Source organism: Oenanthe melanoleuca, chromosome 9, assembly GCF_029582105.1.
Source record: "Oenanthe melanoleuca isolate GR-GAL-2019-014 chromosome 9, OMel1.0, whole genome shotgun sequence".
In the NCBI taxonomy this organism is placed as follows: Eukaryota; Metazoa; Chordata; class Aves; order Passeriformes; family Muscicapidae; genus Oenanthe; species Oenanthe melanoleuca.
Window position 1 is genome coordinate 12,908,151 of NC_079343.1, and position 129,183 is coordinate 13,037,333.

Here is a 129,183-nt window from a genome sequence, read left to right on the forward strand (position 1 = left end):
TGTGGGTGGCTCTCTGTGGCCCCATGGCCGTGCTGGTGCTGCTGGGTCACTCAGCTGGGCTCTGGGCTGTGGAGCTGACCCATACAAACACTGAGCACAAGTGTGAGTGTGGCACAAAGCAGCAGCTCTGGGTCTGGGCTGGCGCTGGCCCTGCTGGGCAGCTGGTGGCAGTGTGGGCTGTGTCACAGAGTGTTTGGTGCCAGTGCACATGGGTGCACTCTGGCCTGCTGTGCTGGCTGCTACAGCAACTTCACACGTTTGTACAGAGCATCAGTGGCTCCTTGGGAATTCAATCTGAGAGTGAATCCAGCTGCACTTGAAAGAGTTTCCCTTGTGCTGTGCTTCAGTCCGAGGCAGCTGAAGTGCTGGGGCTCATGCCCTACATGAAGGTCTTGAGGCTGTTCACAGATGTCCAGCTCGTCCCTCCCACGTCCGATGAAAACGTCACCGTGACAGAGACGGAGTTCAGCGGCGTCCCTGTCCGCCTGTACCTGCCCAGGAGGGCCCCTGGCGGGCTCAGGAGGGCCATGGTCTACATCCACGGAGGGGGCTGGTGCCTGGGAGACGCAGGTGAGCTCTGCTGCACCCCTCACTGCGTCTGGGGGAAGATCTACCTGTCCATGCTGCCTTTTGTTTTGTGGGAGCTGCCACAGGGAGGGGCAGGGCACTGGTGTGGCACCAGTTCAAACAGGGGAGGTTTGGGAAGTCAGCTGGACGCCGGTGCCAGGCGGAGCAGGCAGTTCTGTGTGTGTGTGTCCATTCTCACACGCCCTGGGCTCTCATTGCAGGCATGCAAGGCTACGATATCGTGGCACGGCACATTTCAAACGAGCTAGACGCTGTCGTGGTGTCAACCAAGTAAGAAATATTCTCCTTCAAGGTGGCATGAGGGATTGGAGTAAATTCATCTGTTTCAATTAATCTGATTCTTCAATGTATTTGGTTGTGTGCTTTCCTGGTGACTTATAAACATCTGTGACAGAGGCTGCCAGAGTGACAGTGGAGAGTTGTGGATGGGGGCTGTTTTGGCTTTAGGAAGATGGGTGGGTAATAAGGCAGATCCTCTGGGACAGACAGCTCCCACTTCCCTGGGCACAGAAATAAAGCTCCCCCAGCAGGGAGATGCAGGCAAGCCCTTCTGTTTGCTAACAGCAGCTACTAACACGCTTCTCGTGCCCCCCCAGCTACAGGCTGGCCCCTCCACACCACTTCCCCGTGCAGTTTGAAGATGTGTACTCGGTGACCAAGTTCTTCCTGCAGAGCAAGGTCCTGGCCCAGTATGGGGTGGACCCTGCTCGGGTCTGCGTGGCCGGGGACAGCGCCGGGGGCAACCTGGCTGCGGCCGTGGCACAGGAGGTAAGGTAGAAACGGTCTGCAAGCTCTGGATCAGGGTTTTTGTTCCTTCACCAGCTCTAAAACAGGCTCTGCTCACAGCACACGCTGCTGTGTGTCTGTGTCTGTGCACACAGGATGTCACAGCGCTCTGTGACCAGGCGAGAGGCTGTGCCGGGCACTCAGTGGCACTGGAGGAGCTTTAGTGCCATCCACACCTCTGTCCCTAAAACAGGCTCTGTGCCCTCCAGCTGGGGCATACATCCCTCTAACATTAGGATCACATTGAGTGGTTTAGGCATGATGTTTGAAAAGAGAATTTTTACTATGTGGCTTATAAAGGTCTAAATAGCAGGGAAATAAATAAGGTCATAAATAGCAGGGAAAACAAAAAAACCCTCACTAAATGTTGCAGTGTCTGATCATAGAGTTCAGTGCCTTTTGCACTTCTCCTTCAGCTTTATTTAATAAAGTCAGCACAGCGTTGTTGCTGTCTCGAGAAGTTGTTTGGACTATAATGAAATACTGGGAAAGGTGGCGAATTTGCTGCAGATGCTGAAGGCAGAAGGTGAGGGAGAAAATGGAAAATTTATTAGTGAAGAGGGGAAAGGGTTGACATATAAGAAGTAGCAATGTTCAATTCATCACATTTTATTTGTTACGTGTCTAAAATGCACGGAATTGCAATTGCTTGAGTTGTAACATCTCAGGGTTATAAAACAAACAGATGAACAAGCTCTTAATTACATGAAATGATAAGGAGACCCAGAAACTGAAAGTTTCATGACATAAGAATAGAAATTTTCTGTAGCTATAAAAAAATCTTCTGTCAATACTTCAGAAAGCACCAGAATTTTAAAGAGAGTATTTCTCTAAAATCATTATCCTTCAATATAAGAAATAAGATGAAATTACATTTGATGTTTGACAATTTTTATTACAGCATGCTGTTTTAGATGATGTGGCTATAGATTCAGGATTTCTCTTGAAACTGAGTTTCAAAATTCAGGTTATAACAGAATATTAACAAAACCATTTATATATTGATAATCTTATTTTGGTCATGTTGCAAAATGCGTGTCTGAGTTCTTTACCTGGGATGATCTGTCAGTGTGGGAGAATTGGCACCTTCACTGATCCTTTGCTGATCTTTCCTGATGCTTTGCGCTGGTTTCTGTTTCCCCGCAGCTGTTGGAGGACCCTGAGGTGCAGACGCAGCTCAAAGCCCAGGTTCTGATCTACCCTGCGCTGCAGGCGCTGGACCTGGACCTGCCGTCGTACCGGGACAACGCGCACAAGCCGGTGCTGCCGCGCTCGCTCATGGTGCGCTTCTGGAGCGAGTACTTCAGCTCGGAGCCGGCGCTCAGGGCGGCCATGGCCTCCAACAGGCACATCCCCGCCGCGGCCAGCGAGCTGTGGCGCTTTGTCAACTGGAGCCTGTGGCTGCCGCAGGCCATGTGGGGGGAGCACAGGCCCGGCCGCCCGGCCTGGGGCGGCGAGGAGCTGGCCCGGCGCTACCCCGGCCTGCTGGACCCGCGGGCGTCGCCGCTGCTGGCCAGCGAGGCCCGGCTGCGCCGCCTGCCCGCCGCCTTCGTGCTGACCTGCGAGCACGACGTGCTGCGCGACGACGGCGCCATGTACGTGAGCCGGCTCCGCGCCGCCGGCGTCCCTGTCACACACCACCACGCCAAGGACGGGTTCCACGGCGCCTTCACCTTCCTGGCCTGGCCGCTGGACCTGGCCCTGGGCCACCGCCTGCTCAACACCTGCGTGGGCTGGCTGAGGGAGAACCTGTGAGGGCAGCGGGGGCTCTGCTCGGCCCTCACTGCCGGCTGTGCTGGGCCATGGAGCTCTGCTGGGCTCTGCTCACCCCTCACTGCCGGCTGTGCTGGACCATGGAGCTCTGCTCACCCCTCACTGCCGGCTGTGCTGGGCCATGGAGCTCTGCTGGGCCCTGCTCACCCCTCACTGCTGGCTGTGCTGGGCCATGGAGCTCTGCTGGGCTCTGCTCGGCCCTCATGTCTGCCAGGGCTGTGCAGCTCTGCTGGGCTCTGCTCACCCCTCACTGCTGGCTGTGCTGGGCTGTGCAGCTCTGCTGGGCTCTGCTCACCCCTCACTGCCGGCTGTGCTGGGCTGTGCAGCTCTGCTGGGCTCTGCTCACCCCTCACTGCCGGCTGTGCTGGGCTGTGCAGCTCTGCTGGGCTCTGCTCACCCCTCACTGCTGGCTGTGCTGGGCTGTGCAGCTCTGCTGGGCCCTGCTCACCCCTCACTGCCGGCTGTGCTGGGCTGTGCAGCTCTGCTGGGCTCTGCTCACCCCTCACTGCCGGCTGTGCTGGGCTGTGCAGCTCTGCTGGGCTCTGCTCACCCCTCACTGCCGGCTGTGCTGGGCTGTGCAGCTCTGCTGGGCTCTGCTCACCCCTCACTGCTGGCTGTGCTGGGCTGTGCAGCTCTGCTGGGCCCTGCTCACCCCTCACTGCCGGCTGTGCTGGGCTGTGCAGCTCTGCGGAGCTCTGCTCACCCCTCAGTGCTGGCTGTGCTGGGCTGTGGAGCTCTGGCTGTGACTGCCACCCCTCACACCTGTGGGAGCTCTGCAGTGTTTGCCATCTCCCCTGAAATTCCGCAGCCTTGGGGCTGGAGCCTTTCCCATCTTCTCTGGCAGGAAATCAGTCTGACCCCAACCCACTGTTCCTCCAGTTCTGTCACCCAAACCTCAAACCCAGCGCTGCCCTGGGGCTCCTCTTCTGGCCCTGCAGCCTCCAGGGTTTGATGTCTTTGCTTCTGCTTCTTTCTTCCCATCACAGCATCTCCAGAGCGGGGTGTGTGCCCAGGGCCAGGTGGCTGTGGCACACAGGACGTGCTCTGTGGCTGCTTTTTCCTGTCCCTTTGGCTCTGGGATGTGGCAGCAGGGCCCTGCTGGGGTGATGGGGTGAGCAGAAGCACCAGGAGGCTGCAGGACCTGCCATGGCAGGCTGGGCTGGGTCACTGCTCCTGCCCTGGAAGCCCAGTGGGCCGGCTGAAAACTTGTGCAAAATTTGGGCTTTGTTTTGGGAGTTTTGTTAGTTTGGGGTTTTTTGTTGTGTTGTCCTGGGGGCTCTAACGCATGTATCTTACCCCTACTTCCTTTCTTTAATTCCTTGAACTAGCAGGAAATAGTGAAACAAGCAGTGCTGGATACTCACTGGGAAAAGGAAGCTGTGAAGGTCCCAGCCTTATGATAACATGCTGCATGGTCTGTGCTCTACTTATCTGTTAAGTCATGTACTGGGTGTTCTAATTGTCCTTAAAATGTTTATCAGATTTTACATATGATTTCTTAAAAGTAGAATTTGCTTAGTAGCTTTATAGGCTTCAAAAAGAAACATAGTTCAGCTGTGTGGAACAAATAACCTCTGTGTAAATGTTCTGTGTGTTAAATATAAACCCTCAAACTTTTGACTGAACTATGAATGCAGGGGTTGGCTGTTGGTTTAAGCAAATCAAACACTGGGGAATTACTTCATGTATCCTGCTTTTCTTTTGCATAAAAGGTACTGAATCTTCAATAATTCTGGGTTATTTTTCCCAAGTGTGTGTGGCCTGTTCAGATGGAATGTGTACAGGATGATTGCTGCTTTCCATCTTTATTAAGCTGCATGTAAGCATTAAAGTTGCTTTGATTCCAGAGCAATGTGTTTTGTGTCCCAGGTGCCCTGTTCCTGGGGAGGCAGAGGCAGTGTGGCTGAGCAGGTCTCTCTCTGCACCTCTGCACCCCCTCTGGATGCTCCTGTGCTCAGTCCCAGAGCGTTTGGGAGTCACTGCTCGGGTGTCCCTGCAGCACTGTGCCCACCCACAGCCTGGGCTCTGCCTGCTGCAAGGCAGCTCCTCTGCACTTTTATTCCTCCCACATTTGGAATTCATTAACAGTGTTCCTAGTGCTCCTGAGGAAGTTGGGCTTTGGGGTTTTGCTCAGTAATGCCTTTGGTCTGATTTTCTATGCAGTTTTAGGGTCATGTCCACAAGAATGCTCCCTGGGATGGGCATTTCTGGGCTGTAAATGCAAATGGATGAGGCAAGCTGGTGTTTCCAGGTAGACAGCCTTGCCTAAGGGACTGCTTAGGGAGGGTGGGATGGTTGTGTATTTGGTTTGGAGGGGGCATGCTCACATCTCATCCCTCAGCAGGTTGTCCTGCTGTGTCCAGTCTGGTTCTGGTGGTTCTGCCCTGCAGCACGGGGGTGCTGCTGGTAGAGCAGCACTGGGCTGCAGAGCTGGGCTCAGCTGGCTTTGCTCCCTTCAGGGGTGCTGGGGCTACCTGTGCCAGCCCAGCTGCAGCAAACCTGGGCCATCCTCCCATCCATGCTGCACAAATTGTGTTTCCTCCGTCATGTCAGGGACACTGAATGCCTGCCTGTAAGGCAGAAGAAAAATTTATGTTCTAAAAAACAATACCAGTCCAAAAATTGCCAACTTTCCCCTGTGTGTTTATATATATATAGAACTCTCTTGGAACCAGAGGTAAATGGCTTTTAAGCACCAGCACCTAAATATGGACTCATGATTGATTGGGCTGTATGTTTTTGTTTAGGTTCCTAAAATAGACTTTTGGGATTGGAAATGCCTGGTGAGGCACAAAATGAGACACTGAAAGCTGCACTGTTGATGCTGCTGGCAGGAGAGGCTGGAGCTGCAGTAAGCAACTCATTTATCCACACCAGAAAACAAGACAAACCACCACAAGGGAAGGCTTTGGTACATCTCCAGAAGTCTTGCCCTGAAGGGAGGAGGGATTTGGTGGTTGATAGTCAAGGGCAAAGCTCAGCCTCACCATGGGGGCTCCCATTTGGAGCCACTCTGGGTGCAGATCCAACCCTCCAATGCCACCCTGACTCTCCTACCACAGGGTGCAGTGCTGGTGGATGCAGAGAATGGGGTTCATGCTTGCAGGTGACTCAAGGAGGAAACAAATCACCCTGGAGCTATCCACCAATCTGGGCTTCCCCATTACTCATTTCTTAAGCCTCCTTAAATTTTTGTTGAAGTACTACACTGGTTAAAAAACCAAAAAATCCCCCCCAACCCCAGAACGTGGCAGTGCTTTTGTGTTTGTGGTGTTGTTTGCAGTGTTGGTTGAGCTGTTCCTGGTGTGCTCAGCCAGGTCCTTGTTCCCATGAGGGGCTCAGGGAGCCCCCAGCACTGTGACCCCACCGAGCTCTGGGGATTCCCTCTGGCTCCTCCCAGGGTGGAACTTGCCCAGCAGGGGCCAGCAGGACTCCAGCCTGCAGTGCCAGGACTGCCAGGCACAGCCCAGGGCAGCAGGCATGGAGTGCCAGGCTCCAAGTCCAGGAACCACAGAGCCTGCTGTGAGAGCCCAGCTCAGGGGTGTCTCATGGATAGGAATTACAGGTGCCAGCATGTGTGACTGGGACAGCCTCAAAATAACCAAGGGCTAGAAACCAAGGCACAGTCAACTGATGCAATAGTCACAGAGCTGTAAAGCAGGGACCAATCTAAGCCTGCTGAAATGACATTAAGGAGCAGTACTTGCTCCCTCACCAGTTTTCTGAGAAGTTACTGCAGCAGGAAGGAAGAAATGCTCCATTTGTTCAGCCCTATTTTATCCTTCAGTGCAGCAGCAGTTGCTTGAATGAACAAGATGTTTAAAAGCTGGTAAATGAGAAGCCAGTGTTGGTTATTAGCCATGGGGGAAATTTTAAATCAGCTTCTGTAATGCCTAAATATGAGCTGATTTATTGGCCTTGTCCACAGAGAAAAGCTACAATAGCTTTTTATATATATTAATAGGGTTAATATTTGCTAACAGTGAAGTACATCACAATAAAGGGGAGGGGAAGGCAGGGAAGCTGGGGTGCCTCGTAGCTGAGGACGTTCAAGGCCAGGTTGAGTGGGGTGGAGGCAGTGCTCCAGTGGAAGTGTCCCTGCCCATGGCAGAGGGGGTGGAATTAGTCACTGTGGGCTTTGCCCATCTGCATTAGCAGCATCCGTGGTATTTCTCTCTTTGCCAATAATTTAAACGGCAATGCCGAGTAAAGCAGCGAGCTCTGGACGTGCTGCTGAGTGAGACCCAAGCGCTCCTCTTGCCACGGCTCTGCCCTCCCTCCCGGCTCTGTCGGGGCTGGGAGCAGCGGTGCCGCCTGTTTCCGAAATGCTGTGTGCATCTCCGGGCTGTTTCTGTGAAGGGAAAGTGCTGTGTGCATCTCCCGCTGTTTCCCGATGGGTTCTGTGAAATGCTGTGTGCATCTCCCGCTGTTTCCCGATGGGTTCTGTGAAATGCTGTGTGCATCTCCCGCTGTTTCCCGGTGTGTTCTGTGAAATGCTGTGTGCATCTCCGGGCTGTTTCCCGGTGGGTTCTGTGAAGGGAAAGTGCTGTGTGCATCTCCTGCCTGTTTCCCGGTGGGTTCTGTGCAGTGCTGTGTGCATCTCCGGGCTGTTTCCCGATGGGTTCTGTGAAATGCTGTGTGCATCTCCGGGCTGTTTCTGTGAAGGGAAAGTGCTGTGTGCATCTCCCGCCTGTTTCCCGATGGGTTCTGTGAAGGGAAAGTGCTGTGTGCATCTCCCGCTGTTTCCCGATGGGTTCTGTGAAATGCTGTGTGCATCTCCGGGCTGTTTCCCGATGGGTTCTGTGAAATGCTGTGTGCATCTCCGCGCTGTTTCCCGGTGTGTTCTGTGAAATGCTGTGTGCATCTCCCGCTGTTTCCCGGTGGGTTGTGTGAAGGGGAAGTGCTGTGTGATCTGGGCAGCCCAGCCCGCAGATCCCGCCTTCCCCGGCCTCATTAATGATTGAATCCTGCGCACACGCGGCTGCCCCGGGATCCCCGGCTCTGTCCGCACCTGCAGCTCCACTGCCGGCCATGGTAAGGGCTCCGGGCTCCAGCCTCCTGCTCCTCTGCCGCCCCTCTGAGGGGCTCTCACTGCTTCACCTTCTTACCTTCAGAGCCGTCCGTCAGCCTCTTCCTCGCTGCTAAATTAATGCATCTGTCCGTGCCGAACTCTGAATTATTGCTGCTTTTTCAGGTGCTAATGGCCGTGATGTGCTTTCTAGATTTCGGATCTCACTAAGGTGCTGAGCTTCTCCTCAGAGCTGAGCAGACAGGGCTCGGCAGGTGCAGCAGGTGGGCTCTGAGCAGAGTGAGCTCCCTCCATAGCACTCGTGTCTCCTGGGGGCACAGAGTAAGTGTAGAGACTTGATGGAAATAACTTTAGAAGTTTTTCTGCCTCACGATGTCCCTTCAAAATGAAACACAGTGCTTTGAGGACAGAGACCTGTGAACAAGTTCTTGACCCCAAAACACCTTTGGAAATGCTTAACCTTAGCTTGAGTTCAGTTTTGATCTATATCCCAGTTTCTGGCATCTGGTTTTCCCAGCTTTCTGGTTGTTTGCTGACACTTTATCCAAGGCTCTCACCAAAAGCTGTCCTGCTGCAGGGGCAGGTGGCTGAGCTGAGAAGGGAGAGGAGTAAACACTTGGATCACTGAGATCCTGCTCTGTTTCCTTGTCTGTAGCTGAAAGCGTTTTTGCAGCCAGCCTTTAGAAAGGAAGCAAGCTCATGAGTGATGCAGCTTTGAAGAAAGCTCTGGCAGAAGGCACAGGAGATGTGCTCCATTCTCTGTGCAATTCTGCTCCCCAGTTACCAGCACAGCACACAAAGTGCTCCATTAAGGGCTGGGTTAATTTAACAAACATCTCCTGGCTCCCTAGCGAGTTCTGAGCAGCGCTGCCATCCCTGAGCAGCCTCGTCAGCAAAGCTCTGATGTGATGAGGGAGGACCCACGGGACAGCGTTGGGTAACGGGCAGATGACTCCACGAGGTGCTGACAGGGCACCCACGGGCTGGTTTCGCTTTCCTGGCCCCTGGCCCTGCCCTGGGTTTGGCCACTGGCTGTGACTGACCCCTTCATTCAGGTGATGCTCCCACTTGGGGCTCCTCACACGGGTCTTTGCTCAGGAGAGTTTCCATCTTGCTCTGTAACTCTGGGCAGTGTCTGCAAGTACCAATCCTATGTCTGAGAGACATTGCTTGAGGTCATATATCTACTTACCCTGTAGGCTGGGAGGAAATTGCAGGCTGCATTCACTGATTACAGCAATGATATGACAATAACTGCACAATGATCTTTTACTTGGGTTTGGTGCTCATTTTTTTCCTTTTGATTTTCCAGGCTGTGAACGAGAGCAGTGACTGCTTTCTGACCAACAGGGTGCTAGAAAAGTATTATCTCTCCACCATGTACAGCCTTGAGTTCATTGTAGGTGCCATTGGAAACACCATTGTGGTGTTTGGTTATATTTTCTGCCTGAAAAAATGGAAAAGCGGCAACATCTACCTGTTCAATTTGTCCATATCAGATTTGTTATTTCTGTGCACTCTGCCAATACTGGTGAACAGCTACTCCCAAGATCAGTGGACAAACGAGGGCAGCCTGTGCCACAGTAACAGATTCCTGCTGCATGCCAACCTGTACAGCAGCATCCTCTTCCTCACGGCCATCAGCGTTGACCGGTACATGCTGATCAAACACCCCTTCAGGGACCACCCCCTGCAGAAGAGGAAAACAGCTCTCCTGGTGTCCATTGCCATATGGGTTGGGGTGATCCTGGAGCTGCTGCCCCTGCTGCATTTCCTGGAGCCTCTGTCAGCCTCCAATGATTACAAGTGTCTGGATTACGCGAGCTCTGGGGAGCCGGTGACAAACCTGATCTACAGCTCCTTCCTGACAGTCTTCGGCTTCCTCATCCCCCTCCTCACCATGTGCTGCTTCTACGTGAAGATGGTTCGTTTCCTGAAGAGCAGGAGGGAGCAGCTCAGCTCTGCCCTGACGCTGGAGAAGCCCCTCAGCCTGGTGATCCTCACCATGGGGATCTTCTCGCTGCTCTTCACCCCGTACCACGTCATGCGCAACGTCCGCATCGCCGCGCGCATCCCGGCCCTGAGCGTCCCTGCGAGCACGCAGGCCACCATCACCACCATCTACATCATCACCAGGCCCTTTGCCTTCCTCAACAGTGCCATCAACCCTGTCTTCTATTTCCTGATGGGTGACCACTTCAGAGAGATGCTGATGGCCAAAGCAAGGCAGCTGTGGGGCAGGCTGACGAGAAGGGAAGTGAAGGAGTAACCAGGGCCCCTGCGGGGGGAGAGGTCTGGGAGGAAACTCTCTAGGGAGAGCATTCAGCAATGTGCCATTGTTTTTTAGATAACTGTATTTATACAGTAGAATAGGTATCAGCTTGTTGTGTTCCTCTAAATGCACCTCTTACCTTAATGTACTTCTTGAGAGTTTTTGAGACTTCTGCTGAGCTGCCTCCAGCACACCAGGAGGGAGGCTCTGCTGGCTCCCAGCAGGGCCCTGCTCTGGCCTGGGATACCCCATGGCCATTAATACTGCAATCAAAAGGCCATCAAGTCAGCTCTTGGAGGGAAAACACTCTGCTCTCAGACTGCTGCTTTGTGAGTCACAACGTGGGCCTGGGATGGGACAGAATGTGCCTCACACGTCACCAGGACAGGCAGGCACACTCACACAGGCACTTCCCAGGGATGGAGTCACCTATCCTCAATAGGACTGTCTGTAAGTGCCCTGGGATCTATAGCCTGAAGCAGAATTTAGACCTCGGAGTTCAAACTTCATTAGCAGTTCTGCTAATGAACCAGGAGCTAATGAGGAGCCAGTGCCTGCCTGATCCCTGCAGGATCGATCAGCAGCACAAGTTACTCTGCCATGGACTGACCTGACTTCAAACAAGATCAATGGAGCAATGAGCTCATGGAGCTGGGGCTGGCCCAGGGCTGCTGAGGGAGGGTGGGCAGGGGGCAGAGGGTGGGCAGGGGGCAGGGGGTGGGCAGGGGATGGGCAGGGGATGGGCAGGGGGCAGGGGATGGGCAGCCCTGCCCCAGGACTCACCCAGCTCCTCCTGGGCTCTGTCTCTGATGTGTCATCACCTGCAATGTGCTTCACCGTGCTGGTAGCACCAGCCCCTGGACAATTAACTGCTTAAAAAACCAGGAAAACTCTCCTCTGTGTTCTTTTACTTGACTTGCTTGTCTCTGGAGTGTCCATGAAAGCTCAGCAGCTGCCTTGGTCCATGTGCCATGGTTGGCACAGCCCTGTCACAGTTATCACAGCAGGCTCTGGCTCCCAGCCCCACACAGCACAGCACTTTGTGCCTGCCAGGGAGCTGACCCTCTGCTCTTCACAGAAACGTGGCAGCAACTTCCTGGCTTTGGGTTTTTAGCACAGAACCAGCCATGCAGAAGCTCAGTTGTGATTTCCTCCTTGAGGCTGGATTTGCTGGCAGAGGGGGCACTGCCAGCCCAGCACACCCAGCTGTCAGTGCCCTGCTCCTGCCTGGCTCCCTCTCCACTGTCCTGCCCATGTCCTGAGCGCTGTGGGTGCCACTGCCCTCTCCAGAGAGGAGTCTGCACAGCAGCTGCCGCCCCATGCCCACCTGTGGATGGCCAGGAGCTGATTTCTCTCTGTAAACAACATGTAGGGACAGTTTTAATGGATTAATGTGCTCAATTATTTGTTTTGCTGTGCCCACTGAGGTGAGCAGGGTCTCTGCTGGGTCACTGAGGGTTGCTGCCTGAGTACACACTGCCATGGCATTTACAGGAAATCCCCAGCCTCAGGTGTGTGCTCCTGGTGCCATAGATCCACAGATCCATCAGCAGGGAGGTGCCAAGGCAGCACCAGTGCCTGAGTCCTGGGCTCCCAGTCTGCACAGAGCTCCCAGTTCTGTCACCTGCTTTCATCACAGGGGCTGCCTGAGCCCCAGCACTGCCTGCTCACCTGGGCCTGCCCTGGTCACAGCAGCTCTCCTCTGCTCCAGACACAGCCCAGGCACCTCAGAGGGACTCAAGGACCTGCTGGGCTCTGCTCCTTCCCCCTGCTGAGGCAGCCCTGCTCTGCACCTTTGGTTTAGTGAAAATCTCTAAAGCCTCCACAACTTCCATTTCCCTAAAGTAACGAGTGAAACTCCTGACCATTATACTGTGATGCAGCTGGTCTTGCAGTGTGATAAAAAGAGAATAAAAATTACTATGTTCAAGCTTCACATAGATGTCCTTCTCTGCTTAATTCTTCTACTCCTTAGCAGAACAAATGGATGAATTTAAATTAATAAAGCTGCCTGTTTCACCTGAGCTGGGCTAAGGTGGGTGCAGGTGATGGGCAATGGGTTGTGGGTGCAGGTTCCCCCCAGGCAGAGCCACACTTGGGCTGCAGGCAGTGGCTGGACACGGCCTTTGGCTCTGATTCAGACAGGGTTTTTTTGGTTTCATTTTGTTTTGTCTTCCCTTATTTTGGGTGTGGACAGAAAATGCCTCCAGAACAGGAATTCAGCTGTGAGTCAGCCTGAAAACAGTCCAAGTATGTTTTAGTGGCGGTAAGTGACCTAAAAATATCTGTTCCTGGGCAGGGTGAGGGCAGGGGCTGGGGGCTGCCCTGGGTCTGTCCCAGCCCTGCAGCCTCTGCCCCAGGCAGGGCCAGGCCAAGCTTGGGGCTTTCAGCATCCTCAGGTGTGAGGGCAGGGACCTGCATTTGGAGGGAGCTCAAAGCAGCTCCACACCCTTGGGAAAACACACAGATCTATTTCTTACTCATTCCAAACCCCACCATACTCAGCTCCTCTGCAGCTTGGAGTGTGTAAAATGTCCTGCCATGTTTTCCCTGACATTTAGAGGGGATTTCCCAGGTTTGCCTTTGTTCCCATCACTTTTTGCCCAGGCAGTGCTGCCCTGGGGTCAGGTGTCCCTGCTCCCTGCACTGCTCTAATAATGATTTATAGGAAAAGTCTCTGGAGAGCAGGGCTGCCCACACAGGGGCTGTGGTTCAGGGCTGTGCTGAGTGAGGGATGCATCCCCCTGGGATGGGCTGACACCCCCTGTGTGGGTTCCAGCAGCCTGTCCTGACCCTGGCACTGCCACATTGGCAACTCAGAGTTTGGCTGCTCATGTTGACAGCAGCGAAGATACCAATTCAGCTGACTTCTGCTTGGTTTCAATTTGGCTTTCACTTTCTAAAAATACTTAAACAGAAAATAGTTTTCCTGGAGCCCAGGAGGAAGTTTCCCCTCCGGGCAGCCTGTCCAGCCAGCGAGGTGTGGCCACCCCAGCAGCCCCAGAGGTCCCAGGTGTGCAGAGCAGCCATGGAAACTCTCACAGCTTCACCTGCACCAGGGCCAGCCTGAGCACAGCTGGGGCAGAGCACTGCAGGGGGCTGCTGGCTGGGCAAGGTGTGCCAGGCTCATCTTCCTTTCAGTTCATGTCTCATGGAGACTGTGACCCACATCAGTGAAGTGGAACATTTAGCTGCTGCTGTGCTCATTCTTGCACTCTTGCCTCACTTCCTGACACAGCCACACAAGAGTCACAGGATGGAAGGTCTCACAAATAACCACCCAGATGAAATAATTAAATTATTTGATAAATGGAGCAATCCAGCAGCTTGCCTGCTGCCTTTTGGAATAAATCCTGTGCTCCAGGGCTTGGTCTGAGGAATTGTTTTTCCTTCCCAGAGACTGCTCTGTTTGGTGAATGCTGCTCAGGGCCAGGCACAGCCCAGTTGCTGCTGGCTCAGTTCCTTCTTTCTGAGGGGAAAGGGGGGACTGAGCCTGGCACAGCCAGGGGGGAATCCTGAGGAGCTGCTGCCCAGCAGGGCAGGGATGCAGCGCTGGGCAGGGGCTGGGCAGTGCCCACTGCCCAGGTGAGGGGCAGCCCTGCCCAGCCAGAGCAGGAGATGGGTCCCACCTGCCCCTGGAGCTCCAGCAGGCAGGATGTGGGGCCCAGAGGGTTGAAAAGGAGCCCTGGTGCTGATCCCTGCCTGCACAAGGAAGGAAGCTGAACAGGTAAGAAAGAGGTGACAGCTCTCAAAGGTCTCTCTTATATCTGATTAAGTCACAGCAGGAAAAAGAACTGCTGCATGTGGCACTTGTTGGGGAAGCTGGCTGAGAGAGCTGGGGAGCAGCCTGTGTGTGCTCTGTGGTGCTGGGCTGGGCTGGGACAGGCAGATGGAATCAGGAGACAAAGAAAGTGACCCAGTTTGGTTTATGTGGCAGCAGAAATGTGTGCTCAGAGTGCTCAGCACGGGGATGCTCTGTGCTAAGGCAGGAGCTGCTGGAGTGTGGCAGGGGGAGCAGGGCCCCTGGCTCCTGCAGGGACAGAAACTGAGAGGCAACGTGCAAGAACTCATCCTGAGAGCTGGTTACAAGAGAAACTGCACAGAAACATCCCCTGTGAAGGGGAGAACAAGGAGCAGCTGTGAGCCAAGGCAGCAGCGTGGGCTCAGGGACACTGAGCCATGGGGACACTGAGCCACGGGGACACTGAGCCACGGGGACACTGAGCACAGACACTGAGCCATGGGGACACTGAGCCATGGGGACACTGAGCACGGGGACACTGAGCACAGGGACACTGAGCCATGGGGACACTGAGCACAGGGACACTGAGCACAGGGACACTGAACCATGGGGACACTGAGCCATGGGGACACTGAGCACGGGGACACTGAGCACGGGGACACTGAGCCATGGGGACACTGAGCACAGGGACACTGAGCACAGGGACACTGAGCCATGGGGACACTGAGCCATGGGGACACTGAGCACAGGGACACTGAGCACAGGGACACTGAGCCATGGGGACACTGAGCCATGGGGACACTGAGCACAGGGACACTGAGCACAGGGACACTGAGCACAGGGACACTGAGCCACGGGGACACTGAGCCATGGGGACACTGAGCACGGGGACACTGAGCACAGGGACACTGAGCTATGGGGACACTGAGCACAGGGACACTGAGCACAGGGACACTGAGCTATGGGGACACTGAGCACAGGGACACTGAGCACAGGGACACTGAGCCATGGGGACACTGAGCACAGGGACACTGAGCCATGGGGACACTGAGCCATGGGGACACTGAGCACGGGGACACTGAGCACGGGGACACAGCCATGGGGACACTGAGCCATGGGGACACTGAGCACAGGGACACTGAGCACAGGGACACTGAGCCATGGGGACACTGAGCCATGGGGACACTAAGCACGGGGACACTGAGCCACGGGGACACTGAGCCATGGGGACACTGAGCACAGGGACACTGAGCACAGGGACACTGAGCACGGGGACACTGAGCACAGGGACACTGAGCACAGGGACACTGAGCCATGGGGACACTGAGCCATGGGGACACTGAGCACAGGGACACTGAGCACAGGGACACTGAGCCATGGGGACACTGAGCCATGGGGACACTGAGCACGGGGACACTGAGCCATGGGGACACTGAGCCATGGGGACACTGAGCACAGGGACACTGAGCACAGGGACACTGAGCCATGGGGACACTGAGCCATGGGGACACTGAGCACAGGGACACTGAGCACAGGGACACTGAGCCATGGGACACTGAGCACAGGGACACTGAGCCATGGGGACACTGAGCACGAGGACACTGGGCCATGGGGACACTGAGCACAGGGACACTGAGCACGAGGACACTGAGCCATGGGGACACTGAGCCATGGGGACACTGAGCACAGGGACACTGAGCTATGGGGACACTGAGCACAGGGACACTGAGCACGGGGACACTGAGCACAGGGACACTGAGCCATGGGGACACTGAGCCATGGGGACACTGAGCCATGGGGACACTGAGCACGAGGACACTGAGCCATGGGGACACTGAGCTATGGGGACACTGAGCACAGGGACACTGAGCACGGGGACACTGAGCACAGGGACACTGGGCCATGGGGACACTGGGCCATGGAGACACTGAGCACGGGGACACTGAGCACAGACACTGAGCACAGGGACACTGAGCCATGGGGACACTGAGCACGGGGACACTGAGCTATGGGGACACTGAGCACAGGGACACTGAGCACGGGGACACTGAGCACAGGGACACTGAGCCATGGGGACACTGAGCTATGGGGACACTGAGCACAGGGACACTGAGCACAGGGACACTGAGCACAGACACTGAGCCATGGGGACACTGAGCCATGGGGACACTGAGCCATGGGGTCACTGAGCCATGGGGACACTCAGCCCTTCTGTCTCCAGCTGATCTGGCACAGACACCTCAGCATGTGTGAACCATTCCCTCCATCCTTGGAATGGCAGCTTTAAAAGGCATTTGGACTCTCTTGTTTTTTTGCTTTAAACAGCCCCAGTGTCTCCCTTCCCCTGATCAGCCCCAGAACAAACATGGCATTCCCTGCTGGACCTTGTCTGCTCCCTCTGCTTTGTTTGTGACCAGCTCCTGGCACTCGAGGGGTTTCCCATCCTCCTGGGATGCCTGGTCGTGCTCCCTGGCAGGTTTGCCAGAGGAAATCCTCCTGCTGCAGGAGCACAATGCCTGGGGGCTCTCCAGGGTGAGCAGCAGCCAGGCAAAACAAACACCATCCTGTTGGAGCACATTTCCACAGAGGCCCAAAGTTAAAAACCTCATGTGTGAGGTTCAGTCGCCGTGATTTTATATCTAGCAATATCTTTCTGACAGGAGAGGAAGCACTTTATCACCCTAATGTTTATTTTTCTTTATGGTGTATGGGGATATTCTAGTTTCCTTCTATTTCAACCCAATATTTTTGCAGGGAATGCTTTAGCTATTGACCTCCCTAAGAAATGCTGCCTTCTCTGAGGTTTGTGTCTGTGTTCTGTCACAGAGAAATGAGCTTTCCCTGATCTGGGAGCAAATTATTTTCAGATAAAATTATTTTTGTCTTCCAGGGTGTTTTTTCTTATTTGCTTCTAATTAGTTCTTGTGCATTTCAGGGCAATCATTCCGAAGTGCTGGTGATTCATGATGCTCATTTTGCTCATGTAGAGAAGTGTCACAGGATGCTTTAGATGGCTGGATTTCCATAAAACCCCTTTGAATTCGGGGTTTGAATTCAGGTTTGACCCCAAGGGTCTGTCCCAGCCTCCCCCTCAGGACCAGGGCTCCTCCTTCACCCTCATCCTGCAGAGCTGGGGCTGATGAGCAGATGCTCTCTCCCCTGCTTTGGCTTCTGTTCTTTCCTAGAAGGATTTCTGTAGTAACCTCAAAGGATCCCCAGATGACTTTTCCTGTTCCCATCAGAGATTAGTTCAGTCTCTGTTTCCTCCTGCCAGCAGCACCTTTGGGCAGAGTGTTTGGTGTAACTTGGCAAGGGAAGAAACAACATCAGACCTGACCTTGCACCAAAATAAATAGAGAGGAATTAATGTTTATTGCAATTATCCTGTTCTCATTAACAGTTCCTCTGCTCACTGTGACATGCAGGATTCCAAGGGGTTTGCTGTGACTTTTGCTGTGTTTGTGACAGCAGCTGTTCCAGACCTGCTGCCTGTGTGAGGAGCAACAAGCCTGCTTACCTCCTAAAATGCTTCTCAGACCATTCTGTGTACACCCAGTACTGCTTTACACAGATAAAGATAAAAATAAACAGAGTTAAATGGTTCCTCTTAGCTACTTTATTCCTATATTGAATTATACCAGAGAAATCAGTTTTTCTTAAAGATGCTATGGTTACAGTGATTCAGCCTGTTGCACTGATAGCATTGACTGTAATTCTCCAACAGTATTTCTTAGCATGACAGGCTTGATTTTATTTCTGTGGGCTCCTTAAATCTTACTTTAAAGCAGGTTTCTGCTTCATGCCTGTAACATGCAGACTGTAAATCTATTGAATGGACTCACTGTCTGGATGTGCCACTTACTTATTTTTCTGTCCTTTAATAGTATCTTTCACCTTTTTTTTCATATCCCCTTCAAAAGCACAAGAGACTAAGCATGCCTTTCTCACTAAAAAAAAACAAACCAAACAAATAAAATATGACCTAATGATTAGTTACTTGCAATCTGATTTTTATGACATGTAGCCATAGTCACTACTTAATTAGAAAGAGTACAACTTTAAATACCGAGTTAGAGAATCCAGCTGGTGTTTACAGATGAGCTGATCATTAACCTGGCCCTACATCCCAGTAAGCTCGTGGCACCCCCTGGTCTGTACTGGGCAAGCCCTGCTCTGGTTTTCTGCCTGTGGCATGGGCTGTGCCCCACTGGGCACTGACACATGGGGTGGATTCTGCACAGCTGTGCCACAGAAATCAGAGCATGGGAGCTGTCAGAGTGAGGTGGGGCTGTGTTCTGTCTGTCTGTCTGTCTGTCTGTCTGAGGGGTCTGTGCTCCTCACTGAGCTTTGGGTAACTGGGGGTCCATCATCCTGTTTGCAGTTCTTGAGCAATGTGTGATTACAGAAGAAAACCCTGAAATTGTCTTTTTTGACATGGTCTTGGTGAGAGCAATACAGGAACAACACTCTTGTCATCTTCCTGTATGTTGTTCTGATTATTTATTTTGGGCATGGCAGGATGGGGCTGGAGCATCCAGAGCAGGGCTGTCAGCCACAGAAGCTGCTCAGGGAAGCAATGTGGCCTCTTGTCTGCTGTGAACACAATCCCCTCCCCAAAACCCTTTATCTGTGCTGGACAACCCCTCAGGCTGGGAAAACACGTGCTATGAAGTGCCTGTTTGGGGGTGTCTCACAGCAGATGGTGTGTCTGAAAGTAGGTCTCAGCCAGACCCGTGTGAATCAGCAGAGTCCTCTGAAGAGACTGGGGACTGTGGTTTCCTGAAGAGACAGAAAGATAGATGGATTGGGGTGTTTGCAAGGCTGGAGGAAACCTTCAGGCATCCCATCAATAAAGTGACAAAAAGGCAAGGCCTTGTCAGGCAGGGCAGAAGGGTCTTGGCTGTCCTGCCCGTCTGAGCCGTGCTCTGCTGGGATGGGCAGTGCTGGGGCAGTGACTGCTCAGCAGGGCAAAGCAGCATCCTGGTTTGGGCTGAAGATGTGGGGTCACTGAGGGGGCCTGCCTGGCTGCTTGCACTGTGATATTGCAGTGTGTGTGCAGGCCAAGCAGCAGCAGCCCTCCGTGGTCACAGAGAGAGGAAACCAGAGTCTGAAATGCAGTTTTAATGTCCTTCCATGGCAGGAGGGGGCTGCTCCCCTGTCACTGCCCCTGGTCTGTGGGGATGCTCAGCATGGCTGGGCTCTGTGCTGTGGGGCTCTGTGAAAGGCTCTGCACTGTTGCTGCTCTTTATAAACATCTCCATGGCTGAGATTGCTGAGGTCTGTGTGAAGGCAGACTCACCTTGTGCTCCCACTTGTGCCCCTGGCAGTTCCACAGCAGGGTGCTTTTAAATGTGGCTGGTTTGGGTGGCAGGTACCCAAATCCTCTGGGGGCAAAAGGGATAGATACTTTGGTCAAACCCCACAGCTTTCACCAGAGCAGCATTTCCTTCTCAGCAGCAACTATGCTTAGAGTTAAATATTGAGAGTGACTAATAAGTGGTGGACTGTGGTTTTTCCCTGAAGAATTTCTTTGTTTCTAAATGTGGCTGTGAACTATTGATGCCTCTGTCATTTAGGGCACAGGCAATGTCCCCACACCCCCAGCTGGCAGCTCAGATGTGCAATGGCAGCTCTGGAGAAGGGATCAAAGTGCCAGAAGTCCTGGCTGTGCAGAGGTTTGGAGCTGGTGCCTGGGCTGAGGGCAGCAGGAGAGGAGGGTCCAGCACCCACCTGCAGCCCGTGCTGGGGTGGGAACTCTGCTCTGGGAAGCTGCTGGCAGCACCCAGAATGTGCCCAGCACCACAGAGATGTGGCAGAGAATGAGGAGCCCTGCCAGGGCTCCTGTGTCCCTGGGCTGCAATGTGCCACTGTCTGGAGCCAGGCAGGGGGAAAGGCAGGGAGCTCCTGGCTCTTTGCCAGGCACTGGGATGACAACATGTAGATTGAAAAAGGAAATTAAATTAAGCCCTATACCTGAAAATCTGCAAACTTCTTAAAACTACTTTTTATTTTATACCTGGATACAATTAGTTAAAAAAAGAGGGGGGGGAAAGGTAAAGAACACAGCAGGAATGCCTTTAGTAGCATCACTTCTTTGGGATCTACCTTTTGAAAGGGAAAAAATGCCAAACAAAGCAAATAAGTGTGTGTGGTTCTACCTGGTGCACTTTGCATTTACATATGAATTCCACTTTGGGGAATTGCATGTCTTATTTTTTGAGCCAACCTCCTCCCTTATGGCAAACAAGCCTGTGTGAGATGGAGCTCAGGGATGTTGAGATGCTCCCACTCCTGCCCAGTGCCAGCCAGGCCAGTGCCCATGGCACGGGTCTGCCTTGGTTACACAGCTCCTCATGGAAAATACAAAAGCTGCCTAACAACACAGGAATACAACAGGACCGGTTTATCATTTCACACTGGGGTTTAATATAAAAACATGAGGGTCCTGCTCCTGGTTCCTGTATCAGGGAAGAGACCTTTGCTTCCAACCTGGATCTGTTTCACACCATATCCAGCAGGAAGGCAAAGCTGTTATCTCCAAAGATGGGAAGAGAATGAGGAGCAAAGACTCTTTATCTCCTAATGAGGGAGAGATGAGATTGTCCATATGTTTCCCACACTTCCTCTGATTCAGATAATCTTTTACAGATTAACCAGAGGCTCCTCATTCTTTGCAAACAAAACAAAATGCTCCTGGCCATGAAAAATTTTACAGTCATTATTTTTCAAAACAAAGATGTGACCAAAATTTGGAAAAATAATAAGAAGGATGGAGTTGGATGATTGGTCAGACACTGTCAGCTTTAATGGGAAAATATTAAAGCTACTGAAATGTTTGGAACAGAGCCCCCTTCAGCAGCACCAAGACATGGGCTGGCCTTGCTGCCCTTCTGAAAGAATTCATTATTTTAGTAATTGCAGCCTAAGAAAAACCTCAGGCTTTGCACTCTTCAGGAATAATAACAGAAAAAAAAAAAAGGAAAAAGCTGGGCAGTGCTGTCGTGTGTCTCACCACCACTGCTCACCCCACACAGTCTGGGGCTGATGACAAATTTTAGCTCAATTCAGAGCCAATGCCACAAAGCAAAGCATGGCCTGAGTACTAATGTGCCAACAAGTGTGTCTGTGACCAGGATTTAGTTTCAGCCATTCATCAGAGCATGAAGACTCCCCCTGCTGCATGTCTGACACCACAGGAAGGTGATGGGCCCTGCTCTGTCTGCAGCTGGGCTGATCATGTCAGGCTAAACAGGGGCTTGGCCAGTGCACTGTGCCCAGCAGTGCCCAGCTGTACCAAGGGAAAGGAGAAAATTGAAAACCTGTCAGTCCAGCCACGATTTTCAGATAGAGCAGGGCCCCTCTCCATGGAGGCCTTGAGGATGTTGGGCTTCTGCACAGATAGCTCACACCCATGGGAAATTTTATCTGTTGTACCTCTCTGGGTGAAATTTCTGGGCACCTTTCACCCTCATTTTACTGTAACCAGGCTGCAAAACCTCTGGAACTCCCAGAGAAGGGACCAGGGTGCCTGTGCTCTGCTTGGAAAAAGGCTTCAGGATGGGAAGAGAGCCCTAGTGCAGAGTATCCCTATCACTGCCAAAACACACAAAATTCTCTAATAGGAATGGATATTTCTATTCCTAATCCTAGTAATATCAAATCAGTGTCTCATTTACCCTCTGCAATTGATTTTATTATTTATTACTGATTGAAATCAGGACTCAGGATTTATTTCTCACCACGGGCAGTTCTTGCAGCAGCCTCAGTGAGGAGGCTGTGCAGACACAGACAGGCTCCCCCCATCTGCTGCCAGTGCTGGGGCTGTGCCAGGTCAGGGCTGGCTGCTCCATGCCACCAGCCAGGCTCAGGGACTCATGGAAAGCTGTTTCCTGCAACACTCCCAGGGTGGGATGGTGAATCCAGCAGGCTGTGCTGCAGGGCAGGAGCAGAGGGGGGGACACCAGTGGAGCAGAAAGAGATGACAGGAAATCCTGTGCATGGCTGTGCTGGCTGCAGCATCCCTCGGCAGCGCTGCCAGGCTGCTCAATGTGTGCTGCACCTCCAGCTGCACCTGCAGCCTGCCCCAGCTCGGGCAGTGCAGGGCCAGTCCCAGAGAGGAGCTCTGATCCCGGTCCTGTGGGTGTGAGCGCTCCTGCTCCAGCTGTGGGGCACAGCTGGCACAGCTGGCACGGCCGAGCAGAGCCACACGGCCTTTCCAGGGCAGCAGTGCCCACGCTGGGGCTCTGGGCTGCCCACACAGCCCTGGCCCTGGGCCATGCCCTCGGTGGACAGGCGGGAGCCACTGCACGGGTTTCCCAAGCTGGCAGGCTGGTGAAGATGGGCTGTTCCCCCTGGGCGAGTGAGGGACGTTCCCAGCTGGCTCTGGGTGCAGCAGAGCTTTGGGCAGAAGGGCTGGAGGCTGGTTTGGAAGCCTGGAGATGTGTAAGCCCAGCAGAAATCCCAAAAGGCCTGAGAGCCCGTGTGTGGAGGCTGGGTGCCGGGCAGTGAGTGCAGCAGCCGTTATCTGCAGCCTGCAGCAGGAAGGAGCCGGGCACGCCCCAGCCATTGCCCCATCTCCAGGGACTGCGGGCCAGGCCTGTGTCAGCCACACGAGCCCGTTCCTGCAGCTGCCAGCGGGCAGATTAATGTCACACTGAGACCGTGTTCGCGTCCCTGTCTGAGCTCCCATGGTCACACATTCTGCATGTCCCTGTCCTGGTTTGAGCTCCCATGGTCACACTCAGACCGTGTGTCCCTGTCCCTGTGTGAGCTCCCTGGTCACACTCAGACCGTGTGTGTGTCCCAGTGTGAGCTGCCATGGTCACACTCATTCCACGTGTTCCTGTCCCAGTGTGAACTCCCATGGTCACACTCATTCCGTGTGTTCCTGTCCCTGTGTGAGCTCCCATGGTCACACTCACACCGTGTCCCTGTCCCGGTCTGAGCTTCCTGGCCACACTCACACCGTGTCCCTGTCCCGGTCTGAGCTCTCATGGTCACACTCACACCGTGTCCCTGTCCCGGTCTGAGCTCCCTGATCACACTCACACCGTGTCCCTGTCCCGGTCTGAGCTCCCATGGCCACACTCACACCGTGTCCCTGTCCCGGTCTGAGCTCCCTGGCCACACTCACACCGTGTCCCTGTCCCGGTCTGAGCTCCCTCAGCCCGCGGGGCACAGCCGCCATGCAAAGCACTTCCTCTGCCGCGTCCTTCTCGACTCGCAGAAAGTCACTTTTGCTTCCTCAAGAAAACATCTCTGCAAAGCCCAGCCCGTGGCCGTGGTTTCCGCTCCCGGAGGGCTCACTCCGGCCCCTTGGCCCTGCAGGTTTGGTAGGTGCCATTCGCTGGCTGTCAGCGCTTCCCCCGGCCAGGCCGTGCTGCGGCCGCACGCTGCAATTGGCCCGCGGCACTGGGGAGGCGCTGGCTGTGCCAGCAGCGCTGCCTGCACCCCGGAGCCCCCGGAGCCCCCGGAGCCCCAGGAGCCCCAGGAGCCCCAGGAGCCCCAGGAGCCCCAGAGGGGGCCAGGCCAGCCCCAGAACGCAGCAGGACACGCGGCGGTGGGCACGGACGGTGAGTGGTGAGCTGGGCGCTTTTAGTCTCTCATTGTGCTGCTTTCGCATATGTGTCTGGCTATGTCGAGTTAGTGAGGGCTTGAATAATTTATTTGGGACATGATTGCTAAATGCAAGATGATATTATGGAAGACACGAGTAACAAAATTCTGTGGTTCTGAAGAGCACTGCAAGTCGCAGTCAGACCCGCCATAGACCCTCTGTGGCACATGCTGGGGTGCACTGGGACCCTGTGGTGTGGAGCTGCCCCCTGAGCGAGCTCTGAGCGCTGCCGGGGACACGCGGAGCAGGCACGGCGCGGGAGCCATGGCGCCGGCATGTGCATCTTCCCTTTCCTTCTGCTTTTACTGCAGTTTCATCTGTTCATCACCTCTGGTGCTAACTGTGCTGGAAAAGTTGAGAGAGAGGTTTTCACCTGCTCACAAGAGCCCTGTGAGCTGGTTGAACATCTGTTGAGTTCTGGTGTACCTGTGGTAGAGCAGCCAGGGCTGCAGAGCACCCCCGCCATGGCCGCGCCCCACTTGGGGTGCATTTCCCAGCGGGGCCGCGTGCTGCTCCTGCAGGTGGGTGTCCGTCCCTGGGGCATGGCTCCTCAGCCTGCTCTGGCACTCTGGGGGGCTGCTGGTTAAGCACATGGGAGGTTAAAATGACATTAATCCTCTGAGAGTGAAATCCGCTGCTGCTGGCGAACGTCCTGCCACTTTCTGTGACCAAACACCACGTTGGATCACACACAGCAGCCGCTGGGCTGAGCACCCACACTGCTCCTTGGGGCTGGGGCGGCGACCAGGGGCTGCATGGGCTGCAGAGAAGGAAAGAAATCACCTTTGCAGCAAGTGCAAGAGCTGTAATGTGGATCACAAATATTAGCTGGGAATTGCACTGTGAATTTTGCTCACTTACGTGCTTGTGGACTGGGGGAGATTTTAAACATTTTATTGCTTTCAGCAAAAATGCTATCACACAGTCGCTGCAGGAGGCTTTAAAACCAAAGTACAGAACGGTGTGAGGGCCAGGCCATCCATGTGTGTGCTGCATTTGCAGAGGTGCACAGCAGTGGGGCAGGCAGCAGCGCGCTCGGGGCAGGCGGCAGGCGGGGCCGCGGCTCCGGAACGGCAGCAGGCAGCGGGGCCTCCGCCGCACTGCCGCTCCTGGCAGACCTTTTTGGGGAACTTGAGCTTCACCACTGTTGCACAAATAAGGGCATCAGGAAGCAAACGGCTTCTCCGGGGCTGCAGTCGTGCTCAGTCCGGGTTTGAAGCAACTCGTGTGCCTGCCTTTGGTAAAGGCTCGAGGAGGGAAGGACAACCAGAGTGCAGGCTGGTTTAGTGCTGCTGTTCTGCAGCTCTTTGGTGAGATAAAATGGAGACACGGGACACACTTGGAGCTGCGGTGGATCTGCACTGTGGTTTCTGCTGTGTGTCAGGCCAGGCACAGAGCCCCCGTGGCCCCCGTGGGTGGCAGCCCTGCAGTGAGGAGGTGTTTGTGCTCTGCTCGAGGGGAGCTGAGCAGAGGATGCCACACCACCCTCACGTCAGGCTCTGGGACTCACTGGGCAGTGCCAGGCTCTGCCTGCCGGGCTCAGAGGGAAGGGCAACACCCTGGCACCATTCTCAGAGGTCAGCCTCTCACCTCAACAGCACCAGGGCAGCACTGGCTCGGCCAGCACAGCTCCTCTTTATTGCTCCAGCTGCAACAGCACATAGGGACTCTAAAACACAAAATATCTCTCAAAAAACTTTCTCAGCACACAATGTTTCTCTTTGTCCTTCAGTACTAATTTATGTCTTCTAGGCTGAGTGGTACACAATGCTGAGTGTGCAATGACATATTTATCTTTGCTGTAAGACAATTAGTCTGTTGGAATCCCAGGTGGTCATTGTTGTTGGTACTGGATGATCACCTGGCAGATCCCTGGATCTGAGATTTCCTGACAGTTTCCTCTTTACCCTGCCGTGCCTGGACATTTTGTTATGACAGATCGTGTGTCTGACATTTGTGCCCTAGGGTTTGATCCCCTGTAAGCTGCATAAACTGATGTGAATGGAATGCATTCGCTTTAGGGGATACAGTGAGAAATGCCAGCACAGGTGCCCAGGACACAGCTCCAGCCTCAACACCAAGACACTGTCCTGTGCCATTATTTGGGCAGGGAGGAGTTTGTACAGAAACTCTGTGATCAGAACAAGTGCTCTGAAAACGCCTGGAGCAGTGCTGTCGGTTCTCAGGCAGGAAATGGCCCACGGAGCTCTTTGTGCTTGAACGGGAACAGGAAGAGCACAAATGGCCCAGGACAATGTTCACTCCAGGGCCCATCGGGGCTGTGCAGGTGTCTGAGGGGACACCTGCACCGCACCGCAGGGAGACAAACATAAAACATGATGGGATATGAGATGTCATGGGTTTTTGTTCTGATCAGATTAAACTTCATTGAAACACAAGCGTAAGAACATGACATTTTTCTGAAAGAAAGCTGAGTGCTTCTTTGTCCTCTCAGTCTCCAGTTTGTAGGAAAAGGCCAGCAGAGCTAAGCAGCAGGTACCAGGAAGCTCTCTCAGGCAGTGAGGTGCCTGCCCTCCCTCGGGCGTGCAGCACACCTGGATGTTCCTGAGGCTGGGCAGGCTGAGCAGCGATGCTCACCAAACCCATCCTGCCTCCCGAGTGCTGCCTGCTCTGCTGCAGGGGTGATTGGAGCACAAAAAGGCAAAGTTAATTATATCCCCTCCAGGCTGTGTGATAGAACAAAAAGCCTCATGAAGGAAGCAGGTGGAGTTAGATCTCGAGAGCAGGTAACAAAATCTGTCTCCAAAAATCAAGTGAATAATTATTTGTTATTACTTAATCGCACAAAACGTAACTCTCTGCTTAGGTGTCTGTGTTAAAAGATGTTTAACTACCTGACACTGGAGATAAACTCTTTGTCTCTTTCCTTGTCTCTTTCCTTTTCAGTTTATGTCTTTCCTTAGCTATGAGTAGTAGCACAGTGGTTTGATGAGCCCTTCACACATGGTCCTCGGTGCGTGTCCTGGCAGGGGACACTCTGATACACCTCTGGCTAATCCAGACTATTGTGTCTCCTTTCCTGCACCCTCTGTCAGTGTCACCCACACGGCAGGACCGACCCTGCTCTGTGACAGGGGCAGAGCCGAGTGGCGGTACCTGAGCCGGGCCTGCTGCTGCGGAGGGCCGGGAGCGGGGCAGGAGCGGGGCAGGGAGCGGGGCAGGAGCGGGGCAGGAGCGGGGCAGGGAGCGGGGCAGGAGCGGGACAGGGAGCGGGACAGGAGCGGGGCAGGAGCGGGGCCGGGAGCGGGGCCGGGAGCGGGACAGGGAGCGGGGCCGGGAGCGGGTCAGGAGCGGGGCAGGAGCGGGGCAGGAGCGGGGCAGGGAGCGGGACAGGGAGCGGGACAGGAGCGGGGCAGGGAGAGGGGCAGGAGCGGGGCAGGAGCGGGGCCGGGAGCGGGGCCGGGAGCGGGACAGGGAGCGGGACAGGGAGAGGGGCAGTAGCGGGGCAGGGAGCGAGGCAGGAGCGGGGCAGGGAGCGGGACAGGGAGCGGGACAGGAGCGGGGCCGGGAGCGGGACAGGAGCGGGGCAGGGAGCGGGACAGGAGCGGGGCCGGGAGCGGGGCCGGAGCGGGGCCGGGAGCGGGGCCGGGGCTCTCCTCTCTCACGGGGGGTCCGAGTAGCGCTGCCAGCCCCGCACCGGCAGAACCCCCGCTGCACAACCTGCTCTGAGCGATGAGGGAGCGGCGGGAACCGGGAGGAAACCAGGGCCCTTCCACCCGCGCTGGAAGCAAATCCTGAGAGGATCGTGTCCTGAGCAGCGGCGTTAGGGGGTCTGCGGCGATCGCGCCGGGCGCTCTGCGGCGCCGCCCGCCCCAGGCCGGACCTGCCGTGCCCTGCCCGTGCTGTGCCGTGCCCTGCCCGTGCTGTGCCGTGCCGTGCCGTGCCGTGCCCTGCCCGTGCCGTGCCGTGCTGTGCCGTGCCGTGCCGTGCCCTGCCCGTGCTGTGCCGTGCCCTGCCCGTGCCGTGCTGTGCCGTGCCGTGCCGTGCCGTGCCTCCCCCGGCCGCAGGCGGCGGGGCCGGGCACGTGTGCGGGCCCGGGCTCGGTGACTCATGAGGCGCCGGCCGCTCCGCCGCGGGGAGGATGAGGGAGGGCGGCCCCGGGGGAGGGCAGCCCGCCGCGCCGCCGCCCCGCTCCGCGCCTGCCCCTCGCTCCCGCCGTGCCCGGAGCGCGGAGGCCGCGCCGGGACTAGGTGAGCGCTGCCGGGGCCGGGGCTGGGCCGGGCCGGGCCGGGCTCCCCGCGGGCCCGGGGCTGCCGGCGGGGCCGGGGCCGGGTGGCGCTTCCGGGCGGGGCGGGGGCGGCGGCGGAAGCGGGGCCGGGGCTGGCGCGGGGAGCCCGGGCCGCCGCTGCCTCCGCCCGCCGCGCCGGCGGCACCGTCGGCATGAGCGGCTGAGCGGGGCGGGCCGCGCCGGCAGGGCCCGCCGGCAGGCCCGGGTGAGTGCGCGGCGCGGCCCGGCCGGGCCCGGCGGCGGGGGGAGGCAGCGGCGCTGCCGGGGCGGCTCCCGGGAGCGGGGGGAGCCTTGGCGGGCCGGGGACAGCGGCCGCGCTCCGCCGGGGGCCGGGGACAGAGACCGTGCTCCGCCAGGGGCCGGGAGCCGGGGGCCGGGAACAGCGGCCGTGCTCCGCCGGGGGCCGGGAGCCGGGGGCCGGGAACAGCGGCCGTGCTCCGCCGGGGGCCGGGAGCCGGGGGCCGCGGACAGAGACCGCGCTCCGCCAAGGGCCGGGGACAGCGGCCGGGCCGCGGCCCCGCTGCCCGCACCTCCCGTGGGCAGCGCCCGGCTCCGCATCGTGTCCCCGCCGGGAGCCGGAACCCCCGGACACCCCCGGACACCCCGCGGGGCGAGCGGCGGGCAGGGCCTCGGCCGTGGGTCGGGGCTGCCGGGCCGGCTCCGGAGCGATGTGTGTCCGGTGGTGTCCAGAGGGTGTGCGGAGGGTGCTCGGTGTGTGTCCGGTGGTGTCCAGAGGGGGTCCGGTGGGTGTCCGGTGTGTGTCCGGATGGTCTCAGTTGTGTGCCCGGTGGTGTCCGGAGGGTGCTCGGTGTGTGTCCGGTGGTGTCCAGTGGTGCCGGGTGGTGTCCGGCGGTGTCCGGTGTGTGTCCCCAGGGTGCCCGGCGGTCTCTGGTGGTTCCCGGTGTGTGTCCCCAGGTGCCCGGTGGTCTCTGGTGTGTGTCCCCAGGTGTCCGGTGGTTCCCGGTGGTTCCCGGTGTGTGTCCCCAGGATGCTCAGTGGTTCCCGGTGTGTGTCCCCAGGATGCTCAGTGGTTCCCGGTGTGTTCCCCAGGGTGCTCGGTGGTCTCTGGTGTGTGTCCCCAGGGTGCCCGGTGGTTCCCGGTGTGTGTCCCCAGGATGTCCGGTGGTTCCCGGTGTGTGTCCCCAGGTGCCCGGTGTTCCCGGCACACACCGCACACACCGCACGGCCTGGCCCCGGGGGCTGCCCCGGGGGAAACAGCTTTGTGTTTTCTTTGTGGAGAAAGTTCTTGAATTCAGAACTTCGGTTTGCAGGTGCAAGCAAGTCCGTTTGTTAAGGCATTGGTATAGTGGAAGAGAAAAATGCAGGGATGTTTGTGTAAAACGGTTGTCTTGGAAAAATATGTGGTTGTTTCTTTTAGAAAGAATAATTTCTTTTGGTGATTATTTTGGTTGAGGAATACATGCCCCAGAACAAGGGAGAAGCGGGACACGGGTGACACAGATAATGAAGTGCAGGAGAGCAGGTTCAGGGAAGGGATGTAACAAGAAAGAGGGATGCAGTAATGAATAGTAATGGTGAATAACTTAACTGGGTTATGTCTATTTTTGGCACTGTGGACAAAGGGTTCTAATGAAACGACAACACATTCCAAAGTGACAAGGAAATTATTTGCATGATGAATAATTAGCCGATGGCACTTGTTGCTGCAGGGGAAGTTTGGGGTGAGAGCTGGAGAGGTTGCAGGCTCCCCTCGGGCTGGCTGCGTGTGACACTGGCCCTGGGCAGGCCCGCTGGCATAGAACAATGTTGTGATAATTTAAAGCAGATAAAAGAGGAAGAAATGGGAGGCTTGGCAGCCCCATGCTCCCTGCAGTGGTGACGGGACTGCTGCCGGTGGAAGGCTGGGATGTGCCATGCAGGAGCCAGAGGTGTCAGGAGCCGCTGTGCTCTGGGCTGAAGGCAGGCGTGGCTCAGGGCCAGCTGGGTGTGTCCCACAGCTGCCTCCAGCCTGCTTCCCCGGGAAGGTGTCTGCCAGCCCTGGGCACAGTGTGATGCCCTCCTGCAGTCAGGGCTCTGGAGGGCAGGTGGATGCTCCATCCCACGGCCTTGGTGCGATGTCCCAGCCGTGTCCCGCTGCATCCCTGCACCACGGCTGCTCTGCCTGCCCTGCCCTTGGAGCTGCCTGCTGGGAGCCTGGAGGATCAGGGTGGAGTCCAGCAGGTGGTGATGGGTGCCAGCAAACACCCCTGGCCATTGGAGGGTGCTGCCCCATGGGGCCAGGGCTTGGCTGCCCCGAGCTGACAGCCTGTAAGAGCCACATGGTTTCAGCCTCTCTGTCCAGGAGGGATTCTGTGGCCACAGGAAAGTTCTTACACCTGTGCTGTAGATGAAGATCTGATGACCAGCTCAGATTAAATCATAGCTTTCCCTCTCTGTTTTTATTTCCTTCGAGTACCTGTTTTATTCTGCTGCTTCAGCATCAGTGGGGAGGTGGTAGTGACACAGGGATGTCAGGGGGATGAGCCTCAGCACCTCTTGGTTCCTAACTAGTGGATAATTTCTGCTCAGAAACTGGTGGATAATCTGCAGACATCATATTCTGACACTGAGGAAGTCATGCCTGTTGGGTTCTAAGAGGCCTTGTGGTAATTCTGTTACTTTCAAAGGCTTTCTAGGTGTTTTCCTTTGGCATATTTTCGATGGGAATGCTGTAAACAGAATGTTAGCTAAGGCCAGCTCCTTAAGGGAAACTGCAGGAAAAGTTCTGTTCCCATTCCTTATGATTTATGTTCATGCCAAGGATGATTTTTGCAACTATGAGTTTATCAACAAATTCCTGCTACTACTCCTGTCTGGAGGGGAGGGAGAGGGAGGATCTGGCAGAGTTCAATTGCTTCCCTGGGAATTCCTACACTTCAGTGCCCAGGCCTAGGAGGGGCTCTCCTTTCCCTTGCACGACTGGTGGTCTCCACTGTTTGTGTGTCTTAAGGATTAGAGCAGTTGCCTCTGATTATTACTTTTCAATTTAATTTTATGAGCAATTATATACTGTAAGCTTAGTTTTCCAAGTTATGCAGCAAAGTAAACAACATTTCTTTCCTCCTACCCCATAGTTATTTACCAAAAGGATAAATGTGTAAATATGTTTGGATGCTGTCCTTGGTGACATTTGGAGCCTGCTCTGCTGCGAATACCTGCAATTGCAATTCCATTAGTGTCAAAGAGAGCTCCCAGCAATTAACAAGGAAAGAGAAGGGATTATTAAAACCTTGTTGTAGTTGTGATGAAACTTCAGTACATCCTAAGATAAGCAAATACAGTTAATAAACCAAGCTGTGAGGTGAAGGCTTCGTGTGGTTCCTGTGAGGATGGTCTGTGCAGGGGGCATGTCCTAGGCAGTAGTTTGCTCAGAGAAAAAAGCCAGTGACAAATGTTGGCTTGCCCTGATGTGTGCATTCAGAACCAGCAGGAAGTTCTGCTGTTCTGAAGATGCTCTGAAGTCTCTTCATCTTCAGAGGCAGCGACAGGAGAGCGACAGCAGCACCCCGAGCTGAGCCAGGCTGGCAGACCCAGGTTTCCTGTGCCCATTGGGCAGTTTGGGGGCTGGCTTTGATGTGTGCTGACCTCAGGGTGAAATCCCACTGTCCATCAGAACAATTGCTTTTCCTAAGGGGTCAGTTAATTTTTTTAAATGTCTACTTTCTGTCAACTCCTACCCTCTGAAATGGTCCATGTTTCAGATTATGTGTATGTAATTGTTATAGAAGAATATTTTTATCCAAAATATCTTTATTTTGAGTAGCTGGGAAGAAGAAAAAAGTTTGCAATAGGTATAATCTATCCTCAGTAAAATCTAATTTGAGTTCTCACAATTCAGGTTGATTAAGCTTGAATTTTTGGAGGTAAAATTGCTGTTGGTAAAAATTAGTAAGAGCAGCAGCGGTGTGTAAGGCGACAGCACTTCTGTCACAAGGGTGCAAAACCCTGCAGTTTGAGTTCATTTTGGTTTGATTTACAGGTTATACAGGAAAACTGAGGCAGCCAGGCCTGAGGAAAATGCACTTTTGTATAGCCAGATTATAATTCCCATAAGGCAAGTGCATGACCAGCATTGGCCCAGCCTGGGGAATGGGCCAGCTCAGCTTGGGTCTGTCTGTCCTTCCACAGCCCCACCACCTCCTGATCTGAGCACTGTGATAAATAAAATGTATGAATCCTGTGTGCTCATTGGGACCTTAGCTTTAGGCAAATAGGCCAAATACTTGTTTTCTCAGAAAAATATTTTGGTACATAAATATGCAAGCTGCCTGTGAGTGGCTGAATTTCTGTAGTAAATTTCTGCAGAATAAAGAGCAGTAAGTACCAGATAGGTTGAAATATGTCCAGTGCTTTGGTGTTTTCAGCCTGGCTGGGCTGGGCTCCCTTTACCAGTCCTTGTGGGTGTACAGGTGGCAGCTCCAGCCCCTGCAGAGTGCCCAGGTTTTCCTGTGGGAAGTGCCCCTCGCTGGCCGCCCCGGGGCAGGCTGCTCTTGTCAGAGGAATTTCTTTTCCCTTATGTAACTTGTTGGTGTTACATCCAGAGTCGGCTCTCGCAAAAGTGCGTCAGTCTTGCTTGCAGTGGCACTGAAAAAACTTAGCAGAGCGTGCGCTGAATTCCCCCCTTATCTCTCTATAGCACATTTTATGTATCTTGTAGTGAGATGTTTTGTTTCTACAGTTTCAGACTCTGTGTTTCAGAAGATTAATAGACTTAGCAGCCCTGTTTGCTCAGCTTAGCAGCGATAACAATGTAATAAGTCATGAGACGGTCGCAGATCATCTGGCAAGGCAAAATATGCCTTGGACTTGAACTTGGAGCAGGTATTATTTGCAGAGAAAAGTGAGATGTTGAAAGCAATATAAATAGCGTGTCCTGCCTTGGGTGGCTGTGGTTCAGGTCTGCCTGCAGAGCCTGCTCAGGAGGCAGCTGGTGGCATCTGCATTCCCCTCGGGATGGACACAGGGGAGGGCAGCGTTTGTACCATACATGGCTGGCATTCACTGCAGCACATCCAGGGCCTGGCTGGGCTCAGCACAGGCTGCAGGAGCAGGGCTGGGATCAGCACAGGCTGCAGGAGCCTGGCTGGGCTCAGCACAGGCTGCAGGAACAGGGCTGGGCTCAGACTGCAGGAACACGGCTGGGCACAGGCTGCAGGAGCCTGGCTGGGCTCAGCACAGGCTGCAAGAACAGGGCTGGGCACAGGCTGCAGGAGCCTGGCTGGGCTCAGCACAGGCTGCAGGAGCAGGGCTGGGATCAGCACAGGCTGCAGGAGCCTGGCTGGGATCAGCACAGGCTGCAGGAACAGGGCTGGGATCAGCACAGGCTGCAGGAGCAGGGCTGGGCTGGGCTCAGGCTGCAGGAACAGGGCTGGGATCAGCACAGGCTGCAGGAGCCTGGCTGGGCTCAGCACAGGCTGCAGGAACAGGGCTGGGCTGGGCTCAGGCTGCAGGAACAGGGCTGGGCTCAGGCTGCAGGAACAGGGCTGGGCACAGGCTGCAGGAGCCTGGCTGGGCACAGGCTGCAGGAACAGAGCTGGGCTCAGGCTGCAGGAACAGGGCTGGGCTCAGGCTGCAGGAACAGGGCTGGGCACAGGCTGCAGGAGCCTGGCTGGGCACAGGCTGCAGGAACAGGGCTGGGCTCAGGCTGCAGGAACAGAGCCTGGCTGGGCACAGGCTGCAGGAACAGAGCTGGGCTCAGGCTGCAGGAGCCTGGCTGGGCACAGGCTGTAGGAACAGGGCTGGGCTCAGGCTGCAGGGGCAAGGCTGGGATCAGGCTGCAGGAACAGGGCTGGGCACAGGCTGCAGGAACAGGGCTGGGCCAGGCTCCCAAACCCTCCTGCTGCAACTCTGTGCATTCCTGCTGTGTCGCTGCCTCCTTCCCAGTCCAACTGCGAGCAGTGAGTAAGGACTTGGGAACCCTGAGCATTTTTGGGCTCCGGGCCCAATCCTGCTTCCAGAGAAGTTAATTAGATTTTTTTCCTTCTAAAAAAGGGAGAGCACTCGGCAGTGCCCCGCTCAGTGCTGCAGGGCGCTCCTGTGTGTCCGTGTGCGAGCCCAGCTGCCCGTGCCCGGGGCAGGGATGGGCTGGGGGCAGCCAGAGCCCCCCTGGGCTGTGCTCCCGAGGCTGCGGGAGCCGTGGGTGGCGCTGCAGTGGCAGAGCTGCACTGCAGGGACAGTGCCCAGCGCCGGGCAGATCAGCTGTTCCTCTCAATGTGAGTACCCTGCTGTAGGTGGGAGCCCACGCTGGGTCTGGGCGTGCCCGAGGTGTGGAGCCTGTGCACCCCACAGTCCTGGGCACGCTGCTCCAGCACGTGGCTCAGCTTTTCCCAGCAGGTTGCCAGGCTGAGGGCACAGCAGCAGCCTGGCCTGGCCATGTAAAGGAGGTGTTGGGGAGCTGCTGGCAGGGGTGCTGTGCAGGGCCACCCACCCTTCCTCTTCCTCGCCGCTCCCGGGCCGCCCGTGCCTGGGCTCTCACGGGAGGGAGGAATGATAAACACAGCAGGGCTGTCTGCGGAGAACAAACCTCTGGGCTTTCTTCTGTGACTGTCTGGAGCTTGGGATAAAATCCCAACAGAAGTGTTGATTCTGTGTGTGGAAGAGTTTATTCGTGCCTGGGCAGCGTTCTTGACTTTGTGTGGCCATTTCTGGTCAGTGAAGTCTGGTACTCTTCACCTGTAATTTTATATGGGAATCCTTCCATGCTCCAAACACAGGCACAACTGCAGTGGACTTTGAGTCTTCTTTCAAGCAGTGAAAAATCAAAGGTAGGGAGTCCTTGATCCTGATAATGTAATTATGTATTTTTCAGCTTTTTGATGTGTAGCAGTTAAAAATGTTTTGGGAGTGCAGGCACTTGCTGTGGTGCTGGAGCTTTGCGGGCTGCTGGGAAGGAAGTCCCTGGGCAGATATCTTGTTTGCTACTTATCAACATTTTATTGAACTCCTGTATTTATGTGCAAATATATTCAATAAATAAATCTTTAATGATTTGATTTTTGTTGTGAAAAGTAGACACAGCTCTGTTCAATTCTTTTAATTAAATACAGCTAGTGGTGGAACAGAAATACAAGCATTTGAAACTTCTTTCACTCATTTTTCTTCATGACTGACAAAGTTATTGCTTTGCATTTGGTTTGTTTTCTACAACTTCTGAACATTCTGTCTTTAATCACCATTTTTCTAAAAGCTAGGTTTTCTTAAATAATTTCAGGAGCTGTTTTCCAGATATCTCATATCTCTGGTTTTGGTGTAAGAGCAGAAATTTAAATTTTCATTATCAGTGTTTTGGAATGGCTTTTAGAGGTAGGAGGGAAAATGGTTATTGTTAGCTGCATACACATCATGATTCAAAACGAACAAGTATAACTATGTACTAAAGCAAATAACTGATTAAAAACTTGTCTCAAAGATATTTTCCACTTTTTTCCTAAGTAAAAGTCATGTAGTTTTTCTTACTTCTTTTTAATCCCAGTGACTAATTTGGAGCATTTGCTTGGTGTCTGAAGATGCATGTATTTGTTTAGTTTGCAAGAGATTGGTCACGATCCAGAATTAATCACATCAGTAAGTGTTCCTGTGCTGCTGAGCACTCTATATGAGGGATCTCCATTAAGTCAAGGAAAGCACCTCCTAAACTGGTTTAGTTTTGCTGTTTTTGAAAAAACATTTTGTGTTTAGTATGTAACAGTCATCACTGATGCCTCAGATGGTGACAGAGCAGAGGGAATTAAAAATCCCATTCTCTGTGGTTTAGAGCTGTATCTAACTAATGAAATAGATTGTATAGATCCATTGCATTTTCTGAGGAGTGTGTAAGTTTTTATTCTCCTGGAAGGATGCAATTATAAATAGAAACTAAATGTAAGGCCAGAATGAATCAAAGCATTGAAAGTGCTCTATTTTGGGTGTGAGATTCCCTGAGAAGCAGGCAGCTGTGTGTGCAGATGCAGCTGGCTGTGGCTCCTGTCTGCCAGCCCATGCTGGAGTGTTTTCCAGGACTGTCCTTGCGTGAGTCACGCTGGTGACCGGAGTCGTCATCGCCCTGAGCTGCCAGTGCCTCCCTGCTCAGGTGTCCCCAGCATGGCAGTGCTGCACTCTGTGATGCTGGCATGCTTTCAGAGCTGTGGGACTGATCCTCCCTGGGGGTGCTGTGCTGGCACTGCTTGCCCAGAGCCAGGCGTGGGTTTGCCACCTTCGGCCCAGCCTGAGCTGTTCTGATGGCTCTGCTGTCCCTCATTCCTCTGTCATTTTCTGGTCCCTGCACTGCCATAGCTGGCCATGGCTGAGCTGAAGTGACAGCTCTCAGAGCTGCTGCAAGCAGAACTTGGTGTGACGAGTTCCTCATGAGCTGGACTCAGGTCCCTTTTGGGTTGCCCTCAAGTCAGGTGCAAGATGAGGCAATCCAGAATTACCCTGATCTGATGGGCCTGTTACACAGCAGGCAGAGAGCAGCAGTGTCCCCCCTGGAATCGTGCCCCACTGTGGTCCCTGTGTCCTCAGGGCCAGGAGAGCTGCTGGCATTGTCACCAGGAGCAGCACGACACACCAGCGTGGAGCAGGTGACACGAATGGCCTGTTCTATTCCTGGTAATTAGGTTCAGATTTCATCTTGCTAGTTAATTTGGTGTGTGCAGGGACGTGGTGGCTGCATCCAGACTCCTGACTCGAAATTACTGTCCTAACAAAGTGGTTGTTGTGTGAACAGGCAAGAACTTTGAAATGTGGAGTTTTTGCTGTGAGCAAACATGGGGGGATGGCCCAGCCAGGGATGAGTTAGTGAGGCCAAGAGGAGGAGCTTATTGTCTGGAGGAAGTGCTGCTATTAATAAATTAATGATGTCAGTGGTGACCATGGGTATGTGCTGATCCACCAGTGCTGGCTGTGCTGGTCTCTCAGACTCCTTTTCCCACTGCTTTGTCCAGGTGTCTCTGGGCAAGGACGAGCCTCCCTCTGCACCAGGGCCCCGTGGCAGCTGCATTGGGAAGGGAGGTGGAAGGCTGAGCAGGAATGAGGTGCTCTCTGTTTTCCCTTGCAGTACAGGGGGTGTTCAGGCAGCAGAGTGCAGGAAGCTGGGTTGGTGTGTGCTGCACCTCTCAGTGACACTCCTTGGGTCACTTCTCCCTGAAACCACCAGCATCAGCTCAATCTGGTGTCAGAGGGAAGCAGCTCCTTCCCTTGCTGAGTCACAACATGGCTTTTTTTCTGCAGGGATTCTTGTGATGAATGATGCTAATGATCATGCTTTGTACAAACTCATACATACATGTGCAGTCAGAAATCACCTGTCCCTGTGAGGCAGTCTCTGCTGCAGCTGCAGGTGCCTCCCAGCTCTGAGTGAGGGCTGTGGGAGCCATCCTGGGGTTTGCAGTGGGGGCAGCTCCCAGCACCTGCTGCCCTGAGCCAGGGCTGGCAGTGAGCATCAGTCACATCACACTGCGTGGTGAGGGTGGGGAGGCTCTGACAGGGCAGAGCTGATAGTGCTGCCCAGCTGTGGGGGCTGTCCTGGGCTGACCCCGCTGCCAGGGGTCATCTTGCTGCTCTCCTGCCTTGCTTGCCTTGTGTACATTTGCAGTTAATCAAACAAAATGTGCAAGAGTCGGATTAATAAATAGCTTGTAGTTTTTGGAAGGGTGCATAGTTGATTTATTATGGTCTCTCAAATGCCTTTGTATAGAAACAGCATGTTTACTGTTAGAACAAGAAAATAAAGTAAAATAAAGCAAGTTTTGGTTTTTTTAATTCAGTTTGTTACTTCTTGGAATTTTAATTTAAATCACTAGATTACTGTCATTTTTAAAAGTAAACCACTTTTTAGGCTTGCTTGGGCAATGTCACTTCTTTTAAGGTTGGAATTCCCCTATGCCAGGATAATACAGAACTTCCCATTTCTAAAATACATTATGTGAATGTTATGGTAAAGGAATTACAGCCTGAGTATGTTTTTTATTACCAGAAACAGTTTTTGCTGCTTCAGTGGTGGGTGGGGATGGATATGTAAATGCTTTGTAATACATAAATTAATGAAAAGTGGATTAAAGGCAGAGTAGTCCTTCCCCATTTTGTGTCCCTGACTTAAAGCTGCAAGAAGAGAATAACAGCTTGTATGCCACGTCCTCGTGCAGAGACAGGGACTGGCCTGTGCCTGCTCATAAATACACATCCAGCTAATTCTGTCAAACTGTGAATCCTGTGTGTCCCCAAAGTCTCAAATTTTGTAAAAGAGGTTGATATATTCCCCAGGTTATTAAAAAAAAAAAAAAAAAAAATCAACAGGCATGTTTCTTGACTTTAAAAATTTTTTGAAAATCAGCAAGGGCAGTTAATCCATAACTATCTGCTCCTTAAAGGAAAGAGGGTTTATGGAATTTGCAGTGTAGCTTTCTGACTTGAAAATAGCATTACTGTAATCTAAAGTTAGAGAGGATTGGGCTGTGGGATTTGTCTGTCAGTGCCCGTGCACTGCTGGTGGGCATTGGTTCCCAGTTTGATTAGGGAAGTCTTGGAGCAATACCTGATTTCTGCACGGGCTTGGGGCACGTAGTGTACAACATGTTGCCTCTTTTTTCATTATTTATCAAATTTCCACGAACCAAGTACACTTGAGTGTCTTAAATTCAGATGGAATGTCACAGTTAGGTGGTTCTGCTAAACAGTTTCAGAAGCTGTGAAATAGACTGGAGATAAAACCACGTCTGATGGGGATGTGCCAGAGGAGCCACTGAAGTCAGTGGGAGGTTGCACCAGGCAAGTCTGTCAGAGCTAAAACAGTACAGAAAAAACCTTTAAAACATTACTAGTAGTAGTAGTACTAAAACTATGTATATCATGCAAAATATCTGGGCCATAGAAGCAGTGTTGGCAGTTTTTTACAAATCTGGTGTGGCACTTAGTAGTTCAAAGCTAACGTGTGCTTGTAGTTTTACCAGGCTGCAAGTCCCAGCTTACTGAAATCCAGCCCAGCTACAGACCCTGGCAGTCCTGCTCTAGAGCTGGCTGCTCTCTGCTCCTGCCTTTGCACTCCCATTTTCTCCTGAACCATGTAAAGTACAAAATGGAAAGAGGAGTGATCTTGCTTTGCTGTGCTGTCCCGTGGGAGCAGCAGGTGCAGCCCAGAGTGGGACAATTGGCTTCTTCAGCTGTAGTTTACTAAAGAGTATTTTCCTTTATCCAATCCTATACTGTTATGTGACAAGATGTTAATTAGCTCATTGTTTCAGCTTAATTTTGTGACAGTGCTATAATTATATCCCTCAGTTGTGCCATGGAGTAATTGCTGTATCTCTTCCAACTTTTATATTGAGATTTGTTATTGGTAAACTTTGAGTTTGGCAGAGGTGTTTTCAAAATACTGTAAGGAGTCAGTAATTTTGTGTTCCTTGATTTAAAAGACAGCCATTTGGCAATTTCAGGCTTTGAGACTGCCCTGTCAGTGTAAATAGAATATTGATTTTATTCCCTTTCCTATCTCATTAGAGTCATTGTCATGAGGATGAATTCACGTTGTGTAATTATCTGTTCTTGCTGACAGTTCTCATGTCATTGAGACTGGTGTTTTCAGCTTCCACTTGCTCTAAGCATTAAAATAGCATTCTTCCCTGCCATCCTCTCCCTAGTGTTGGGCTTTTTGCCTGCCCAGCTTTCTGCATCTTTCTTTGAAAGATGTGTATGAATTGAGATAGAGAAAACAGGGATGTCCAGCAAACCCAGTTACTGGAACAGTGAGAACAATGCCTCTTTGGGAGTGATTCTCAGTGCAGGGAGATATCTTATTTTTGTGTCAAAGACTGTAATGAAGAGGAAAAATGCATCATTAATCTGTCTGTACATTTTTTATAGCAATAAGGGGAAGTAACAGGAATCTCTTCTGTGTCAGATTCACTTTCTTGGACATTTCCAGATAACCCTTCCATTGATTTGTGAGGCTGTTTCTTAATCATTTTCATTGACCCAGCTCAGGAGACAACTAAGCCATCTCTGTTACCCCCCTAAGGAGTGACTTCTCAGTGTTATTTCTTTCTTCTGTCTCTTCCTTGAATCACTTTTTAATTTGCTTTCAATCCTTGTGTCTTGATATTCAGTGAAGGCAAGGTTCTGCTTTGGCCAAACCAATGTTACAGTGTTCCCAAGGCAAGTAGCAAATGCTTCCAAATTTCAAAAGGTGAGCTTTAAAACCCACTTGTGGATCACAAGAGTCTTTAGGACTGACTGTTCTCCTAAGTGGGGTCTAGAAACAATCGACTTGGAAATCAGTTTTAATGAAATGAAAAATAAAAAGTTCAGTACTTTTCCTGTCCTGTCCCTGTGGTTCTCGCTCTGGATTTGTTGCAGTTGCTCCCCCCCTTATCAGACACAGCCCACAGGAGACATCCCATGGATCAGCTGGGTTTTGCAGACAGTGTATCTTCCTTCTAGCATGTGCAGCTTACTGAGGACTCCTTAGTGACTATCACAAGAGAATTTTAAAGTGACAGGAAAATAGTTTATGCAGATAAAAAAAGATAATTCTATGCTAATATCTTCCTTTATTTAGTGGAGGCATTGAAGATAAACCTCTGTCAGGGTTTATTTCTGCTCGAAGCTATTTTTAAAGCTGACATTTCTGGCTGTTTGCAGGTAGACAACAAACTATGACAAAACACTTCAAGTAACCCAGGAGTGAAGCACAGTTTGGGAGTCTCACCAGGAATATTTCTCCTGTCAGTACATGTGAGCACAAAAGCCAGTTTTCATCTGTTTTCATTTAGGTGCTGCCTTCATGCTCTCTTTCATTTCTTGTTAGGGGTGGATACTTGTGTAATGAGAGTGAAATACCTTGTTTGGAAGTGGTGGCCTTTAACTTGCATTGGCTTTAGTGTATAAAATGCATCAATTTGCTGCTCTAACTCTTCTTGGTGTTTGGAAAAATCGATGCTGGGTATGGATTGGTTACCAAGCTAATGAACAGGAGAACACCCTGCTTAGAGCAGCTCCACAGCTCTGTGGTAGAGCTCTTCTTGCTGGCATTGGCAGCACCCTGTCCTGAGGGTCTCACAGAGAACAAACGTTCCTAACAAAATAACACAGGTCATTTTGTGCAGTGTGGGAGGGATGGTGGGAGGATGCAGATCCAGCTCTCATCTGTGCACCCTGACTGAGAGCTGAGATGTGTCCAGGCTTCCAAAAGCGCTCTGGTGTGCTGGCAGTCCTGCAGCAGGCTGCAGGGATGCTGTGGGACCTGCAGGCACACGGCCCCAGCAGCACCTTCTCTGCTTTCAGATCGCTCAGTGCTAATCTCTCATGGCTGGGAAGCGTTTGCCTGGACACTTGTTACAGAACAAGTTTTCAAGTCCTAAGATTTCGATATCCCAATGACTGAGGAGTAGTGACTGCTGCTGCAGGATGACCCCAAACTTCAGACTTCTAGAGAGTTGAAGTAAATGAGTGTCTGTGTTTACCACCAAGACACTTAGTTGTTAACTTGTGCTTGCAAGTAATTATGTAGCTGTTTGTCTCTCGCTAGCAGGGATTAAAAATGTGGCATGTTTTCAAGTGTCCTGGCAAAGACCCCGCGGAGCCTGTTGTAATCTCATTAGCTCTCTTAGGTGTGTTTTCCTTCCCCTGGAGTTGGTTGTTCTGATCACTGTGTCCCTAGATTTTAAAAGAGTAGCTTTTTCTCATCTGTTGGTTTGCATCCACGCTGGCAGCATCGCTTCCCAGGGTGTGATTCTGGAGGCTGTCAGTGACCTGCCTTGGAGGGTGGTGGGAAATAGGACGATGATGAAGCAGCATCTTTAGACAGACGGGAACGGGAATGGTCTTGCCCTTGGCACGGGCAGAGGATGCTCTTGGGGTTGCAGCGCTGGCAGAATCCCCGTGGTTGGTGCTGTCGGTGTGTCCCCGGCAGAGCCACCAGGGTCCCTGTGCTCCGGGCTGAGATCCTCAGGTGGGGACGGGCGCTGGAGCTCATTATTCTGGGTTTGAGTGGCAGGGGGCACCAGGCTTCTGTGGCAGAGCTGGCATCAGTCGCGGTGTGAAGGGAAGCCCATCCGACGGCAGGGCTAGCCCTCACTGCCGGCGGAGTTTGCGGGGTTTGCGGTGCCGTTCGGGCCGGGCCGGTGTCCCTGTGCAGGTGTCCCGGTGCCGGTGTCCGTGTGCCGATATCCCTGTGCCGGTGTCCCGGTGCCGGTTCCTCCGTGCCGGTGTCCCCGGTGCCGGTGTCGGTGTCCCCGTTGCCGGTGTCTCCCGTGCCGGTGTCCCGGTGCCGGTGTCCGCTCCGAGCGAGGCTCGGCTCTGTGCTCAGGCCGGGCGGGGCGGTGCCGGTCCCGTTCAGCCGCCGCGTTCCGCACGCCGGGCAGCCGCGGCGGGCGGTCAGGCGGCGCCGGGCCCGAGCCGCTCGGAGGGCGGGCGGGCGCTGCCGGTGCCGCTGCCGGTGCCGCTGCCGGTGCCGCTGCCGGTGCCGTTCCCGGCGGGCTCGCACGCCGGTTCCGCCGGGCCGCACGCGCGGCCCCCGGCGGGCGCGCTCGGGGCAGCGCGGCGCGGCCGGCGTCTGACAGGCGCGACCTTTCATAAGACGGCCCCCGCCATTGGCTCCCTGCCCGGAGTGTCGCTGCAACGCTCGCCGCGATTGGCCCGCGGCGGAGCTGCCGCCCGGCCCCGCGCGGGGACGCGGCCCCGCCGCCCGCAGCCGTGAGTGCCCTGCGCGGGGCGGCGGCTCGCGGGGCGCCCGCGCCGCCCGCTCCTAACGTGTCTCTTCTCTCCACAGGTTGGTACTAAGAAGTGCCTTTCCTGACGTCGCTGCTGCTTGGGACCGCTTCTAGAGCAGCCGCTGCTTTTGCCTTGCTTGCTGCCAGCTAGACTGCGACGACAGCGCTCCGCCGCTGCCAGCCCCGCGCCCGCCGGGAGGAGGGTCCGGCGCTGCTCCCCCGCCGCCGCTGCACTGTGCACTAAAGTGTGCCCCGAAGGTCAGAGCTCTGCTGCCCGAAAGCCAAGGAGAGGAGGAGAAAAAAAAAAAAAACAAACCCCAGCCTAAACCCAGTGTCGGTCGCTGCTCTAAACTGCTGCATCTGTCTATGCCAAACTAATCGATCCCGATTGCACCGCAGAGCCCGCTGCGAGCCCGCTGCCTGGAGGCACCTGCCCGCCGCCGTCCCCGGGAGCAGCTCGGGAAGCGCTGCCGAGCCCGCCACGGTCCCATGCTTGCCCTCCGGACGGGATGCTGAGCGCGCGGGGCTAGTCCCGGCCACGCTCCGCAGCGCACCTGGCCGCCGCACCTGGCCGCCGCACCTGGCCGCCGCACCTGGCCGCCGCTCCCGGCTGCCCCGAGCCCGCTAACGGCGCCACGCGCTCAACTCTGGTGACACAGCCCTTCCTCGGGATCGCAGCCACCCCGTTTTACACGTACTTGTTTTAAAATTAGGGAGCGGGGGAAAAATAGTGTTCTGGAGGTGGCACTTTCGTAATTTCCAGTTTATCAGTTCAGACACTTGTTTGCCCGTTTTTATTGGAAATTTTAACTACCTGTAAAATCTAAAGATGGCTGTTAGCGTCACACCGATCCGGGACACAAAATGGCTAACGCTGGAAGTGTGTAGGGAGTTCCAAAGGGGGACTTGCTCACGACCAGACACGGAATGTAAATTTGCACACCCATCGAAAAGCTGCCAAGTTGAAAACGGACGCGTAATCGCCTGCTTTGACTCATTGAAAGTGAGTAAATATTACATTATTTTCAAGGATATGTGGTTAGTGAAAGAAGCAGTTGTAGCCAGAGAAATCCTGCAGCCGAACAGGAGCAAGTGCTGCCTGCCAGCAATGGGCTGTTTTGCTGCTTTTATTTTATTGATGCTTGCCGATTTTTGTTGCAGCTTTCCTTTGGGAAGGGGAAGGATATAGAGAACGAAGGGAAAATACGTCTGGCAGGGCTCAAATCCACCAGTATGGCTACAGGGGCTCATTCTTCGCCTCCAAATTATTCCCTGCCTGTAGCTGGAATAAAGGGCACTTCACGTAGAAACAGCAAAGTCACTGTGAGGATTCTTTGTTTTTAATAGCACAAACCACGTAAGCAATATGAGGATTTGTTTCCATCTCGTAACTACCAGCGGGTTGTTGGTGTCTCTGGACAGCTGATGGTGAACCTTAGAAGAGTGTTTTCCTCCCTGGGTTATTCGGGTGTCTGTGAGCACCCTGCTTGCCTTTCCAGGGTTGGCACTGGTGTGGTTATCCCATCATTTACCCAAGTGCACTTGCTTAAGGGAAGGACAGCACTTAGCACAAGGCAAGGTGCCTCTGGATGTGCAAGCATGGCAGGAGCAGTGAGGGTTTTCAGGAGGCACATCCCAGCTAGGCACCATAAATATGGGGCTGTTTTTTCACTGTAGCTGTCGTGTTACTGATAGGTGTTAAATGTTGGGTCCCAGCTCCTTCCTTTTGTTTAAATAACCTAACACATGAAATACTCATACCACAAACAGTACAGAATTAATCCAGCGGAGTCATGACAAAATCAAAACTTGGGAAGCAGAAATTTGTCTGTCAGAGTTTTCTACAGTGTGATTTTCTCTTCCTGGGCCTGGATCTTGGGAAGTGGAGCTGAGTGTGTGGAGCTGGCATAGCTGTGCTCAGGAGGGAGCTGGAGCAGGAGCTGGAGCAGCTCCTGCAGGTCCCAGCCCAGCCAGGCCCAGCACAGTGTGAGCGGGGCAGGAGATGGCTGACAGCAGGTTTCTGTAAATCCTCAGCATCCCGAGCTTCAAAATGTGTCTTGTCCCTGGGGTAAAGCTTCACAGTGCTCTCAGGCCTGAAATGCCCACTCCATCACCCCCAGCAATGGCTTAACTTGCAGATACTGAAAGGATTTGTCTCTGTGTTGTTCAATTTATTTTTAAATAGAGCAATTACAATGTACGTGGGGCTTTAATTGTAAAATGTGGAAATAAGATGTTTTTATGCATTAAGCATGTGCTGGATGTAGGAGCAGAGGCAGGCTGGCAGTGCCAGTGGGGCAGGAGCAGAGCCAGGCTGGCAGTGGGGCAGGAGCAGAGCCAGGCTGGCAGTGCCAGCGGAGCAGGAGCAGAGCCAGGGCTGGCAGTGCCAGTGGGGCAGGAGCAGAGCCAGGCTGGCAGTGGGGCAGGGGCAGAGCCAGGCTGGCAGTGCCAGTGGGGCAGGAGCAGAGCCAGGCTGCCAGTGGGGCAGGAGCAGAGCCAGGCTGGCAGTGCCAGCAGGGCAGGAGCAGAGGCAGGCTGGCAGTGACAATGGGGCAGGAGCAGAGCCAGGCTGGCAGTGCCAGCGGGGCAGGAGCAGAGCCAGGCTGGCAGTGACAATGGGGCAGGAGCAGAGCCAGGCTGGCAGTGCCTGTGGGGCAGGAGCAGAGCCAGGCTGGCAGTGCCAGCGGAGCAGGAGCAGAGGCAGGGCTGGCAGTGCCAGCGGGGCAGGAGCAGAGCCAGGCTGGCAGTGCCAATGGGGCAGGAGCAGAGCCAGGCTGGCAGTGGGGCAGGAGCAGAGCCAGGCTGGCAGTGCCAGCGGGGCAGGAGCAGAGCCAGGCTGGCAGTGGGGCAGGAGCAGAGCCAGGGCTGGCAGTGGGGCAGGAGCAGAGCCAGGCTGGCAGTGCCAGCGGGGCAGGAGCAGAGCCAGGCTGGCAGTGGGGCAGGAGCAGAGCCAGGCTGGCAGTGCCAGCGGGGCAGGAGCAGAGCCAGGCTGGCAGTGGGGCAGGAGCAGAGCCAGGCTGGCAGTGCCAGCGGGGCAGGGGCAGAGCCAGGCTGGCAGTGCCAATGGGGCAGGGGCAGAGCCAGGCTGGCAGTGCCAGCGGGGCAGGAGCAGAGCCAGGCTGGCAGTGGGGCAGGAGCAGAGCCAGGCTGGCAGTGCCAGCGGGGCAGGAGCAGAGCCAGGCTGGCAGTGCCAGCAGTCCCAGCCGCGGTGCCAGCGTGTGTTGGTGTGGCCATGGGTGGCTGTGAGGTGTCACCGTGGGGATGGCGCTGCTGCCAGAGCACAGGCCTGGCCCCAGAGGCTCCAGCCTGTTGTGAGTGAGGGGCTGTGCAGCCACCATGGGTTTGCTGTGCACAGCACCGCAGTGGCCCCGGGCTGGTTTCCCAGCAACGTGTGCCTGGCCATCGCGGCCTGACCCCGCTGGCCTTGCTCTCCTCAGCTGGAACCCGGCCACGGAGCGAGCCGGACGTGATGTCAGTGCTCCTGGAAGTGCCTTGGGAGCTCAGTGCTGCTGGGGATGCTGGGGATGCTGGATCTGGAGCTGGAGCTGGGCAGCAGCGTGAGCTGGTGTCTGTGGGAGAGGGGCTGGACCAGGGCCTGGCCTGTTTCCCCAGCCCCAGCAGCATGACTGGCCCTTCTGCTGCTGTCAGCAGGGCTCTTCGCTCCCTGCTTTAGTGCAGGAGCTGAGGCTGACCTTTGCAAAGCACTGCAAGGTCCGTGGGTGATAACGTGGGTAACGTTACAGCGTCGCTGCAGATCCTCGAGGAGAGGAGCACACTGCTGCCCCGTGCAGTCAGCAAGGGGCCGAGCTGGGAGCTGGGAAAGAATCTGCTGTTTAAAAATACACTTCTGACCAGAGCTGTTTACTTGTGCTCATGCTGAAAGGTTTGCCAGTGGCTGAGCTGCTGTGTGCTGGAGAGGCTCCCGGGGATCTGAGTTCCCTCGCTGCAGCCCGGGGCAGGAGCCCATGGTGTCCCGGCCTGAGCCCGGCCCAGCAGCTCTCACCCTGGCCAGGGGTGGTCAGTAAAGCTGGGCCATGCTCAGTAAAGTACCTGTGCTGTGGTTAGTTAAGTAGCTGTGCCATAGTTAAGTATCTATACCAAGGTTAGTAAAGTAGCTGTGCCATGGTGAGTAAAGTAGCTGTGCCATGGTTAAGTAGCTGTGCCATAGTAAAGTAGCTGTGCCATGTTTAGTAAAGTAGCTGTGCCATTGTTAAGTATCTGTACCAAGGTTAGTAAAGTAGCTGTGCCATGGTTAGTTAAGTAGCTGTGCCATAGTAAAGTAGCTGTGCCATGTTTAGTAAAGTAGCTGTGCCATTGTTAAGTAGCTGTGCCATGTTTAGTAAAGTAGCTGTGCCATGGTTAAGTAGCTGTGCCATGTACCAGAATACCTTGGGGAAACAGGAAATGGAGTGTGCCCCTTGGGGGAATTCCCAGTCCAATCCCCATTGCTGGGGCCATTGCTCAGTTTTGGTTTTGTTTCTGCTCTGTGTCAGTTTTGGTGTGTCCTGAGCTCAACCAGCTCTAGCCATTGAGTTAACCTTGTCTGCAATATCCCAAACTTTGGATGTTCTGCAAAAGCAATTTAGGGAAATGCTGCACCAGCTCTGTCTGGACCTTATAAGGTCAGTCAATACTTTAGTACAGATAAAAAAGATTTTTGTTCAGGACATCCAAAAGTAATTTTTAATTTTTCAGTAATTCAATATGGATGTAATGTCCTTGTTCTTTACTAAAATAGCAATACGCTGGAAAATTGACCCTAATGTTAAAATATTTGATTTCTTATTAATGTATATAATATTAGTATTAATTAGATTGCTATTCTTGCATTATCTCTTGGACATAAGACAGATACTTAGTCACTGAATTTTTCTCTACAAACTCCTGCATCTTGGCAGGAGTTGAAAGGAGGTGACCTTTAAGGTCCCTTTGAGCCCAGCCCGCTGTGTGATGCTGTGATGTGTCACTCCAGGCTGTGTGTGCCTCAGGAGTGAGTGAGAGCTGTGAGGGGTGACGTCAGGCAGGTGTGAGTGTGAGTGCTGCAGAGCTGCAGCCCTGGGCAGGGCTCCTCCAGCTGCCCGTGGCCGGTGTGCTCTGCTATATTTAGAACATAAACAGGCAGAGCAGATCCTCGGAGGGACCCTGGGCTGTGCCCTTCTCCTCTGGCCCTGGCCCAGGTGTCCTCTGCAGGCACAGGGACAGAGCAGAGTGAGTGTGCAGCCTCAGCCATGCTCTGCCTTGCCCAGCCCTGCCCTGCCTGCCCTGCCCAGCCCTGCCATGCCCAGCCTCCCCAGCTCTGCCCTGCCCTGCCCTGCCCAGCCCTGCCTGCCCTGCCCTGCCCAGCCCTGCCCTGCCCAGCCCTGCCTGCCCTGCCCAGCCCTGCCTGCCTGCCTGCCCTGCCTGCCCTGCCCAGCCCTGCCTGCCCTGCCCAGCCCTGCCATGCCCAGCCTCCCCAGCTCTGCCCAGCCCTGCCCTGCCCTGCCTGGCCAGCCCTGCCCTGCCCTGCCCAGCCCTGCCCTGCCCAGCCTCCCCAGCTCTGCCCAGCCCTGCCCTGCCTGCCCTGCCCAGCCCTGCCCTGCCCAGCCCTGCCCTGCCCTGCCCAGCCCTGCCCAGCCCTGCCCTTCCTGCCCTGCCCTGCCCTGCCCAGCCCAGCCTCCCCAGCCCTGCCCTGCCCTGCCCAGCCCTGCCCAGCCCTGCCCTTCCTGCCCTGCCAGCCCAGAGCAGGCAAAAATAGGTGCCAGAAGTGAAACTTGTAGCTTGGCTAAAGCACTTTTTTTGCTTTTCTTTCCCCTAAATCATTATTTCCCCTTGCTGTGCAGTGAAGGCACAAACTCTGTGTATGGCTAGAGCAGGGGAAGCAGTGCTGCTCCCGAGGTTCTCTGCTGTGCTGTGTGTGGTGGCCCTGGGCTCTGACACCGTCCCTGTTTGGGACACACGTCCTGTGGGTGCAGCTGGCAGCTCCTCTCAGCTGTGGGCAGCAGGGCAGCCGTGTTCATGGGCAGCAAAAGGCGCCAGTGACCTTTGAGGTGCTGCAGGAGGTCAGGGCTGGGACAGCCCAGAGAGACCTTATCATCCTGCTGCCTAATTAGTGCTAATGAAACCTGCAGGGCCGGCCTCGGGGAGCACATGAATCAAGATGAACGTGTGTGGGATAATCTGGCTCTGTGATATTAGGAGGATAATTTTAAACTAAGAATGATTATGTAGTGTATTCAAATTATGTGCTGGAGCGGCTGAGTCAGCTCCAGCTCTGGCTCTGCCTTGTTTAAATGCCGTAGGATTTTTTTCCTAAATTTGGATGCCTAAAAGCCTGTTAGACTGTCTACAGCAAAAATAAGCTCGAGTTCCTAAATCAGGAAACTGGTTTGCAACCGAAATTTGATTTTTACCATAATTTTTAATTTTTTTTTTTCTTGGGAAAAAAAGCCTAAGTAGAACTGGTTTTTGAAATTACGTTAGCTTCGTCAGATGTTCCGATGGATGAGTCATCGGCGTTTCCTGGAAGCTGAGATAAAGATGTCTGAACAATGGGGACATGGATGGCAAATGCAAATCTTGTGGGAGCTGCAGATGTGCCGAGGACTCCCCATCCCTGTGGTGGGGAAAGTGTCACACAGCGAGGGGCAGGGGATTGGGGAAAGTGTCACAGTGAAGGGCAGGGGATTGGGGAAAGTGTCACAGTGAGGGGCAGGGGATTGGGGAAAGTGTCACAGAGAGGGGCAGGGGATTGGGGAAAGTGTCACAGTGAAGGGCAGGGGATTGGGGAAAGTGTCACAGTGAGGGGCAGGGGATTGGGGAAAGTGTCACAGAACAAGGGGCAGGGGATTGGGGAACGTGTCACAGTGAAGGGCAGGGGATTGGGGAAAGTGTCACAGAACAAAGGGCAGGGGATTGGGGAAAGTGTCACAGAACAAGGGGCAGGGGATTGGGGAACGTGTCACAGTGAAGGGCAGGGGATTGGGGAAAGTGTCACAGAACAAGGGGCAGGGGATTGGGGAAAGTGTCACAGTGAGGGGCAGGGGATTGGGGAAAGTGTCACAGAGCAAGGGGCAGGGGATTGTGGAAAGTGTCACAGAACAAGGGGCAGGGGATTGGGGAAAGTGTCACAGAGCAAGGGGCAGGGGATTGGGGATTGGGGAAAGTGTCACAGTGAAGGGCAGGGGATTGGGGAAAGTGTCACAGTGAAGGGCAGGGGATTGGGGAAAGTGTCACAGAGCGAGGGGCAGGGGATTGGGGAAAGTGTCACAGTGAAGGGCAGGGGATTGGGGAAAGTGTCACAGAGCAAGGGGCAGGGGATTGGGGAAAGTGTCACAGTGAAGGGCAGGGGATTGGGGAAAGTGTCACAGAGCGAGGGGCAGGGGATTGGGGAAAGTGTCACAGTGAGGGGCAGGGGATTGGGGAAAGTGTCACAGAGCGAGGGGCAGGGGATTGGGGAAAGTGTCACAGAGAGGGGCAGGGGATTGGGGAAAGTGTCACAGAGCGAGGGGCAGGGGATTGGGGAAAGTGTCACAGTGAGGGGCAGGGATTCGGCACAGCCCCACACCAGCCCTCTTTGTCTGGGGGGCTGCAAGTGTTCCCAAACCTGCTGCTGTTCCCAAACCCATTGTGCTGTATTCCCAGACCCTCTGCTGTTCCCAGACCCTCTGCTGTTCCCAAACCCATTGTGCTGTATTCCCAGACCCTCTGCAGTGTTCCCAGACCCTCTGCTGTTCCCAGACCCTCTGCTTGGAGCTGATCTGGCTGCAGGTGCTGCAGTGGTGGCTGCTGAGCCCCCACACCCCTGGCTCTGGGGATAACCTGCACAGCTCCCAGCTCTGCTCCTGTCCCTTGAGTTACACTCCTGCTAAGGCATCTCCTTCATGTTCGAGCTGGGTGTCCCAATGAAGTGTAAAAGCTTTTTCTACTTTTCGTTCAACAGCTGGAAAGTCTTAAACTTCCACATTTCTCTGCTTTTTTTTGAATTCTAAGAAAAAGCTGTAAACCAGAAGTGTAAGTTGCTTGAGTGATGATGTTGGAGGTTGAAGCTCTGGTGCCTTGTGTCTGAGACAGCACTTGGTATGATAGTATTTTATCTTCTGATGTAGAAGTGTTTGTTTTTTCTAAATAGAACATATGAACTCTGTAAAAGTGACTGCTACTTTTTTACCAAGAAGGCTTAAAAATATATAAATGTAGCATTATTATTATTATTCTTATTATTCTTATTCTTATTCTTATTCTTATTCTTATTCTTATTCTTATTCTTATTCTTATTCTTACTGCTGAAATTGGTGAGCATCTTATTTCTTCTACCTCAGAGAGGTAATTGTTAGTTGTTCAAGTCTCTCTATTTTGTCACTGCTTCAAAAAATACTAATTCTTCTGACTTGTTGTTCCCCTTTGTGTGACACCTAAGGGTGTAGAGTAAGAACCTTATGTTGTTTAATACAAAGAAAAGAAAATCCTGTAAGCCTATTGCACTAACCATGTTGAGAGTGGCAGATCATGGCTCTGATTCTTCTCTAATGAAGGCAAAAGGAGAAACCCAGACCACTTGAGCAGGTGATCCTTGGGTGATTTACCTGTGTGACATCCCTGGGGCTCAGGGCAGTGCCAGGGCTCTGGGGCAGAGAAGAGGTGATGCTCAGGCCTGGGAGGCAGATGGACACATGGCTCATTCCAAGGAAGCTCGTAAAGCAGTAACCCTTGGCAAAAAATGAAAACATAAACAATGCTCAAATTCCTAAGGCCTGATTTGCCATTTTTCTCCTCTCCAGCCTGTGTGTCTGCCAGCAGGCTGAGCTCCAGAAGAGGAAGCAAAGGGAAAAGTGGCAAACACATGGGGAAAATGGGGCAATTGTTAGGCAGAGTGGCAAACAGTCCATTAGCAAACCAAACAATTGAGAGCACGTGTGTTCCTCTGTGGGAAGATAAATGGTGTTTTGAAATCTTATCAGGTTTTGGACAGAGGAGTTGCAACTAACTACAGCCTTCACAGCTCGTTTTACAGCTTCAGCTCTGCCTCAGCAGAGGGAAATTAAGCAGAAATTAAAAGATTGCACTGCAGCATTTGCACTGTCATTTTTTAAAGGCTGTGCATAATAGAAACCAGCGTGGGCTCCTGTTCCAGTCAGGAGCTCTGCTGGGCAGAGTCAAAATCAGTAAAATTCTGAACTGGTTTACAGGGAGGATGTAAAAAAGCATAAAACCGGAAAACCTCACGTCAAGAACATCCAGCCATTTGTCCCAAGTGTTAACTGAGTGATCAGGAGCAGCCTGTGGGGCCTGTCTCCTTCCCAGGGTGACCCCAAGTGTCTGTTTTTCCTGGTTGCCAAGGCTCACTGAAATCTGCTGGAAGCAACAAATTACATTGGAGACCGAACGATCACATCTGGTTTTTGACTTTGGAGAAATGCTGGTGTTTCTTTGTTGGGACTGCAGAGGCTGCTGAGCCCAGCTGGATGTTATTGGGAGCTCCTGCCCCGGGTGCTGCTTCCTGCAGGAGCTGCTCCCGTGTGCCAGGCTGAGCTGAGAGCTGAGAGCTGAGAGGGAGCTCTGCCCCAGGTGAGCAGCCAAACCAGAGGAGGTCACAGCCCTCCTGCAGGGCTCAGGTGCAGCCATCCCTGCACACACACCAGCTGGGCTTTGGGCTGTGTCTGTACCAGGCAGTCCCTGATGCTCCGGGCTGCTCCTGCACCAGGGCTCCCAAACCAGCCCCTGGAGGAAACAGCAAGAGCTGCTTTTATCCTCTTCCAGAGGTCTGTCTTGTCCCCCATTTCACAGTGCCACTAGGAGGATTACTGCTGTTGAAATGAGATTTAAGTTGATGCTGAGTTGTCAGGTCCTGAAATGCAGGATTATGCAAGTGAGAAAACCTTCAGGTTCACGGCTGAATTTATTGAAATACTTATGACTTATCCTCTTCATTAGGAAACATCTCAGGATTTCACTGATGCAGAGCACATATGGAGGTAGTTGAAAGCAGCTGCAATGTTTGATCAAATAAAGGAAAATACATCTGATGAAGTGGATTTTTGAAGAAGAAGAAGAAATCCAGTGTAGTGCTGCTGAAGGGCTTCACCCTGGCACGAGCAAGCTGCTTCCTCAGATTGCCTTTTTGTTAAACTCCACTCACTGGATAAACTTCTCAGCTGTCAGCCCTGGAGATCCCAAAAAGTTGTCTGTCTTTTCAGAGAGGGGATGGTGGGGTGGTAGTGCAGCTCTGATGGGAGAGTGCTGATGGTTCTGAAGTTTGCTGACAGGAGCAGCAGGGGAAGGGGCCGGCTGGGGGAGCAGCTTTGGATCCAGCTTCATCTCAGAGCACTTCAAGTCCTGTCAAGTTCCTGGAAAGGCTCTCTTCAGCTCCAGATTTCTCTGGACCATTCCTAACTTGGCAAAATAGTACAGAAAACTAGCAAAAAGAGAGAGAGTGCTTTTTGAAAAGAGCAGCAGTTCTGGGAGGAAGCAAAGCTGGTTACTTATTGTTGGTGTGATTTCACTGAATTTGCATGGGTTAATTCCAGGCTTACATAGAGTCCAGGAGCAGCCAGCAAAGGCAGGGTAGCTACAGGTGTAGCAAGTAATTACCACTTTGCAGGAGTAAAACTCATTGTTTTCTGCTCTTTCTTTATCCTGGTGGGCTTCAGTCTAAGAACCTGTACAGGTTCAGTGCTGTTATTTGATACTGGGTGAGGAGAAGGTTGTGTTTTTTTAATTTGAGAGCATCTTTCCTTGTCTGGCTCAGGGAGAGGTTCTCAGTTCCTAGGAGCCTGGCAGGTTTTTAGGTGTGCAGTAACCACCACAGCAATGTCAGGAACAGCACAGTTTTCCTTACTTTGTTCTGTTATATAGGAACAAGAGCATGCAGATTTAACTGAAGACTTTTAAAAACAATAGGCAGAATGAAATGTTTTCTGGGTCCTTGGGGCTTGCTGTAAACTGACATTGGTGAAGCAAATTCTGTGAAAAGAAAGGGTACAGTTGGTTGAGCTCTGTGCAGAGTTCAGCCATCAGCAGCAGCTCAGAGCACATTGTGCCACAGAGACAGGGTGAGTGCAGCTGGGTGCCTGCTGGCTCTGCTATCCCTGCCCATTTCTTACAGTGCAGGCAGTGTTTAGAGCCAGCTGTAGATGGGAAATTGTGCCTGGAAATTCAGCTTTCTGGTTGTAGGGTGTGCTCAGAAAACCATCTGCATTGACACACCATTGCTTGTCTGGTGCCCTGGTAAAATCTTCCCTGCAGTGAGCTGAGTCAGGAGACAGCCTGGATGTCTGCAGTGTCTGTAACCAAATAGAAATGCAGGTGAGCTGGGAAGGTCCTTGACTGGGCAAACTGAAGGGTTAAAACTCACTAAACACTCCTTAGAGGAAGCAGAATAGTCAGTTCTTTGTATCTGCATTGTTATTTATTCCTGTTGTTGGTTGAACACTGGCTGCACCTCGTGTCTGTGGAACAGTGAGGTGCTTCCCTTGCAGGATGGAGGGATGGATGGATGGATGATGGATGGATGGATGATGGATGGATGGAAATCACAACTTCAGTTCCAAGTAAAGTACCTTAAAATGCAAAGCTCTTGTTAACAGTGGAGCACAAGGAATTGTTTAATAGAAAAAGAATTGATTTAAATATTTCCAGGTACTGGAGGGGTGTGGTGGGGCTGGTCAGCCCAGCAGCACCTCAGCAGGCTGGGCATTTGTTGCAGAGAAGTGATGATGAGTGGAGCTGCAAATGGCAAAGCAGATGTGCAGCACAGAGAGAGCTCTGCAGCCAGGACCAGGGTTTGGGTGTTTTTCTGTGGCTGCACTGAACAGGAGGAACAGGGATTTTTTATTTGATAAAGGTGATTAAGTCTCTAACTAGAAGGGAAGACAAGGCAGGAGAGAAAGAAATAAAGGAAGGGACAGAAGAGTGACAAAAGGCTGAAGAGGTCAGATGCTGCTTTGCCACCTGGCAGATAACACAGGAGAGAGGGAGGGCTCTGGGAGAGAGGGGAAGGGGAAGGGGAAGCAGGAGTACAGCACAGGAGGTCAGAGATCCTGGGGATGTGGTGTGCAGACAGGCTCCACGACTCCTTGACAAAATGTGTCAGCTTTTCACAACAGATCTTTTGCACCTAGTTCCAAAAGTGTGATTAAATATAACTAAAGAGAAGAATAACACTTGCTGATGGAGTGTTTTTCTGTTTTTTTACCGTGGATGAAAGCACACCTAATTTTGCCTTGTTGGAATCCTTTAGCATTTGGCATCATTGAGTCTGGCACTGAAAATCAGAAGGGAAATGAGGTCTCCTGTTCATGTTTAGTCCATTTGCTGAAGACACTGCTAATGTTTGTAACAATGTGAAATATTTCACATACCATGATGTAGATGTTTCTGGTAATTTTAGATACCTGAGGAATTAGACACTGAAAAAGTGGCAGCAGTGGAAGGTTGAAGTTAGTAGTTGTACTTGTTTTGTTCTGGGCCATGCACACACTGCAGGCTGTTTGTGGATGTATGTGTGCTCATTGAATATTATATACAATATATGTGTGCTCATTGTGTATCAGATATATGTCTGTATGTTCCAGTTTTTTCAGGCTGTGTGTTTTGTGTGTTGACTTTGGGTTTGTACACAAAAAGGAGCCTTCAGAAGCTGCAAAGACCTTCTGTGAATTAAGAAGCTATTTTATGCTTAAAAAAATTAAAAACAGTAGTTGCTAAAAATACACCCGTATTTAATATTTAAATTTTGGAAAGCATTGCTGGGTTTTATGGTTGTCTGGAGTACAGCCATGGGTCAGTTGTCCAGCACTATCTGTAGTTGTTCCATTCTTTCCTCTCTGTTCTGTTTAAATGACAAATAATTAAGTGTTACTGAGTGACTGCTCAAGTTCTGTTTTGATCACCTGACAAATTACTCGGTTCAGCTGCTCCTTCACACTGTGTCAAAGCTGTGTGGGCCCTGGGAGCTGCAGAAGGCAGGATTCCAGGGAAGGGCAGGATCAGCTGCTGGGAGCAGCACATCTCCAGCTCCCTGGAGCTGCTTCTGAGCTCCTGGGAGTGATGGTGAGCAGAGCTGGCACCACCAGCTTGTTCCTTTGGAGGGCAGGAAGTTCTCATTTTCTATTTCACTACTTTGCCATTTTACTACTTTTAGAGTGAGTCAGGCCTCATGTAAAAAAAAAAAAAGGTAATGGAAAAGACAGGAATTCAATATTTGGTTTATTTCCTTTTAATACGCAGAAATAAGTTTCCTCTCATAGATCTAAGTGAAATATATTAAAAGAGAATTTAGGTTTTTGAAGAGCAAGCACCTGTTAGGCAGCTCTGCATCCCAGCCCTGAGGCTGATGCTCTGATCTCTGGAGCTTTGATTCTGCCTCACACGTGCTGAACTTGGGGAAAAGTGCTTCTGCAATGAGCTCATGATCCCTCTGAATGTTCCTGTTTGTTTCATCAGCCCACTTGGCTCCCACTCGTGGAAAGTTCTTCATTTCCCACCAGCTCAGTGGCTGAACAGCTGAAGTGGGAGTGTTTGAGGTGGTGTGGCTGAGCTCCCACTCACACAGTCTCTGCAGGGATGCATTTCCTGCAGCTCAGTGTCACCAAGGGTGGTGGCACTGCTGAGATGTCCTGACACACATCAGACTGCCAGGGGCAGAGACCACAGCATCACTGGGCTGGGAAACACCTCCCAGATCACTGATCACCTTGTCACCCAGCCAGAGCACTGAGTGCCACCTGCACCATTCCTTGGACACCTCCAGGGCTGGGGGCTCCAGACCTCCCTGGGCAGCCCCTTCCAGTCCTGACCACCCTTTCTGTAAAGGAATTCTTCCTGCAAATGCTGCATCTGTGGAACAAATACTGCTCCCCTTGCCTTTTTACCAGTGGGTTGGGGTTTGGTTCTTCCTGCTGGGTGACCTCCTGTGGGGCTGGGCCCAGGAGCAGAGCTCTGCCTCGGGACAGGACATGGCATTGTCAGTGTGAAAATAAACACCCAGAGGCAATTCCGACCCCAGAGCAGTGTTTGGCACGGCTTGTGATTATTTAACTTTAGAGAAACAAATCCTGCCACCTGTGCTTCCCCCGGTGTGCAGTGAGCTGCTGTGCTCACAGCTGGGGCAGGGGAGGTGGCTGCACCTCTGTGCTCTGCACCCCCTGCCCTGCCAGCCCTGCAGGCACTGCACACACCTGCTGCTCTTAGGTGTTCCTTTGCTCCTCTGCTGGCACTGGCACGTGTTTCAGGAGCTTTTCTGAGCGATTTTCCCCTCCATGTGTGGCTGACAGAGTTGAGCTTTTCAGGACTTTTGCATCAATGTTCACCATGCAGCTGCATTTCTGAGCACACAGAGCCTCTCACCTGCTCCCACTCTGTGTGAGTATCTGTTCTAACAAGGAGTTGCATTTTTAAAAGTAAAACCTATGTAAGGGCTTTAGCAGAGAGAGGCTGGAGAGCTCCTGAGAGCAGGCAATGTTTCCTGGTAGCTGTAATTGTATTTGCACTGCCCTGGTGGGGACAGAGCAGAGAGATACTGTCTTTATTTGCACACTGCCTTACAGTGGGTCTTTTGTTCTGTCCTTTCACTGTCATTTTGTTTCATGTGGAAAGTGAGCGAGGCCAAACCTCTGGGGTGGAAGGTAGCAGGGGTGCAGAGTGTGTGATTACAGCAGAGCTGCCTGTTAGAGATGCTTAAATGAGTGCACACATCCATCAGGCAGCTTTGTCTTTGTGAAATATTGATCTGCAATATCAATGTTAAGAGGCCTGGAAAGCACTTAGTGCAGGAAACTATTCCTGAGCTGTATGAGAAAAAACCTGTGAGTGATACAGGGCCTGTTGAGCCCTCTGTCCTGCCTTCCCCTAGTGCAGCACAGAGCTGAGCAAGGAGCTCAGCACTGGTGTGGGCTGAAAGCTCCAGCTGTGCTTGATGCTTCCATGTGCATGTTAATGATTATTGAATCGTGTCATGGGCGTGCCTGTGGTGGAGCTGGACGCTGACCCGAGGGCAGGGAGGCTGGACACTGTTATTGTGGGGATGGCCAGCTGCCCCCAGGGGAGAAATTCAACAGAGTGCTCCTGCTCTGTGCTCTGCTGACCCTCCAGATGAGAAATTCACAGTGCTCATGCTCTGTGTGCTCTGTGTGCTCCCCCTGTGCCTGTCTGTGCTGCCTTCACAGGACACTGAGCTTCCTTCCCCTAGCCAGGGTGTCCTCCCTCCTCGTTTTCCATGGAGCTGTGGAGTGCTCCAGGGCTGGGTTTGGTTTGGTTGGTTTAGTTTGGTTTGGTTGGTATGGTTTGGTTGGTTTGGTTTGGTTTGGTTGCTTTGGTTTGGTTTTTTGAAGGAACATGACCAGTGTATCCCAAAGCACAGTGGAAGTGGTGCTGCATGTGGGTCCCAGTGCTGCTCCAGGGGCCTCCAGCCCTGCCCTCCTTGGGGCTGCTGCCTGCAGGGGCTGCAGGGCAGTTTGTTTGGTTAGGAACCTTTTGCTGTGCCTCACTGAACACTTGAAAGGTAAAACAAACCTGATGTGTCAGCCCTTGTTTACCCACCACACTTTCCCTTTCCTAGCCTTGCTTGCTTCAATTTGTTCTTTGTTAAAGACTTTTAACTCTCCCTTTGCCTTCTGATGTCAAATATATCAACACTTTTTGGTATCTTTTTTTGGCCCCTGAGGTCTGAATTACTTTGCTTGATCCTCCCTGTAAGAATTTTTGAACTAGAAATTTAGTTCAAGTTTCTTTATTTCTCTGCTGCTGTACCCTTTATTATTTATATCCTTTTCTTCCCTCATTTGCCTAAGCAGTAAAAAACTATTACTCAAGCTTGTCATCAGTTGGCCATGGTTTGGTGCCTTTCTTTATCTAGCTTCTAATTACTTCCAGTTTGTCTTTTCTCTTGCCTCTCTGGATGATGTAGTAAAATCTTGGGTTTGTATTTTTCTAGTCCCTTTATTAACACCCAGTGCTGTTATCCCCTCATCAGTGATGGCACAGGCCATATTTCAGCAGTAATGGGTTCTTTCATTGCCATCAGGGAAATCTGATCTTCCTTTCAACTTCCATCCCCACTCCTGAGGCTTCTGCAAAGTGTCTCTGTGGTCTGAATGCAACTGCCTGGAGAGGCACCCAAGCCTGGTAATTCCATCACCAGCACACTGTTCTCAGGGGCTCTTGCTGGTGTTTCCTTGTCCAAGCTGAGCACTTGGGGTGTTCTCCCCCAACACACCTGGGGTGTGCTGAGGTGGAGGAGGAGCTGGGCAGGTGGGTGTGGGGTCACAGCTCGACTGGGGGAGCCTGTGCAGGAGCCTGCAGTGTTTGTGCAGCAGGGTATCCCATCCCATCCCATCCCATCCCATCCCATCCCATCCCATCCCATCCCATCCCATCCCATCCCATCCCATCCCATCCCATCCCATCCCATCCCATCCCATCCCATCCCATCCCATCCCGGTGTCTGGCCCTCCTCTCCCCTCTGCCCTGCTCACATGCTCCCTTTTTTTCTCCAGAAGTGACTAAGCTTCCTGTTATTGCACTCTGTCAGTTTTTCCCCAGTGCTGCTGCCGTGTTGGGCAATATTTACTTGCTGTGCTGCTGTCCCACTCTGCTCTGCCCTGTTCCCACACACCTCTCAGTTTGTCCTTTGCAGCCCTCAGGGATGTTCACATTCCCTCTGCTGGGTTTATTTCCACTGCAGCCAGGGTTCATAGAGAGCTGTGAGCCCCAGGAGAAGTTCCCTGGATGCTGCAGGAATGCACTGTGGGCCCTGTTTGGTGTGGGGGGGGAGAGCTGCACTTTGTTTGAGATGTGAGCCCACCTGGCAGGGCTGCAGCCATCCCTGGTGATGAGTGTGTCCATGTGCATGAATTGTTCTGCCTCCCTGGAGGCCTCAGGCACACTTGGATTGAGCAGGGCGTTCCTCCAGGGGTGGGAATGGAAGGAGCTGCTCAGCAGAGGGATTTCCCTCTGGAGCTCCAGGGCTGATGCTGTGGGGAGGTGGCTGCTGGGCACCCCTGGCAGGTGGGCAGTGCCTGCAGGGGTCTCTCATGGACCCCTGGGGCCAGGAGCTCCCCCAGCCCAAGGCAGGGGGGTCAGGGGGGCAGGGGGTCCCTGCAGGGCTCGTGCACCTGCCCCAGCACTGCCCTCACTGGGACCAGCACAGCAAACAGCCCCAGACCCAGTAAACACCCCTCTGCAGGAACAAACAGGAGTGGCCGTCAGAGCTGACTCGGGGCCTTGCCTTGTGCTGCCCCCAGGGCTTGTTCCTGAGCATTCAGAGCAGCTGAATGGTGCTGCAGGGGGGCTGGGGCCGAGGGGCTGTGCCCGGAGGGGCTGTGCCCGGAGGGGCTGTGCCCGAGGGGCTGTGCCCGGAGGGGCTGTGCCCGGAGCGCTGCTGGCTGCTGGCAGGGCTGGCCCAGGGCAGGGACAGCCCCTGGCAGCTGCTGCTGGAGCTGCTGCCAGCTCGGCCCTGCCTGTGCCCAGCTACAGTTAATTACAGGTGGGGAGGGAAACTGGCTGCAAGCAAACAGGGACAGAGCTCTAGTGCCTGAGCTTGGGTGTGAAAACTGACACAAATGTCACAGCATGAATAGTTTCTCATACTTAGAATTAAACCACTTGTGACCCCAGGCTACAGCAGGGCTGGCTGCACAGGGAAAGAGCAGCTCTTTTGTTTTATTGTTTATGGCACTTTAGCACTACAACAAGTATTCATTTGAACTGTTTACTTTGGTGCTGAATTCTGCCAATTACCAAGTTGCAGCTCCATGGGGTTTATGGTAGGGGCACGTGCAGGAACAAAGGCCAAGGCTAACAATTCTACTTACATGATAATTATGATATGGCTGGGAGTTGAAAGGAGAAGAGCTGTGTTTGGTCTGTCTTGCACATTTAAGGAAAGATGCAAGACTAGTTTTTTGTCAACTTAATCTTTATCTTTTCATGATTGTTCCTTGATTTTCACTTTAAACCAGGCAGTATGAGCTTTACAAAAAAATTCAAAGTGCCCAGTGCCCTTAATTGCCAGCCAAAGGAAAGGGGAAAGGTGTGGGGTAGGAGGGTGCCCTGGGTGGGATGGGGTGGCAGGGGCACACAGCAGTGCCCTGGAGGGGGAGCTTGGCAGTCTCAGGGGCTGTGGTGCCCTGGAGGGACAGGCAGTGCCCTTGGCAGGGGGAATGTGGCAGTGCCCTGGGGTGGCACCAGGCTGGTGTGTTGCCCATGAGGTGAATGTGGCTGGGTTCATTAATTCCTCCTGAATTGCTGATTAAGGGGCTGCTTTCTGCCACTGGTCCTGGGAAGCTGCACTGACTGATTTTAAAGGGTTGTTTTGTAGGAAATCACTGTCTTGTCAAAAGTTCCCTCTTGTGGAAAACAGGTGGAATTTTTTCTTAGAACTCTTAAAGATTCCCTGTTTTTGTTATGGTGTTGCTTTTTTTTTTTTTTTTTTTTTTTTAAGATAAATTCTTCAATATTATTTAGTTCCTAAAATTCTTATTGGACAGTGGCAGTGCTTTCTGCCTTGCTCAGGTGCATTTGTGGGATTGTCCTTTCAGTCACAGTGGGATCTGGTTGGAGCAGGCATGCACTGGCCTGATGTGTCCTGTTACTGGAAGCTGTGAGTGGTTTTCCTTCCATTCCTGTGTGAACTTCTCCTGTTCTTTGGGTTTGCAGGGCAAAGGGCAGCACTGGCTGGTTCCCCACACAGCTGTGGTGGTGACAGCCACGACCCTGCACTGTCAAACCTGTGGCCACCCCATGCTGCTGCAGGGGCTCCATGGCCCCTGTGACCTGCTGTGACATGTTAGTGTCCCCTGTGGAGCTGATCTCCAGGTTCAGGGGTCTGTGGGGCAGTGCCCTCAGACTGAAGTGCCACGAGGGTGATGTGCCCCTGCACTCCTGCAGCCTGGCCTCTCTTGTTTACTGAATGGCCTGGATGTGAGCTGTGCAGAAGAGCCAGAAGTGTCCAGGTTTTGGTGCCAGAGGCAGAGCTTGGTGTCAGCAGCCCAGGGCAGCCTGTCTGTGGGTGCAGCCCCACAGTGTGCCTCTGCTCTGGGAGCTGGGGCTCTGCAGTGCCCAAGCTCTGTCCCTGGCAGCCCTGGCAGCTCTGCCCACACCTCCACTGCCACTCTGGGTCATTTTGGCAGTGCTGGAGGCGTGTGCTGATTAAGTGGGAAGGTTTGGATGTGATCAAGCAGTGTGTTTCCATCTTAGGCACTTTATTGTGCTGTAAAATGTCCCTTGCACGTGTGTGGTCAGGGACCTGGAGCTGTTTGCATTCCTGAAAATCCCAGTGCTGCTTTCAGGGATTTCACAGGGTGTCCTGCAGTGGCTTTTCCAGCAGAGGATTGTTCTGTGCTGGGATTGTTCTGTCAGCCCTTGCAGAGCCACAGTGCAGCAGATTTCTGTGTGTTGCTGCTGAGAGAGAGTTAAGACCATTCCTCATGCTGCTGATTCAGGCTGGGGATCCTTGTGCACTCTGGGGGAAAGCTCCTGGTGCTGAGAAAGCAGCTGCTGCCTTCCCGGGTGCACCCAGCACTGCTTCCCACAGTGCCAGGAGTGCTCTGTGCTGAGCCCAGGTAGCTGTGCTGGTGCTGTGCCCTGGGGAGGGTCACTGCCTTTCCCCACACTCTGTCAAAAGTGCATCTTAGAGCAGAGCTCAGGGGATTCATTTGAGATCAGGCTTTGGTACTGATCCCCAGAACTGTTCCCAGTTGGGTGGCTGGCCTTGGTTTCAGGAAAATGTTGTATTTATCTATAGGGGTGGGTCCAGGCAAATTTCTTCTTTCAGCAGAAATCCTTCCCTGTGAGGGTGGTGAGTTTGGGGAGGTCTGGCACAGGCTGGCAGAGGAGCTGTGGCTGCCCCTGGGTCCTGGCAGTGCCCAAGGCCAGGTAGGACAGGGCTTGGAGCAGCCTGGGGCAGTGGAAGGTGTCCTGCCCATGCAGGAGGATTGGAGCTGGGTGATCTTTAAGGTCACTTTCAACTTTAACAAGTCTGTGATTCTGTGGTGCTATGAAATTTCCCATTTAGAGCTTTTCATCTCAGAGTGCTCTGTTTCACCTGTGCTCAGTTGTAAACTAAAATCCTTTTTTTAAATAAAGTTTAATAAACTTCCCAAATTTCAGTCATAATTCATTGTTTAACTTCACTTGAATAAAATAATATTTTATTAATTACTTTTGCCACTAATGTTGGGGAATTAATTATTTTTCAATCAATAATATATTTGCTTGACAAATGTATTCTAATCATATTTAAATTAGCACATCAAGATGCTGTACTTGCTAAAAACAAGGAGAAAGTACTACTAAAAGGATAACAATAAGGAAAGGCATAATTTTTATATAAACTGTCAATAAAAACCCCAAGCAGGTGGATGTGTTGGCATTTCAGGATTCCAGCAGTGAGTTGCAGTGTCTGGGCTGCAGTTCTCAGCAATGCCTCTGCCACAGAACTGCAGCCATGCAGTCTGCAGGCACTGACCTTCAGGCTGGCATGCTGCTGGGCACAGGGCTGATTTATGGCTGTGCTGCTCATGCTGCTGCTGCAGTGTGTCCTGTGTCACCTGGGCCAGCCCTGCTCAGCCAGGGGGTGCCCAGAGCCACCTGAGCCTCTGCCCAAGCCCAGGGGAGCAGGGGGACAAGCCCAGAGGAGCAGGGGGACAAGCCCAGGGGAGCAGGGGGACAAGCCCAGGGGAGCAGGGGGACAAGCCAGGCAGCCAAACACAGCCTGGGAAGGGCAGTGAGGGGTGAGAGTGCAGCACAGCTCAGGGAGCTTCTCTTCCCTCTTGTTCTGGGGCTCCTGCTCCCCTGAATCTTGGGCACAGCTGGGAGGGCTCTGTCCCTGTCACATCCAGCTGCAGGAGGGGCACATGGCCTGTCTGATGGGGCAGGGGGATGCCAGGCTGGGGCACAGGGTGGCTGGGGACATGTCTGAGAGCTGCAGGAGCTGTCAGGGGTGCCAGGCTGGGGCACAGGGTGGCACTGGGAGCTGCAGGAGCTGTCAGGGGTGCCAGGATGGGGCACTGTGGCACTGGGAGCTGCAGGAGCTGTCAGCGGTGCCAGGCTGGGGCACTGTGGCACTGGGAGCTGCAGGAGCTGTCAGGGGTGCCAGGCTGGGGCACTGTGGCACTGGGAGCTGCAGGAGCTGTCAGGGGTGCCAGGCTGGGGTCACTGTGCTGGGCTCAGTCCTGAGCTCTGTGCAGAAGCACCAGCACAGGGATGGTGCCTCTCTCCTGCTGCTTGTTTGCTTTTTCTGCCCCAGGGCACATTCCTTGAGAAGCTCTGTGCAGTGCTCTGTGTCACTGTCAGGGATTCCAGCTGTGAGCAGGAGTGTGCAGCACAGCAATCCTGGTACCTGCTCTGCATCCCCTGCTCTGGGCTCCAGGGGAACCTGCACTGATAAACAGGTTAACTCTCCGTGTGTTTCACTGATCTGGACATAAAGTCATTCATTCTCCTAAATTGTGAGCTGTTACATGCCTGAGTGAGGATGCCATGGATTAGCAGAGATTGCTCCAGAAGGAGTTGGCAGCACTGGCAGTTGAAGGAGCAGCTGGAGCTGTCTCTGTGGTTCCCAAGGGTGCTGTGACCCTCGTGCCACCCCTGGGGGGACACAGCCCCTCGGGCTGGGGGAGGCTGCTCCTCCTGCACCTGGGAAAACACAATTCCCTTGTCCCCTGGGGTGCAGCTGGAGGGTGCTTGGGAGGGAAGGAAGTGTTGCCCAGTCTCAGGCTGCAGTCTGTGTGTCCTGGGAGTGTCAGCATAAATACTGATGGATTGGTACAAATGCTGTGTCTGTACAGACATGGGATTATCCAAACATTTGTAGTATAACCAAGATCAACCACAAATTGTATTGAGTATTTATGTAAAATTTTTAATGCATAAATATGATAAAATTTATAAAAGTTAAATAATTTCTATAAGGACTTGTACATCCATATGTGGCTGATGCATTTGCTGATGCTGTTATGAAATGGGAATTGGGGTCATTTGGGGGAATCCAGCAGCCACCTTACCCAGGGCCAGCGTGGCTGGGGCTGGGCACTGCTCAGCTGGCATCACTGTGGCACAGGTGTGGCTGTCCCCACCTGCATCCCTGTCCCCATCCCCCTCCTCATGGCACTGGTGTGGCTCTGGGGGTCATTCTGAGGAGGGACCCACAGACAGCAGGGGCAGCAGGGAGGATTTTGCTGCTGAGCTGGTGTCTTTCCTTCTGTTTGGTGCTGGCAGTCTGCTTGCTCTGTTTGCTTTTTTCTTTCTTTTTTAAATCCTGTTGTATTTCATGGCAGGAGGACAGCTCCCGTAGGAGTGCTATTAGCTGTGCAAGCCAAATGATCCATTAGAGGGGCTGAGGCTTTTATGTACCAGAATCACACACAAAGACGTCATTAAGTGGCCACTTTGGTGTGTTTTCCCATGAAATGATTCCCAATAAAATGTGTCTGCAGAGTGCTGCCATCAGTATCCTGTGCCACAGCAGCAGCCCTGGGCAGAGCTGAGGGGGCTGCACTGGGGGATGTGTGTTCTCCCCCAGCTGGCATCCTGCTTGTTTGGGAGCCCCAGAGTGCACTGGAAAGGTTTCTCTGAGTGTTACTGAAAAGGTTTCTCTGAGTGTTACTGAAAAGGTTTCTCTGAGTGTGGCAGGCAGCCTCAGCACAAAGCCAACAGTTTATTTTTAAAAAGGAAGCCATACTTACATGGAGTTCAATGTTTTCCTGTGAAACACATGGGCATCAGGGTAAATAGTTTGACCATTTACAGGCAATAGCTGATGGTTTGTAGCAGCCATCCTCCTGCTGGGTTCAGGAGGAATTTGCTCTCCCTGACAGAGGGAGGTGTTTGTGTGTTTGCTGTGGGTCACAAGTGTTCTGTGTGCTCCAGCTGCACTGGTGAGTTGTGGCTGCTGCTGCATTTTGGCATCCTCAGCACGGGGGGCAGCCCCAGCACAGCTCCAGCAGCAGCCAGGCAGTGCCACAGCACCCTCAGAACAGCCACAAGTGTCTCAGGGACTGGAAATTGTGTCAGGCACTAATAATTGTTCAGTAGGGATGTTCACACAGGGCAGGGATGTGCAGCACTCACTGTTGGCCACAAGGAGATTTTTCTTTTGTCTTCAGGAGATAACCTGTTAAATGTTAGAGAGTTGTATGTCTGACCATGAACAGCTCCTTCAAATTACAGAATCACAGACTCAGTGATAAAGGAGACTGCAGTCTCAAAAGAGAATCCCAAGAAAGCTTTTCTGTTATTAAACAGGCAGTCAGGGTGTTTTCTGGAAGGAGATTTTTATCAGAGAGCAAGAATTGCATTGTATTCCCAACATTTGGGAAGTTAAAAAAGGGTGTGCTGTGCTTCCCAAAAACTGGAGTTGTGGGGAGGAGCCTGGTGGTGACCATACACAGTCTGGAAATCCCAGGTGTACTGTCACAGTCCCACACACCTGTCAGAGGATCCAAGTCTTCCAGAAATACCCTCCATTTTCAGAATGCAGAATTTTGGGAGTGATTTTTCCAAGGCATGATTGGTCATTCTCTTTTGTCTGCGTTTGCCACGTTTTCCACAGCTGTGTGTGTTCACATGAAGTGTTCTGTGGGGACTGAAGCCATGGTGTGTGGCTGGGGATGCTGCTGCCCTGTGGGGAGGTGCCTGGGACAGTGAGTTCCTGCTCCCCTGAAGGCAAGGTGAAACTTCCTCCCACTGCAGCTCCTGATCACCAGACCTTGCTGAGCCCTGTGCTCACCCCATGAGGTGTCACAGCAGGCTGAGCACAGCAAGGTCAGGCACATCCTGCTCCCATCAGCACTGCGTGGCATTTCTCCATTTTTGACCATGAAAGTGAACTATTCAGAGTAGGAAATAAATCTGTGTATTAAACACCAATAAAAGAAATGAATGCTGCTGTGTTCTGGTGAGAGCTGTGGCAGTGGTTTCCAGCCTGTGGTTTCCAGCTCCTGGGTGCTCTGTGGACCATTTGTAAAGGTCCATGGAATAAAAGTGAGACAAGAAACCCTGCTCCCAGACAGACAAATCTGCATTTCTTTTGGGAAATTCGCTAAGATCTGTAAATTAAAAAAGATTGAAGGTTAAAGGTGCCCTGGGCTCCAGAGCTACTTGCAAACAAGGAGGATGTAAGTGTTTTGATAGCAGCTGCTGATAGGAATGCATCAGCACAATTTACCTGGGGCTGTGGTGTGTTCTGGCAGTCTTTGAGTAAATACCTTTCCTTAAAAACCATCTTCCAGTGGATAGAAATGCTCCTCTCAGTGGGGAAAGAGTGAGGCTCCTTGTTTCCTGGGAGCCAGAGGACATTGCCTGAGATCACAGGAATGGTTTTTTATGGCTGTAAAGCATTTGAGTGTATGAAGTACATTAAGTGGTTGGGGTGTACAACACGTACTGCCAGGCTTTGGATCTCATCCAGAGAGTTGTGGAACAGCCTAAACCCAGCACTGAGATGAGGACATTGAGTCTAATCTGGATTCAGAGCTGGGTTGGCCAGCTGCTCCTCTCAGTCCAGCCATACATGTTGTAGTTCCATGTAACCCATTTAGCAGTAATTGTCTCTCTCAGTTTTACACTGTGCTCACGTAAGGTGGTGTCTGTAAATGTGTCTGCAGTCTGCTTGTGTTTGCTTTAGCCCATGGCATAAGGAACAGAGATGCAGCTTCTAATCCTGCTGTGCCCATTCTCTCCTTCAGGGTCGATGCTCAAGGGAAAACTGCAAATATCTTCACCCCCCACCACACTTAAAAACACAGCTGGAGATCAATGGCCGCAATAACCTGATCCAGCAGAAGAACATGGCCATGCTGGCCCAGCAGATGCAGCTGGCCAATGCCATGATGCCTGGAGCCCCACTGCAGCCTGTGGTACGTGCACTGCAGCTTCCCTGGGCTGGGCTGGGGCAGGGAAATCCCACTGCAGCTTCCCTGGGCTGGGCTGGGGCAGGGAAATCCCACTGCAGCTTCCCTGAGCTGGGCTGGAGCAGGGAAATCCCTCTGCATCCTTCCCTGGCTGGGCTGGGGCAGGGAAATCCCTCTGCATCCTTCCCTGGGCTGGGCTGGGGCAGGGAAATCCCTCTGCATCCTTCCCTGAGCTGGGCTGGGGCAGGGAAATCCCTCTGCATCCTTCCCTGAGCTGGGCTGGGGCAGGGAAATCCCTCTGCAGCTTCCCTGGGCTGGGCTGGGGCAGGGAAATCCCTCTGCAGCTTCCCTGGGCTGGGCTGGGGCAGGGAAATCCCTCTGCATCCTTCCCTGGCTGGGCTGGGGCAGGGAAATCCCACTGCATCCTTCCCTGGCTGGGCTGGGGCAGGGAAATCCCACTGCAGCTTCCCTGGGCTGGGCTGGGGCAGGGAAATCCCTCTGCAGCTTCCCTGGGCTGGGCTGGGGCAGGGAAATCGCTCTGCAGCTTCCCTGGGCTGGGCTGGGGCAGGGAAATCGCTCTGCAGCTTCCCTGGGCTGGGCTGGGGCAGGGAAATCCCACTGCAGCTTCCCTGGGCTGGGCTGGGGCAGGGAAATCCCTCTGCATCCTTCCCTCAGGGGCTGGGCTGGGGCAGGGAAATCCCACTGCATCCTTCCCTCAGGGGCTGGGCTGGGGCAGGGAAATCCCACTGCATCCTTCCCTGAGCTGGGCTGGAGCAGGGAAATCCCTCTGCATCCTTCCCTCAGGGGCTGGGAGCAGGGAAATCCCTCTGCATCCTTCCCTGGCTGGGCTGGGGCAGGGAAATCCCACTGCAGCTTCCCTGGGGCTGGGCTGGGGCAGGGAAATCCCTCTGCAGCTTCCCTGGGCTGGGCTGGGGCAGGGAAATCCCTCTGCATCCTTCCCTCAGGGGCTGGGGCAGGGAGATCCCTCTGCATCCTTCCCTCAGGGGCTGGGAGCAGGGAAATCCCTCTGCATCCTTCCCTGGGCTGGGCTGGGGCAGGGAAATCCCTCTGCATCCTTCCCTCAGGGGCTGGGAGCAGGGAAATCCCTCTGCAGCTTACCTGGGCTGGGCTGGGGCAGGGAAATCCCTCTGCAGCTTCCCTGGGCTGGGCTGGGGACAGGCAGGACAAGCTCCACACGAGGGAAATCCCTGATAACCCACTAATGAAAAAGTGCAGTTAATTAATAGTTTGTTTAAGAGTAATATTTAATTTCCTGTAATATTTGCCAGTTTGTTTTTCATTTACATGAATGAAGAATCAAAAGCATTACAGAAATTATACCCATTTACACAACTCCCATTCTGTTTTCTCCAGTAATCCCTGCATATTTTTGTTCATTATTTCCAATGTCTCTTGCTTCCAAACAATTCAGTCATTTCCTCAGGAATACAGAAACATGTGCTGTCCTCTGGTGTCTGCCTTAAGTTGATATGAAACAGAGAAAGAGTTGTGTTCACTCTGTAGTTGTTTTTCCCTCTAAAAATTAGGTGGGGAAAAAGCCTAAATGCCTTGAGTAACTGCTTTATTTAGATAGTGAAAGACAAACACTCCTGGCTGAATTTTATTTGGCAGTTACACTGCATTTGGGGGCAGGAGAGTTATTTAATCCTTGCTGCAGTGTAGCAGCTCTGTGTTGGGTTTTCACAGCATTATTTGGGCTCTTCACCCAGTTATCTTCACACCCACAAGGGCACTTGACTCTTATTTGAAAACATGCAAGCAAACAAAGGAAAATCATGTTTGCATGTGCTCTTTCTTCCACTGGTGTAATGTTTTAGCCTAACTAAAGCATCTCCTGATGCAGTTAGTGTCTGAATTCCTGCATGGCCAGCCTGTTGAATTCTGTAAAATGAAAGGACTGTGGCCCTGGGATCCTGAGCCATCTCTAGCTGCACCAGGGTCAGAAAAGCTTTGCCTGTGCCTGAAGTTGAGTGTGGCTGATGCTTTGTCAGGATTCTTTTCCCCAAGAGCCAGCATTGTACCTGCTGAGCCATGTCCCCTGGTAGCCCTGGGCTGCCAGTGACCCCACAGAGCATCTGCCATTGATGGTGGCACTGCTGGGAGCTGTCTGTGACCCCACAGAACATCTGCCATTGATGGTGGCACTGCTGGGAGCTGCCAGTGACCCCACAGAACATCTGCCATTGATGGTGGCATTGCTGGGAGCTGCCAGTGACCCCACAGAGCATCTGCCATTGATGGTGGCACTGCTGGGAGCTGCCAGTGACCCCACAGAACATCTGCCATTGATGGTGGCACTGCTGGGAGCTGTCTGTGACCCCACAGAGCATCTGCCATTGATGGTGGCACTGCTGGGAGCTGTCTGTGACCCCACAGAGCATCTGCCATTGATGGTGGCACTGCTGGGAGCTGCCAGTGACCCCACAGAACATCTGCCATTGATGGTGGCACTGCTGGGAGCTGCCAGTGACCCCACAGAACATCTGCCATTGATGGTGGCACTGCTGGGGGCTGTCTGTGACCCCACAGAGCATCTGCCATTGATGGTGGCACTGCTGGGAGCTGTCTGTGACCCCACAGAACATCTGCCATTGATGGTGGCACTGCTGGGAGCTGTCTGTGACCCCACAGAGCATCTGCCATTGATGGTGGCACTGCTGGGAGCTGTCTGTGACCCCACAGAGCATCTGCCATTGATGGTGGCACTGCTGGGAGCTGCCAGTGACCCCACAGAACATCTGCCATTGATGGTGGCACTGCTGGGAGCTGCCAGTGACCCCACAGAGCATCTGCCATTGATGGTGCATTGCTGGGAGCTGTCTGTGACCCCACAGAGCATCTGCCATTGATGGTGGCACTGCTGGGAGCTGCCAGTGACCCCACAGAACATCTGCCATTGATGGTGCATTGCTGGGAGCTGTCTGTGACCCCACAGAACATCTGCCATTGATGGTGGCACTGCTGGGAGCTGTCTGTGACCCCACAGAGCATCTGCCATTGATGGTGGCACTGCTGGGAGCTGCCAGTGACCCCACAGAACATCTGCCATTGATGGTGGCACTGCTGGGAGCTGCCAGTGACCCCACAGAGCATCTGCCATTGATGGTGGCACTGCTGGGAGCTGCCAGTGACCCCACAGAACATCTGCCATTGATGGTGGCACTGCTGGGAGCTGCCAGTGACCCCACAGAGCATCTGCCATTGATGGTGGCACTGCTGGGAGCTGCCAGTGACCCCACAGAGCATCTGCCATTGATGGTGCATTGCTGGGAGCTGTCTGTGACCCCACAGAGCATCTGCCATTGATGGTGGCATTGCTGGGAGCTGCCAGTGACCCCACAGAACATCTGCCATTGATGGTGCACTGCTGGGAGCTTGCTCTGGGAGCTTGCTGTGGGAGCATTGCTGTGGGAGCTGGGGGAGCAGAGCTGCAGAGGCTGCTGGGGATGCCTGTCCTTGCTCTTGCTGCCCTGCAGCAGCTGCACAGACACAGCAGTGCTCCCCTGCAGGCAGCAGCAGCAGCCCAGCTGGTGCACTGCAGGGCTGCCAGCGTGCTTTGGTGGCACAGGGGTGCAGCACAGTGCTCAGTGTCTCTTTCCCTCTCCTTGCAGCCCATGTTCTCTGTCGCTCCCAGCTTGGCCACCAACGCCTCAGCCGCCTTCAACCCCTACCTGGGCCCCGTGTCCCCAGGCCTGGTCCCTGCTGAGATCCTGCCCACGGCCCCCATGCTGGTGACAGGCAGCCCCGGCGTGCCCGTCCCCGCCGCCGCCGCCGCGCAGAAGCTGATGAGGACAGACAGGCTGGAGGTAGGAGCTGGGTGTGGGACTTACCTCACAGTGCTCTCATCTGTGCTGTCTTCTAGACAGGAAATGCTTCCCTTGTGAAAGCAGCAATGCAGGTTTCACTTGGGCTGGTAGTGCTGTGTCTTTGTGACATAAGAACAAGGAGTGACCGAGTGCTTGCACGGTAAGTTCAGGCTGCCACTCTGCCTCTGACCCTCCCCTGCAGAAAGAAATGGGAATATTTAGGAATGATCATGGCAGCAGCAGGAGTGGCACAAAGCTGTCAGTGTGTGCCCAGAAGGCATTGCCACGGTGGGGACACAGCCACTGAGCTGGGGAGAGGTGCAGGGCTGCACCCTGGGGTGCAGATGGTTCTGCCTCTGGCTCTGGGCAGGCACTGCCCACACTCCCTGCTGGCCTCCTCCTCCAGCTTATCACCCCTGCTACAACCCTGACAAGTGTCCTGCTCTCCAGCTGCTGCTCTCCCTTGCTCCCAATCTTCCTTATCTCAAAGGCCTGACAGTGTTTTCAGCCCCTTATCAGTGCTGTGGCAGCCTGGGCAGGGAGCCAGGGACCTGCAGCCTGCTGCTGTGAGCTTGGGGCACAGCCTGAGCATGGAGCACAGCCTGAGAGCACAGCCTGAGAGCACAGCCTGAGCATGGAGCACAGCCTGAGAGCATGGATCACAGCCTGAGAGCACAGCCTGAGAGCATGGAGCACAGCCTGAGAGCACAGCCTGAGCATGGAGCACAGCCTGAGAGCACAGCCTGAGAGCATGGAGCACAGCCTGAGAACATGGATCACAGCCTGAGCGCACAGCCTGAGGACACAGATCTCAGCCCCTGGGCACAGCCTGAGAGCACAGATCTCTGCCCATGGATCACAGCCTGAGGACACAGATCTCTGCCCATGGATCACAGCCTGAGAGCACAGATCTCAGCCCGCGGATCACAGCCTGAGGACACAGATCTCAGCCCCTGGGCACAGCCTGAGAGCACAGATCTCAGCCCGCGGATCACAGCCTGAGGACACAGATCTCAGCCCCTGGGCACAGCCTGAGAGCACAGATCTCTGCCCATGGGCACAGCCTGAGAGCACAGATCTCAGCCCATGGATCACAGCCTGAGAGCACAGATCTCAGCCCATGGATCACAGCCTGAGAACACAGATCTCTGCCCATGGGCACAGCCTGAGAGCACAGATCTCTGCCCATGGGCACAGCCTGAGAGCACAGATCTCAGCCCATGGATCACAGCCTGAGAGCACAGATCTCAGCCCGCGGATCACAGCCTGAGAACACAGATCTCTGCCCATGGGCACAGCCTGAGAGCACAGATCTCAGCCCATGGGTACAGCCTGAGGACACAGATCTCAGCCCCTGGGCACAGCCTGAGAGCACAGATCTCTGCCCATGGGCACAGCCTGAGAACACAGATCTCTGCCCCTGGGCACAGCCTGAGAGCACAGATCTCAGCCCCTGGGCACAGCCCTGGAGCAGGTGTTGGCAGCCCTGTCTGGGTGTGGTGGTTAAGAGGCAGGGATGGGGGCTGGGCAGCCAGGCTGCCCTGCTGTCACCTGGAGTGTGCTGGGCACAGGGGCTGTGAGGGCACGAGGCTGCTGCTCTCCCTCTGCCAGAGGGTCTGTCACTGAGCTGGCAGGAGCAAGAAGGATCTGTTTAATGCAGCCTGCTGTATTTGTAACTCTGCTGTGTGTCTGCACCAACAGGGATTAACTCTCCTTCCAAGGGAAATGAATTCCTTTTCCTTAGCTGCATCCCTGGTGATGAGCTGCTGCTCAGAAGGGCTGAGTGACAGTGGAGGGTCAGCTGGCAGCCAGCACTTCCCACTGCTACTGTCACTATTCTCAGAGCTCACATCACCACAGGTCACCCTCCTGTGGGATGGCATCATTTCCCTTTTTAGAGATGTTTTCCCTGGGGGCAGCGTTCCCCACAGCACGCTCAGGTTGCAGGGGAGGCAGCTCTGAGCTGGCACACACGGGGCTGGTTGGAATCACCCAGGGATGTTTTTCCCTTGAGGACTCTGTTTCATAGTGGACACCTGCCAGAGGTGGACTAAAACCAAAATGCAATTAGGTAAATTCATAAATAAATCATAATGGATTTGGAAATGAGCATGGAGAGGAAGATGCCTGTGGTGGGAACCCTTTGGTTGTGCTGCCAAGGTCAGCTGCTCTGTTTGATTGTCCTTCCAGCCCTGCAGTGCTCATGGGCTGCTCAGGGTGGGACATGAGGGCTCAAAAGCATCCTGGTCATAAGCAGGATGTGCCCACTGTCCCCAGGGAAGCAGGGACACCCCTTGGTGTGCCCATCCAGGGCAGCCCTGGTGCTGGCTGCAGGCTGTGACTGCTGTGCACGGGGAGCTGGTGACATCTGGGACCTCAGCCTGCAGGATTTGGCCCTCTGGACACTGCATTCTCTTGGTACTGCTCTTCAGAGAAGTGATGCCCTGCTGAGCCAAACTCCTCTGCATGAGAGGGAGATCCTGGAGTAGCACTCCCAGGGTCACAGCACTGTTTTTGCCTTCTGCAAATTCAGTATAAACAGTGAAATGTAGGTGAGAACATAACTCGCAAATGCTTTCCAGTACAGTGGTCATCTGATCTGGAGTATCCAAATTTAGTATCCAAACACTAAAACAAGCGTGTCATTTTTATGAACAGCAAAATAGCTGAATGTACTTCACAGGCTACAAAAATACAGAATGGATTTTGGAGATTCAGCATGATCTGGCTGTTACCTCCCAGAAGAGCCAGCAGTGTCTACCTGCTCTTCTGGGGAGCTGCAGCTGTGGCATTGCCATTTGTTATGGCATGATCAGAGCTTTATAAGGCTCCACTCACTCTCCCTTGGAATGAACTGTCCTGGAGAAAAATAACCACAATGATGTTAGCATCTAATCTTGGACTATGATTGGTTCTGCTTAGAATTTTAAATATTTATTTTCAAGAGTGATGTGCACTGGCAGGAATTAAGCCAGCACACGCTGGGCACACAGAGCCAGGCTGCTCCCAGGCTGGAAGCTCTGTGGGCACACCTGGGGTTTTCAGGCATGCAGGCAGACTGTCAGGCAGCACTGTCTGCTGAATTAATGGCACTCCTGGTGAAGTGAGCTCAGTGACTGCTACTGGCAGCGGGATTGCCTGCAGCTGGATTTCACACCCACAGCATGCAGGTGTCCAGTGCCACTCCTGTAAGGAATCTGCACCTCAGGGTGGAAATGTCATGGCTTGAGGCTTTTCCACAGCTTTCCTCACTCCTCCCCTGCAGGAAATATCTCGAACAAAGTGTGGTTCTTCAGTGAACTAGAAAAGAGGCAAGAAGGACAGGGAAGTGAGAGAGAAAGGAATTGCCTAATGCTTTATCAAAAACAGCTGTTTCTGTTGGAATTTTCTTTTAGAAGTGTTCCAAAGTCAGGAATGACCACAGCCAAGCTGCTGTTTCTTGCTGGGTTCTTCTATGCCATGTTTTGCCAGAAAGAAGCAAGTTAGAAGTTCTTGGAGCTGGTCAGCTCTGGGTGATCAGGACTGCTGTGCTGGCTGGCATGTGCCACTGCAGGGCACTGGACCAGGGAAGGGATCTGGCTGCAGGATTACCTGGCAGGCCAGTGGTTATTTTCCAGCCCAGGACTGCCTGAGCTGTTTCTGGCTGCAGAATCTGTTCTGCAGACCCTGAGCAGGAGGGCAGGGGATGAGCAGGGAGCAGCGAGGGGCTGGGCCTGGCTCATGTGGCTCTGTGCAAATACACACCTGGAGTCTGTCAGCACGTGGAAAAAGCCTCTGAACAGCATCATGCAGACACTTTCACACCTGACCTGGTCCTGGTCCTGCAGGGGGGTCAGTTCATAACCACAGAGGATGGGCAAGTGGCACTGGCAGTGGCACCAGGGTTCAACAGCAGCCAGAGGACTGGTGTGAAGGCACACCAAACCACCACAAATCTGGGTTCTTGCAGGAATCAGAGCCAAGGTTCTTGTGGAAATACTGATGATCCAAGCTCCAGGCACCCACCTTGAACAGGAAATTTATCTACTAAAGTATTTTTATGTAGTTGCTTTTGTCCCTCTGTTTCCCATGGCCTTTGGAAAGCTGGAATGCAAAGTGTGTTTAGTTGGTTATTTGGGGAGAGCTGACCACGACAGGAGCCCATGTCAGTCTGTCAGACCCAGGGTGTTTGTCACACTGGTGACACAGTCGGTGTCTGTGGCACTGGGGTGGCCGTGGGCCTGGGGGGCAGTGTGGGCTCAGGGCTGGCTGGGGACACTGCAGGGCTGTCACCAAGCAGCTGCAGAGTCTGAGCCCTGCATCTCCATCTGGCTGCTGCTGTGTGACAGTGAGAGCAGAGAGCAGGCTCTGGCTCTGGCCCTGCCATTCCCCCCTCCCGTTCTGCTCAGGGTGGTGGCTGGGCAGCACTGGGGCTGTGCCACCACCCTGGGCTGTGGGTTGCTGTCTCCTGGCAGGCACCTGGACCATGGGGGCACATGGACACAGAGTGCCAGCCTGGGGGGGCTCTCTGGGGACAGCCACACACCATCCCCTCACCTTAATGAGCACAGTGATCACAGCCAGGACACAGCAGGGCATGGTGAGCACCTTGGGCTGCTTGAGAGTGGCCACAGCACATCTCAGCAGACAGAAACAGCCCCTTGGGCTGAGTGGCAGCCACAATGACACCTGCTGTGTGCTTGGCTCTGATCACAGCGGGGTTTCTTGCTCCTTGACAGCAGTGGCTCTGGGGAACTCTGAGCCCTCCATCCCAGTGCAGTGCTCTCACAGTGCTCTCACAGGCTTTCAGAAAGCTTGTCTCTGCTGGGAGCCATGCCTGCATCACCCATCTCCAAAAGTAAGTGGCTTTCTTTTGCTGGTGTCCCAGGTGTGTCGAGAGTACCAGCGTGGGAACTGCAACAGGGGGGAGAACGACTGCCGGTTCGCTCACCCCGCCGACAGCGCCATGATCGACACCAACGACAACACCGTCACCGTCTGCATGGATTACATCAAGGGGAGGTGCTCCCGGGAAAAGTGCAAATATTTCCACCCTCCTGCACACCTGCAAGCCAAGATCAAGGCTGCCCAGTACCAGGTTAACCAAGCTGCAGCTGCCCAAGCAGCAGCAACTGCAGCTGCCATGGTGAGTGTGGGAGCGGCTCTGGGTGGAGGATGGAATGTGGATGTACATGAGGAGAGGCCACGGTGGATGTGTGCCTGTCCTTGCCAAGGAGGGTGTGTGTGCCTGGGGACCCCGCTCATGGTGCAGTGAGCTTTCTCAGCATGTGTGCCAGATCTGCTCTGGAGTAGTTCCAGACCTTTGAGGTGTTTGACTAATTTTGCCTGCTGATGTTCAGAGTACCTGTGTGTACCTGTGTGTACCTGTGTGTGCGTGTCTGTGCGTGTGGGCAGCTCGTGTCTGGCTGGCTGTGTCTGTGTGTGGGCAGGTGTGTATCTATCTCTCTATCTACGTGTTCCTATCCAGCTGCACAGCTAGGTAAATCCGTGTTCAGTTCCTGTCAGTCCGTGTCTGTAGAGGTGCAGTTTGAAGTGGATCTGACCGTGCTGCTGCTGTCCCTGTCCCGTGTCCCCAGGGCTGGCAGTGGCTGTCCCAGGGCTGGCAGTGGCTGTCCCAGGGCTAGTGCTGGCCCGTGGCTGTAGCAGCCGGGTCAGGAGCTGGTTTGCTGTTGAGGCGAGGGCAGCACTGGGGGGCTGTGGTGGCAGAGGGTCCCACGGTGCCGAGCTGTGGGTGTGGGGAGCAGAGCCCGGCGGGGGCAGCAGGGCAAGCGGTGGCCATGGGCTGCCAGGGCAGGAGCCCGGCCTGGGGGGCATGCCCGTGGCCCCACACCTTCCCGGCGTGGGGGGCACCCCGTGCCTGGCGTGGGGGGCACCCCCTGCCCCCTGCCCTGCCCGGCTTTGGGGGCACCCCCTGCCCCCTGCCCTGCCCGGCGGGCCCGTGCATGCCTAGTCTTGTTACCGTTGTACACGGCATCCGGTGATTTGTTTTTATTTGTTTTTTCTCACCTCCCCAAATGCACTGCTGCCCCCATGACGCACCTCTGCTTGCTGTTTATGTTAATGCGCTTGACCCCACTGGCCATTGCCATCATGTGCTCGCTGCCTGCTAATTAAGACTCAGTCGGCTGTCAAATCACTGAAGCGACCCCTCGAGGCAACCTTTGACCTGGTACTATGACCTTTCACCTTTTAGCTTGGCATGTAGCTGTATGGTAGAGCGGAGTTTGGGGTTAATGTGTAGAGTGGAGCATCCCGGTTTCCCTGCCAGGGGCGTGCGGGCGGCCGGGCCGGGCTGGGCTGGTGCCCCCCCCGGAGCTGCCCCGCGCCCTTCCCTTCCCTTTCCCTGTCCCATCCCTGTCCCATCCCTGTCCCATCCCTGTCCCATCCCCGTCCCATCCCCATCCCCATCCCCGTCCCGCCCCGTCCCGTCCCCGCGGGTGCCGCGCGGGGCGCTGGCATGGCCTGGCACGGCATGGCACGGCTTGGCTTGGCGCGGCCGGGCGGCGTGCGGCGCGCTCTGCATGCCCGGGGCTGGGGTGTGACCGGCCCGGCCCGGCCCGGCCCCGCTCCCGGCCCCGCTCCCGGTGCCGGTTCAGCGGCTGCGGGGCGGCGCTGGCTGCCGGGGCTGGCTCCGCCCGTGCTGCAGGGCGGCTCGCCGCGCTCCCGAGAGCTGCTCCTGCCTCCGGAGCGGTAGTTCAGCCTGCTGTGCCGCTTGCTTGCTCATGGAGGAACATGGTGCTGCCTGGTTATTTTGCCTTCTACTGATTTTTCTTTTTTCCTTTTTCTCTCTCCTTTTCTCCTCCCTCCCCACCCACCCCCTCCTGTTTTTTTTTTTCTTTTCTTTTTGTTACTGGTCTTTTATTTTTATACCCATCCACCATCCAGGGAATTCCTCAAGCTGTACTTCCCCCCTTACCAAAGAGGCCTGCGCTTGAAAAAACCAATGGTGCCACCGCAGTCTTTAACACTGGTATCTTCCAATACCAGCAAGCTCTTGCCAACATGCAGCTACAGCAGCACACAGCCTTTCTCCCACCAGGTAAGTGCTTCACTTGCCAGGGGAGGGAGAGGGGCCTGGAGGAAGAGGCACAGCAGGACACAGCTGCTGGTGGCTGGTGGCACTCGTGTGTGTGCTGGTGCCAGGCACAGGCAGCCCCTCCAGCAGTGCCCTGTGCCCCTGGGCAGAGCAGGGGCTGCCTGGGGAGTGCTGCCTTCTCTCTGCTCCTTGCAGAAGCTGGGTGGGTGTTTTCCAGTCTAACACAAAATCAGCGTCAGCTCCATGCAGACAGCGAGGTGTGGGAGCGGGAGAGGAGCAGACAAAACACCAACCCAGAACATGCTCTGTCACCCCAAATCAGAATTTGAAATCTCCTCTCTCCTTCCTCTTTCCCTGGATTAACTGCTCTTCCTTCCACGTCCCTCACCTGTTGTGCTTGTTTCCCTGTAAGACCCCCTGGGCCTGGCAGTGGTGGCTCTGAGTCACATGCACAAAGGGGATTTTTAATGAGGTTTTAGTGAGGTGCAGTGATCCCAGGTGGCACAGGCAGTCCCACAGGTGGAAAATCACAAACCTGCACTAGAACTCACAGTTTGGGCCTTTACACTGGTGTCTCAGGGCTGGTTTTGGACTGAGCAAAGCCAAGTATTGTCCTCAGCCAAAGTGACCAGCTCTTCTCATCCTGGTGAATTGCTGAAGAGTTGATGCCTGAACTGGACCAAGCAGAAATCCCTTTGCAGGACTAGTGGTGGAACATAAAGTTGGAATATGTGCTTTGTTTCTGCCGATGGCACTGTGTGAGAAATGATCTCTGGTTTGTCCTGGGGGCTCCTGCCCTTAGTTCCACAGCTGAGGGAATTTGTTACACTAAAGCAGCAGCATCATTCCAGGAGGTGGGCAGAGCCCAGCTGAGAGATCTGTACTCAGAAATGGGGAAGAGTCTGTGAGGACAGCCCTTCATAAAGCAAACAGGGGAGGGGGAGAAATACAGCTAATCAGTCTTTACCCAAAAATTTAAAGGATTTTATCCTAAACATCTTTGGCAAGAATGTTCCCAGGAGTTCAGTATAATGCCCTTAACTATTCTGTCTTGATCTACAACCAGATTGCTCAGAGCCCCATCCAGATAGACTCAGAGTCCTTCCTATGCAGGATTTTTAAACAATCCACAGATCTCTTTTGGTGCAGCATAACCAGTGGAGTCTGTAAACTGCAATTTTCCAGCTTCCATGAAAGCAGCAAGGGGCTGGATGGTTCCTGGAAGTGCTGGAGCTGCCTTTGTACTTCCCCTTTGAACTCAGGAGCTGGGATTTGCTTTGTGTGTGCCAGACCCATTTACACCTCATCATAGACTGGGGTCTTTCCCACTGGCTCTTGACACACCTTACCTCAGCTCTTCCTCCAGCAGATCCACACTGAACCCTCCTCCAGGAGCTTGGCAGTTCTTGAGGCTTCCTTAGACCTTTCCTGACCACTGAAGTTTAGCATATGTAACTCAAGAAAAGTAAGGGAGTTTTTAGCCTGAGCTATTATAAATTCTCTTTTTATATTTTTCAGATAGCAGCAGTTTGAGCTTTCCAGTAATCCAGTACTTTCCAAAAAGTTTGAAAAATGTCTTTGGCACCTTGCCCTTTTTAGTTTTTCCCACCTCAAATGAACTGGGATCAGTTCCCGTGTGGGCACAGTCACCTGGAAACAGTTTCTCCATGTGTGAAACCTCGGAGAGCACAGGGCTGGGAGCCCCCAGCTCCACAGCCACAGAGCAGGGCCAGGGCAGCTCAGTGGGACCTGAACTAAAGTGAATTTTTCAGGTGCAGTCAGCCAAGGTGTAAGTGCTCACTTGTGCTCCTAGTTGCTGCAGGCAGAGTGGCAGGAGGGCAGAAGCTGCACAGGGTGGGTGTGCCCAGGGTGGTCCCTGTGCTGATCTGCAGGGCACTTCCCTCCCCCTGTGTTCCCACTGACACTCCAGGAAACCTCAGATACCCCCTCTGGGTTGTAAGGCATTGCTCTGGCTGGCTGTGTGCCAGGGAGGTGAGGCACATCTGGGGAACATCCTGCAGCCCAGCACACCCCAAGTGATTAAATGTTGCTCAGACATTCATATCTCCTCTCTCAGCTAAAGCTCCATCTGTGCACAGCTCCCCTCTTGAGGTGTCCCAAAACCTTGGCTGCTGGAGGCTGTCCCCAGACTGAGAGGGGAGTTGAGGGGCCTTGCAAGAGCCAGGAGCATTTGTGCTGTTGAGATAGGGGGGTTAGGAGCGAGTCAGGGGCTCTGTGTGCCTTGGGGTGTTCTCAGCTTGGCTTGCCAAGCTCAGGACACTCCTGCTGTGGGTGTGCAGAGCTCTGGTCCCTCAGAGCTGTGCCTGCTCCGTGTCCTGCAGTGACAGGAGCTGGCTGGAGAGTGTGTGTGACAGCAGAGTGACATGTGCCCTGTGCCTGCCCCAGCCTGTGCCTCAGCTCCTGCCTCCTCAGGAGTGCCAGTGCAGCTCTTCTGCCCCAGCTGTGTCCCCCAGCTGTGTCCCCAGGTACCAGAGTGTCCTTGGCAGGTGAGATCTCCAGAGGAAGGGCTCAGGGTGGCAGGGTGCTCCCAGGTGTGGAGGTGCAGCTGCAAGGGGCAGGATTGCACCCAGAGCCAGTGAGGAAAGGCTGCAGCTAGCTCTGTTAACCCATTGTGTGTTGGTTCAATTGCTGCAGCTTCAGCACCTCTGACTCCCTTGTTCCTGGCTAGGACTCAGTGCCCAGAGCTTTCCTAAAGCACTTTCCTCCTGGGGCTGTGCAAAACCACTGCTCTCCCCAAAATATGGGGAGGGAAAGGTCACACACCACTGCTCACCTCCACAGGAGTGCTTGTGCTGTCTGGAATGTTGTTTTTAATTAGGCTTTTGTAGATTGGGCAGAATAAATAGACTGAGGGGAATAATACAAGGGAGAAAAGAGAAAAAAAAATTAAACCAACAGTAATTTGAACATTTAGAATATAAATATAGAATATTTATAAAAATAGCTTTATTGTGCTGCAGAAATAATCTGGTTGTGAAGTTATGGTCAGTTAAATCAGAACACCCTCAGATTATAATTCTGCCTTGTGCCAAACAGCCAGGGAACATTGGAAGTGCACATTCATTATTTGTGTGTTCTCATTAGGCAGTCAAAGCTTCTGAAATGAAGCTGGATCTTCAGATCATAGCAAAAATTATTTTTATTGTATTATTTTATTAGCATAATAACTGTGTTTGGGCATTATGCCACCCCAGCTACTTTCTGCCTCATGTTCATTTGCTTAAATTCCCTTTCAAAAACTTTGTGCACTGGTCATAATGTTAATGAAGATCATCCAGACTGAAATGTGGAGCTTTTAACTGGGAAGCTTTACAGGCTGTTTCAGAGCTGTTTTAAGTGCCCAGCTCACATGCAGCATGTGGATGCTCCTGTCTCTGGGGTGATGTGCTGCTGCAGCTCCAGGGAGGCTGCACAGCCCTGGGAACTTCTGCAGAGCCACAGTCAGAGCTTCTCTGCAACCCATTCATGCCACTGAGACCAGAACAGGAACCAAGAGAGCAGTTTGCTGACTGTTTGTACTTTTTTGGCCAAGTTCTGCTCCATTTTTTAATCTTGCAAGTGATCCCATTGGCCTCAGCTGTGGTGTGTGCCTGGGAGGCCAGGAGAGGTGTCCTGCCTTGGCCCTTCCTTTGGGAGTGCTCTCAGTCTCTTCCATGACCCAGAGGAGTAGTTAGGAGACAGGATGATGCCCTTGTTGCCTTGCAGACACAGCAGTGACACAGAATGGCCTTGGCCAGCTCCTTCCTGCCCAGTGAAATGCTCCTGTCATCCCCTGCAGTGCCTGGCAGGGCTGGAGCCATCCCCTGTCCCAGAGCAGGGGGGATGCCACAGGCAGCACTGCCTGCCTCTGCCACTCTGCTGGGACTGTTTCCATTTCAACTCCAACCTCATTCCCAGATTTCAGAGTTTATTTCAGTTCCTGCTGTGTCAGTCATCACTAACAGAGTTAATAAATGCTATCTGTTAAATTTAAAGTAAATAATTTATTAAAAGTGGATATTCTGGAAGATCAGTATATGTTTATCATCTTGGGAGCAGAAATAGAAGATTGTGGGATCAGTCTGGTGGGAGGCATTTTGCTGTGTACCATGAAGAGAATTGCCAACTTGGTGATACTTAGAAATCATGCTAGAGTGATCCTAAAAACACCTTCCTGCTCCTGGCTCTGGCTGCAGGGCAGAACTCTGCAGGTGCTTTATTGTTGTGTGGTCTGAAGGGAGCTGGGCTGGGAGCCCAGCAGCTTGAAATACATCCTCCAATGTAGAACAAAAGGCTGGGCAGGTGTTGTGAGGTGTCACCATGGGCTGCACAGGGCACAGGGACCATCCAGCCCCTGGATGAGCCACCTGTGACCTGCCAGGTCACCTGGGAGAGGAGAGGAGAGGAGAGGAGAGGAGAGGAGAGGAGAGGAGAGGAGAGGAGAGGAGAGGAGAGGAGAGGAGAGGAGAGGAGAGGAGAGGAGAGGAGAGGAGAGGAGAGGAGAGGAGAGGAGAGGAGAGGAGAGGAGAGGAGAGGAGAGGAGAGGAGAGGAGAGGAGGATAACAGAGACAAGGACAGCAGGGCCTGCTCCCACTGGCCTCATTTCACACTGCAGGCACCAGGCAGGCTGAGTTGGAAGTACCTCTTTTGATCTGAGAAGAGCAGGGGAAGGACCTTGCCAAGGCTGGTGCCAGGAGGCAGACAGGTCTCAGGAGCTGTGAGCTGGAGCTGGGGAAGGCTCTCCTGGGCCAGCACAGCTCCCTGCCCTGCCCTGTGCCCTGTGCCCTGTGCCCTGTGCCCTGTGCCCTGTGCCCTGTGCCCTGCTCTGATGGGTCACTGTGCTGGTGTGTGGTTTGGTTGTGCTGACAGTTACATGCCACTGTGCCCGTAATAACCATTTTTCTTCTTTGTTCAAATGAAATTTCTAATTACACGTGTGATGGGTTGTTTTAATTCTTTTCCCTTTCCAAATCCACCTTCCTGTTGCAATGCATGATGAGCAGGCTCAATATTGTGCATGACACCCGCTACAAGTGTTGGTAGGTGCCAGCTTTGTTTCTTGATTATCTTAAACCTGTGGTGCAGCTCACAGACCCTCAAAATCCACTGCTAGATTTAACATTCAGCCCTGGTGCCAGTCCATCTCCCTGAGCCCCCTGCACTAACACCTGTCAATTAAATGGGATTGTTTTATTTAATTGACACGGACACGTAGATGTTAATTTTGTACAGCAGTTTTTAATTGCACATTGTTCCTTGGTGGATTTTGACTGGACTATGAGTTCCAGTGTTTAGAAACTATCTTGTGTTAACTAAAGACTGTATCTTACCATAGCCATGTAGCTGTATTCTGTCCTTCTACCAGATTAATTTCTCTTAGCAATAAATATTTGGGTTGAATTTTTAAAAGACAAAAAAAAATTTGTAAATATAAGGGCATTGAAAAAGACTCTCCTGCTGTTTTTCATATTGAAATGGTTAAGCTTGTTTGTGTGGATTTTCTTTATTGATGGTAACAAGCATTTTCCCCTTTTTTTCTCTCCCATCTCGCTGCCTCCCTCCCGGAATGCTGTCCTGCTTTGCACTGTGGTTGCATGTCACGCTCTGGCAATGGTGTCTGGGGCTTCTTGCTGTGGTGACCATGCTCAATGACCTCTGGTCCCATCCTGCTCCACTCTTCTGTGTGTTTGCTTATTTGATTTTCCTTCCGAAAGTTCCCATGGTGCACGGTGCTACGCCAGCCACTGTGTCTGCAGCAACAACATCTGCCACAAGTGTTCCCTTCGCTGCAACAGCCACAGCCAACCAGGTTTGCTAATTTACAGCTTTGTTCCTTACACACAACTCGGAATCGGTGCTTTGATCAGCATGGGGGTTTGGATCTGACCTCTTGTTGGCCTACACATTCTCTCAGAGAGCTGCAGCACAGCTTAATCAGCCCTTAGCCGTGCTCCAAAGGTGCTGCAGTTCCATTTCTGATGCTAAAAATAATTGACAGGAGAGTTTCTGACTCAGTCTTGACATTTATGGGCCATGCTGCTTATTTCTGCTCTCAGGGATGCAAAGAGCAAGGGATAATACACAAAGCCATGATTTATTTCTGTTTCTGTGGAGCCAGCAGCTCCTTTCAGTGCAGAACTCAGGGAAAGCCAGGGCAGTCTTTGTGCAGAGGGGCTGCAGGTTCTTACAGTCTGACTTTAGCAGTCCAAACATGTTCTGACTCTCCTCTTCCAAGCATAAAACAAAACCCTGTGAGCATGGGCCACACAGAAACTTCCTTGAAACCTTGGCTCCAGCCTTGTGATTCTCTTTGGAACTGCCCCTTGCTTTGCACAGAGCTCAGTTAAGAAACTGCCCATTAGAGTCTGGGTTTATTTCTCAGTAGCCAGCCCAGTCATTGCCGTGTTTGGATGTATTTCAGGAATGTGAGAGTAATGCTTTACCACGTAAGTGATTAGAAGTCCTCCCAGGAAAGCCAGAACCAGTGCTCTAAAGATGAGTCCCTGGGCCAGAGGAGTGGCTGGAGCTGCACCTGAGCACAGGACTGCCAGAAGGGCAGATTTCTGTACAACACCTGGCTGAAAGTGCAACAATAAAAACGTTTTAAAGAGCCTCTTGTTCCTCTTCTAAAAGCACATTATTTTTGGAGATTTACTGGGCAGTGAGCTGTCCATGCTGTGAAGCAGTTCTGGTCTGACATGCAGGGTGCTGCCAGCTCAGTGGGATCTCATGTGTGCCCCTCAGAAGGGAGCTCTGGGTTCTCCTCAGCCTTGTGCAGGTGTGTGCTGCGTGTGGGACGGGCTGTGCAGGTAAATGGCAGTGCTGGGGCAGCCTCACCTGGCACACTGAGCTCTGCCTCAGGGCAGGGACTGCTCAGGACACCCAGACCTGCAGAGTGAGCCCCTTTGCCTTTGAGCCCTGCACCTGTACCTGTTGAGCACTTCCATTTTGTGCTGCCCCAGCTGTACATCCCTGTTAACCTGTCTGCTTCCTCATCTCTCAAAAACACAATTCCCAAATGGCATCATTGCAGTGACACCTAGGCATGCACATCCTGAGCCTCCCAAGGGACCTGGAGATTGTAGAATTCCCAAACCAGCCCAGGTTAGTCTGCTCAGCAGCTACATGTTCTTCTCTTGAGAAATGTTTGCTGAATGAACAGCTCACTCAGGGCTTTAAACTTGGCCTAAAAATTTGTGTTTTGAAAAGCTAGTTCATAGGTGAGGCTACCTCTGCATATGTGCCACTCAGCAAGCAGCCTCCTGTATGCCCAAAGTCTCTTAATATTGCAGTTTATTGCACCAGGCAGTTACTTTCAGTGTGTTTCTGTATCCTGTGTATGTCCTGAGGGTTGTGAGAACAAGACAAGCCACAAAAAAAGTCATTATTTTTAGATCATCTCTGTTAGTTACTGTGCACCCCCCAGGCAGATCACAGGAAAACCTTCTGCTGTAGAATCTGGTCATTTCATGCCTTTCCTCCCCAGAGCCTCATAACACACTTAGTGCAGTTCTGCAGCCAAACCTCCATATATACATATATAGCCATATATGTATATGCCATGTGAGCAGTGCTGAAGGTGTTCAGTGCCCCTGTGCCGTGTGCCTGCATGCCAGAGCCAGAGATCTGCATCGGGAGGTGCCCTCTGCCCGACAGCACTGCCCCCGGTGCTGCTCCAGTGGGTGCCACAGCCTGTCCTGCAGCAGCAGGAAAACATGGTATGAGAAGCTTTGTTCTGCTCCAAGCCCGTTTCTGTGCAGTTGGCAGTGCTGTGGTGTGTGAGCTGCCGGGGAGAGGAGGGTGGGAAAGCACAGCAGGACCTGCCAGGGAGTGACTGAGGAGAAACCCCCTGTTCTCTTCACTGGGCAAACTCACAGGCCAGCCTTGGTGCCCATCTGCAAAAAGGGTCTTTCCAAGTGCCACAGCCCATTGGGATAGTGCAAACCCATTTTGGGTCCTAGGCCCCAGCACAGCTCCCTGTGCCAGCCCACGAGCAGGGTGCAGTGTCATCTGCTGGTGGCACTGCTGGCACGTGGCTCCCAGTGACATCCTGGTGGGCACTGGGGGGAGCCCCGTGCTCAAGCTGTCCGTGCAGCCCAGCGTTTTGGGAGCTGCTTCCCTGCTTGGGGAGGCTTTGCCTGCAGCTGCTTGGGAAGGGCAGAGCTCTTCTCAGCTGGGGATTCTCACCTGCCCTGGAAATCAAGCTCAGGGTGTGAGAGGTTTGGCATTCAAAACCCAGGACAGTGACAGCAGTGAGCACTTCACAAGATCACACTGAAACGAGGCCACTGTAGAGTTCATCACCTGAGACACTGAAAGCACAGAATTTTGTGTAGGCCAACAAAAAGGGCTATTTTCAATTACTGCACTGCATGACTTGTAGATGTTAACTTCTCCTGTTTCCTGAACAACCAATAATTCTTACTTATATTTGTCCAGTAGTTCTTAACCCAGTGTTTTCCAAGTTGCTATTGTAGCACTTCAGTTGACTTTAACTTATAGTTAAAATATAAAATCCACCAACTCACAGCTGATCCTCCCTCCCCCAAAGTGATGTTCTGTAGCAAATGCTGTGCCTCTGGGTGGCTCAGGGCACGTGTCACTCACTCTTTACATTTCTTACCTGTAGATTCCCATAATATCTGCCGAACATCTGACTAGCCACAAGTATGTTACACAGATGTAGACATTTGGGCATCAAACAGTAAGTTCCCCATGTGTTGTTGCTGTGCTTTTTCTTACTCTTACGTGTGTCATTTGTTGCTGTAAGGGACAGAATGTTTTTATTTTCTTTCTAAGACAAGCAGTAAGCTCTGGAGGCTCTGAGGGGCCATTCCTCTCTGGGGGGAGATCCCAGGGGTACCAGTGGCCACATCATGTGTTAGTTTGTCCATGGCCACCCAGCAAAATCAGTGTTCACAGAGATTTGTGTTCTGTCTGGCGGCCTCAGCACTGGCCTGGGGTGAGGGGCAGACTGGGGGGGAAGGTGATTCCGTCAGGTTCTCTTCAGAAACAACGACTTTTAAATTCAAAATTTGGAACCCCAGCATTTCCTGGGTTTGGGAACTCATAATTCTCCTGTTCTTGTGAGATTTCCCCCCCACAGCCATCTGGTCCCAGGATGGCTCCTCCTTTGTGTTACCTTCCTCCCTCCTGTGCTCCATTTCTGCCGTGTTTTTACTGAATTCCTGGCCATAATGGGATTATTTCTGAGGGTGAGGATTGACCCTTTGGCCACAGTGGTTCAAAATCCCAGCTGCTCCTTTCAGCTGAGCAAAAACATTGTTAAACTGCTGAGGGATGCAGGGAGGGTGGGATGGGATGGGATGGGATGGGATGGGATGGGATGGGATGGGATGGGATGGGATGGGATGGGATGGGATGGGATGGGATGGGATGGATGGATGATGGATGGATGGATGGATGATGGATGGATGGATGGATGATGGATGGATGATGGATGGATGATGGATGGATGGATGGATGATGGATGGATGGATGGATGGATGGATGATGGATGGATGATGGATGGATGATGGATGGATGGATGGATGGATGGATGATGGATGGATGGATGATGGATGATGGATGATGGATGATGGATGGATGGATGGATGGATGATGGATGGATGATGGATGGATGGATGATGGATGGATGATGGATGGAATACCTCAAGTGGATGGGCACTTCTGCTGCCAGGGGGCTCCTGCAGGGACATTTCCCTGTGGCACGTGGAGCCAGGGCTGGTGTGAGTGACACTGAGTCCTGGCTGTGCCAAGAACACTCTGTGCTCTTCCTCCCCAGATGGAGTCGAGGCGGAGAGGCCGGATTTGGGTGGGAAGAGGCCGAGCTCATTAGCCATAGTGTATGTAAATACTGTCCAGCAGCACTGGGAACCCCTCAGCAGTGACATCACACATTGCATGTTAACGAGACGAAGCGAGGCCGTGGGACTCACTGCACACTGTTGCCTATCTACTTTGTACATTGAATTGATATTTGTGCTGAGGTGATCTTATTGTCTAAGCCTGCAGCATCGTCTGCCTTTCCTGCGGGGCAGCAGGGGCTGCTCCTCACCCCGACGTCACGGAAGGACCGACGATGCTGTCCCACAGATTATTATGTATTGGTACGTCTGTAGACCAAGATATAATTTTTTAAAGTAAGTTTATTTCTTTCAAGGTTTACAAATAACAAAGGTGCACCTTGTATTTAAAATTGCCATTATAGACGAGAGCGTGCATGCACAGTAATTTTTGTTTAAGAGTAATATTTTTAATGTAATAGATTGTAAGAAATGAGAAGAGAGGAATCTGACAGAGATGAATGTGCCAAGCAAAACCACAACTGTGTATATTTTAAAGCACATCAATGGCTTTAAGTACCACGTTGTTAAGGATTCTCATGAAGTGCCATAGACTGTACATCCATCAGAGTATTATTTCTGCAGTGTTATTTTCAGAACCACGTTTTCACTGACTTGATGAGTACTGATCAGTCAAAGGGCACCGTTCTGTTTCAAACCAAAGCTGTCTCAGAAATGGCCAATTGCTCCTCCCAGCCAGTGGCAGCACCAGAGGGATGCTCCAGCTGTGCATGGCCCTTATGGACAATGTTATCTCTAAACTCTCCGAGGCGGTGGATGTCATATTTATGCATTTTTACTGTGAGGTGAGCTGCAAAAGGGAAAAGCCATTTCTGAGACACAGTCACAAACGTTGGAGGAACTTCTTTTGCTCTATTTATAGCCTCTGTCACCAGTCACAAGGACTATAAATGTTTTGCAGAGATGGGTTTCACTTTAATTCATCAAGTCCCGCGTCCGCGGCGACTCTAAACAAAGACAGAAGCACTGACAGCAGATGCATGACAAACCAAAATAGGACAAATGAGATGTTAATTAGTGTAGAAATCGGGTGGGTTAATACTCGGGTGAGTTTTATATGTGATTTTTTTTTGTTCAGATTAACTGCTTATAGCCTTAGAAAGCCTTTACAAAATAAAAACAAACAAATAGATGTGCATTCAAGTTTTAAGAATGAATTCATCCAAAGGAATTCCTTTTTGTGGTTTGGATGTTGCAGCCAGTAAAGGATATTTTTGCTCTGTCCAGCCAGGGGCTCCCTGGGGCCAGGCCCCGGGTGGGCAGGAGGGAGAGGAGCGGGTTGGGCCGAGCTCGCCGTACTCCGAGTTCACTGCGGGTTTTTCTGCTTGAGAGATGCTCTAGAGAGAAGAATGATGTGTTGATTTTCCTGATTGTACTGTACATCTATTAAAGCCTTAGATTATTACATTACGGGTTCAAACCCATACCAATGTAATTTCAATCGTGTTAAGAAAGTATAGGTGACTTCACATGTTATTGTAGTGACTTACCATAGAGAATTTACTTATTTTTTTCTTGTTAAAAGTGTAGTTTTTATTTCTTACATTTATTAGCTCGTTTTCATTTTCTATTACCAGTTGATACCATTTCAGTTCATAGAATTTTGTTTTACTAGAGTTTACTGATGACTTTTTCAAAATACAAAAAAAAAAAAAAGTAGTTTTCTTCATAACATACTCAGTTTGGAATCTACATGTAGTGTCTTATGAGTATTCGTATTATTGTTAACTAAATGATTTCTATTTTACTGATCTAATATGACAATGTAAGAATGTCAGTCATTGTTAGTTCTTGTCTAGTTTTCATTAAAAGAACAAAGATCTTTTATATGGATATCTTATAATTATATAATCATTGCTAAGTAAGAAGTTAAGTTGTTGCTATGGCAACAATCCTGGCAGACAATTGAGTAATATTTTGATGATTTATTTTGTTTGTAATTAGTTATTATGAGAAAAAAAAATCTAGTTCCTAGATATTAGAATAAAATTTATTTTCTACTGTATCCATTTCAAATGTTAAAATATTGTTTAAATATTTTTTGAAATCCCTGAATATCAGGCCTTGTTATAAATAAGCTGCATAATCAATAGATCAAGGGACTTTTTGTTGATAATCCAAATACTCAAAGTTTACGTAACAAGAATTCTAGTGTGTGTGTGCAAACTCTTGAGGGTTGATTATGCTGCAGTTGGGACGTCGAGAGCGAAGGTTGACTTTTTGCACTTCTGTATATAGTCAAAAAAGAGAGAAACCTGTATAATAGTAAGATCTTATTTTGAATAAAAATGTCTATAATTACAAGGAGTTTTGTTAAGGCTAAATAAAATGACAGGCTGAACAAAATTGCTTGCAAAAGTGGCACAGAGTTAGCACTCCATCCCCCTTCCAAAAAGTTGCTTTGCTTTATGTGGACAGCTTGTAGTTTGCCAGGATTTTTTCAGCTGGAAAGATCTGCCATCCTTCTGAGATCTCATGACTGACAGAAGCTCCACTGGGTCAAATCTGCCTGAAAAATCATTAAGGAAAAAAAAAAAAGGAAAAAATAAAGAAAAAAAAATTAAAAAAAAAAAAAAAAAAAAAAAAAAAAAAAAAAAAAAGCAGGTACTTCAGCCCATCCAGGGAATCATGGCTCAGATATTCCGTACATTATTCAAAATCTACTGCATGTTTAAAGTATCAAAATATATTAAAGATATATGCTATTCAAACCAGTTTCTGACAATTTCAGTGGTTTCTTGTTCACAAAAAAAAAAAGATTCTTCCAAACAAATACTGACGTTCACAGAGTTCAACCATGGACAGGCAAACGGAACCGCGCCCGTAGCTGCAGGGTCGGGGGTTGTTTTCTCGCTGTGGGGATCCTGTTCTTTCGGCAGGTGAAAAAGCACCTGGGGCTCTCCCTTCCCGGGAACCTGCGGTGCCAGGCTGGGAGCAGGCCGGGGCTGCGGCCATCAGTGCTGAAAGGGTTAACGAGCGCTGTCGCGCCGGCCCCGCTCAGGGTTTGCTCCTGCGGAACCACAGACTTGCGCTTGTAGTGCTCCAGTTACGTGCTCTGTCCTGGGCTGCCATTTGGGTTTATGCTTCTTTTATTCTTACTGCTATAGTTGACCTTGCTGTATGGAAAAAATAAAGTGAGATTGCCCTAATAAAATGTCTCTCTCTTAATTATCTTTTCCTCTACCCGATTAGGAGCGGCTCCACTGCGTTTTGTAGGTTTGAACACGTCTGAGCACTTGTGGGACTGCCCACAGTTTGTGTGGTGCTGGGGATTTTCTGCACAGGATGTGCACTGAAATACCTCGGTCAGGATATTCCTGTTAGATCCAGGGGGCAAATACAGAGCTCCAGGGTGCTCTGGGGCAGCCCCAGCTGTCCTTACCCTCCTGTGGCAGCACTTGTGACATTCAGGGACACGCTGGGACCCCCAGCCCCTCCCTCTGCAGGGAATGGGGCACAGGGAATGGGGGCACAGGGAATGGGGCACAGGGAATGGGGGGAGTGGGGAGTGGGGACACAGGGAATGGGGCACAGGGAATGGGGGAGTGGGGAGTGGGGACACGGAATTGGGGAGTGGGGAATGGGGGCACAGGGAATTGGGACACAGGGAGTGGGGCACAGGGAATGGGGGGAGTGGGGAGTGGGGACACAGGGAATTGGGGAGTGGGGACACAGGGAATGGGGGGAGTGGGGAGTGGGGACACGGAATGGGGAGTGGGGAATGGGGGCACAGGGAATGGGGGAATGGGGACACAGGGAATGGGGCACAGGGAATGGGGCACAGGGAACTGGGGGCACAGGGAGGGAATGGGGGGAATGGGGACTGGGGCACAGGGAATGAGGGAGTGGGAACTGGGGGCACAGGGAATGGGGGAGTGGGGAATGGGGGCACAGGGAATGGGGGCACAGGAAGCTGGATGGTCAAGGAATTGGACAACAGGGAGCTGGGGGTGCAGAGAATTCAGATTGAAGGGAAGGAGGGGAGCATGGAACTGGGGGAACAGGAACCGGGAGGTGCCAGGAAAGGGGGAGCAGGGAATGGGGGCGCAGGGAGCGAAGGGAGCTGGGACGGGGTGCAGGGGATGGGGCAGCAGGTCTGGGCTGCAGCCCGGCAGTGGCTGACATTAGAGGGAGCCCTGTTGCCACGTGTTGCAGTTCCTCTGTCGGTTTCCCACAAATCACTGATAATCAAAAGTTCTGATCTCATTTTCACAGCTTTAATTGACTGAAGGAGACACTGCAGGGCAGTTGTTTTCCAGGGGGATTGCGGGTGTCTCCTGTGACCCCCCAGCACAAACTGGCCTTTCCCAGACGGGTCTATTGGCACCATTTCCCTGCTCAGACCCCATTCCTGCTGGCAGAGCACCCACTCCCCTGCACCCCCTTTGTCCTATGCTCAGGATGGAACCAGCATTTCATTTATCCCCACAGTTGGCTGCCAAGAGAAAAATAACGTGTCGAGCAATGCCAATGTTCAGAGCCGGCAAAAAAAACCCAGCTCGATTTTCCTCTGTTACTTTGGCTGCAGCTGCGGTGGCTGCTGTGCCCATCCCGGGGCTCCCGTGTCCATCCCACAGCTCCCGTGTCCATCCCACAGCTCCTGTGTCCATCCCGGGGCTCCCGTGTCCATCCCAGAGCTCCTGTGTCCATCCCGGGGCTCCCGTGTCCATCCCACAGCTCCTGTGTCCATCCCGGGGCTCCCGTGTCCATCCCACAGCTCCTGTGTCCATCCCGGGGCTCCCGTGTCCATCCCACAGCTCCTGTGTCCATCCCGGGGCTCCCGTGTCCATCCCGGGGCTCCCGTGTCCATCCCAGAGCTCTCGTGTCCATCCCGGGGCTCCCGTGTCCATCCCAGAGCTCCTGTGTCCATCCCACAGCTCCTGTGTCCATCCCAACCCTCTGGCCGAGTCCGTCCCGCGGCTCTGCGGGCTCAGGAGGTTCAGGGGGTGCGGAGCAGCAGCAGGAGCAGGAGCAGGAGGAGGAGCAGCAGGAGCAGGAGGAGGAGCAGCAGGAGCAGGAGGAGCAGCCGCCGCTCTGCGCCCCTTTGTCGCCGCAGCGGCTCGGGGAGCTGCGGCTGGGGTACCGCTCGGGGATGTGGCATCTCTTGGGACTCTGGCACCTCTGGGGGCTCTGACACCTCTCAGGGCTGTGACACCTCTCGGAACTGTGACATCTCTGTGGGCTGTGGCACCTCTGGGGGCTCTGACACCTCTCTGGGCTGTGGCACCTCCTGGGACTGTGACACCTCTCGGAGCTGTGGCACCTCCCGTGGCTGTGACACCTCTCTGGGCTGTGACACCTCCCGTGGCTGTGACGCCTCTCTGGGCTGTGACACCTCCCGTGGCTGTGGCACCTCTCGGGGCTGTGGCACCTCCCGTGGCTGTGACACCTCCCGTGGCTGTGGCACCTCTCGGGGCTGTGGCACCTCCCGTGGCTGTGGCACATCCCGTGGCTGTGGCACCTCCCGTGGCTGTGGCACATCCCGTGGCTGTGGCACCTCTCGGGGCTGTGGCACCTCTCAGGGCTGCTGCCAGGAAAACCCCTGCACGTGGTGACCAAGGGCTCTGTGACAGTGGCCACGTGTCCGTGGCTTCGGCAGCCGTGGGCAAAGAGGGAAAACACGCCCAGAGTGTCACCCACCGGCTCTGCCAGCGGCTGCTGGCTCCAGGTCCTGGATTGGTGTTTTCTGGTGCAAAAAGGAAAATGATGTGAACAGATGGGCACTGCATGGAACCCAGTTCTTAACATCTGTGCTGAAGTGATAACTTCATCCTAAAATAGATGAACAGATAGAGAGGGAACAGGAGCATCTCACAGGAGAGAGCTGGAGGGAACTCACAAAATCCAACCTGCCCTATAAAATTTTTGGGGGTCTCTGAGCCTCTACCAACATCCCCTCTCGAGGGTGATGCCTGTACTGACCTCTCCCCGGTACCAGTCACTTTGTGTCCGTTCTCTCGCTGTTTGGAGGACGTTTCTCTGCACACACGCACTGGGGCTGGGCTCCCTTCCGTGGGGTTTATCCGTGTTATTTTCTTTTGCAGGAATCTCCCGTGACCGGGGGCTGGCAAACACGGACGTTGGCCTGGCAGTGCCAGACACCTTTGATAATGAACCTGCCGAGCTGGCGCTGTCCCTGTGAGCCCCGGGCACAGCCGCCCGTGACAGCCCCTCCTGCCCTGCCCGCGCCACCAGGGCACGGGAGGATGCTGCTGGCTGGGACAGCTCTGGCCCCGGTACCTGGGCAGGGCTCGGGTGCCAAACCCAGCCCAGAACCTCGGAATTCCCTGCAGTGGTTCGGGCCAGAGCCGATCCGGGAGTGCGGATTCTCTCAGCGAGGGGCTGCTCCCCCGGGCGGTTCCTGCTGCTCGGGGTCCCCTCGTGGTGCGGAGGGAGCCGGGCCCGAGCCCTCTGACTCACCAGCAGGTGCATTGAGCAATCTTCTGTTTCCCAATCTGTTTTCTTTCTCAGGAATTCAGTCATCGCGCTGCTTCCAGGGCAGCAAAAACGTAATCCAGCTGCGAGTTCCCACACGCGGCTCCGCTGCTCGGCAGATGCGGCAGAACCCCTCGTTTTTCACGGGGAGGAAGAGAAGGCTGTGCCCAGAGCCCACGGCTGAGCCCCGGGATGCCACCGCCTCCCCCGGGCCCATCCTGCAGCCTGAGCCGCCTCTGGGCTCCTGCAGCCCTGCCCGGGGTGCACAGGACGGCTGTGCGGGGCTGTGAGGGGACGGGATGGGATGGGATGGGAATGGGATGGGATAATGGGATGGGATGGGATGGGATGGGATGGGATGGGATGGGATGGGATGGGATGGGATGGGATGGGATGGGATGGGATGGGATGGGATGGGATGGGATGGGATGGGATGGGATGGGATGGGATGGGATGGGACTGGCCCCATGCCCTGAGATGCCCTAAAATGCGGGTGCAGGGCAGCACCCAGGGGCAGCACCCAGTGTTAGAAGCTGCCAGAGCCCTGCCCCGCGCTCCACGTGCCTCTCCCGTGTCGCTCCACATTCACATCCATGGAACGTGAGCCTTTCCTGTTTCCTGGATATTTCCTGGCATTTTGCATTTCTCCCCACTGCAGCACCTTGCAGTGCTGCCCTCCCTGGTACTGCCAGCCCCACTCCCGGGGCAGTGCCCGCTCCCCACCCTGCCTGTCCAGCCTGTGGCCAGCCGGACACACGGCAGGGAAGGGACACACGGCAGGGAAGGGACACACTTCCAACCCGTTCCCCCTTTTTCTTTCCTTCTCTTCCCTCCTTTTTATCCCCCCGCAGTCCTGGGCGATGTTTTGTGATGCTGCAGTTTGAAGGTTCCCACTCATAACAGATGGGCAACATTTTCTTGTGCTTGATTTGTGAATCCTTTCCCGATGCAGTGGGCATTAGCGATTACACAAACCAAACTGCTGCTCTCCCAGTGGCACCAGCTCGGGCTCCTGCAGGCCGGGAGGAGCTGGTGAGGGACCTGGCAGCCAGTCCGGGTGCGCTGTGACGGCACTCTCGGGCAAACAAAATTTTGTATTAATTATTTTAACCCTCCCATCCTCCCCTTGAATGAGCCGAAGCCTCATTCAGGGGAGAAATCTGTTAAACCCAGCGCACGATTCCTCGCAGCCTCGCTCCAACGCAGTTTGCAGTGGGAACAGGAAGGAACGTGTCAGCAGCAGCTTCGTGTCTCTGCGTGCCCGGGGAGCAGCTCCGGTGCCAGGCTGGCAATGCCTCTGGCGCAGCCGCTGCTGCCGGGCTGCTCCAGCTCCTGGGGTGCTGCGGGATCTCCCCAGACCTCCCCCGGCCCAGGCGGGGCCCGGCCCGGGGCTGCGGGGGCACCGGAGCTCGGCTGAGTCACGGCTGTGCTGCAGCTGCGGAGGAGGCGCAGCCGCCTGCCCGGCCGGGAGCGGCTCCGGGCGCGTCCCGGAGCAGCGGGGGGGACAGCGCTGCCCGGGTCACCCCGGGGTGCTGTGCTGCTCCTTCTGTCACCCGGGGGGCTGTGCTGCACCTTCTGTCACCCCGGGGGCTGCGCTGCCCGGGTCACCCCGGGTGCTGTGCTGCTCCTTCTGTCACCCCGGGTGCTGTGCTGCACCTTCTGTCACCCCGGGGGCTGTGCTGCACCTTCTGTCACCCCGGGGAGCTGTGCTGCACCTTCTGTCACCCCGGGGGCTGCGCTGCCCGGGTCACCCCGGGTGCTGTGCTGCTCCTTCTGTCACCCCGGGGGCTGTGCTCCCATTCCTGTCACCCCGGGGTGCTGTGTTCCCCCTTCTGTCACCCGGGGTGCTGTGCTGCACCTTCTGTCACCCCGGGGTGCTGCGCTCCCATTCCTGTCACCCCGGGGTGCTGTGCTGCTCCTTCTGTCACCCCGGGGTGCTGTGCTGCACCTTCTGTCACCCCGGGGGGCTGTGCTGCTCCTTCTGTCACCCCGGGGTGCTGTGTTCCCCCTTCTGTCACCCCGGGGTGCTGTGTTCCCCCTTCTGTCACCCCGGGGTGCTGCGCTGCCCGGGTCACCCCGGGGTGCTGTGCTCCACCTTCTGTCACCCCGGGGGCTGTGCTGCTCCTTCTGTCACCCCGGGTGCTGTGCTGCACCTTCTGTCACCCGGGGTGCTGTGTTCCCATTCCTGTCACCCCGGGGTGCTGTGTTCCCCCTTCTGTCACCCGGGCCTCTGCTCCCCCTTCTCCCCACGGGGAGCAGGAGAGGAGCGTGAGCCCCACAGCGCAGCTCGCACTTCGTGCTGCGTCTCTGCGAGCTGGGGCTGCTGGTGCCTCTTCTCCTGCCGGGCTCAGCTCCGGGCTGTGCTCGCTGCTGCGGGGTCCCTGCGCCCCAAAGCTGCAGGGATCGGGGTTTGGGGGCAGCTTTGGCCGCTCCCGCACGGATCCGCTCCCAGTGCTGATCCCGAGATGTCCGAGCCCCTCTGCGGGCATCACCCCGGCCGGGCGCTGCTTCTGCAGGCAGGCTGTGCCCGTTTGTGCAGGGGGAAAACGGAGATCAGAAAGTGAACATCCATGCGCTCCTGCGCTCTGGAAGTGGATGGGGATCACCACAGCGCCGTACGATTCATTAAAAATATCATTCTGATGCACTGTAATTAAAAAATAAATTGTTTGCAAACCACGTGGGGATTTGCTTTAATTAAATGTGCGTTGTCAGACTCCTGCTGGGTTGCAGAGGCCGTGAGAGGAGGGCTCTGCTCATCAGCTCCCCGGGCAGGATGGGCAGCGGGGGCGCACGGTGTGTGCTGGGCTGGAACTCGGAATTGGCGGGGGAAGAGCACAGCAGCTCGGTTCGCGGTGCCTGCAGGCAGCTGAGGAAGGGAACGTTTGTAAAAACGCCAAACCAACCAACGAGCCATCCCCGGGGCCGCTGCAGCCAGGCAGGGTTGGGGCCCGGGGGTCCTGGGGGTCCCGGGGGTCCTGGGGGTCCCGGGGGTCCCGGGGTCCGGGGTCCCTGCCCGGGCAGCCCCGCTGTCACGGCTGATGCTCCGCAGGCACCCGGCGCTCCGGGAGCGCATTCCCGGGACGTGCCTGGCATTGCACCGGGCAGAAATTGCTGCGATAACGCAGAAATGTGCGGGGCTTTATCGGGGAGGAAACAAGCGCTGGGTGGAGGGTGGGGACAGTCCCTCGGCGGCACAGCCGAGCACAGCTCCAGCCTGGCAGCCGGGGCTCTGACTGCCCCCGACTTCCCCCCACCCCGGCTGAATCCCAGCTTTGCCATTATTTAGCACTAGCAGCAGAGTAAATGCAGCGAGAGAGGAAAAATCCTGTCACTCACTCTGCAAAACTGCACGGAACTGGAACTATTTTAGGAAAGGGACGGGGGGGGGGGGGGAAGGTAAACTTCCAAAGGTCTTTTAAAACCAGGGTTAAACAAGGAAAGACTTGGAGATGAGAATTAAGAGACTCAGATAAGCTTTGTTGAGGAGAGGTTTTCTTTCCTGTTAGTTTTGCTTATGGGTTTATGTCAGTTTTATGGAGCTGTACAGTATAATTTATCCAGTCCTTCCTATTTATGGGAACATTTCAGAGTAGAATGTTGTTAGCAGCTTGAAGCACTGCCATGCTCCAGCACTTCGGGTTTAACACTACTCAATGTGAAAAAAAATTAATATTTCGACTCGAAATACTGAATAGCAACTATGAATGTAAAAACCTCGCAGATCCCTTCAAAACACGTCAGAATGGCCCAGGGAAGAGGAACCTGCTGCGTTTCCTTCTCTGCAGCAGCTCTGGCTGCCAGCAGTGCCTGGGGCTGCCCCGGTTCGCCAAACCCCGCTGGGATCGCAGGGCAGAGCTCGCCGGGGCTGTCCCGGGGACACCCGAGCTGGGGACAGCAGATCACCCCGGGCTTTGCTCTGCGGGGACACTCGCAGGGGCGGCGGTCCCGGTGTTCGGCATTTCCAGCAGATGGAGGAGCCACGGGGGCTGCTGGAAAACCCCAGCATTTGGTGACTCGGAGGCTTGGTGTCTTTTTTAAACATCCGCTGCTTTTCCATGGCTGAGAACTGCTCCCCAGAGCTGCGGGAAGTGGCGATCTTTAAAACATGTGTGACCTTCCAGCAGGGATGAGGGTTTCCTGGGAGCTGGCTGTGCCCCACGCCCAGCACAGAGCAGCAGGGGTGGGTTCCTCCAGGGCACCACAGGAATCCATGCAGTACTGCAGTACATTTTACAAAGTCATTCATTCTTATTGAGCAGGTCTGTGTCTGGGGGAAGTATGATAACTCAGCCCAGGAGATGGAACCCTGCTTGCAAAGCTGTTTGTGTGGGACAGCTGTTTGTGCAGAGCAGCCCCTGGTGCAGGGAAGGAAATTTATAAATAAAAATGTCACCAAATGTCAACAAAGGCATTGGCACGAATGGCCAAGAGTTCAGCTAAAAGGGGAGCAGTTAAGGCTCACTGTTCTCAGGCCTTGAAAACCATTTGGGAATTCCCAGGAATAAAGGTTATTTGACCAGCCCATGAACCCCAGAGTGATGCCAGCCCGGTCCCAGGGCTGGGGGTGCTCCAGGCTCCCCTCAGCATCCCCCAGCCATCCCCACACATCCCATGAGTGCAGCAGGGCAGGAGCAGAGCCCCTCTCTCCATCCAGGGTGCTGGGTGAGCAGCTCCTGCTCCTCCCCTGTCACCCGAACCCCGGCAGCCTGGGCAGGGTCTGTGCTCCAGCCTGGAGCCCCCAAAACTGCAATCAGCTCCACAGCACCCAGGAAGGGCGTGGGGCAGCCAGGGCGGTGCTGGGCTGCAGGCAGGAAAAGGAGAAGCTGCTTTTCAGTGCCTGGGAGGTGGGAAAGACCCACCCAGAGCCCCCATTGCCTGTGTCCCCTCCCTGCCCGCTCTGGGGTCAGCACAGGCCCCCTCAGCCCCACCTGCCCGGGGCTCAGGGCCATGAACAGCAGCGGGAGGGCAGGAGGAGCCGCCTCGGCAGCACATCCCAGGCTGTGAGCAGCGTGCTGCACAGCTCGGGCCACACTTCTGCTCTCAGCGAGGGCATGGGCACCTGCAGGCTGGCTGCCAGCTCTGTGAGGAGTGCAGTCTTCTCTTTATTGTTTAAGTAACAAAAACTCGGTGCTTAACCCCCAAACCAAACACAGCACTGCCCCACGGCTGCCACTGAGCTCCTTCCCCCGGGAAGAGCAGGAAGGCTCTGGCTCTGCTGCTCTGCTTGGCTCCAGCCCTGCCCTCGTTCGGCAGAGGGGACAGGGGGGACACAGCTCCTCTGCAGCTCTGAATCCGAGTCACACTGAGCTCGGGTGCACCAGGGCAGCTTCCAGCAGCAGCTGCGTGCCGGCACCTCCAGGGGAGCAGAGGTCGGGATCCTCTGAGGGGACACAGAAGGGAATTTTGGGTGGGCTGAGCCTCCTGGCTCCTGTTTGACCGCTGTGCTTGTGCCTGGAGTTTGGCTCATTCACCAGGTGCCTTCGGATCCTGTCCTGAGCTCACCCGGGCACTGCCCTGCTGGGAATTTGTTCTGATTCCATGTGGAAGACCCCCACTGAATTTTGGGGGATGTGAGGGGGGCGGGGTGTTTTTGGTGCTTGAATAGGAAACTGATGCTCAGGGGCCAGGGCTCCGCCCGGTGCTGCTCCCCTCGGGAGGAGAAGCTCCGGCTGGGTTTGTGGTCAGGCTGCAGGGGCAGGAGGCACCAGAGCCAGATCTGTTTCCTGCCCAGCGCCAGCCGTGGCCTCTCCGGATGCTCTTGTGGGCAGGGAGCAGAGGGGAGGGTCTCTGGGTCTCGAAATATTGCAGCAGAGCTGAGTCCTGTCACCACCAGCAGCGACGGCACCGACACCCGGCAGAAAACCCGGAGGATTTGGCTGCACACACTCGGAGGCAGCCAGGCAGGGTTTGAGCGAGCTGGCAACGCTGTTTCCTTATTTTCAAACTGAACTGCAGAGGATTTTTCCTGCTCTGCTCCTTTGTGGCTCCTGCTGCTGTTCAGGCCCGAGCAGGGATGAGCAGAACCCTCTGCCCGAGGTCGGGGGGTGCCCAGCACGGGACCCCAGCCTGTGTGTGCAGCTCTGAGCCTCGGGGCCAAAAACCATCACAAGGGGGTTTTACAGCTGCAACAATAGATCCAGCTCTTTTACAGCCCTTTCCAGTTTCAGATTTCCTAGTGTTTCACCAGCGTGGTTAGTTTGGATCATCCTCGTTTGCTCACAGTGAGGGGCAGCAGGAGGGATTTGCTCCCTGCAAGTCACCAGTTCCCCTGCCCCCATCAGCTTTCCCTCCTCCACTTCTCGATTGCAACAGCCTCCATGGCCAACCCCACTGGAACTAATTCTGCTTTCCAATGAATCATGCTAAGAAATCACGCTGTGGGAGCGAGAGGATTATTTTTGCTTCTGCCACGGATGCTGGCAGTGACCCTGCTCCTCCCGCTGGTGCTGCAGCCCAGCCCAGGCAGTGCCAGCCCCTGCCCAGGCAGCCCCGGCTGTGTCAGTGCCTGGGCAGGCTCTCGGGTCCTGCCTTCAGCTAAAGCTCAGCTTTCCCTCCACACCCGGCTCTGACACCTTGGCTTTCAGCTTTTTGCCACCTGAGGCACCTTGTGCAGCAACAGGCAGCAGGGAATTCCAGCAGCTGCACCTTCCTGACCCTGCTGCTGCAGTTCTGCTGTTCTGGAAGAGATTTGGGCAGGGACGAGGCAGAGCCGCCAAGTGCTGGCAGGAGTCCCGTGCTGTGCCCTTCCCCAGCACATTGCCAGGGCTAAATGTGAATGGTTTGGGTTGAAATTCAACTTTTCCTTAATTTGCCTCAGCAAAGAGAACTAGCTCCAAACAGATCTTTGTTTTGATTGGAGTCTTAATGGGTTTCTCCAAGGAAAAACCAAACAAACCAACAAACAAACACAGCCACCTCCAGAGCTCCTCCTGCCTGCGGGTGAAGTGTGCAGTGGTTTGTTTTCACAGGAAACCAGCCTTTGTCGGGAGCACGATTCAAACGTGCAGGGACTGGGACTTGGAGCATTTTCCAGGGTTTAGCAATAGTTTTGCAACACGTGCGTGATTTCTGGTGAGCTCGGGAGCAGGAGGGCCGGGCTGGGGCGGCCGGGGAGGGAGGGCTGTGGGGAGTGCCCAGGTGCAGAGAATAACATCACTGCTTGGAGAGAAAGCCTGATCCACCTGGGAAACCTGTCAGGGACAGAGGGAAATGCTCCGTGGGTGGCGGGATGGGGTCCCACAGGAGCTGCCCCGGGATTCCAGGGAGGAGTTTGGTGGGTGCAGCCCCTGCAGCCCTCCTGCCCCTGGCACTGCACGGGCTCCTGTGCCACCCCAGGGCTCGGGGCAGCTCTGGGGGTGCCGCTCATCCCCTGGCTCTCGGCTCTTTGGGTTTGCCTTGGAAAGCCCCTCTCACCCGGGGCTCTGCTGTTTCCCATCCCAGTTTGCCCAGTCCCAGCAGCTCTCCCAGCTCTGGGGATGCTGCTCCTCTTCCTCCCTGCCCTGGTAGAGCCCAGGTGTCACCTTGGAGCCGGTGTGACAGAAAAAACAACTCTTCAGCCTTTCTTTCAGCACTGAAGGAAGGCAGGGAGTGGATCAGTGAGTGGACTCCCACCTGGAAAATACCTTTTCTGCTCTCCTCACTGAAAACCACCCTGCTGCGAGCATTAATACTTTTTCTGCAGCTCTAGGAAATACAATAATAGGTTGCACATTCAAACCAGCTGCTCGTTTATTTTTTCAACTGCCTCTGAAAAATGCCAGTAATTAGGAAAAATCTATAACAAGAAGTACAAACAAATCAATGTCTTTCATTAGCCACAAAGAGTCGGCACTCTGCCTTCACTGCAGCTTTATTAAATTAGAATAATGAAGCAGAAGCCATAGAAAGCACAACAAGAGCTTTGGAAAGGGCTGAAAATACACAGATGTCAGGTTAGAAACACATTTCAAATCTAAGCTTGAAGCTGTAAACACATTTGCTTGTGCTGTTCTGGTGCCTCCTCTGCAAGGCTGTGGGAACCTAAAAGAACATATATATATATAAGATAGATATATATATATGAAACATTTCTATATTAAATAATCATATAATAAATATGTAATAGGAAATATTTATATACTTACATTTACATGGGCATGGACTGGGCACGGCTCTGGCAGGGGCAGCAGGCAGGAAATTTGGAGTTTGAGCCCACACTGAGCAGGTGAATCAGTGCCCTGGGTGCCACTAAATAAATTTATTTTATTTCAAGCTCCCCCTGCCCCTGCCCCGGGGTGGGAGAGGTGCCCTGGCTGGAGCCCCTGGCAGTCAGCTCTCCTGAGGAATGTTTGTTTTATTGCTTTAGCACTGGCTGACAGCACCACAAACCCCCTAACCCCAGGATAATTGAATATTCATCTCCTGTGAATTCTATTAATTCTGCATTTCTTGTTTGCAAGAGCAAAATAATTGCTGTGATTTCATTTCAAAACCCAGTCAATAACCACGAGCCTGCCATGTCTCTGCTTTCACTGAGAGGGGGTTTGCTGCCTGCTCCCTGATCACTGCACATTTACTTGTGCATTTCTCTGCTAAAGCCCATTTGCTCTAAGTGGCCCAGTTAACACCAGAGAATCCTTTGCCCTGGTTTTAAACAGACTTTTTAAATCCTGCATTAATTTAAACAGGAAAATATAAATTAAATTATGTGGTTTGGTGCATGTTAATGTCATCCCCTCCTGCTAAAGGTTCTGAGTTTTTTAAACAGCTCCTAAGGAGATGTGCTTTAATATTAATCAGTGTTACAAAATTTTTAAAAAATCAAGTTTTACCCACTAGAGGAAAGCACAGAACAGGGATGAAATTTAAACACGTGGCACTGGCATGCAGGGCAGGCATGGGGAGCTGCTGCTCAGGGAGCTGTAAATGCAGGTTTGACGTTTTCTACACAACCTGCAGCGTGACAGAAAGCTCCATGTCTGACCTTTCCTCTTTTCCCCTTATCCTCTCATCAGTGTTTACCAGACACGCTATTTTCTCATGAAGGAGCAGCTGCTCTGCTGGAAATCAGGGTCACTGGTACTGCTGCCACACTGGAATTCCTTTGGCCAGGGGCTGCTGCTGGGTTTGTGCATGGGGAGGGGCAGCAGGGACAGAGCTGTCCCCAGAGCCAGGGTAGCAGGGACACTGCTCTGTCCCTCTGTGTCCCTCTGCTCCCTGCCCAGGCCCAGGGGCAGCACAAGGCTGGAACCTCAGCACCACTGCTCTGGTTTGGAGGGGGCTCAGGCAAGGCTGTGCTCCCTGCTGGGCTGCTTGATCCAGGCTGCTGTGCCAGGCAGGAGAGCTGCTGCAACCCATCCAGGGATCCATCCATCCATCCATGGATCCATCCATGGATCCATCCAGGATCCATCCATGGATCCATCCATCCATCCATCATCCATCAAACATCATCCATCCATCATCCATCATCCATCATCCATCCATCCATTTATCCATCCATCCATCCATCATCCATCCATCCATCCATCCATCATCCATCCATCATCCATCCATCCATCCATCCATCCATCCATCCATCCATCCATCATCCATCCATCATCCATCCATCATCCATCCATCCATCCATCCATCCATCCATCCATCCATCCATCATCCATCCATCATCCATCCATCCATCCATCATCCATCCATCCATCCATCCATCCATCATCCATCATCCATCCATCCATCCATCCATCCATCCATCCATCATCCATCCATCATCCATCCATCCATCCATCCATCCATCCATCCATCCATCATCCATTCATCCATCCATCCATCCATCCATCCATCCATCCATCCATCCATCCATCCATCCATCCCCAGTTCCCAGCAGCCTGGGAGCAGCAGGGCTGGCCCAGGGATCCCTCCCAGACCCAAGGGCAGGAGGGTCCCGTGCAGGGCTGGGATCTCCTGGGGCTGCAGACCCCACACGTGCTCAGGGACATCCTGTCCCCCCGGGGCTCAGTGCTCAGCTCAGGACCCTCACCTGCAGCATCAGCAGGTACAGGGGCAGCCACAGGGTCTGGGATTTGGGGCAGGAGGAGCCCTGAACAGCCACAGCCACAGCTCTGGGGTGCAGAGCAGGACATGGGCACCCCCATTGCTTCTGGAAATGGCTCCGGTAATTTGACCTGTCAGTTTGCATAGAGCTAGTTCCTGAACCACCAGACTTTGACTTCAGAGATGTGATCTCATTACCTGGCCAGTGAGCAGGGCAGGATGATCCCACTCCTCAGCTGACAGCAGCACTGAGCCCTAGCTCTGGCTGCTCCTCCCTGGCTGCAGGCAGGCCGAGGGGATTTGGCAGGGCTCTGAGGAGCTCCCAGCCAGACAGATGAGGCCTCATTAGCACCTGCACCAGGAGTGTTTGTTTCCATTAAGGCAGCGTGGAGTGTGCCTTCCTGCCAGGCACAGCACAAACACAGCAGGAGCCAGGAGCCAGGAGCCTGCTCCCCTCTCCTCTGCACTCATCACTCACAGGGTGCTAAAGCAGCTGAGCAAACCAGCTGGGCTGAGAACGAGCAGCCTGGGGCTCTGCTGGCACCTGGGCAAGCCCCAGGGCTGGGACAGGGCAGCACCCTGGGACAGTGACAGTGCCAGTGCCCTGACCCTGGGACAGTGACAGTGCCCTGACCCTGAGACACCCTGGGACAGTGACAGTGCCCTGACCCAGGGACAGTGACAGTGCCTGACCCAGGGACAGTGACAGTGCCCTGACCCTAGGACAGTGACAGTGCCCTAACCCTGGGACAGTGACAGTGCCTGACCCCAGGGACAGTGAAAGTGCCCTGATCCTGGGACACCCTGGGACAGTGACAGTGCCTGACCCTGGGACGGTGACAGTGCCCTGACCCCAGGACAGTGACAGTGCCCTGACCCTAGGACAGTGACAGTGCCCTAACCCTGGGACACCCTGGGACAGTGACAGTGCCCTGACCCAGGGACAGTGAAAGTGCCCTGATCCTGGGACACCCTGGGACAGTGACAGTGCCTGACCCTGGGACGGTGACAGTGCCCTGACCCCAGGACAGTGACAGTGCCCTGACCCTAGGACAGTGACAGTGCCCTAACCCTGGGACAGTGACAGTGCCTGACCCCAGGACAGTGACAATGCCCTAACCCTGGGACAGTGACAGTGCCTGACCCCAGGACAGTGACAGTGCCCTAACCCTGGGACAGTGACAGTGCCCTGACCCTGGGACAGTGACAGTGCCTGACCATGGGACAGTGACAGTGCCCTGACCCCAGGACAATGACAGTGCCTGACCCTGGGACAGTGACAGTGCCCTGATCCTGGGACACCCTGGGACAGTGACAGTGCCCTGACCCTGGGACAGTGACAGTGCCTGACCCTAGGACAGTGACAGTGCCCTAACCCTGGGACAGTGACAGTGCCTGACCCCAGGACGGTGACAGTGCCCTGACCCTGGGACAGTGACAGTGCCTGACCCAGGGACAGTGACAGTGCCTGACCCTAGGACAGTGACAGTGCCCTAACCCTGGGACAGTGACAGTGCCTGACCCTGGGACGGTGACAGTGCCTGACCCCAGGACAGTGACAGTGCCTGACCCCGGGACAGTGACAGTGCCCTAACCCTGGGACACCCTGGGACAGTGACAGTGCCCTGACCCAGGGACAGTGACAGTGCCCTGACCCTGGGACAGTGACAGTGCCTGACCCCGGGACAGTGACAGTGCCCTGACCCTGGGACAGTGACAGTGCCCTGACCCTGGGACAGTGACAGTGCCTGACCCCGGGACAGTGACAGTGCCCTGACCCTGGGACAGTGACAGTACCCTGACCCTGGGACAGTGACAGTGCCCTAACCCTGGGACAGTGACAGTGCCTGACCCTGGGACAGTGACAGTGCCTGACCCCGGGACAGTGACAGTGCCCTAACCCTGGGACAGTGACAGTGCCTGACCCTGGGACGGTGACAGTGCCCTAACCCTGGGACAGTGACAGTGCCTGACCCCGGGACAGTGACAGTGCCCTGACCCCGGGACGGTGACAGTGCCTGATCCTGGGACGGTGACAGTGCCCTAACCCTGGGATGGTGACAGTGCCTGACCCTGGGAATCACAGGGAGACACCTCCATGACACACAATGCTTTGGTGTTGATCCTGATCAGAACATCCCTGCGCTTCTGGGAGTGCAGCTCTTGTACCTGCCCCATTCATAATTGATTTTCCTTCATTTAGAAATCGAAGCAGCAAAGAGAAACTCACAGAGCAGGTTTTGCCTTCCCACCCCCAGTTTGCTGTGGCTCCAAGTCAGTGCTGATCTTGCCCCCCCACTAAACACGAGACATTAAAATCAATCATTAATAGCTTTAAAAGGTTTGTACAACAACATGTTTGAGCATTAACAGATGTATTTTTCCTTAACAGTGGGTTCATTTAGTCAAATTCTAGAGGTTATAAAAAGGATTATGTATGCCTGTGATTTTTTTTTTCCGGTGCATTTTTAGACTGGGCTCATGGAATAAGCTCCTGAAGCAAAGACAAAGGTTAATGCCTTAAGAGCTGGATAAACAATCATTCATTAAGGGATGGAAAGCATTAGCACAGGGCAAGCAGAGGCTGAAGGCAGCAGGGGAGGTGTGCCTGCAGCGGGCACTGGGCTCACCTGGGTGGGTGCCCCAGGGGTGGGGGTCCCCGTGCCACGGCAGGGTGCAGAGGGCCATGGCTCGGGGTACAAACCAAATCAGTTTATTGGTGTCTGGAATTTCAGCAGGGAGGAGGGAATGTGGGGACAGAGGGGTCTCTGCAGCAGGGGCACCCCAGCACTGCAGAGCTGCAGCTCCAGAGCTGCCCCTTGTTCTGGACATGGCCTTGGTGAGGAGTGCAGGGGCTGAGCTGCCCTTTCTTTGTCCCGCAGGATTACCTCCAGGGGTTTTATTTCAGGTTCTGATGTGTGTCTGTGTGAGTTCTTGGCATCAGCTCCTTCCTCAGCATCCCTGGTACTGCTGAGTTCCACCCTGGGCTGTCATGTGCAGACAGAAGTGTCCCTGAGGCCGGGGTGGGGGCACACACAGTGCCCCAGTGCTCTGAGACAGGAAAACTTTCATCTGCTGGGCTTCAGCCCCCAGGCAGCAGCGGAAGCAGCAGGAGGGGGATGAGAGGACAGGAACCAGCCGGGAGCTCCCCGGTAATGAGGGGAGACTGTGCCCCACACTGAGTGAGCTCTGGGAGCAAGAGCAGCCGGGCAGAGGCTGCGGGATAATGAGGGAGGGAACAATGGCTGGGGAAGGGATGAAAAGATCTGGCTGTGCACATAGCAGTGCAGAGGTGGTGCTCAAGGTGCTCCTGCCCCCATCTGCCTCAAACCTGCTGGAAGACAGCTCAGAGAAGGGGGTTTTTCACGTTAGTTTAAACTCCTGACACCTCTTTGTCATTACTGCATTTTCAGATGTTCCAAAAATAAAATAAAAGTGAGAATTGGCATCGGTCTGAAAATCCAGGATCCATTATGTGGCAGCACTAAACTGAACAATTTGGTTCCCATTTCCATGAGTGGCATTTTCGAGGCCATTCCTTCCCCTAATTAGACCCTTTGGGCAGGAATGGGAGTGAGGGAGGGCGGTTTGCAGAAAGGCAGAGTGATGTGGGGAATGGACAGGCAGAGCTGGTGCTGTGGGCAGGAAGGGCAGGGGGTCACTCCCACCCAGGACCACCTGGGCTCCAGCCCTGGCACTCAGCGAGGCAAGAATTGCCCCTTCCTGCTCTGGCTGCACAGCCAGTGCCAAAGCAGGGCTTTGGGCCCATCACACTCAGTGAGGTGGGTCCCTCTGGAGGGCAGCCCAGGGGCACAGGTGGGTCCAGGCAGGGAGGGAGAGCCAGCAGGAGAGTGGGTGTGGGTGCCTGCTGCTCTGGGAGCTGCTCTGGCAGGGCTGATCCCAGGAAATGTGGGCAGGGAACGAAGCAAAGAGGAAGGGTGGCAGCTCCAGAGAGCTCCAGCACGTGGGGCTGGGAACAGCAGCACTCCACCACTTGGGATTTGCCCACGGAAAGGGCAGAAACATTCTGGGCTCTCACCTCTCATTACAGTACTGCCCTCTGATTTCACTGTCTCAGCTTTAATAAACACTGTCAGATCAGTTCTAACACCTTCTTTACGAGTTTAGCACCTGAAACTCTGCCTGATTTGAGCTGTTTGAGGCTTTGAGGGTTGAGAACACTTATTTTAACCAAATAGATGACCTGACCAAATCTACACTAAAACATCAAGAAACAATTTTGCCAACATTTAAACAAATATCAAAATATATAAAGAAATATAAAGAAATATCTAAAAGGAAACTTGATTGAAAATGCAGTATGATCATATAATTTTTGGTTATATTTTCTAAACATCAGCAGAGGATGTTGGCTGTGATGTGATGGTGATGCAATGACTGCTGTTTTCTGAGCTGTATTGGACTTCTGTCCCAGCCTTGGCTACATTTGTGCCCGAGTGAGGAGCCTCACAGGGCTGGAAGGAGGCACCTGCAGGTGCCACTGATGCCTCAGGAGTGCCCTGCCAGTCTGCTGGGTCACAGCTTTGGTCACAGAGCCTCAGAGGCAGCACCACCTTCATTCCCCCCGTGCATTAGATAGCAAATTCTTAATTGAAATATTTAATTTTGTCTCCCCTGGTATGTGATCTCCAGTGTTTCTGACCTGTTTGTCTTCTTGGCCATTTGGGGAAATTGTATAATGTGAGTACTAATGTGCTATCAAAGAGCCTCAGCAGAATTGTCTCCCTCAGCCAGGAGCTGAACAAAGGAGCTTTTCTACTGAGAATAGTAATACCAGTTTTAAATGGCAATATAGGAGGAAGGCAAGATTGCTCCCTGCTGTAATTAGAACAAGTTTTCCAGGATCTTGTGTTATCTTTAGACTCTGGAAGTGTGGTTGCTCTACTAGGATTAATAAGTCACCTCCATTAACTCCAATTATTGCTGAGCTGTGTTGCTATCACAAACTGTTTGCATATTCTGGAATACAGAAGGGACTCCATAAGAGCTTCATTTTCCTTGCTGGTTTATGATGTTAATGAGGCAGAAAGGGAGCAGCAAAGATGTGCAGGATTGCCCCCGTGGGGCTCTGTGGGATTCCCAAGGGACACTGGCCTGGGCTGCTGGCTGTGGCACTGCCACCCCAGTGCTGGGCACTGGCCACAGCTCCCAGTGCTGAGTGCAGAGTTCCCATCTTTTCCCAGCACACCATTCTGCCTCCCAGATCCCAGTCCCTCTCGGGACTCTGGCTCCCTGGGGCACACACGATGCTGTGTGAGATCTAGTTAATTAGCCCAGGAACAGCTTTTGTTTTTGAGACAGCAAAATGTCAGCTCAGACATAAAAATGCAGAGAGGAGCCTGTGCTGGAGGGGAGGGAGCCGCTGCCCTGGCTGCAGCAGGCACTGGGGAGGCTCCTGGAGGGCTGGAGCACAGCTGGCTTCTGCCACCCCCAGAACTGTGGGGGACAGTCCCCAGGGACAGCAGCTGCCACTCTGCAAGGACAGCAAGCACGGGACAGAAACCCCATCAGAGCTTAGAGAACCACAGATCCATTTAGGCCAAAGGCTCTCCAAGACCGTGGAGTGTCCCCACTCTGCCAATGCCACCATTTACCCACTTTGGCTCTCCAGTGCCACATCCACAGGGCAGGACCGCCCTGGGCAGCTGTGCCGGGGCTGGACAGCCCTGTTGGTGAGGAAAGTTTCCCACTATTAGCCTAAGGCTCCTGTGGCACACCCTGGCCTTGTTTTGCCCTTGTCCTGCCCGTGCTCTGGGGGAGCAGAGCCCACCCCACCCGCGCTCTCCGTCGGGAACTGTGCAGGGCAATGAGTCTCCTGTTCTCCTTGGGGCACATCCTGCTGGGCTCAGAGCTGCTCCCTCCAGCCCTGCGTGTCCTGTCTGCCACAGACACCTCTAATTATTCTATCAGCTCTTGAGCTGCCATTTCCTCGTTGGTTTTCCGCAGGAAAAGGCAAACAGGGGACACGAACTCCTCCCTGCAGCAGAGCAGCTCCTGGACTCCCCGGGCCACAGGGACCCTGGGGCTGCTGCAGAGCTGCCCCCCAGAGACCTGCCCTTCACAAGGGGAAAGGGGAATATTGTGTGTAAAGGCAATATTGTAAAGTGCTTGGTGTACTGCGGGCAGAAGTATTTTAAAATAAAATAAATTGTATTTTGGGCTCCCTGTGGAAAGCCTGCAGGGTGTATAAATGAGTGCTAGGAAGAGAAGCCGTCTTCTGTGACATGTGAAAAAGGGAAAAAAGAAGCTTGAGGGACTGAAGAAAGAAAACAATTGGTAAAGTGTTATTTTAACCTAAGGAGTTTCCTAAGGTGAAGGTGAATGGAGCTCTCCAGGAGCCAAGAGGTAGGTCACGGGCCAGTTGAGGTAAAATGTGAAATAGGTGTTTTTGCAGCAGGTAAGGTGTCCTGTGGTGGGGAGCTGAGAGCAGCTCAGTGTCCAAGCTCTGTGCTGGTTCTGCAATCTCTGTGCTCACCTGTCCCTTCCAGCAGCACTCCCAGTGAGATGAGAGTGCCTGAAATCCTCTCTGGCTCTATGGATGGATGCATTGTCTCTCTCTACGAGCAGGCATCGTGATGACCATTCACAAGGATCCTTCCCACCAGCTCTCAGCACCTGGTACCTGTTTGTACCAGCACACCCTGAAACACTGACATGTGAGCCTTCCTGAGAGCCAGCAGCCACAGGTAGAAACAGCTGGATCCAGGAGCAGCCTGTTCCCTTCACACTCCCCCACACCACAAGGGCTCAGCACTAATTGGGCTGACTGGGAATTTCCGTTTGTGCTCCAGCACACTTTGGTTCCTCGTTAGGGATACATCATCCGTTTGGGTGAAATCAGCTGTTAACGGAACAAAACATTCAGCTGAATGGAAATCAGTGGTACAAAATCCCAGATTTTGCAGAAAGTGCATTAAGAGGCAGAGCTGGAAGGAATTCAGCTCCAGCTCTACAGACCGAAACCGAGTCAGCTCCAGGCATATGCTGGAGTGATGGAGGGAAAGGTGCTAATGCAACATGCTTCATGTTGTGCTCCAAAATAAGAACAGCTCGGCGTGGCAAGCAGGAAGGAACTCATTTGCTGGCTGTGGAAAAGGCATGGAACAGTGTGGCTGAGAAAAAATCTGCCTCATTCTTTACTCATGCATTTGGACCTTTTGCAGCTGAAGCACTGCAGCCAGAATGTGCAAAGTGTTGTAGCCAGGATGTGAGATCTCCATTCCCAGGGCTGGCAGGCTCTGCAGGGCCATGCTGAGGTGCAGGCTGCCCCTGAGGGCAGGGATGAGCTGCCTGCACAGCACAGGCTCCTCCAGTCCCAGGGTTTCCCAAGGGACCCTGCCAGGGCAGGGAGGCAGCTCGGTGCCTGGAATCAGTGTCAGCCACTGTCACAACCAGTTCAGCGGCCCACCCTTCCAAAGAGCCACTGAAAAATGAAATGACACTCAGAAAAAGGTTGCAGGGATGAGTCAGGTACCTTGGAAAATCCTGCCCTGCCACGGAAGACTAAATAAATTGTAGCCTCAGACCAGATTATAAATCTGAGCTTGGAGTGTTTAGTCCCATATCAAGAGCAGCTTGAGGGATGGGAAGGATGGATCTGGTACAGAGCACGGCTGCCTCAAGTATTTGCATTTTTGTATTCATCCTTCAGCACGCACACTGGTACCTCAGGAATGTCCTGCCTCTCCAGCTGTCACCTCTCCATGCAGCCAGGGACTGCCCGGGGGGGTCTCTGTCGTGTCAGCTTTCCCCTGAGGTCAGTGTGACCCACAGGAGCCTGGGCAAGGGCAGCACAATGGGACAGCCTTTGGCACAACACCAATCATCCCAGAGAACACCAATCCTCCCAGAGAACACCAATCCTGCTGCACAACACCAATCCTCCCAGAGAACACCAATCCTCCCAGAGAACACCAATCCTCCTGCACAATCCCAATCCTCCTTCCCCAGAACACCAATCCTCCTCCCAGAATGCCAATCCTCTTGCACAACACCAATCCTCCTCCTGCAGAACACCAATCCTCCACCTGCAGAACACCAATCCTCCCCCAGAACACCGATCCTCCTCCGGCACAGCCATCCCGCCGCTCCCCACGGCCCGTGCCCGTGCCTGCCGCTCAGCCCGGCTCCAGCACCAGCACAAAGCCCAGAAATGCCTCCTTCCTTTCCTTCCCTTCCTTCCCCTCCTTCCCTTCCTTCCCCTCCTTTATTTTCCTTCCCCTCCTTCCCTTCTTCCCCTCCTTCCTTTCCTTCCACAGACCCTTCCTTCCCCTCCTTCCCTTCCTTCCCCTCCTTCCTCTCCTTCCCCTCCTTCCCTTCCTTCCCCTCCTTCCTTTCCTTCCCCTCCTTCCCTTCCATTCCCTTCCTTCCCTTCCTTCCCTTCCTTCCCTTCCTTCCCCTCCTTCCCCTCCTTCCCTTCCTTCCCTCCTTCCCTTCCTTCCCTTCCTTCCCCTCCTTCCCTTCCTTCCCTTCCTTCCCTTTCCTTCCCTTCCTTCCCCTCCTTCCCTCCTTCCCCAGAGCTATGTGCTCCCGCAATTGCTGCTCCAGCCTTTTGTCTTCCCAGCCTGCATTTACAGCGCTGCTTGGGTAACCGAGGGAAGCAGGCTGGGGTTCATAGTGCATGTTTGCTGATGCTATCGGCACGGCTTCGGCATGACTCAAAATTTGCTCGACAGGAAACTCGGGGAAGCTGCCGCGAGGAGCTGCAGCGAGCGGTGGCACTCAGAAGTCGCTACCGAAACGGCTCTTACAAAGGAATAGAGAAACTAAAGGCTTTCTCCTCTACTAATAGCATGGGTTTGCATATTTCATTACTTTTGTACACAATAATCCAAATTCATTAAAATAAATTCTGCTCTGGGTCATGCAGCTGATTCTCAGAGGAGCAAGATGGCTTTTCCCTAAGCTGGCGTGGTAGGCTTGGTATCGTTGCACTGCATTTGCCATGTGTCTGGCTCGTGGGTTGGGTGTTTGCTTTCCTGGGAATATGAAGACTCAGGATTCATTTTTTCAGCGCTCTCAAATCCTAGAGGGCACCACAGAACAGCTCTGCAAACCGGGCTCACTGTACAACATGGATTTTACAGGTGTCACACTTCTTGTCTCCTTTCTCACTTTCCTTTCTCTTCACTTTCTTTTCGTATTAAAATGTAAAAGAATCTTAAAGTACTTAATAAGCAGTCATTAGTGGATAAATACAGAAGGGAAAAAACCCCTAACATGCAAGAAGGAAAGGTATAATATTTACAAAACTGAAGCTGTTGCTTTGACATTGCAGCTTAAGTTGCCCCAAAAGTGAAGCCAGGCCGGTGACTCCATCTGCAGCCACTTGCATATCCCCACAGGGGTACAATATGCAGCTGATTTCCCAATTAAGCTTTCCCAGCAAAGAAGTTTTATAATTTAAACAGACTCAAAAGTTTGAGAAATGAATACATATTCATGAAGGACTAATAACACTCTGTCTAGAACACAGCTTTGAGCTGAGAGCAGCTCTGACTGGCTCATGTCTCACCCACCACACTTAGCGAAAATGGGAACGAGGAAGAAATGGCTGAAACCAGCAGATTGTGTTTTGCCAAGACAATAAATAATAACCATATTCTGACTCAAGTGCCAAATGTATAGCGCTTAATTAGAGGTCAGTAGAGCATATTTCTCCTCAGCTGTTCCATTTACAGCAATTAACATGTTCGTGTCACTTAAACTGGGATGCAGAGCAGATTTCAAAGGGCTGAGTGAAAGCAGGATCAGGGAAGGGCTGTTCCACCTCTGGCAGCAGCTCGGGAGCAGCACCCTTGGCACCCACCCGCTGGCAAAGACGTGGGACAGAGAGGTCCCAGTCCTGTGCACCAGCCTGCCCAAACCCCCTGAGGGCTGAGGGGACCCTGTTCCATCGCTGCGGGAGCTGAAGTGACCCTGCCCCATCCCTCTGAGGGCTAAAGGCACCGTGCCTCCGGCCACCGCTCGCTGTCCCGCCTGCCCGGGCTGTGCGGTGACACCGCCAGCCGCCGGTGGCCGCGCCCGCCGCCCCCTGCCCACCGCGGCACTGGTGGCGGTGCCCCGAGCAGGGGCAGGGCCGGTCCCCATCCCCATCCCCATCCCCATCCCCATCCCCATCCCCATCCCCATCGCCATCCCCATCCCCATCGCCATCCCCATCGCCGGCGGGCGCGGCAGCACCGCCCGTGCGGGGGCGGCGCGGGGGGCGGGCGCACCGGGGCCGAGCCGCGCCTCGTCCCGCCCGGCTCAGTCCGGCGGGGCCGTGCCGTGCCCGTGCCGTGCCCGTGCCGTGCCGTGCCCGCCGAGGGGCCGCGCTGCCCCCCAGCGCTCCCGTGCCGCCGCCGCCGGCCCTGCCCGGCCATGGGCACCGGGGCAGCCGCGGTCGGGACGCCGCCCCCCGCGGGCGGGCGCTGCCGGCGGCGCGGAGCGGCGAGCGCGGGCTGAGACGACGACGACGACGACGAGGAGGAGGAGGAGGAGGAGGCAGGTGGGGCGGCCCCGGCGCTGCTGCAGCCGGGCTGGGGTGCGGCGGGGCCGGGGCGGAGGGGCTCGGCGGGCGGGCGGCGGGACGGGGCGGCAGCCGCGGGGGCGGCGGCGATCGCCGAGGGGCGCGGGTGGATCGGCCGCTCCCTGCCCGCGTTCGGCCGCGTTCCTGCCGCCGCCCTGCCCGTGTCCGTGTCCCTGTCCCCGTCCCCGTCTCCGTCCCCGCTCCGGCCCGGCCACCCCGCGGTGCCGGCGGCGTGCGCGGCTCCCCGGGAGCGGGGCGGGGAGCGGAGCGGGGCCCGGTACCGCCGCGTGGAAACCTCCGAGGAAAAGCAGGGCAGGGCTCACCTTCCAGCTAGGTTTCCTTTGCTCTATTATGTTTTTAGATGCGTTACTGTGCCTGTAGAGACTTCGTTGCTTCGCCTCGCACCGATGTGACTCTGGGGGAAGGATCATGACCGAAGTCCTTCTCTCTGCTGCTCTGAACGGAACTGAACCCAACCTGTTATCCAGCAGCAGCTGGTCTGCGGGAAACGTCACCACCAAGTGCTCCCTGACCAAAACCGGCTTCCAGTTCTATTACCTGCCCACCGTCTACATCCTGGTCTTCATCACTGGGTTTTTGGGCAACAGCGTGGCTATCTGGATGTTTGTCTTCCACATGAAGCCTTGGAGCGGCATCTCGGTTTACATGTTCAACTTGGCACTAGCCGATTTCTTGTATGTCTTGACTCTGCCCGCCCTCATCTTTTACTACTTCAACAAAACAGACTGGATCTTCGGAGATATCATGTGCAAGCTGCAGAGGTTCATCTTCCACGTGAACCTGTACGGCAGCATCCTGTTCCTGACCTGCATTAGCGTGCACAGGTACACGGGAGTGGTGCACCCCTTGAAGTCGCTGGGGAGGCTGAAGAAGAAGAACGCCATGTACATCAGCAGCCTGGTCTGGGTCCTGGTGGTGGCCGCCATTTCTCCAATACTCTTCTACTCGGGAACAGGGATAAGGAAAAATAAAACCATTACGTGCTACGACACAACGGCTGATGATTACCTGAGAAGTTACTTCGTTTATAGCATGTGCACCACAGTGCTGATGTTCTGCATCCCCTTCATAGTGATTCTCGGTTGCTATGGGCTCATCGTGAAAGCTTTGATTTACAAAGATTTGGACAACTCTCCTCTCAGGAGAAAATCGATTTACCTGGTCATTATTGTGTTGACGGTCTTTGCAGTGTCTTACCTTCCCTTCCACGTGATGAAGACCTTAAATCTAAGGGCCAGGGTGGATTTTCAAACCCCAGACATGTGTGCCTTCAACGATAAGGTTTATGCCACTTACCAAGTGACGAGGGGCCTGGCCAGCCTCAACAGCTGCGTTGACCCCATCCTTTACTTCCTGGCAGGTGACACCTTCCGAAGGCGGCTTTCCCGGGCCACCAGGAAATCATCCAGAAGGAGCGAACACAATGTGCAGTCCAAAAGTGAGGAAATGACTCTCAATATTTTAACAGAGTATAAACAGAATGGAGATACCAGTTTGTGAACAAATGAAGAAGATTTGGGAACAGTTTGAAAAAAATCCTCCGCTTTGAGGCAGTAGGAGACTGTAGGGCTTACAAGTGTGTGAGGAAAATCTACCAGTCTCAAATTTTTTTTTAGATGAAGCCTCATTTTCTGGTCTTAGAAAAAGCTTAACAAAGTCAGTGGAAGAATTTTAATGGAAAATAATGTGTCAAAATTCAGCTTTCCTTCAGTAGTTTCATTTATTTCTGACTTGTGTCAGATAACGTAAAATGAAATAAATCCCCTAAAGGAGGAAAGCAATCCAAGTGCATCTGTTTTAATGACTTAGTCTCCCACGTTTGAAAATGTTCTCAGTCAGCCTGTCTTTAAAAATAGGAAATAAAAGTAAGAGCAGTATCTTGTCTTCTGAGGCTCAGTCACAGACCAGGCTTTCTGCTCACTCGCTGTTGTACGCAAGGATTTAAATCAAAGTCACGATGCAGTTATCATTTTCAGTTTCATTATTTTTTTCATCTAGTGCTGATAATGACTTGATAGTTCGGTGGCATTTATGGTTCAGTCCTCTTTCAGTGCCGGTGTTTTACTCGAGGTAGGCTTTGCTGGTGTGTGCATGGTTGTGCTTTGAGATTGCGAAGGTTGTTTGTGCCAGCCCGGCCCCTCAGCGGCCAGGGCTCCCCGGTGCCCGGGCCCCTCGGGTGTCCCCGGGCCCCTTATTGTCCCTGGGCCCCTTGGGTGTCCCCAGGCCCCTCGGGTGTCCCTGGGCACTGCCGGGCGCGCTGGCGCTGCCGGCTTGGGGAATGGGGCCGTGCGGGGCCACGGAGGTGTGCGGGGTCACAGCTCTGTGCAGGGTCACGGCTCCCTGTGGGGTCAGGGCTCTGTGCAGGGTCAGGGCTCTGTGTGGGGTCAGGGCTCTGTGCAGGGTCAGGGCTCTGTGTGGCGTCACAGCTCTATGCGGGTCAGGGCTCCATGCAGGGTCATGGCCCTGTTTGGGGTCAGGGCTCCGTGCGGGGTCAGGGCTCTGTGCAGGGTCAGGGCTCTGTGCAGGGTCACAGCTGTTTGTAGGGTCACAGCTGTGTGTAGGGTCACAGCTCTGTGCAGGGTCACGGCTCCGTGCGGGGTCATGGCTCTGTGCAAGGTCAGGGCTCTGTGCAAGGTCAGGGCTCCGTGTAGGGTCACAGCTCTGTGCAGGGTCAGGGCTCCATGCGGGGTCAGGGCTCTGTGCGGGGTCAAGGCTCTGTGTGGGGTCACAGCTTTGTGCAGGGTCAGGGCTCCATGTGGGGTCAGGGCTCTGTGCAGGGTCAGGGCTCTGTGCAGGGTCAGGGCTCCATGTGGGGTCAGCTCTGTGCAGGGTCACAGCTCCGTGCGGGGTCACAGCTCCGTGCGGGGTCAGGGCTCTGTGCGGGGTCACAGCTCTGTGCGGGGTCAGGGCTCTGTGGAGGGTCAGGGCTCCGTGCGGGGTCACAGCTCCATGTGGGGTCAGGGCTCTGTGCAGGGTCACAGCTCTGTGCGGGGTCAGGGCTCTGGAGCCGAGTCTCCGGTCCTGTCCCCATGCCCAGGGCAGTGACATGGTGGGACCTGGCATGGCCTGGCGGGAGCTGCCCAGCCCAGCTGGCACCGCACTGGCACCGGAGCGCGTGCAGAACCCGAGATGGGTGTGCTGGGGACAGCTGAGCCTGGGGCCAGCAGGGAACACGAGCTCACTTGGAACCAGGATGGTTCTGCTCCTGCAGGCTTTACAGATAACACAGGAGTCGTGTCCCAAGAACAGTGACTATTAAAATGGATAATATAAATGGATTATATATATAATATATATATAACAGTAATTGGGGGGAATTAATTTTTTTGTACTTTGACAAGTAAATTTAAATTACTGTATTAACAAGATGTTGCAATATACTACAGGCTAAATCCGGCCCTTTACTATAGGCCTTCTCCAAATGTGAAATAGTTCATCCAAAATTAGCCAAACTGCAACATTGTGTAACACAAGAGCTAGTGATCAGGCACAGATGAAATTCTACATGAGCAGTCTCACTCGTCTCTCATATTTTTAATAAATGTATTTGAAAATACTTTGTGCTAAAAGCGGTATAAAAGCATGCTCTGAATTATGAATTTTAGTGTACAAAATTAAGTTTGATGTATTCCTAAGGGTGATTTTTAACAGATCTCTGTTCCTCCGGTCTGCATCATAAGAGTAAAATATTTTATATTTTACTTACCAATTTCCAGTGATTAGTTACAAATGAGAGTAGCTGTAGTTATTTTTTGACAACATTGTTAAGCAGCTTCTGTTCACATGTACTGCTTCCTCTGCAGAGTCCCTATTTATTGAACTTATTTATTAGAATGCTAAATGTAAAGTTTGTAAAGCGTGGTTCTCTGTGGTCATATTCAGAATTGGGCATTAATGGAAAATTGAAGAGCATGTTTCAATCACTGTAATACTGTGTCTTCTAACAGAACATCTTTATAATAAACTCAATTCCACCCTGACTATTCACTGCTGATATGTAACGTAGTGATAAATTAAACTACTGATTTATAGCCTAGAGGTAAATGAAGCTCCAGCTTAGGAAGCCTCTTAAAGCAATGTGGAGAGCTCATTTAGCGCTATGAAAAATGTAAAGGTAGCAAAGAAATCTCAGGCAAGGGTCAATTGCTAATTAATCCTGACTGACAAAGCCTGTGGAGCAGCACAGACTATTTATATACCACAGAAAGAGCCTGATTCACAATAAATGACTTCTCCTATTATGTGATTATTTGAGGCTTCATTCAGCTGAGGCACGTCTTGTTTGGAATGGCAGATGAATTAAACGGAGAGGGAGCACAAAAATAGGATATTCTTTGATTCTGCTTCTCCGTGTTGAAAATGCTGTTCGTTTTGTGGTCAATTTCTCACTTTCAGTTAGGAAATAGAATGTTCCACCAGTTGATGTTTGACAAAAGGTCCCTAGCAGGACGCAGGCCCTCAGGCCTACAGGCCCACGGGCCCTCAGGCCCACAGCCCCACAGGCGCATGGGCCCACATGCCCACATGCCCACATGCCCACAGGCCCTCAGGCCCACATGCCCACATGCCCACATGCTCACAGGCCCACAGGCCCTCAGGCCCACATGCCCTCAGGCCCACATGCCCACAGGCCCTCAGGCCCACATGCTCACAGGCCCACAGGCCCTCAGGCCCACATGCCCACAGGCCCTCAGGCCCACATGCCCACAGGCCCACAGGCCCTCAGGCCCACGGGCCCAGGCCGGGCTCTGTGCAGCTGTCTGTGTGCACCATGGCTCGTTGGGCAGCAGGGCTGTCCAGCCCTTCCCAGCTGGAGGGGATGGGAAAAGGCAGCAGGACACACCCGTGTCCAGCCAGGCCAGGGAGAGCCACGCTGGCGAGCTGGGGCCTGTGGGTGGCCCTGAGCCCCGCACACCCACGGGGTGGCCGAGCTTGGCCTGCTCAAGGCCTGGCCTGGCCAGAGGGAGCGGGGCAGGTGGCCGGACAGTCCAGCAGGTGAGCACTGCTGGAAGGTCCCTGTGACTGCCGGGCAGCCAGGGCAGGGAGCAGCACTCACAGCGTCCTCAGGAGCTCCCAGCACACGCTGAGCGGGTCATGGAACAGGTTTTACAGGCACTGGTTCTGCACCTCACAGCCCTTGCCCTGCAGAGCTAAAACCTCACAGCCCAATCCTGCAGAGCTAAAACCTCACAGCCCTGCAGAGCCAGCCCCTCACAGCCCTGCAGAGCCAACCCCTCACAGCCCCATTCTACAGAGCCAACCCCTCACAGCCCTGCAGAGCTAAAACCCCACAGCCCCCTGCCCTGCAGAGATAACCCCTCACAGTCCCCCATCCCTTCAGAGCCAGCCCCTCCCAGCCCTGCAGAGCCAACCCCTCACTCCGCACCCGTGGGACTCACAGCTCCCACAGTCACGGCTCAGTCCCACCAGGACTGCGGCTGAGCCCCACAGACTGCAGAGCTCCCACTCTGTATTTAAACCTTGCTGTGTTTGGCATGGGGTAGCTGGAGCCACTGCAAAATCCCAGCAGGTTCCTGTCTGCTCCCACACGCCCTTGTCACCTGGAGCATGCCAGAGCCATGTCTGGGAGTCCCACCTGGGAGGATGCTGGTCAGCTGGAGGAACGGCAGCCCAGCAGCTCTCAGGCACAGCGAGGGCTGCAGCCATGAGCTCCTGCGAGTCTGTCACTAATCTGGTCCTTTCTATGATGGATTTGTGGAAGGCAATCAGTCCCCCAGCACTTGGGGCCCAAGGTGATCCCTGTGATTATCCATAAACCTCAGAGGTGGGTGTAGTTGAAGAGGCCTTTCCCTGAGCCACTCACCTGGAATTTCTAATCCAGTATGCAAAGGGAATGCAACTGCAGCTCCAGCCTTTGGGCTGGTAATTAATAATCAGTGACAACGTTGTGATTACTAGGGACAGGATTCAGCTCATTATCTCACCACCATGACCACCTAGAAGTTCCACCTTCCCTCATGCTGTGCAATCTGTGACTAGCAAATGAGATTAAACCTGTTCTGACTTTGTGGTCATGCTTGAAGCCTATTTTCCCCCTGGGTATGTTTGAGAATCTTCTAACTATAAATCATTTTCTTAAGACACCACAAAATTTGAAGTAAACAGTTATTTAGAGCTTAACATTTGCCAGATGCACACCAACACCAATTCTCATTCAGGGGCTGTATTTACTTCCTGCAGCTCCTAGGTTAATGTTTGTTCCCATTTATGCCCAGTAACTCTTCCATATCTTTAACACAACGTGAAGTCAGCATGAAACCCTGACGTGAACTGCTGTCAGTTTGTACATTTGCATAACACAGCACTGTGAACTTTTTTGTTTTAACCCACTCCACGTGACCCGGAATCAATGAACTCCTGAGCAGGGTGGGGAAGGAGCAGCACCCGGCCCTGTGTGCAGGTGAGCCCGGTGCCCTGCCCTGCCCTGCCCTGCCCTGCCCTGCGTGGATGGGAAGCTGCAGGCTGCTGCTGCCCTCCTCTCTCGGGTGGGGAAGGACACGGGCTCCAGGCGCTGCTGGGTGTGTCTGCCGCCCGACTGCATGGGCACAGCAATTCCAAACACTCCGAAGGCACAGGACTTACTGCTTGGCATGTGGCTGTGAATTACTGTGTGTTCCAAGGGCATATGTGATAATGCTTATTTTTCTGGCGTGCTGTGATTTTAATATTGTTAAGTTCAATTTTTTTGTAAACACTGCTGAAATCTGACTGCAACATCTGCAGGGGCAGTGCTACTTTTTATTTACACTCAGGTTATGTATCTGCTTTAATTAAAGAGTAAAAAATCCTCTTATTTGTCTATAATTTTAATGAAGAAAAATATATTTGGGTTTGAAGTTGCAACTATTTTTAGTGGCAGCAAAACTGTGGCCCCAGCACTGCTGGCGCTGCATCACTGCACCGAGCAACTCGTGTTGGAGCCGCCCCAGTAGCATTATGAAACACTCCTTCTGCCTTTTGTGTTGTTAATTCATGTTTCCAGGAGGTTCTTCCGGCAGTGATATGTCTTTAAAAATAGGTAATAAAAGGCTTGCAAAATACATGCAATTTAAAACCTTGAGAGGAGCCAGGCAGACCAAATGAGAATCAAAAGTGAAAAAACGAGTGATGCTTTGCCTTCAAAGATAAAGGAGGCAGGCAGAGATGTGGTGACAGAACAAGGGGGAATGGCTCTAGGCTGAGGGAATGCAGACAGAGATCAGACATTAGGTGCAAGTTGTTCCCTGGGAGGGTGTGAGGCTGTGGCTGCCCTGGATCCCTGGCAGTGCCCCAGGCCAGGTTGGACACTGGGGCTGGAGCAGTGGGACAGTGGAAGGTGTCCCTGCCATGGCAGGGTGGCACTGGATGGGCTTTATGGTCCTTCCAACCCAAACCTTTCCATGATTCTGTGATGGTTGGGGTCAGAGTGTCTGTGGATGGCAGGAACAAGGCTCACACCTGTGCAGTTCCAGAGGCTGCAGGCTGACTTGCAGCCCCATTCCCAACCCCCCAACCCCTCTCCCATTCCCAGCATTCAGCCAGAGGTGATCCTGCTCCCAGCCCCTCTCCCAGATCAAAGCTAAACCTGCCTTTTCCCCTCTGGCAGTGGCTGCTGTGTCTGGGTTTCCTTGCAGGATGTTGAGGGACTGCTCCTTCCCAAGCAGCTTAACATGTCAAATCCGATGGAAAGGTGGAAGTTCTCTGTTAGCTGTGCCTTCCCTGCCATTAGGTATTTCAGGTTTTTGCTGGGCTGCATTTCCATGCCATTGTCTTGTCTGGCTGCCTGCAGCTGCCCAGCTTCACACCATGTGCAGTTTTCTTCTGTTCCCTCCTCCTCATGTAGGATGGCTGTGGATACATATTGGTACTTCACTGATTTCACCTGATTTATTTTAAGATCTATTTACCTTTCTCTTGATTTTCTTCCTCTTCATTTATCTTTGCCCTTCAAGCAAATGGTTCCCACTAAAATTATTTCATTAAAATTATATTTTTCTACCAGTAAATTAATCCCATCATCAACAAACCATGCTGTCCCATGCCTTTCCAAAATTTCCTTTCCATTCCAAAACCTCCTGAGGCCCAAAGGCCTTGTCTTTCCCCAGCACATAAACTTTTAAATGCTCTAAGTCAGGCAGGTCCAGGGCCCTGCTCTGGCTGGTTGTGTTTGACATGAGCAGACTCAGGCAGTGTGTTAACACCAGATTTAATATCAGAGCTGACTGTGCACTTATCTCACCAAATCATGGAATAATTTATGTTGGAAAAGGCCTCCAAGATCCTCAAGTGCAGTTCAGTGGCTTCCTTTAACCCTGGCCCAAGTGGGCAAAGGCATTTTGTGGCATGGCCCTGGGGGATATTTGTTTCTAAACTTTAATTTACAGCATTTGGGAAGCAAAGAGCAGCCTGTGGCAAGAGGCAGTGGGTGGGACAGGTAAGTAATTAAATAAAGGGGGTTTTCAGGCTGTGCAGCTCGGGTTTCTGCCAGCAGCACCAGGCCCTGGCTGTGCTGGGGAGGGAGGGAGATGCAGGAATGGTGCTTGGATGGAGCTGAGCTCGGCAGGGCAGGAGCAGGGCAGAGCTCAGGGACTGGCACGAGTTCCTAAAGCACGGGACTTCAGATGCAAATTTGTCTTTCTCTCCCCAGCAGGTCAGAACTACTATCAGGTTACTGTCAGAACCTGCAAAAATCATTGCTATTTTCCTGCTCAAACCAGAGCAGACAGGCTGACACCCTGAAGCAGCCCATCAGTCCTGCCCTGCATTCAGCACAGCAGTGATTATTAAGGGACACATCTGTGGGGCTTACTCCAAACCATCAGGGGCAGAGATGTGGGAGTGGTGCTGGCATCCCCAGGGGGCCGGGCTGGGGCAGGAGAGCCCTGGGGCTGCTGGTTTGGGCTCAGCTGTGTCTGTGGCATCAGCAGGAGCTCCTGGCACTGCTCAGCTCTGTGGCAGCTGGCTGGGGGTCACCAGCACCAGCAGTGCCTGCAGGAGGGGACAGTCAAGAGCTGGGTGTATTTATTTATGTCCCTGGGGCACACAGCCCACACTGAGCTCCCTGTGTGAGTGACACACAGCCCAGTGCAAGCTGGATATCCCAAAGGAGTCCCAGGCAGAGAATCCCACCAGGAAACCCATCCCCAGGGTCCTGAGTGACTGCTCCTGCCCCTGGGAGCATCCTTGCATCCCTAAGTGATCATCAGAAAATCTGCTCATTTAAAGTGCTGGAAACACCATCTACCCTTCCTGGCATTCCCCTACAGCCAAGAACAGCAGAGCTGTTTGTGTTAATAATTCATAGAAGACTTTTCCCCTCAGTTTATGGCTCTTGCAAGCAGCAGCAGCAGGATCTGCCCCACACCCTCTCCCTGAGCTGGGGCAATGACCTGGGATGGACTGAATCCATCAAACCCTGCTGCTCCCAGGGACCTTCCCACAGGGTGAGTCTCACTCTGCTTTGATTCCCAGTTTTGTGCTGAGGGTGGTACAGCCCTGGCCCAGGTTTCCCAGAGGCTGAGGCTGCCCCTGGCCCTGGTGGGTGGCAGGGCTGTGCCCCGGGCTGGACTCTGGCAGGTACTGGCAGACATTTCCCTCAGGCTGCTCGCTCACAAAGGCACTTCCTCCCACTGTGGATAATGGCCTTTTGTGGGGAGCTGACTTGTCTCCAGTGAGACTGGGAAATGACCAGAATGGAGGCAGGGCTTGGGGATTATAACACAGCTTTTGTACCAAATATTAGGTTATTGCTAATTTCAGAATTAAATAGCATTTTTAAGGCTCCACAGAAGTTAATTATTGAATTTTAATATCCTCAGCAAAAACACCAGAGTAGTTAAGTCTTACAATGAAGATAATAAAGCTAATATAATATAATATAATAAATATAATATAATATAATAAATATAATATAATATAATATAATATAATATAATATAATATAATATAATATAATATAATATAATATAATATAATATGTAAGATAATATAAGATATGATAAGATAATATAAGATATGTAAGATATATATATATGTGATAATATAAGATAATAGCTGAAGATAATAAAGATAATAAATCTGTCCTCATTGTAGAGGACAAATGATCTATTAGTTTGGTGTCCCTGGCCCGTTGGTGCCCCATCCCTGCCGTGGGCTCTGTGCAGGGCCCCAGCAGCCCCTGGGTGCAGCAGGGTGGGTTTCACTGTCCCTGTGCCCTCGGCTGCACAACCCAAAAAGAGGAAAACGGCCCTGCAGGGGTTTGTGGCAGTTCCCAGGGCAGGCCCAGCAGCCAGGCCAGAGGGAAGCAGAGCTGCCCCAGCTCCTGGCTCTGCAGCTCTCCTCCTCCTCAGCAATGTGTCAGGACACGTTTGGCACAAATAAAAGTTGTTGTTGAACATTCTTGTGTATTTGTGAGCGGTGGCAGTGATGCTTCCTGTAAAACTGAGCTGCGAGCGTGGCAAAGCTGTTTGATGTTACAGCCTGATTTAAACAGCATTTAGATAGTAAAAGCAGTCATTCCCCTCATCCCCACATACCAGCTACCCATTAAAATTCCTTCTCATGCTCTTGCACAAAGACTAATTTTGGCAGAAGGCTGACTTGCCCTAGATTTTTTAAAAGACTACTTGTTTTAAAACAAAGTCCTTTGGGGAAGGGAGAGAGCTGGGAGAGGATTGCTTCCTCCCCTGCCCTCCCCAGCCTCATACCTGGACCACCCCCCATCCCATCACCCCTGGTCACCCCCATCCCCTCACCCCCCACTCTGTCCCCTCCTGGCCCTGGAGGGTGCAGCCTCCTCCTCCTCCTCTTCCTCCTCTCCCATGGAGGGGCTCCAGGCCCCTCAGAGGGTGATGGAGGGGAGCTTTGAGCACTGAGCAGGTGGAGCCAAGGGAAGATTGAAAATCTGTCATTCACCTTGACATTGACACACTAAAAATAAAGTTAAACACTTTTTAAAACAAATTATGCCAATATTCAGCTATTACTTGAGAGACTAGACTCAGAATAAAATTCTGGGTTTTCAAGCCAGCTCTCACCACCATCAGAACAGCTTTTCACCAAGTATTCCTTTGTTTCTGAGTTGTTTCCTCTCCTTCAGACTCTGGGCAAAGTGTCACTTGACTGAGACAACTGAGAACAGCAAAATGCCAGAAGAAACCTGACCCAGAGGTGTCCTGTAGAACACAGAGCAGGTCCAGAGAGACCCACAGAGGCAAATCAACAGCCAAACCCTCACAGGGAGCAGATGGAGGAGCTGACTTGTCTCTTTGGCTGGGATTCAATGAAAATGTTTTCTACCCTTCCCTTTCTGCATGGGGATAAATCTGCAAAGGAAAACATTTCTCTGTGCTGTGTGCTGGCAGGGCTGGTGCCACACCAGCAGGATTCAGCACTGCCACAGCCCCTGGGCATGTCCTTACCAGTGCTCTGAAAGCTGCTGTGGCTCTGGGGTCACACCAGGCTGCTGAAACCAAGAGAGGTTAAACACCAGTGAGTCCCAGTGAATCCCATTCCCTGTAAATGGCTGCATGAGCAGGTGCCCTCAGTGCATGCCCATAAGGAAGCAGACCTGAATTTCTGGCTGAATTGAGCAGCTCTCAGCAGCATGCCAGGCCAGGGTGACATCAAGGAATGGCTCCACAGAAGGATGTTGCCTTTAAAACCCCTTGGGGAAAAGCATGACCCTGTGTGGGGTCATCCACAGCAGGGATGGAGCTGGGCAGTGGCAGCACCCACCCCTCCTGCCAGCTGCAATTCCCCCTGGGCTCAGCCAGGCACAGGGGACAGGGCTGAGCTGTGCTGTGATTCCATCCTGGGCTCAGCCAGGCACAGGGGACAGGGCTGAGCTGTGCTGTCATTCCATCCTGGGCTCAGCCAGGCACAGGGGACAGGGCTGAGCTGTGCTGTGATTGTGGCTCAGCCAGGCACAGGGGACAGGGCTGAGCTGTGCTGTGATTGTGGCTCAGCCAGGCACAGGGGACAGGGCTGAGCTGTGCTGTGATTCCATCCTGGGCTCAGCCAGGCACAGGGGACAGGGCTGAGCTGTGCTGTGGTTGTGGCTCAGCCAGGCACAGGGGACAGGGCTGAGCTGTGCTGTGGTTGTGGCTCAGCCAGGCACAGGGGACAGGGCTGAGCTGTGCTGTGATTCCATCCTGGGCTCAGCCAGGCACAGGGGACAGGGCTGAGCTGTGCTGTGACTCTGGCTCAGCCAGGCACAGGGGACAGGGCTGAGCTGTGCTGTGATTCCATCCAGGGCTCAGCCAGGCACAGGACACAGGGCTGAGCTGTGCTGTGACTCTGGCTCAGCCAGGCACAGGGGACAGGGCTGAGCTGTCCCTGCCAGATGAAGCTGTGGCTGCTGCCACCAGCAGAGGCTCAGCTCGGTGTCGTGGCCCTGACCCTTCCCACTGCCTCTGGCCACCAGCTCTGCTCATTTAAGCTCTCCTGTAAGTGATACTGGAAGGGATGACTCAGCCCTAAGTATAGTTACCTGCACCCAAAATAGAGCCAGGCCCTGCAGCAGCTCAGGGTCTGGGTGCAGGTCAGCCAGGAGCGGCTCCTAAACCAGGGGAGCTGCTGTGTGACACAGGTGGCCCTGGCTTTTCACCTGCCTTTACCCTCAGTGCAGGAGGGGATTCCAAACTAAACCCTCAGACATTCATCCTCTCTAGTGAATGTACAGAAACACAAATTTCAGTTGTCCCTTTTCTTGATCAATTCACAGTGACCAGAGCTCGTGAACAGGATCAGTTTACACCACATCTAAAAATACACCATCACTACACACAGATGGATCTAAGGGGCGTGTGTGTAACTATGTGCTGTGCACAGGTCCCCAGAACTCTCAGATACACTTGTAATTTGCACAGATCCCTGATACTTTCCTGTAAGTCGTGGGGAGGCAGAAAATGCAATGCCCTGGCAGTGCACAGCTGGGGCCTTTGTCCCTTGCCATGGGGACCCTGCACCCATACGACTCAGGAGAGATCCAGAAGCATCAGTAAGTTCACACTGGTGGGAAACCTCCAGAAGGGAAGAGGAGGCAGAACCACTCTGCCCCATTGCCCTCATCAGCACCTGACACCAAAACCTGAGGGGTTGCATTCTGGGCTGTGCTTTGCCTCCTTGGCTGAATAGTTTAAAATAGCAAACAGAAGAATTTGCCTCCCAGACTAAGATCAACTCCAGTTAAGCCATGACAGGATGTGCACAGCAAGCCTGAGGAGCAATCTGCACATTGTGAAATGCTCCCAGATGTCACAGGTGCCAGCTGTGCTGCCACTGCTGCTGCTGCACAAAGCCAGGCTGGCTGCACACCTGGAATTACCCACCAGACTGAGCAGGGAGCAGGGCAGGAGCAGAGGCTGCTGAAGGAGCCTTGCTGGGGTGTGGATGCTCCCAGGTGGATTTTGGAGGAAGGTGCTTCCAGCAGCAGCCACAGCTCCCACACCAAGGATGAGAGGCTGGCCCCAGGCAGGGGCTCTGCATTCCTGGGGCTGGGCAGGGCTGTGTGCCCCTGAACCACCCCTGGCAACAGGGACAGGCTGGGGACCCTCCAGAGCCTTCTCTCCTCTTTCCCAGTGTCACTGTAAGGTATAAACATCCCTGTGGAGTCACTGAAAATGAGTCATATTTCAGTGCCATCTAATTATTAGATACTGTACATGGTGTTTGTCAGCTCGTGCTGTGAACAGTTATTTTACATAACCCCTGGAGAGGTGTGTCAGGCTCCGGTGGTTTCCAAGGTCTCTGCTTTCAAATGGTTAAAGTGTGGTGCCCATTTTCATCAGCTCCAAACCTGCAGAGCTGTTCACATCTTGTACCCAGCAGCATGAGGTGCTTTTTTGGGCAGGTGGC

General features: G+C 53.5%; 4 protein-coding genes and 1 long non-coding RNA gene across 40 annotated transcripts in view; 4 read left to right on the top strand and 1 right to left on the bottom strand.

The window, feature by feature from the left end:
- AADAC (arylacetamide deacetylase) overlaps positions 1-4,995 on the top strand; it is an 8,302-nt gene extending 3,307 nt beyond the window's left edge. Inside the window, exons 2-5 of the mRNA XM_056499011.1 lie at positions 348-570; positions 789-858; positions 1,185-1,356; positions 2,521-4,995. Of these exons, the coding sequence (XP_056354986.1) occupies positions 348-570; positions 789-858; positions 1,185-1,356; positions 2,521-3,129 (1,074 nt within the window). The 3' untranslated portion in view covers positions 3,130-4,995. The remainder of the gene's footprint in view (positions 1-347; positions 571-788; positions 859-1,184; positions 1,357-2,520) is intronic.
- A 905-nt stretch (positions 4,996-5,900) lies between these two features.
- SUCNR1 (succinate receptor 1) lies at positions 5,901-11,105 on the top strand. 2 transcript variants are annotated; one of them, XM_056499056.1, is made up of 2 exons: positions 5,901-5,998; positions 9,489-11,105. In XM_056499056.1, exons 1-2 carry the CDS (start codon positions 5,924-5,926, stop codon positions 10,443-10,445), a joined length of 1,032 nt encoding a protein of 343 aa, XP_056355031.1. In that variant the 5' UTR covers positions 5,901-5,923; the 3' UTR covers positions 10,446-11,105. The 2 variants fall into 2 exon arrangements, with proteins under 2 accessions (XP_056355031.1, XP_056355030.1); XM_056499055.1 differs by lacking the exon at positions 5,901-5,998 and adding an exon at positions 6,525-8,181.
- Positions 11,106-23,535: 12,430 nt separating this feature from the next.
- MBNL1 (muscleblind like splicing regulator 1) lies at positions 23,536-91,464 on the top strand. Of its 35 annotated transcripts, none has more exons than XM_056499015.1 (11): positions 23,704-23,762; positions 42,796-43,739; positions 67,396-67,566; positions 71,193-71,387; positions 76,255-76,512; positions 77,503-77,556; positions 78,273-78,426; positions 83,427-83,462; positions 84,138-84,232; positions 87,053-87,127; positions 88,229-91,464. In XM_056499015.1, exons 2-10 carry the CDS (start codon positions 43,566-43,568, stop codon positions 87,107-87,109), a joined length of 1,194 nt encoding a protein of 397 aa, XP_056354990.1. In that variant the 5' UTR covers positions 23,704-23,762; positions 42,796-43,565; the 3' UTR covers positions 87,110-87,127; positions 88,229-91,464. The 35 variants fall into 35 exon arrangements, with proteins under 35 accessions (XP_056355021.1, XP_056355019.1, XP_056355016.1 ...); XM_056499013.1 differs by lacking the exon at positions 23,704-23,762 and adding an exon at positions 27,876-28,017; XM_056499012.1 differs by lacking the exon at positions 23,704-23,762 and adding an exon at positions 28,171-28,260.
- An 11,115-nt stretch (positions 91,465-102,579) lies between these two features.
- On the bottom strand, positions 102,580-102,926 carry LOC130256915 (uncharacterized). The gene is made up of 2 exons (XR_008841201.1): positions 102,872-102,926; positions 102,580-102,767 (listed from the first exon to the last, which is right to left on the bottom strand). It is a non-coding gene; the product is annotated as an uncharacterized LOC130256915 (long non-coding RNA).
- Positions 102,927-115,050: 12,124 nt separating this feature from the next.
- Positions 115,051-119,306, top strand: P2RY1 (purinergic receptor P2Y1). Its single transcript, XM_056499054.1, has 2 exons — positions 115,051-115,284; positions 115,667-119,306. The coding sequence occupies exon 2, from the start codon at positions 115,735-115,737 to the stop codon at positions 116,824-116,826; it is 1,092 nt and encodes a 363-aa protein (XP_056355029.1). The 5' UTR covers positions 115,051-115,284; positions 115,667-115,734; the 3' UTR covers positions 116,827-119,306.
- The last annotated feature ends 9,877 nt before the right edge of the window (positions 119,307-129,183 follow it).

What these genes read in the sequence shown, in the direction of transcription:
- P2RY1 (XM_056499054.1), top strand. Translation starts at nt 115,735, where the DNA reads ATGACCGAAGTCCTTCTCTCTGCTGCTCTGAACGGAACTGAACCCAAC.
- MBNL1 (XM_056499015.1), top strand. Translation starts at nt 43,566, where the DNA reads ATGGCTGTTAGCGTCACACCGATCCGGGACACAAAATGGCTAACGCTG. An exon ending in TCGAGGCAACCTTTGACCTG is followed by an intron (nt 77,557 to 78,272) that starts GTACTATGACCT and finishes TCCACCATCCAG; the next exon opens with GGAATTCCTCAAGCTGTACT. An exon ending in CAACAGCCACAGCCAACCAG is followed by an intron (nt 84,233 to 87,052) that starts GTTTGCTAATTT and finishes TCTTACCTGTAG; the next exon opens with ATTCCCATAATATCTGCCGA.
- SUCNR1 (XM_056499055.1), top strand. Translation starts at nt 8,104, where the DNA reads ATGATTGAATCCTGCGCACACGCGGCTGCCCCGGGATCCCCGGCTCTG. An exon ending in CAGCTCCACTGCCGGCCATG is followed by an intron (nt 8,182 to 9,488) that starts GTAAGGGCTCCG and finishes TTGATTTTCCAG; the next exon opens with GCTGTGAACGAGAGCAGTGA.